This window comes from Pseudorasbora parva, chromosome 20 (assembly GCF_024679245.1).
Source record: "Pseudorasbora parva isolate DD20220531a chromosome 20, ASM2467924v1, whole genome shotgun sequence".
NCBI classification, from domain to species: Eukaryota; Metazoa; Chordata; class Actinopteri; order Cypriniformes; family Gobionidae; genus Pseudorasbora; species Pseudorasbora parva.
In genome coordinates, this window is record NC_090191.1 from 36,196,723 (window position 1) to 36,340,901 (window position 144,179).

General features: G+C 38.0%; 2 protein-coding genes across 4 annotated transcripts; one reads left to right on the plus strand and one right to left on the minus strand.

The window, feature by feature from the left end:
- Positions 1-1,510: 1,510 nt before the first annotated feature.
- Positions 1,511-96,440, minus strand: dock4b (dedicator of cytokinesis 4b). 3 transcript variants are annotated; one of them, XM_067428558.1, is made up of 53 exons: positions 96,262-96,440; positions 64,302-64,385; positions 59,516-59,556; positions 59,256-59,311; positions 58,512-58,608; positions 58,120-58,268; positions 56,208-56,292; positions 53,297-53,448; positions 49,727-49,808; positions 49,579-49,639; positions 49,367-49,499; positions 48,409-48,497; positions 45,978-46,103; positions 40,819-40,943; positions 40,419-40,581; positions 39,029-39,135; positions 37,883-38,036; positions 37,623-37,720; positions 37,432-37,515; positions 37,245-37,345; positions 35,510-35,591; positions 35,044-35,214; positions 31,499-31,691; positions 31,278-31,405; positions 29,470-29,604; positions 28,177-28,275; positions 28,008-28,102; positions 27,844-27,916; positions 27,639-27,739; positions 27,279-27,337; positions 27,059-27,207; positions 26,888-26,973; positions 25,740-25,766; positions 25,518-25,613; positions 25,031-25,091; positions 24,565-24,658; positions 21,923-22,071; positions 21,232-21,318; positions 20,884-20,988; positions 20,619-20,760; positions 19,524-19,690; positions 18,021-18,107; positions 17,219-17,395; positions 14,912-14,995; positions 14,152-14,271; positions 13,947-14,071; positions 12,665-12,785; positions 12,157-12,238; positions 10,466-10,572; positions 8,951-9,023; positions 8,321-8,416; positions 7,428-7,489; positions 1,511-4,296 (listed from the first exon to the last, which is right to left on the minus strand). In XM_067428558.1, the coding sequence occupies exons 1-53, from the start codon at positions 96,302-96,304 to the stop codon at positions 3,874-3,876; spliced, it is 5,886 nt and encodes a 1,961-aa protein (XP_067284659.1). In that variant the 5' UTR covers positions 96,305-96,440; the 3' UTR covers positions 1,511-3,873. The 3 variants fall into 3 exon arrangements, with proteins under 3 accessions (XP_067284659.1, XP_067284661.1, XP_067284662.1); XM_067428560.1 differs by lacking the exon at positions 25,740-25,766; XM_067428561.1 differs by lacking the exon at positions 8,321-8,416.
- Positions 96,441-115,260: 18,820 nt separating this feature from the next.
- Positions 115,261-121,523, plus strand: ifrd1 (interferon-related developmental regulator 1). Its single transcript, XM_067427379.1, has 12 exons — positions 115,261-115,482; positions 117,956-118,060; positions 118,177-118,255; positions 118,366-118,490; positions 118,598-118,755; positions 118,862-118,912; positions 119,683-119,861; positions 119,967-120,075; positions 120,483-120,617; positions 120,699-120,827; positions 120,907-121,002; positions 121,091-121,523. The coding sequence occupies exons 1-12, from the start codon at positions 115,452-115,454 to the stop codon at positions 121,175-121,177; spliced, it is 1,284 nt and encodes a 427-aa protein (XP_067283480.1). The 5' UTR covers positions 115,261-115,451; the 3' UTR covers positions 121,178-121,523.
- Positions 121,524-144,179: the final 22,656 nt, after the last annotated feature.

The window sequence follows — 144,179 nt, forward strand, 5'->3', positions numbered from 1 at the left end:
TAAAAATGGAGGTTGAAATAAAATGCTGCGTGGAGTAAACTTATTTGAACTACAGAACAGAAGTACATTTAGACCCTGGTCTCTGCAGTCGAAACACAACAAATACCACCCTAAAGTCCCTAGTTCCTGTGGAGGAAACACAGCTTTAGATTTTGCTGCTTACCATTTGGAACAGACCTTTTGTCAGGTGCGTACCTTTGATGCCTTTAAATGTTACCTACAGCTCAAGGCTTTGGAACCAAGTACCTACAATATAACATCATGTTAGGTGGTCAAGAAAGAATGCAAATCTTTTATTTGGATTAGTGGTCTTCTAGGGTGGTTTAAGCATTGTGCGCTGTATACCACACCATTTACCAAATGTAAAAAAAATCTGATATGTCTATCACCATGAGTGGGAGTACCATCATCTCTGTTATGGACAGCAGTCAAAGCATCCAAGTTCAAACACACGGTTCAAATCAAACGTTCTCACACGGAGGAAGGTATGCGAGATACGGTTGCCTACATCAATCCTTCGTTTGATGTTCTGTGGAAATCCCCATTCGACATCTGCAAGAGTCCTCTACGAGGTCATAACACAAAAAACAACAAACCAACAGAGAGAAAGAGAAGGTGGGTAAAGCCAATGGGCAAATCCCAATCAGCCGAAAGCAAGAGAGCAGTGATACAGGAAATCAGAAGGATGAAACAGGAAATCTATTATCCATAAGCTGTTTGAAATCAGTCTCTGCCGATGAACCGCGGTCCCAGATGGAAACTCTGTGTTCTTTAGAGTTTCCTGAAGCAGAAAAACACCTTGAGCTTGTGCTATGAAGAGCTCAACCAAGGTAATGCAACATTAAGACCTGCATTCCTCCTTCTCAAGCCTTTGACCTTGCCAATAAATGTACAATTCTCTGGGTGTTTAGCATCTAAATGAGGCACACTTTGGTAGCACAGTTTGCAAAAGTCTTGAAGGAAACATAAAAGGAGGGAACAGCAAAGACTCGGAAAATTCACTCTTGCCTAAGCCCTTCATACACGTTAAGATATTCCTGGTCCGGAAGACTTCACAATAACAATTATGGTTTTACCTTTCAAATAAACTGTGAATTTCCTTGGAAAAAATCCACGTCTCAGACTGGGAACAAACTTACCATGACAGAGAGGAGTCTTCAAACGTCCCACCACAGCAAGATTGCATTACGTGTGCAAATACAGGTCTTACTGAACAGAGAAAAAACACATGAATAATGCAACCGGCTCGCTGCACCTGGAGGAATAACAATGAGCTTCCTACTTTCCCGGCGTTATGTTCCTTATTAGAGGTCCAATGGGCTGTCATAGAGTTAATCTGTAAAATACACATACATTATTATATACATATATAAGCTCTATTTACATTTCAAGACTGCTGAAGAATATACACAACTGAGTTTGTTGGCATATGTTAACCTGCACTAAATAAAGAGAAATTGATTCTATAGAGACATGAGTTAACCTTTCAAGAAAGAAACGCAATGAGCTGTTGAATCAAAATGTTGCTGGAAACGTTTATTAGACAGGAAGCCATTAGAATGTAAATGTGTTAGGCGCTTTCTCAACCTCATTTTCCCTATGCTCACAAAATACATAAATATTTGACATTTATCATCTTAATTTGCTGTTCAAACATTCAAAGCTGTAAATTTGTTATAGCTACACTTCTTCTGTTAAAAACATGTTATGTACAATAGACAAGATATTGCATTTGGCATAATTACAACAATTTCGTTATTTCATTTACATTTTTCACAAGTACTGATTTTTGTGAATGTCGCCGTCATCATCTAGCATTCGCAAACAAATCCGAGTCTCCTAAAATGTGACTGTAAAAAGGAGAAAATAAAAAACATACTCAGTTAATTTAAGAATTAATAACAAAGAGAAAATGAATAGGGACGTTGTACTGCGTTAGACGATCACATTTACAAAAGCTGGTCTCTCCTCTTCTATATTCGCCAGGATTGAATTTGCAGGGCCATACAGAATCGTAAACTTGGCAACATTTGGACAACAAATGAAATTAGCATGCAAAATGCACAGACATCCCTAAACACTTCTGCAGATGTTACACTACTATGCACCATGCAACGGTGTTGAAATCTACAAAAGCGCTTATGCATGTGTAATAATTCTTCAAATAGGTTGTATAGGTTGCATTCGACCTGCATTTTGTACAGGTAAATGAAACAAGAGGTCAGGGAAGGTGCAGTCCAGTGGTGCCAATACCGATTCAACTGGAATGCATCAATTCAGATTACAAGTATGAACAGGAATGGCAGCCCTTATTGCCCAAATGGCAGCTTGAGTCTGTAATGCCCTAGGTAGGTCAAGTACCTTTTATATGAAGCTTTTTTTTCACCAGGTATATCAGGTCTCACTGTCTTTCAGACGACCAGCAGCTGTACGGTAACGCAGTGCCGTAAAGTGGTCCGGTGCACCGTTGAGTCCTTACAGTGAAGTCTATTACAGTGGATGTTTAATGCTCCATTTGCATCGTAATAAAGCATCTTTGAGTTCAAGACATCCATTTTCCTTACAGCCCACCTGTTCCTTTGGCACAACACTTGGCAAAACTCCACAAAAGTATATCTCCATTTACACTGCGTGGGCATGTGTGCGCTTTATGGAAACCCTTGTTAGGAATTATTTGGACCGCCTACACAGCTTCTAATTATTCAGACCCCGAACTCCAAAAAAAAAAAAAAAAACGATTAAAGAAAGCCCATATCGCCCACAATTGCGCTCCAATTACACAAATGGGCTGGAGGTACTACTCTTGATTACACTCACATCACATTTCACATAAGTCAATGCAAAGGTGGCAGTTCAAATGGTGAACGTTTTCTGATTTGCTTAACACATTAGAGCTCTGATTTTTAGTAATAAGAATAGAGACTATGGTAACTTGTCTCACAAAAGCAGCGAACTCTCTGAAGGCCTATTCACACCGAGTGCAAACCCCCTCCCCCCTTTGGACCGCAAAGAAAACTGTCTGATCATTGACACCATCTTTCTTGTTTCCTGAGCCACCGCTGCAACAGGTTAGCACATTTATTTAACCGGTGTAATGCCATTGGACATAAGACTAATGTCATCTTTGTACACCCCTTTTTGGACACGAAAATGACATACCAACTCACGAACCCTTTACAGACATAAAGCTGGTTTCCTTTGAAAGTCCACTAATAAAACATGTGCATATATAATAAATGTGCATAAATATAAAGCCACGGGACGGATGGGGATTTGTGCAAAAGTGCCATTTTAGTTTCCTCACACACTATACGCAAATCTGCAAAAATTATATTATTTTCCCCACACTTAATGGACTTAAATTTTGTTCTAATGTTTTATTTTACCACACATTTCTCTCATTCGGTGTGAATAGGCCGTAGACTCAAAGGAAAATGCAATCTTGAACATTTTGAACGTTTTGTGCTAACATTAATATAGAGGACTTCTAGCACCTTTTGTCTATTTAAAAGTACAAAATCCTTTTAATTATGCACTTCTCATTGATAAAAAGACTCTTAAGGCAAAACTTGTATTAACTACTATAAATAGACATTAAACCTCGATAATTCTATGAAAAATCTGAGAAAATACCAAGTTCTGTTTAGAGTTAATTTACGGCCTTGGGTAATTTGACAAGCGAACCTATAATTTCGAACCTAAAAAGTGCATAAAATGCAGTCATCCCCTGTATCTTCTCTCTTGCTCTAAATATATATTTATATATTAAAAAATATTCCACAGTCTATTTTAGAACCGGGAGTTTATAATCGTAAACCCAGGGAGGTTAAGTGTAAAAGTGCAAATGGTGGGGCTGGTGTGAGGTGCGCAGCGTTAGAGCTGTGAGACTTTCCTAGGAAGGGGTCGGGGTCTGGGAAACTGGTCGGATCGGCGTGGTTCAGTGTCTTGTCTTCGGATCTGGTGCGGTTTGGGCGGAATGGGTGGCGCGTCAGTGCTCGGAGGAATTGACAAGCTTGGTGGAAGTGGGACCTGCCTGCGGAGGTTGTTCCGCTCATGCATGCTGTAAGGAGGCGGGGTCTTGTTCTCCCGTCGAATGAGCTCGTCTGAGCCGCTGGAGGCAGAGTTTGGGAGGGCGTGGTCAGTGGGTGTGTTCTCATTTCCAGAGGCCTCAGAGACACTACAGCGACTAAGAGATGAAATGCCGCTGCTGTAGCTTCCAGAAAGCACTGGAGAATTGGACACCAACCCTGTAGTTTGGCACTCTGTGGGCGATGGAGTGAACGGAGGCGCAGGGGTCTACAAATACAAGACACATACAGATCGAAAGAAAAATTAGTCTCTGGGCCACAATGCAGTTGGCAAAAGATAAGTGACCTCTATCTACTAGAAGGAATAACGAATTTCTTAAAGAAACCCCCAGCTATACAACAGTCCTGCCTCAAAAGCAAATCTGTAGGCTATACTGGAAGGCCAAAGCACAATATTCTACAATTTTGGCTGTATAATTCTGAGGCAATTCTGTCTCTTTTCATTATAAAAACAATTTATAAGCAATTAAATCCACAACTAAGAGAGCCACTGTTTCTGGAGGTAATTAAGTTAAGTTATATTATATATATATATATATATATATATATATATATATATATATATATATATATATATATATATATATATATATATATATATATATATATATATACACACACACACACACACACACACACACACACACACACATACAGTCAAACCAAAAAATATTCAAACACCACAAATAATTTTTTACAAGTGGGTGCAGGACATTTTAAGTCATTTAAGTGAGGAGAGCAAAAATAAAGTGACATCTTATGCTCATTAAGATCATTAGTTGACCTAAATTGGTATTATTGAATTGTGTAGATAAATTCTACATCTGACAGCTGATTGGTTGATTGTAATCCATTACATACCTTTCTATCAAAGTTATCTGACAATATCAAGATGAACTTGTTCTGATCTAGTTCGTGTCATATTTTATTACCATTTTCTAAACTATAGCGAATAAACTTTGATAATGTGAGAAAATGTTGAAGGTGTCTGATAATCTATAAATTTAGCTTGTTTTTACACTTTTTTATGAAAAAGCTACATTCCTTTGTACGTACAATATATTGGTAGCAGATTAGTTATTAACCAATATTCAAAATTAGTTTGTATAATTTGATGTTGGATATATATTGGAGAATGTTGGATATTTAATTGTGCATGCAAATTTTTTCTGATTTTTTTTTTTTTTTTTGTATGTGCCTGTTCATGTGAGTGTGTGTAATGTGTCACATGGTACAGCTTCAGGCATAAGACTATTCCTGGAGCAAAAAAACATACACAGGTGGTAAATCAGGTTAGACTTTCAATTTCTGACCAGCTGACCGCACTTCCTTCAGGATATTCACTAGTGCTGAGATCTCCTCCCACACAAAACTCTGAGTAGCTTGACAGATTTCAACATTTCTGATTTCCGGAAGGAGGAATTATTTGATTTCGATGCCGTCTTTAAATGAAACCACAAAGAGTTTGGATTCTAGAGTTTTATAACTGTGCTTTGCTGAATCCTAGGTGACGAATCAATATTTGGCACGAGATGAGAATTGAAGGAAGTGGCAAGGAATGCAATTGTCAACACGAGATGCAATGAATGAGACGGCATCGAGTAGGAGTTTCTGAGAAGCCATTAGAGAGGTGCTCGGCTTTTAAGGCCATTACTCTGAATGAATGTGCTTTTATTTAAAACCTGAATATACTCACACAAATGTAAAAGAGAAATGGTATAAAGGTATATTGATAACTGCAGACACAACCTTTTTCAAGGTCTGTGACCCTTCTTTGACTATTATTCCCTTTGAAGAAAAATACTGTGGTTTCTGGTACTCTGCAATATGGATACCTGCATTTTCAGTAAAGATCAGTAATACATACAAATTATAGTACAGTTGAACTCAGGGGCGTGGGACTGGGGGGATAAAGGGTACTGAGTAACCAGGGCCCAAGGCAGGGAAGTCTGTTTTCTATACATACACATGCATGGTACGGGGGCCCAGCAAGATGGTTTGTACCCAGGGCCCAAAATTTGGTGCTACGCCCCTGGTTGAACTGACAGCATGAGCGTAAAATGTTGAATTTTTCACATTTCACAAATTATGAAATTCACTACTAATAACATACAAACTACTATAACGTTTCAATAAGGTATCATTAAGCATACATTATACATTCTTAAAATAATAACAATAATAATGTAAAACATAGATTGGAAGAGATACAGTAATGCATAAAAGTGATGTCTGGAGGAGACATTTGTTTTAAAAATAAGCCTACAATAATTGAAAATAAAACCAACATATGAGGAAAATATTTTATATTTTTTAAACAGGCCTTGGTGAAGGTATTTATTTTAATACGATTTAGCAAATAAAGGCAAGCTAAAGCTAAATACTTTATTTTACCATGGAAAAAATGCATAGAATAACAAAACAAAGAAAAAGCTTACATTGACTACAGCACAATCAGTTATCAAATGTGGCATGTTTCATTGTGTTATCACAAATAAAACAATAGACTCAAAGCAAAATGCTTATCTTTAAAATCTTTTTACATGTTTAATAATATTTGAATAAAGGGTGAAGATGTCAATTTACCTAGGCTACTACTGTACATAAGTTAGGGGAGTAAAGATTTGTACATTCTAAATATTTCATATTTTATTTTCACAGTTAAAATGACTGTTTAATTTAATGGTTTATTCTGCATCATAAAAGTCTACATGAGAAGTTTATAGTGCATTTTGCACATTGTATACACAATGCATGGTATCATTTCTTTTGGTAACGTACATAGATAAAAATAAAATATTGTAAAATTTAACATTTGGTTTTAGTGTCATATGATCCTTCAAAAAATATTCTAATATTGTTTTGGAGCTTGGAAAATAATAAAACAATTCTTTCAGCATTATTTGATAAATAGAAAGTTCAAAAGAACAGTGTGTATTTGAATTTGTCTGCAAAAAAAATATTTAGTAAAATTATAAATGTCTTTACTTTCACTTATCAATGATTAATTGCTTAGTAAAATAATTCATTACTGACCTCAAGGTTATTTGATATACACAATCTTGAAGTAAAATGATTGTGCTGTCATTGTGGTGAAAGTTTCAGATTGATTAGTGGATTCTGCACAGGATTACTGCCATGTATGAGAGCCAAACGAACAGCTCAGGACTGGAGTGAACACACACACAGTGTCCCCTCTGTCTAATCATGGGCCCAGTTGGATCGACTAGAGCCTGACCCAGTTTAGACATCCTGGATTGAGTCCCGAGACATTACAGTAAACACTATACATCAAAGGTCACTTCACAAAACACCCTAGACAACAAGAAAAGGTCATACCTTCTGAGGCGAGCGTGATGTCATCACAGGGGACTGTGATCGTGTAGTCTTGGCGGGAGATCCTATTAAAGGACACAAAAAGTCAATCTACTTCACTTGATACAGGAGCTTGGGACAGTAAACATGGTCACGGCTGTCTATTAATCAGGGAAACGCTTTGCCAAGGTCGGTCGGCAAATGCAAAACGGTTTAACCAGTTCTTTTCCAGGACAACATCCTCGAATGCAGAGTCCACTGATGTAGACACTTATAAAGGGCACTTCATACATTTTTATAATGCAATTTGGTCTCTGAAGAGTGCCAAAAAAGTGTCAATTTTATTTAATTGACACTAGTCATAGTTCCGAAAGTTGCTTCATACTAACAGCAATAATAATCACTTATTAGTTTACATTAAAACAATTAGTTATAGTTCTGAAAGTATACACACACACTCATACATACATATATATGCATAGAGAGAGAGAGAGAGAGAGAGAGAGAGAGAGAGAGAGAGAGAGAGAGAGAGAGAGAGAGAGAGAGAGAGAGAGAGAGAGAGAGAGAGAGAGAGAGAGAGATAATGAAGCAGCAATGGTGCAGATTGAGGTTTAAAGACACGTCATGCGGTTTAAAGACTGAAATGCAGTGAGAAAGCTCATCAAGAATGATTATCAACCAAAGAGTGTGAGAGAAGGATCCCGCTGTTACTTTTCTCACTATAAATATATATGCCATGATTATCATCCAATGATGCGTCCGACCGGCAGCCCTCATGATGAGGGTGATGTAGAAATTAAGCCGAGCAGGAAACCAGGAGACTTTAGAGCAGAAGAGTGGAAGATCTGAGAGTTAAAAGGCTCTGGAAACATCTATGTCAGTCTATAGGATCAGCCGAAGCAGATTTCTTTCTTTACCTGTGTATGGTGGTCTAGGAGGGACAGGGGGGCCCTTTCCATTAAAATCAGAGAGCGGCGTGTCTAGACTCCAGCTACTAGGTGCAGGTTTCACCACTTTCACACACAAAACATGCATTTCAGGTACATTCAGTCAACACAACTCAAAATAAAACACCCAGTAGCGTTGTATGGCAATATAAAACAGCAAATCATGGTCTGGCTGGACTATAGTGTAAAAGGATGGACCTACTACAACGTCCTGTCTCAGCAACAAGAAATATGCCAAGTGAGGAAAGAAAATTATGTTTCTCCTATCTTTAACACATGTTTTTGTCTTATAATGAAAAAAAATATTGAAATATTCAATATCCTTTAAATTAAAACCAGATTTAAATAACTTGGATGAATAGATGAAATAAAAAATAATGAATACATCCTTAACATCTTCCTGTCATTCAGCATAAGCATAAGTGTGTTCGTGAACCTCTTTGGTGGTCCAGTCACAGCTGTCAGAACACACAGGAGCTGCGAGCTGTCGGTTAGCATCAGATTTAGCGCGCTGACCGCGAGACCCCCGTCATTTCAGACCACCCTCTTCACAGCAGGACGACAGACTGAAGATTCATACGCTCACATGCACATGCTCACCTTTGTCGGGGGTAGAGATGTTGGGGTCACTGCGAGGCAAGGAGGCATCGCCCGCTGGGTGTGGGACCAGCCTCTGTGAAAGAGATTGACGTCACATGAATGCACATGTGTGTGTGTTACACACGTGTGTGTGTTAATATTATACATTCACGTTTATAATGTATACAATTATGAAAGCATCTTAAACAGTTCTTACTTCATTTACCACCCTTCATTTATGATGATTTTACTTTAGGGAGTTGAAAAGAAGGTCATTTATCCCCTATTCAAATGTACTACTCATTTTGAAATGTTTTAATTCTCAATTTAAATTAATAGCCTGGTCTTACCAGACTCTCGTACATTTCATTTGTACATAGAGTCTGGCCACTTTCCATTGACAAGCGTTTATTTCTGCGAAGGCGGGCACTCTGTTGAAGTTTAAAACTATTGGATCTGCCCTGAGCCAGTGATCTGCCATAACCAATCGCTAACGTTTGGTCGTGAGACTCGTGACCTATTCCATGCGTCCTTCACCACATGGAAATCCGTCATAATAAATGTGCACTTGTGCGGGCCACCTCAGTGATAAAATCTAATAAAACCAGTATAAAACCTAAAACTCGTGCATTCGGATATTGATTTATTCACACCACGGTGGAGGGGAGAGTTTTGTGATCGGGAACGCGCTGCTCACGTGATCCGTAACATAATTGTATGGTGTAAATAAAATGTCATATGTCATATTATAATAAATGCTGCTATAAATAATCAAATGTTTAAGTGCTTTTATTTTAATGTGTTTGAGCGGTGATGAAATATATTGCTCTTGTAAATACTTGCCAGCGTTTTAAAGAAATACAAATACATCCAAATAACAGCAAAGCAACCATATGGTGCTCTGCAGTGATCAAAATTGATTATAAACAGTGCATTTTGAAGTGATATATTCTTGAAAATCCAGAGATGTGGATTAGGACAGCTATTACATCACCACACGACCTTGGTGTTGGTCAAAACCAGTAGGTAACTCGGCCGGGGATTTTTACATGGGTGGTGAGAGACGGACGGCAATAAAATAACTGACCAGCCCCTGTAACTTAAATGATGGCAAAGCCTTCCGACCCCACGAGAAACAGTTACCGTCCGAATAGCTTCAATAACATATCAATGAGAAATAACATGTAAACTGTGATAAATAGCTTTCATTTGATAAATAAAGTCTCAAATGCGATAAATAGCTTACACAACGAATTTTAAAGTCTTAATTCTGTTGACTCGTTGGAAGAAAAGCGTGAGCTGATTGCGCAATCCTCTGCAAAGACACTTTATCTCACTGCTCATTTCTTGACTAGTAATATTCCTGACGACACATTAACAAAACCAGTTATATCTAGTTGTTTTTACAGGTGCTATAAACGCAAATATTACAAAGTCTAAGAGGAGTAAACCCACCAATACACAACAACTGAAGACTGTTCGAATGTTTGGCATCTGAGGAATATTAAAACGCTGATATTATAATCATCTTCATACCTGTGTGGGATCCAGGGGGTTTGGATATATGGCGCTGCAGGGTCTCTCTCTCGGTGAGAGGCAGTTCTCTCTGGAATGCTTGTGTTTATCTGACAACTGTGGAGAACCTGTGAAGGGTGAGGAGGTGTAAGCAAGGGTGTGATTTCAGAAGCAAACCAACATGAATGCTCAAATATGTGCCCACACAGACACACACACGGATAAAAAAAGACATAGATCTTGCTCATTTCTTTGCTAACCAGCCAGCACATGATATAAAGTCTGCTCCTCGTCTCTCCCTCCTGCTAGGGTGAGAATTGTGCTGTTGGGGTGACAGAAGGCTATTTTGCGGGAAGAGATAGACTACCAGGCGTGGGGGGCGGCCTGAACCTGCTCAGAACACTAACGTCCTCCTCCAGCACAGGACAGCAGGCCACGGCTCCCTTATGATAGCCATCATCAGTCTAGAGTTCTTCAAGCAGCATTTTATGCAGTCTGTAATTCTCCAGAAGCGCTCCCTGTCTGCCGCTGCTTTATGGGGGTCTCTATGGGAGGCAGGAAGGGCTGCCAAGGGGAGACTATAAGATTACATAAATGTCTCCATACATATTCCCATTTTTATGACCTGTGTCTGCAAGTAAACATGCTGGATGGAGGGAGATAAGAGGCCAAGGAAGAGGGGAGAAGAAGAGAGAGAAACAGAAGGGAGAGTTTTGCTATATATCAGGACTCCGGCTTTATGGAACCCACAGTAAAACAACATTAAATGGGCCATAAACTTCACTTCTGTAGCGTATTATTTTTAACTTAGAAGTCTGTTTATTATGCAGGACTGTTTCTGAATCATATGGGGGGAAATATATATATATAATAATAATAGTAAGAAAAAGTAAGGAAAAAGTCAAAGTTGCAATTACAGCAAATAAGAACAATCATAATTTACCAGGATTAAAGAAACCTGGAAATAAACATACCATAAATAACGTACCAGGAAAAAGTCATACATCCTAAGAAATAAGTTGCATGTGATGTTGCACTGTAAAAAATGGAGACTCCAGAAACATAATTGCAATAAATAATAGCTAGGAATAAAGACTCAAATACAAGAAAGGAAGTTACAATTACCAGGAAAAACGCAATGAAAAGAAATATTCTGAATTCTTTTAAAGTTGCAAATACAATTGTAGTAATAACTATAGTAATAGCTACCTATAATGCATAATTACATGCAACTAACCCTAAACCACACCATAATCCTAACTCTATAGTAAGTAGATACAATTAATTATTACTCAGTATATAGATGTGTAATTACACTGTAACACCCACACCTTAAAATAAAGTATACGCAATAATAAGGAATGCAAATTGTGCAATAGTCGAAAATGAGAAATAAAGTTTAAATGGAAAACAGCTTCCATAATTTATTAATGTTATTTAAGATATCTTGCATCAAAAATAATGTTTTCAATGTCCCCTTTCTAAGCCTGTCAAAAAATGCTTCATGCAAGCATAAAAATCTGTGCTTGCAATCCACTGACTAATTTCTGCAGTCCGTTGTACATATTTAACATGAGTTTTTGTGTTACTGTGCCGCATCAAACCTCAGCAGCTTTGCTGTGTGAACAATGCAGTATGTCTACATTAAGCTCTTATTTCAAAAGAGCAAAGGTTTGGAATGGCTGCTTTGAGTGCAGGCAGAGTCTTCTCACCTCTGGCACTGGACGGAGCCGAGCTGGTCACGTTGGGAGAGGCCGAGTGATTGGAACTGAGACTTGAGGTAGACGGACTTGGCTAAAAGAGAAGAGAAGAGAAAACATGAGAAACATAAGAAAAAGCACACAGTGTTTTGTACTTATAATATTAAAGGGTTAAACAATAATAATTCGGTGTGGGATGAAAGAAAAAAAAGTTAAATGATCTGTCCACTACCTGCAAATCCGATTCTCACAGTGAGAGAAAAGACAGAGTAAGACAGGAAGGATTAAGTGGGGAAGTGAGAAAGACAGACAAAACAGAAAGAGGGCAATTAGGGGAAGAAGAAGCAGAGAACAAGAAAAAGAGAGAGATTGGAAGGAAATATGAAAGACAGCAAGAGAGAGTAGAGGTTATCCCGGTGTGCGTCTCTGTGTGTGTGTGTGTGTGTGTGTGTGTGTGTGTGTGTGTGTGTGTGTGTGTGTGTGTGTGTGTGTGTGTGTGTGTGTGGCCCTGTGCACTCACCTGCATGTTGAAGACTTCATCGGAGCTCTCTGATTGGCCCGTGATGTTGCTCACTTCATTGGACGCCTGTGATGACAGCGAGGATGAAGAGTAGCGGTTGACTGCTGGGTAGCTGAGGGGACTGAATAACATACAATTAAAAACACAATAAGAATGACTTTATAACAAGCAGATAAATAAAATAATACAATTCTGGTGAAATTTAGTGTAGAATTAATTAGAAAATGTGTGAAGTTCTTATTATGACAGCATAGAAAGATATTAGTCATTAATCACCAATGCCATATTCTGACATTATCAACATTAGCTAATAATCATGATCAATTAGTCGAATAACGGTTTTAAAATGTTCTGCTTTCAAATATTTCAAATTAATTTTATGTAAACAATGGTTTAATTGTCTTTGTGTCATCATTATAATAAAATGTTAAATGTAAATATTAGGAATGTTTGATATATCAGCCACTATATCGGTCTCAGTTGACATGTTCATAGTTAATGTTATCGTTATCAGCCCGATAAGAACATTTGAACAAAAATAAGCCAAAAAATAATAGCTCATTTACTTCAGCTGAGACACTTCAGATGCATGCTGTTCGCCATTTAAATACAAAATGTTGAATTTAAATATTAGGGATCCTCCATATATCGGCAATATATTGGTTATCGGCTGATTTTAATTAGGCCATCTCATTAGGTTGCTTATTACTGTTTTTAAATTGACTTTAAACTGACATAAATCATTATACTACAAAATATAATAAAATAAAAACATAATACTCATCAGTATTTCATTCATTCATTATCACTGCAAGAAGTATTAATTAATGCAAATTAAATAAATAAAATAAATAAATAGGAGTCAGTGGAACAAATGCGAGTATAACCACAGTAAGTAAGAAAAAAATATCACAGCCATACACAATATCTTCACAATATAGCACATTATTTTTCTCATATCTAACTATGTTCCATACATATGAACATTATGGTCCCTTTTAAACATTCTGTTGATGTTTTTTCCCTGTTGCACCCATGTGTCAACTAACTCTCATTAGGGTATTAGTAAGATATTAGTAGACTATTAGGGCTCGGTTTGTTGAAAAGTACTCGGAAAATGACTTGTAGTCAGTAGAATGTCACAATAAAGAGATAGCAGATATTAAGCAGACAGTCTACTAATACCTCAACATAGACCTGTGGGTGCAATGTTCATTTTAGTCAACAGAATGTGCAAAGATGGCAATCAAAATAAAGTGTTACCCTTAAAATTGTTTCTCACCTGCGGCGGGAAACGACACGTGCTCCTCCCTCTGGACTCATTATATTGGGTGCTGAGTTTCTTCCAGCTCGAGGGCTTCCGTTGGTGAAGTGGATCGGGCTGGCTCGCACATAGGCTGGGAATTCCTTCAGAGCGTGGTGAAGAGAGAAGGATGAGCACACAAGGAATAGCTTGGGAATCCGACTGTAGTAACTCTGAAATGTACCTGTATGCCGAGGCTGGATTTCATCAGATGAAACTGATCCACCAGTTTCTTGTGCAGGGGCCGCATGTCCTGAGGTACGAACTTCTCATGCACAGTCAAACCAAACTCCAGTATGTGAGCCTGATGGAGAAACCATGGGCCTTTAAAAGTGGTACTCACAATAGATTTAACTGTATTACTCCGTAATGTGACGCATAAGTAAACACAATATTTAGTGCTGAATAATGTAGGGAAGAGATTTGATTTCATCAATTTTTGGCTAATATGTTTCCCCGCTCATGCACTTGGGCTTGATTACATTAGCAAGACAGAAAAGTTGCTACATTTTGATTGAAAACTATAAAAATATTCTACGCATTTTAAAATGACATACTGGCAAATCAAGAGCAAAATTATGAAAGACGTTTATTAAAGAAGCAAACAGCATCCATTTTCTTACATGTTGTCTTTAAAACCATATGCTTCATAATTAAATGATCAGCAAAATATTTTTCCCCCCTTCAGTCTTTTTAGAAGTTCACTTTCATGCTTGTAACTTGCTTATATCCATGGTGACTGTCTAGACATCAGCATCATGTGCTTGGCTCTGGAGAGTTCCTGGTTACTAAGCAGCACGAGCATAAAGGGAAGAAATGAGACCTACAGAAACCGAGCTTGTGTAGATCATAATGGCTAAACCCCAAACATAAATGATGACCATGAAACGTCATAAATGTTTGTGAAATCTGGTGCAGATTAGATTTGGATTCATGAGACAAACCTGCTCAAACATGAGCTCGCGGAGACGACCAATTTTGTCTCCATCTTCGGGGTGATTCATGATGTAGTCCTTCACAAAGAACGCCTGCGAGAAACACAAAATTGCGCTGTTTAACCCCAATGCATTGTGCCTGCCAAACAATATCATGCACAGTTTCACCAATTAGTCAAATTATAACTTACTAACTTTCTGTTTTTCAGTTATATTGGGGATAAAGTACTGTAACCAAATCGAGTGCAAAAATATGAGCTTAAAAACATGCATGTTTACAGATCATCTAAAGAAAAGGGGGAAGGAGAGAGAACAGACGGTGTATCGGTGTCCGATCTGTTCCAAGGAGGACGATGGTCTGCTATCTCCAAAGAGACAGTGGGAGAGCAGAAGCTACAGGAGGGAAACTCTCAGACTTCAAAGATTCCACCATGCAGATTTTTCCATTGCCCCGAACATGACATTTGCCCTTAATGCCAGACAAATGCTACCGGCAGATGCACAATTTAATTGCAGATGCACACTATGCCTGCCGATCACTGAAGGCACTCACACTGACAAAGCGAATAGCATATTTGAGCTATGGAATCTTTCAAGGAACATCTGTTTAGTGTTTAGGAAGGGAAAGAACTACAATCACAGGTTTACTTAAGCTGGCAGTACACAGTATGATTTTTGATGTCGTATGAGCTTGCATGCTGTTTCTTCTCTCTGGAGAAATCACTTGGAAATTGTTGATGCTCGTATGGTCACAGCTCCCATTGTGTGAAAGAAATTACAATATTTGTATTGAAAAATTTCGTCCTGGTTCGGTTTTCTTCCTTTTGTCTATCTGAAGGTAAAGCAGCAAGGACTTGAACCGGCTTCTCCGGCATGGGAGGCAGGCACACTAACAAGGAGCCTCCAGCGCCAGTCGCTAGCACGTCTCTTGAGGCCAGGGGAGTGAGGTTTACATGCACAGCTCTTACTGTCCTACATTACACTCACCCTTTAAACCTCACTCCTATCCGGGTCACGGCACCAAAATTATCTGAAATCTGGACGCCCGCCTTAATACAATTTTCTCTCATAACTTAAAACTAACCAAGGGCTATGAAAATATTTAATTGTGGCTACCTACTATTGTAACCGGTCCTACCTGACCTATATCGAGTATGATTCAACCCACTGTCTCCAGCATGGGACTAAAGACCGCAACCTCCAGTTTCAGTAGCTAGCGCCTTACTCCCATTCGGGTCACATCATCAAATGCAAACGGTCCTACCCAATCCACTCCAATTCGAACCAGCATGGGAGGCAGAGTGAGGTTTCCAAGCTTAAACCTTTATTTAAGAAGTTACCAAGTAAGGTTACAATAAACCAGTAAGGTTTATGCTTACTGGCCTATGTCCGTTACACTATGCCTGCAGATTCTTCAGTAGATGAACATTTAATTATGATGAGCTCAGGAGCAATTACAGGTGTACTTTTTTTAGCGAGAATTTAAGGAAGGAAAAATCACCTCTGCCTTACTAAAACAAATCTCTCTCTGAGCTGCTGAAGAAGACGCAGACGTCAAGAAAGTTTGAAAACCGTTGGACCGAGTCAATTAAGAGGCAGATCTTGTAAATGAAAGGAATTTCAGAGTGGGATTTCCATGAGGGTTGACCTTAAAGTGCAGAAAGGCTAGCAAATATTAATGCCAACAGCTGGAACGCTCAATAAACAGCTAATTGGAAATGCTGTCATGTTTGCGATCCAAATACATTAACTGCTGCTCATCCCAGACCCTTCGCCTCTGGATGCTCGATGGAGGGCTGTATCTGCGCAGCCTACATGAAAAGAATTTGATGCAAATGTAATTTCTGGAACATGTACAAACACAAACAACGCATGTATACAGTTGACAATCTTCTTTATAGCTGCTCTCCAAGTCTATCAAGGTAAATACTGCAGTGACAGTTAAGTGAGGTTGCTATGCAACAGGCATTCACACAATCTGGAAAGATCTGTTGTATTTGCACAGCATATGACTTCTTTGAGATACTATAGATTTTTCCAGGGTTTCACAAGAGGAATGAATCTTTTTTTCAATGCTGCCGTTTCTGTAGTTATGGCCAAGATATTCCCTTTCGGACAAGCTAAACTCTGAATGTATTTCGCAATTCCCTTCGGCCATCCGAAGGCTCTGTGTTCTCTGACAGAGGACACGGAGAGACAACCTTGAAAGAGTGTGCATTTTTAAAACGTAAGGTGATCTTGCATCAATAGGGACTTGGAATGCATATAATATACAGTGAATTAGAGCCATATAACCAAAGCAACAAGAAAACAAACCTCCTGATAGCGAGCGAGTCCTCCGTTGACAGCGGCGTCGATGACTCCGTTGAGACACATGGTCAAGGGGTTTATGTTCTGCATCTGCCGGGTTTGACACTGTGTAATCAACGTCCGCAACTGCAGGTTCTTGTTCTCGATTACCTCAATTGCATTCTCCAGTGGACTCACCTCCACCTGGGGCCAAAAAAAAACAAGAATGTTCACAAACAAGCCAAGACCAATAGTTGGAAAAAAGCTTTCATTCAATGTTAGGAGAACTTTGGAAGACCAAAAAAATAATTGTGTATGTCTGAAACCTACTCTGCATAAGAAACTTCTAGTTTCAGTAGTTTTTATTGATTTGCTTTTTTTTTTAATTCAATAAACAATATGCAGAATACATTTTTCACTGGATTTTACATACACTACAGTTCAAAAGCATGAGTTTTTATTTTTTTATTTTTATGAAACTAATAATTTCATCAAGGATGCGTTAAATTTACTCCGCCAGGATCACAAAACTTTCAAAGCCCTCGGAATATTTTGCTTTATGAATATCTAATATAAATATATCAAAAGAACATTGCCTCTGCATAAAAAATATTAAAAAAATATTTTATTCTAGCTTCATGCATTTTTTTTCCCCAAGAACACACAATAAGCACATACTATGAGAAAACAGACAAAAACACACACACACACAATACATTAGCTAAGCATTCCGTCTGCATTTGTGTACTTGCTAGAATTTGTCTCTGACCTTATGTGGTAATCGTGAAAAATTATACAAAAAGAAAAGTTTAAAAGGAGGTCTCCTTACCAGTTCCCTCCTCTCCACTTCAAACCAGCGGGAGATGCCTGGAAGACTCTGAACAAGCGTTAATGTTGTTCTCTCTACCCACAGGCTCTGAAATTCAAAGGCAAATGCTCAGAGTTCAAATCGTCCACGAGATCCCATACGGCAAAGCAGCTACAACATATTCCAATGAATCAGTGACTTTCCTCCTTCAGCATGTATAATACATATCATTTAATCTACACTTTAAACAGCTCATTCTCAGGAACATAGTCTGCTTATCAACCCACACTGCACCACATATTAAATTTCACATTCATAAATTCATTTCCCATCCAGCACAGCCTGAGAATTAACCGAGCTGGCTCATGTATAACGGAGGAAGCTCTGTAAGAATTTCAGATGCTTGATTGTGATATTCAAAACCACCTCAGTCCAATATAATCGTATCATCTGGATAGCGTCTCAGCCGAAGTTTACCTCTAAATGAGATTTTCAGACATTATTACTGGGTGGTAAGTGGACCGGGGTGGCGAGTACCCCCAGTGTCTCTGAAAATATAATATCTGGCAGGCTAAACAGTTTATTTCAAACACGGTAACCACCGGAGGTCGGGGGAAATCTAACCCCCGCGGTGGATCGAAGCCACACTGAGGCTGTGATTGTCTGGGCTGGATATATTGAGTGAGAGGGGAAGGGAAATGATATTTGGAAGGAGCGGGTCTCTCAGCCCCTAAAACTTTAATTAGCCTCTCTGGACCGAGGCTGTGAATAATGCAGCATGTGAGAGAACACCTGAGCTCTACACACACACTGGCCGCCGGTCACTAGAAGTGAAGGAATGAATACACAAGAGAGGAAGAGGAAGAGTGAAAGGCAAGAGATGAGAAAAGATGGAATAGTTTATTCCAGAATGAAAAACTCACACGTTATTCACCCTTATGACTTTTTTTCTACCATCCACACATTTTAAAAGTAATGGTCATTTTTGCTCATGCATTTACACATGAACATAGACAGGAGCATTCAAGCTTCAAATGATGTAAAGGCACCGTAAAAGGGGTTCATATGATTTATGTGCTAGATTAAAAAAACAGATTGTGTAAGAATCTGACGGAAATTGATATTCACTGAATCTATTTCAAGTGGCCCAGATTCATGCAGAGAGTTCATGCAGCGCTGTCAAAAAAAGGTGCATTCAACTCTCTGATTCAATGATAAGTTTGCGGCAGTTAACAGTTCAATACAAAGCTCTTATTTGACTTAAGAACAACTGGAATATAGTCATATGAACAAATTTCATAGTACCTTTATGGTGGTTTTGCATATTATTATTTTGAAGCTTGAAAGCTCCTATCTCCATTAATAGAAACTGCATAGAAAACAGCAACCAGCACATTCTTCAAAAAGTCTCCTTTTGTGTTCCACAGTAGTCATACAGATTTATAAAGATATAAAAGGCCAATAAATGATGACCGAATTTTTGGCCAAACCATTCATTTTAAGATACCACGGCCTCTAACTCACCTTAAACTCGTTCTCTTTGTCTTTGGTGCCCTTGTGAAATGGCCGGTCGTAGCGAAACCTCCAGATGTGGTTGACCTTATAGAAACTCTTGATGTTGTCGGGGACGCCGTCACGCTGCAGGACGTCCTGGCTGTCTGGGATTGGTGTGACAGCATAGATCTGCAGATCTGCATGAAGGTTGGTGAAGGAGCATGCAACGTGTCGTTTGAACACAAACACATTTGAATAACAATGCTATAATTAAATTACATTACGTGTAACTTAACAAATTACACTGTTCAATAACACACTTTGAAGCAGGAAATCATCCTCCAAAAATATTTAAATATCCAACATCTTGTGCCTTACAGACATGAGGTCTCATCAGCAGATAAATTTGAATCAAACAGGGCAGACGTCCAGGAAGGCCAATGATTAATCGCCGGCTTGGATAACAAAACGCTGTGCTCATGTAGTTTGACCGGCCCTGTCTGCTCTAATTGTGCTGAAGAGGACGTCACATATTCACTGAGCGCCTGGCCTACAGGTACATGTCTCATCAATTGAACAAACGCTCTCCAGTGACCCGCCATCTCCAAGCCTGATGTGTGTTCTGAGAGGGAGGGGATCGATTTTCAGCCACGTGGTTGTACCTTCCATTGTGCTTTCACCCTGACACTGTTAAGGTACCCTTATTATAGAAAACAGCATATTGAAAATCACTTTTGTGTATAGAAAAGTGGTTTCTGGGTTACTACACTGCGTTATTACTTTTGAAATATTCCTAATGTCCTCATCATGAAATCTATATGTTAGGGTGTCACATTTACATCTAAATGTTAATTTAGTACACACCCAATGGAATTAAAACCCCAAAATGTAATACTTTTTGTTAGGGGATTGTATGAGCAATAATAATGGTGACAAATGCACATACCACTAATAGTACAATTAGTAAAGGGATCTGACTTCCGACAAATTAGGACAATAACTGGACAATCCAAGAGAACAACTCCTCAAAAAACAAAAAAAAAAACCCAAAACCTGCAAGTATAAGACTCTTTTGCATGCAAGTGTGTGAGAGATTGGGAAAGACAAGAGATGTCTGGAGGATACACTGGGCTTCAGCCTGGTAGATGGTCTGGTCAGGCTGGTTGGCGTGTTGCATTGCGATGGCATGAGGGAACTCATTGAGCATGCGTTGCTGGAACGCCTCCAGACGCTCGTAGTCATGACCACGGCACACAAACTCTTTATTCTGTACAACACACACACACACACACACACGTGCGCACATTGTGGTTAATACTGACACCAAGTGGACTTCAGAGTTACTGACAGTGTCGTCTAATATACTGCAGGATGTCAGGATGATACATACCCGTAGAAAGAAGGGGAACTTCTTGCCGTAGAACCCCACTCTGAAGAACTCTGGCTCCAGACGCTGTTGGTCCATTATCTTGTCGTAAAATGAGGCTTCCATCATCTGTAATTTGCAATCATTTTATTAGCAAAAATGACACTGTAAATATCTGAGATATCTGAGATCTGTTAAAAGAGCCATATTCTACACAATTGAAGCATTTAATCATTAACAAATCACCTAAAGTTGCTAAATGATGTGTAATGTGTGTGGTCTTATGGTAATGATACTGCTTTCCAATGACATGAACCCTTTGAGAACTAGCAAAATGCAAAGAACCGTCATATGACATGAGTCGTAACTCACCCTCATTTTGCTGAGGTTTCTGTAATCGTAGTAGGATTCGTACTGGTCTGCTAACTCTCTGCACAGGATGATGCCATTCTCCCAACACTGAGGAGGTAGAGAGGTGTACTTTAATTCACATGCAGTTTGATCATTGACCAGTAGGAGACACTAGAGCATCGTCAACACTCGAGGACCAAGGATATACTAGTAGTCATAAATTCAAGATTTGGAGGGATTACATGTAAAAGATGCTAGGAATGCAGGAATTCGCTGACTGCTCTTACTTCAATGTCTGGCTCATCAGTTAAATCAAATTAAACAGTATATAATTACATATTAATCATAAAATACAAAGTAGTATTTTTGTAAATAAATAAATAAAATATTATAAAATATTGATGTTGCAAATGTACAAATTGTGTCATTTGCATTGTACTTATAAATGTGATGATGCAACGTCTATTGTATTAATCACACACTATCTAAAAATTGTCCGTCATCAGTCAAGAGTAGACAACAAACACACTGATTTTTATTCTAATCAACTGATTGAGGTACAATTTAGTTGTTAAGGATAATTACTCAGAATACAAATCACCCATAAATAATTTGATAGCAGGCTAAGGTGAGCCATGTGAGGAGAAATCAAAGGGGTCTGCAAATGTTGCACAAAAACAGGAGGAGATGGCTGGCGGCAGAGAATTCAGACCTTTCCACGGTCAAAGTTCTGGATGATGGTGAGATGCAGGTACTCCTTCCTCTGCCACTCGCTCTGCATGGGGTAACTCAAAAACTCCCGCAGGGGTCTCTCGGACCATTCCAGCAGCTCGTCGTACAGCAGAAGCGTATATGAGGCCTCTGCACACACACACAAACGTATCATGAAAATACAATATATGCGATAAACGTAGCTTCAAACTACAGGGCTCCAGACTAATATTTGAGATCAGTGGCACGAAATTGATTTACTAGTGCTGGGGGGTTGGGGGCTTTATCATAAAGACAATCCATTGATATGAGTACTACATATTACATTTATTTCTAGGAAATGCACATGTAGATAAAATTAACATTTTACAACATTCAAATTTGTATAGGTCCTGTAGAGTTTAGCTCCAACTTGCCTCATTGAACTTGTCTGGAAGTTTCTAGTATGTCTAATGATTATCTGGTACAGGTGTGATTAATATATATGTATATATATATATATATATATATATATATATATATATATATATATATATATATATATATATATATATATATATATATATATATATATATATATATATATATATATATATATATATATATATATATATATATATATATATATATATATATATATATATATAAAGCAAAACGTGTGGGGAAAAAACTATTAGGGAGTAGAAATAGCTAACAAGTCAATATGTGCTCCTCTGCCACCATCTACTGGTTATAGTGGTAATTTCACATCTTTTTTATTTTTAAATAAATAAAAACATTTATTTAAATAAATAAAATGTTAGTTTTCCTACATCTTGATACTTTTAGTATTAGAAATGGAGACAATCTTTGATAGATAAACAAATAATGTTTTTCGTCATCACATTAAAAATAACAGCTAAAGTGTATAATATTTAGAGCTTTATAGAGCTGGAAAAAAGTGTGAAGCACTTGAAAGTCCTTGAAAAGTGCTTTAATTTCACTCTCAAAAGGTTGTACGACCCTGAAATTAATAATGTAAAAACATTTGAATATTTCTGCCACAATAATAGTTACATTTAACGTTGGTAAACATTGGATAACTACATTAAATCCACGGTAAACGTTGGTGATTTGTAGAATGAAAAGCTTTCTTTAAAGGGGTGATGAATTTAAAATCAACTTTTCCTTGCTTTTGATATATAAAAGGTCATGGTAATATAAGAATAACCCAAGTTTCAGAGCTGAAAACTTCCTTATTAGTCAAAGAAAAGCTTTTATAGACACCAGGCTCAGCAAACGGTCCTGTGCTTCAAACTGACATCAGTGCACGACGAAACACCGCCTCTACAGCGCGTCTAATCCAGTAGCCCCGCCCACCGACTGTTTGGTTGATCACAAGCCAGCAGTAATAACAATGTGGAAGAAGACAGCAAGCGAGATATTGTGGAAAAACAGTCGCTGCATAAGCTTCCTTCGGATCCTAATATTAGGAATGAGTGGTTGAACTTTATTTTTAACGGAGTTCCAGCTCACATAGGGAAGACATATTCACTTCATTTCACTGCAGAATCATCTGTAAACAAATCTCCGGTCGATGCTGGATTTGGATCCGACAGGAATGGTGCAACACACTTAAGTGAGTAAAACATGTTTTTATATGTGATAGTATTGCATTATTATAGATAGTTTTGCTAATGTGTACGTGTCTAACAGAAACATACCTTTAGCACACTGGACTCAGACATGTATGGGCCAGGGCTCGCAACGCCCGGCAGGCTGATGAATCTCATAATATTCCGTTCTTGTTCTGCTCTTCTCTCTCTCTACCTCGAGTTGACATCTGAACGTGTATGTGTGTACGTGTGGTTCGCGCTTAAATCGTCTGATCTTGTGGGCTACGTGTAATATAAAAATAATAGTCCAATCAATCGCGGGTCGATGAGAAATAAAACATGTTTGATAAAGACGTTTACGAGCCCTGTGATCGAGAGAATCATTCCGGTTGCCGCTTCTCCCTCAATCTCTCCCTCAGGTAAACTGACAGGGGAGCTTAAGCTCATTAAATATGCAAATCTTCTCCAATCCTAGCAATGGGCGTTTACATCCAAGTCTCCAGTACAGCACGCCCATCAAATCCAGCATTTTGGAGAGAGCCACAAAACCAGTGTAGAAAATAGCCTATTACTTATTAGTTATGATGTTTTTGAATGTAAAAACCACATGAACATCATTAGTTGACCTCAGACAACAGAATAAAAAAGCCAGTTCATGACACCTTTAACTTGTTCATTCATTGCACAGAATTTGAATGCTTCACACTAGATCTTGCAGCGATGTGTGGTGAATTCAAAAGCTTTCTTAATGTATCTCCCAGCACTGTGTAATAACGATGTTGTGTGATCGAGATTGGCCCGCGAGTAAAACTGTTTTGAGCTCACGCTGTCTATTATTGGAGCTAATAAACGATCCGCACAGCGCAGCTCCAAAGAGTGACGCGGTTTCACTCCACTTTCCCTTAGTTTACCGCTTGATGTTTCTTAAACGTAACAGAAATGGCAGCTCTTGTGATTTAGTCATGCCTAAAGGAAAAATCTGGTTGCAAACTATTTGGTCACAGTCTGGAGCCCTGAACTACTTTTGGTTCATGTCATGCTTGAGTACCTGTGTAATTCTGCGCTTTCAGATGCAGGTCATACAGCTTGTGAATGTAGCGGATGTACATTTCCTCTTTATTCAGCTCCGTTTTGTAGAAGTTCTGCAGAAAAGAGACAAAGAGTGGTGGAGTGTGGCTATGAAGTGCTTTGTAGTGCTTTTTAGCACTTTTTTCAGTGTTGTTCTGCTTGCTATGAATGGATTTATATGGCTAAACCAAGGAGACTTGGAAAAGAAGAACAGAATGCAGGAAATGACTCCAGCACTAGGTCTTCTTCAATACAGTCCTCAGCCGTGAAAAGACTTTGCGGTTTCTACCATGAATTAAAGTGCTTAATCACTTCCCTTGCTAACACGCCAGTCTTGAACAAAGCACCAAACTGACACCATTCACAAAACATCTCAACAAAGAGAAGAAAACAGAACAGACCACCAGCTTGTGTAATCCAACAGGTACAAGTTGAATAATACATACCAGCAGACTGACTGTACAGCCAATCTTTTTTCCATCCACTTCTCCCAACTTCATACAGTCTCTGTAAAACAGAAAGAGTGTAATTATTTATCCATATGCCAAAAGTAGTGACCTGGGTAAAAATGCATCATGATCTGACAATGAATCCGACAGTCTTAGCACAATTACTCTTTACACTAGCTTTTAAACCTTTGGGGTTAGTAAGATTTTTAAAAGGAAATAAATACTGTCATTCAGCAAGGATGGATTAAAGATTAAGTGATTTACATGAAACGCTGTTAAAAGTGGATCGGATCGAGCACCACAACTTTATGTCTTTATGGTCACTTACAAAAAATCTTACTGACCTCAAACTTTTGAAAAGTAGTGTAGCTAAACATTGTTTTTCAAAAGGCAGCTTTTACTTCTTTAAATCACTAGGATCTTGTGTTTTGTCTGGCCATGGTCTCAAACTGCTGTGTTCCTGTGTGCATCTGCTCCGTGTTACCTGTAGTCCAGCAGTCGCTCCATCAGCCGTGTGACCGTGGCTATGAGGGATATCCCGCTCTCTCTCCACGTCTCCCTTTCGATCTTCTTCAACAGACTGACAGAGAAAACAAACACAGCAGACAACGAGTCATACTGCTGCCCACCATATGACCCATCATGCCCTTCACACTCTCACAGACACACAGCTGTCCAGTAGAGCAGTGATCAGTGATTACCTTACCTAGGATATGGACCGAACAGAGGAATTCTAGTCCAGAGCAGCAGAAATAAAACAAATGCATGTTAATAGATTAATGTCAACAACAGCCACTCAGACTCAGTTAGTACGGTTAGTAGAAAGCAGAAAAATTAAGAGAGATTTAATCTATAAATATCACAGTAGAATGTACTGTTAATTTGACCTCAAAAGAGACTAAAAACATTACTATATTACTTAACATTATAAAAAAGACTAATGTAAAATAGACTACATGTATTACATATTATAAATAGTATAATATTTCTTAATGTATTATATATTTATTTTCTCCCAATATTTAGAATAGCATTGTGTCATTAAAATGTACTTATATTATATTCTATTAATTTATTGTATTATATTATAAAATATTATTATTAACACTATTAATAAATGCATTTAGTGTACATATGTATCTAAATACACTGTAAAAGCTATAAGTCACCTGAGGCCTTCTGATGTATTTTTATAATAATATATGATAAAAATAATATCTAGCTAATGAGAGTACGACCATAACCTAAACATAAATAAATAAATAAATAAATAAACAAACAAACTGAAAAAGCTTGTTTCTGCTTTTACATGCGCTACCATAAAAGGAAATGTCACATACAGATAAGAGCTGTGAAAAAGTGCTTGATCTTTACATCATAAACTACCATGATATGCATAAGTGACCCTTCGTGAATAAAAAAACATAGATGAGATACATCTTTCATATATTTAGTGAAGGATACTTTTTATAATTGCGACTTTAAACACCAATAAAAAACACACCAAATGTGCCAAATGTCCATTTTACCACCACTACCACAATCCACAATGAAATCTGACCTCATACAAAGTTAAAAATGTGGATACATTTAAATTCAGATAAGGGTGGGCAAACACTTTTTCACTGATGCACACAAACACACAGCCCCAAAACCCACACATGAACACACACATACAGGTTGGTCCACTCACTATCACACAGATGAGTGAGATCTTAGCTGCATAATACTTACCGTCTTATTGCTTTGTTCTAATATAACATTTTCTCTGTAAACTGAAGTTCAGGCTACAAAGGACTAACGTGTTCCAGTACCTGCTTATCTGTTCAATTGTGTATGTGTCCTCTCACTCACATGCTGTTGAAGAGCTCTCTGTATGTTTCATCCCCTTTTCCCTCTGACATGAGGCTGTCCAGCTTGTCGATAAGTTTTGCCTCCACCTATTATGAAAAATGAAAATCATATCAAATATTTTTCAGATGCCCTGCATGTCCTGTAAGTGACCAGAAGGGGGCGCTGGGTGACCTGTTTGAAGTTGCCGCTTCTGCGTTGCTCCCAGTCCATCATATCGTGAAAGATTGGGATCATGACGTTCCTCAGATCCGGCTGAGGCACCAGCGTCACCTCCAGGAACGGGCCGATCATTGCAGGGATGAAGTTCAGCTTGTGCTCTCCTGCAAGACAAGAAACTTTTGTCTCCTATACGAGGAGGAGTTAAGCTTTCGAATAACTGGGAATGTCCTACCTAAATTCTGCCACATGCTGAAAATCTCACATCCCATCATGACACGCATGTCTCCGTACCTGAACACAAACAAAGCACAAAATGCTGTTTAAATAAGTCGTTGAAAAGACATTTGTAGGGCGACTTCCTGAAGAATGAAAACACTGTAGGCACATCTGAAATAATATACTACTATGTACTGCATTTGATGAAAAACTGATGAAAACCGGTAATCAAGTATGCAATTAAACATTTAAAAAAACAAAAAAACAAAACACATAATGCCCTTATAAATTCAGATATACTATTCATTTGATGTCCTGCTCATGGCATACTATATTGTAGAGAAGTAGGAAAATTCAGAGGTGTTGGAACACTTACTTTTCCAGTATTTTCTTCCTCTTTGAGGCAGAGAAGGTCTCGAGCTGAAGGCAGGGCTGGTTGATGAATATAACAGACAGGCAGAAGTATGAATCCCACACCTACAAGGAAACAGAGAGTTTAGAGTCTGCGCCACAGAGAAAATAAACAGATCGACTGTGATGTTTTACTGAAGAATTCAAACACAAGATAACTGAGAACATACCTTGTAGTCAAACTTGTCACTGAAGTTTTTCCTTAAAGCATCTGACAGGTAGAGCACAGTGGTGATGATGATGCTGTAAATCAAACATGATCACATGTCAGATCACAATTTCAACTGTCTTAAGAACCGCCATGTAAAACTTGTAGAGGAAAGAAGCATCTAACTTGTTGGTCACGAGCCGCATGACCGCCCAGTCTTTGGGGAACATCTCTGGTCTTATCAGGATCCGAAACACAGTGAAGATGTGCAGGAGAAAGTCCTGAGAGAAAGAAATAATGTTTATTTATTGTTTATAATGAACTGATGCCAATAAGACGAAGTTGATAATCTCACCCGCAGGTCGTCTTTACTGTTGAACCTCTGCAGGAGTTGCTGGTAGTGTCTGTCCTTCATATGCCTCAACAGAGCCAGAAGACATGACACAAACTCCCCCTGAAACAAAGACACATTCAACATATGTTATATATAAGAGTAAAAAAAAAAAATGCTGTTTAAAATTTAAGAGCAAAGAAAACCATGAACATTAGATTTATCAGCCAGTAACATGCTCCTTTTTATCATGTGTCATCAGAAAGCCTGTGATTGAAGGAGAGAGGATAATATGACAGGAACAGTCCAACATACAGGGAAGATCATCAGAATAATGATTATAATCGATATTTCATTGGAAACTCAAAATGCTCATGTAAACAACGGAGGATTGTTTTGTTTCTTATTTTTTCATTGTGTTGGATTAAATAGTGGGATGCATTTTAAAGAGTGGACTCTTACACAGACACGTATCCCAATGTTTCATGGATTCGTCCGATCTGATCTGCACAATAGGAAATGAAAGAAGAGTACCGCGTTTATTATGCTAATGTTTAAATAGCTAGTGCTTTAGCATTTCATTTCCCCTTTCCTCTCATGTGTATTTATTGCAAAAACGAGTTCAGAAAATGAATCTTGAGTGTTTTAGCTTTGAAGTGATGCATAGTTTGTTGATTGAATAGTTTGTATGAAACATAAGTAATTATAAGTAAGGGAGACACGCCCAATGAATCAACCTCCCTTCCCACGAACGGGTGCGGATTAAGTGGTAAATGTTGATAATTGCTTTATTTTACATATGATTACATTTGTTATTGCTTGTTTCTGCTTTATCTTCGCATGTGTTTTAATCAGGAGATTCAGTGCTCCTCCAGAAGATGTGTAGAAGCGCCCCCGACCGTATAACACTGAAAAAATGGAAAGCTGAAAATTTCCGTCAATGACGGGGAAATGTTTTCTCATAAATACTGAAATTTCTGTCAATGATGGGGAAATAGTTAATAAATCTCAGTCTGTGATAAAATGGATGAATAATATATTTTGGTGAGTTGAAATGAGGTACGGCAAGGTTTGCATTCACAAAAACCTTTAGGCGCTGGGGAATATGTCACATCTAGCAGGAATGCTGCCAGAATTCACCTGCTGCTTGTGTGGAGAGACTTTGATGTGTAAAAGGCTTTGACTGCTGCGCTGTAATTACCTCGCCCTCAGGGCCTGTTTCTTGATTTTTCTGACGCTTTTCTGCATGTTTCACTTTTTAAAATTCACTATCGCTTCAAGTCTTTGTAAACCCTTCTTTTTATTTGTTTTTCTTACCGTAACATCTTGAACTTGGGGTCGTAGTGTAGGTCCTGCTGGTTGGGGCCGGTTAGCAACTTCCAGTATGGTCCGCAGTAACACACCCAAAATGCTCTCCACAATCAGATCAACCTCTTCGGATGTGGTCGGCTCCTACACACACACACACACACACACACACACACACACACACACACACACACACAGTAAAGGTATGCCCTTGCGAGAGGTCAACAGTGATTTTATACACTGTTTGACAGGGTGCTAATGGCAGAGAGGGTGAGACAGCCATGAAAGGTTCAGCTGTCATTTCAGTTTATAGAAGTGCAGGAAGAAACCAGTGTGGCTGATGCACATTGGTCTTTCTCTGCATGTGAGAACTGCCATTTGACTTCTTCAAGGTCAGGCAGGATGTCTACATTTAGATTAGCATCAGCATTTTCACAAGACAAGCTTCCCGTGTTCTTCTTCAAAGCAGAAGTCGAAAAAATTGGGGATGTGCAAAGCTTCTAGGCTGCTTGAAAGTCGGTTTTTAGGAAGCCTTGCATAATAAGAACATTTAGGGCCATGTTGTGAAAAAATGGTATATATTCAACAAATAAATAAGCTAAATAATATTGTTAACACTTTAGGGTCCAATTCTAACTATTAACTAGATGCTTATTAATATGCATATTACATAATATTGTTTATTAATACTTATAAAACATATTTTAATGCCTTATTCTTTATGATCATATTCATCCCTTAATCCTACCCAATACCAAAACTTAACAACTACTTTACTAACTATTAATAAGCAGTAATTAGAAGTTTGAGGCAAAATCTGTAGTTAATAGTTATTTAATAGTAAGAATTGGATCCTAATCTAAAGTGTGACCATAAACACAACATTATTGCACAACACTATTATAACAAATGGAGACCTATGGACTAGGCATAACTCAATGACATTGCTAAAACAATACAATTTTAAGACTGACTTGTTAAAGTCTTAAAAACACCACTTTCGTCCAAAACTTCCTTCAACACAATACATTTAAATTCCAAACTTGTGGGAATGAGTTTGTGTCATTTATTAGGCTTAGTGTGCTAAAACTAAAACCGTCTTTTCTGCTGAAACTGCCTCCAAAAATATGAGTTAATTAAAAAAATATATATATATAATTTCGGCATATTAAAACATGTATTACCGATTCTTCTTGAGTGAATTAATCAGATTGATATTATTTTTTTTATAATTATAGGTCTAATTTTATAAATGACAGGTCAACAGTTTTACTAGCTATTGTCATCTTCAAATTTAGGCGATATTATCTACAGTCAGCGATATGCACTGTCAGCATTGCAAGCAATCTCGTAAAATATGTGCGGCACTACCACTTATCCTGGACTATGTAGATAATACAGATTTGTCAGGACAGATGGCTGAAATGTGTTTAAAACTCATTGGGCCAGTAAATAATATAAATAAAATATTGATAGACAACAAGTTGATTGTATTTGATTTTACTGTTCATTGTCCCTGTGTCTGCGCAGGTTTCCTCCAGGTGCTCCGGTTTCCCCCACAATCCAAAAACATGCAGCATTGGTGAATTGGAGATGCTAAATTGTCTGCATGTCTGAGTCCCAAGCCATGTAATGGGGATGACTTGGGAAAGACCTAAGACCTACCTCGGAAAAATCATTGGCAAGAAAATCCATGGACAGAATCTCGCGTATGGCAAGAGATTGCACAAAGAATCACCAATAGTCGGATACAACTGAATTGGTTAATGAATGAATGATTGAGCATTTGTCCAACAGTTAAGTGAGTGTTATCTTACCGTGTCATCTTTCTTGAGGAGAGACAGCATGCAGGTGAGTATGTGAGCGCACATGACGAGATCTCGCTGCTCCTGCATGTGAGCCTGGAGCAAACGCAATACCACCGGGAGAAGAATACATCTAGACTCTGATGAAAAAAACAAAAACAATCATTGAACAAACAGCCTCTAAAATTAGGTATTCAGTCTTCATTATCATCCTCAAGTGAGCGTTTGTTTACCGGGATTTGTGTAGATTTGGCTCTCTACGGTTTTATTGATGCAGTGCAGCTTGACGGCCTCCAGGGGGCAGTCGGCCTGGGAGGCGTTGGGGAGGCTGCCCAATGTCTCCCGTACAAACGTGGCCACTTCCCTGACTGAAAAGAGCTTCAGCAACTCCCCATACACTGCCGGGAATTGCTGCAGAAACACTGCCTGTGAAGTCAAGTGTGCAAACAATCACCTATTGACCACGTGGAAAAAATGAATGGAATATGTGGAAGAAGAAAAAAAACTACAAGAAACAACCAAATCTGTGGAAAATGTAACAAACTACTATAATGTGCAATACAATGATGAAAAACAGTGAAAAGATCTAATTATTGTAATAAAATGCAAAACATTCTGAGTTCAAGAACTAGACTGCAACTATAATGCAACTACAATACAAATGTTTATCTATAATAATAATAATAATAAAAAAAATGCATGTAAAACTGAACAAAACTGTAAATAAATATCAGCCTTTGTTTCATCTGCCTTGCATTCACTGACTGTGACACGTCTATCTTCTCACCAGTAACCGTTTTTACCACTAGTCCACTATGTCCACTGACTATATGAATAATCTCAAAAACAAGAAAAACATGGTCTGAGGAGAGAACAGGGCCAAATCTCAACACAATCCTGCTGTGAGGGGCCAGTAGGGTGTTTTAAAGAGAGATGCGAGGGAAGGCGGAGGATTATGGGGGATTAGGACGGCTCTGGACTGCATTCTATCACTGCCTTTGTTCTGCTCTCTATAAAGATTAAAACATGCAAACGGCAGTCAGTCCAACACAGGGGTAATGAATCATGTGAGATATATATCTATAGATATATTCTGCAGAACAATACTCCATTTGACTGTATACTAACTAATGCGTGTTCAAATGAAACTAGTCTCGGTGTCAGATTTAGCCAATTAATCTCTCACCATCTCCCCACCTCATGCATACTGCACATTAAGACAAAGGACTAGAACTTGTTAAAGTGCCCTCATTATGTTACTTTAAAGGTTTCATTTTGGAGGTTCAACATGCATTCAAAAAAACTAATATTTTCTCATAAAATAAAAATTTAATTTAAAGCTGCACTATGTCATTTTTCCATCCGCTAGAGGTCCCCTATTCAAAACAAAGGTGTAGTTTGATGACGGAGCAGAATCTTGGGACGTGGTCTTCACCTCACAGCCGGTGGAAAAAGAATCGGGATAGGACTTGGACTGAAATCATGTTCTTGGATGTGATTATTAATGTTACTGTAGTGTGAAGCAGAGCAGTACCGAGTTGTGGAGCTAAACAAGGGCGCTAGATTGTTCATGAGATGAACAACACGCCTCGCGAGCGGCGGGACTTTTATTATGACGGGACACTGTCGCCGGCGCCATTTCCGGTTTTCCAGTCATGAGTATGAGGTAACATAGCTCTGTTTATCATATTAGATACACTTGAGTGTGTTGAAAATGATGTTATGACGTTACTCTGTGCGTTCGCTCACTGGCTGCTGTGTCACGTGTTCACACTGCTAAGAGTAAAGCGCTTCTGCCAAATAAAACCGGAAACCGAGGGTAATGCAGATATGACGCAGTTGACAGGCGACTCCCTCAGGCTTCCTTGGTTAAAATAGCAATTTTCTCACTCACAAAATGTACAAATAGTTGGAAACATTTGGGATATTGTAAGAACTCAACTGAACAAAATATATAACACTGATCTAGTGGTTTTTGGAAATTTTACTGCAAAAATACTACATAGTGCACCGTTGATCTTTTCTCTTTTCTCAGAGTGTCTGAACAGTTCAATAAAGGATTCAGTTTCTCTAACCCCTCCTTTTCCCGAGCCTACTCTGGAAGTTGAGGTTATTGGTCAACTCGACTCTGATTGGTCAGATGGCACAATCTGATGTGATGGGTCTCCTCTGCTCTGGTTGATCAGATGGCCCAGTCTGTTGTGATTGGTCTACATGAATCTGATTGGTCAGATGACACAATCTGATGTAATTGGACTGCTCTGCTCTAATTGATCAAATGGTAGTCTGTTGTGGTTGGTCAACCGCTTAAAGTGTAAGTCTTAAACAAAACCCCCTTTACAATATCTGAATTTCAGCTCCGCAGCTTCCTCAGCACTTGATGCAAAATGATACGAACAATAACGATGGCGTCTGTTTTTCCACATCAATTCCAGTCCTCATCCTTTAGAAGGGCGTGCAAAGTGGAATTGCGGTGCTGAAAACATTGTCTTCTCAATATGTCGACAACATGAACCAAACTCTTCCACTCACAGCTACAACTAAAGTGTTTGAGGCCAGGTCAAAGTAGATATTGTTTACGGGAAGCCGCTGAAGACCATTGGCTAAAATTATGCAAATTTGATATATTGTTACATAGGTACTCATTTCAGGTAAGTCCAGAATCAGTTCTTTCTTTTGGGAGAAAATAACTTCATTACCGTGCACTTTTTTATCACTGTAACTTTACAGTCGTCTTATATTCACAAACAGATAAAATAATACATGAAAGGTAATGTTTGCTTCCTATGTGAAATGCTAAATAAAGCACTTTGAAGGCTGGATTTGCAACCAAACAAGCACTGAACGTCCCATACCGATGCTGTGGGGGAAAAAAGTATGGTTCTTTCTGTTTTTCCCACTTTCCTATTATCTAGATTCTTCCCTAGAGTTTCTTGTAATCTTGTTGCGCCTTCATTATCTCACTTTTTCCCCATCTTACTTCATTCTTTTTATCCTTATGCTCCGTATTCATTTAAAATGTTTCTTTCTCTCATTAAATCCCAAAGCAATTCTTTCCTTGGATGTATTGGTCTTTCTCTTTCAAAGAGTGTGCATGGGCTGCCGTCCACCCTCTGAGGCTCTTTGTAGAACACGGCAGAACATCAAAACAAACTCAACACCAAGGCTTGAACAAAAGCCAGTGTGACGGGCACCTGAACGATGGAGAATAGAAGACGCTTTCGCATTCAGCTCAGGGAAGTCGAAAACATTTGCGGGAGACTTCAAATGCTTTGTCTGAATTTAAGGGAGAGCATTCAAACCACCTTTGTACGACATTCTCCATGAAATATGAATGATCCTATCTTTCAAGGGTAAAATGTCTGTTGAAATTAAATTAAGGGCATTTCTCTAGCAAATAATAATGATCGGTTCCCAAACCTTTCCATTCCAGGACCCATCTAGACAAGACCCACCAAAATATTTATAATGAAGTATGGGGGGATGGAGGACTTTAGTAAAGAGAATACAAATAATTCAATTAAAGTAATAAATAAAAATAACACAAAAAAATAGCAGCAAAAAAAGAAAAGATAATTTAATAAAAATACCATTTTTTAAATTATTTTATTTCATTATTTTTATTTATCAGTGAAAGAAAAGAATGAGGAATGTCGCTCAAATCTCTGTCACCCACATGAGCACCACAGCATGTGTTACGAACCACGGCTCAACTATAATTGACTATACTAAGTACTAAAAACTATAATAAACATAAACAGATCTCATTCTCTCTCACCTGTGTCTGTGTGATGGGCCGCGAGCCCTTGTTCTCCTGCGAGAGGAAGAAGCGGATGGACATGAAAAGCTCGTGCATACAGCAGCGGAACTCCTCCTCGCTTTGTCCACCTGTGGCGAGGGCAAACAGCCGTCGTGACTGGATAATATACTTAAAAATATACTCCGTCGCCTAGGAAACCAAGAGAACAGCAGATCTGAGCACAGAATGCAACATAAAAGCAGTCTAATTAAGAATGCATGGGCCGTGTGAACGAATGCGACGTGGAAGTCGTAACGGCTCGGAGCTAACCATTCCCGAGAAATTGAATATTCAGTACATTATGAATACAAATTGTATTCGTGGCTGCACAAAATCAGGAGAGGAGGACAGTAATGACAGACTCTAAATATCATTATGAAAAGCAGTGAGTGAAAAAAGACGTGTAGTCTGAAGTGTGAAGTGGGATTTTGCACAGGGCTCTCACCTTTAGCACCTGTTGGATGTGTTCCTGGCGGTCCGCTTCAATAATGCGGTCCACGTACCACTTCAACACCTTGATCAGATCCCTGCCAGAGACACAAAAACACACAAACTAACCATCTACCGGATTTATCCAAGCATCAATCAGGTATTTTGTCTTTTCACCAAAACATTAGCATTCTAGAAAAGCACATGGCTTCAATATGAAGTATAGGAACACATAAAACAGTTTTTAATGTATGCCAAGATACTGCAGGAAAATAAAAGAGACTTTTTAAAACCGGCGTATCGCAAAAGCTCATGTACTGCAACACATAAAGAGAAGAACTGTAATAGCATCATATGGTGGGATCCCTGGTGATTTCCATTGTGATTTCCTAGCATTGCAGTGAGAAGTAGAAAGAAAGTGACGTCCACTGCAGCGGAGCAAATTAAGTATGAGTTCTTGTGTTGAGCTTTGAATGTTTTGCAAGCATGCGGTTAAATGCTTTTTCGAGCATAACTAAAATTACTAAAAATCAAAAAAAAGGAGAACTGAAAATCAGAACGGAGGAGTTCAAATTAAAGAGCATGACGAAACATATTTGCACTAATGAGCAAGAATAATTAGAAATAATAGGATCTAAATGAAACTGCAGTTTTGTGGTCCATGTCTATCTATAAAACAAAATTAACTTTTTATCCTGTTCAGTTTTGAAGTTGCGTAATATTCACATTGGACAACTGTGTAGGCTGTAACGTGGGCTGATCTCTAACCCAGATGAATGAATATGCAGTAAAATGAAGCGTTTTTCAAGTATAGAATCAGCACTGTACTCGCTGAGAGTCAGGCTTCAAGAGAGCTGTGAACAAAAGCCCTGTTTTCTGCATCTGGACAAAAACAAAGTATACAGTGGCCCTCAAAAGTATTTGGCCACTTAAGCCACATTTAAACAATCAAATATTACATAACAAAATATCAAACCAAATGGTATTTATTTAAATAAAAAACAGCACAAGCACACTTCAAGAGCATTTCACATTTTAGGTGTTATTATACATTTTACATTTAAATTTCACCTCAATCGATCTTATTCAGGTATTCTGACCAATGCGCATTACAAGTAACATGCATCGAGTAATCCGATTACTTTTTTGATGTAACGAATAAAGCATTACTTTACGAATCATTAATATCAGAGTTAAAAATGTATGTTCCATTTCTGTTTAATTAACTCTTTCCCTGCAATTGACTGAATTTTTCCACTTTCCATGTTTTCACCGTTATATGCTAGGAGTCTGAAGTGGACTGAAAGAGTACAGAACATCCAGATCAAAACCCAGATACAAGGAACAGAAACAAGCAAAACAGCTATGGTTATGCATTGAAAAAAAGTCTTATTTTCTCAGCTTTTTGTTATATAGGTGTGAAGTGTGTAGTATTTATGAGGAACTATTGAGAGAAACAATGTACATAACTATGTTTTCAGTGGTGTATAAAGAACTTACATAATAAACAGTTATGCTTTTATTACCTTAAAATGGGCCGTTTCTATTATCTAGCCAGGTGAGAAAAAGTAACACAGCAGATAACTTTCCATAAAAGTAACTAAGTAATGTTATTAGTTACTTTTTGAGGGAGTAACACAATATTGCACTGCATCACTTTTAGAAGTAACTTTCCCCAACACTGATTCTGACAGTTTAATGCTTCAAATTTCTGGACAGAGTAAAAAAAAAGAAAAAAAAGATGAACGTACCTGTATGACAGAGCTCCTGCAAAGTGGCCTTCAATATAGGTGTCCATGACTGGTTTAAAATGCTGGAACTTGCTATCCTGGAGCAAGTTTATAATGTGAACCTAAATGATGAAAAATGCACACGGACAATAAGCAAATTGTAATTTCATTTTTCTGTATTGTGCCAAAAATTAGTGTCTTTACCTACCAGACAATCAAACACCTTAAGTGCATATCTCTGTGAGCTCTCGTCCAAAATGCCAAAAAGCGTGTCCAGTGTATCCTGTAAAAACTGATGAAAGATATTTGAATGTATTAGGAAAGTGCTCCAATTAGAGAAAAGGTTACCATGACTGACAAGTTCATTAACCAACAGCATGGCTCTGAAGTGTAGCTGACCTTAACTATTTCTGAGCCATCGATCTCTTTGAGTTTCGAGAGGCTGTCATTGATTCTCTCCGGATGGGCTCTCCACTTCAGTAAGTCCAGCATGTCACCTGCAGGAAACATTATCCGTGTTATGACATGCCTTTTTATCGGGAAACGGCCAGTAAGCAACCAGTGTACATTTTCTATGCTCAATTTGCCAAACCCAGTTTACAACTTCAGGCCAACCACCCAACAAATCCCATACAGAGACACACACACAAGCACATTACCATTCTGAGTGAGTTTGGTAGAACAAAGGAATGAAGTGATCCACAGGGATTCCTTAGTGCCTTTCACAGTTTGGTTGTTGCCGGGCAGATTTGATTTTGAGAAGGGCAGTTTGAGGTAGCGAGCACAGTCTTGCAGGTTAGCATTTTCCTCACACTGAGGAGGAAAAAAAAGATACTACTTAGTTGGCCCAAAAGGGCAGCTTGAACATTTTGCAAAGCATCTTCTTCAGTGTTCCTTAGAATGCATTAAAGTCATATGGGACTGTAAATAAAATGATGACAGTTTTATTTTTGGGTTGACTATTTCTTAAATTAGCATCATGCAATCGCTCCACATTCAGCAGTTATTTTGCCTCCAGCAGAAAAGCAAACAGCTGACTAACAGTGTTATTTCTTTTTATCATTTATCTTATTCAAAGTTCTACACACAAGTGGTCAGCAGAACTGTTATCAAATGCACAAGGGCCGTATGCTGTACATGACCAGTGATCTCTAGTGTGTTGCATTGAGACTTCAGTGTAAACACTGAAGCAAACCGCCCCATTTTAGCATGTGTAAATAGGCCATGAGTAGCTCTTAGACAAAAAAATATTATTTCACATTTACTAACAGAAGTTATTGCATGTGTAAGATTTAAATGGGGTATAGAAAATGTGTTTTTAATTGCTATTTTAAAATAAAAGACATTACTAAGCTGCAAATATGAGCTTTTCGGAAAAATTATCATTAGCATATTATCGTTATAATACACTTTAATTCATTCAGAGGCTTCTTCAGTAAAGTCATGTTTATAACAGCTACTAATGGAGTGTGAGGGGTGACAGTTTAAAATGACACAAATAACATCTGCTGTTTGCGTGTGCATGTGTGTTTGTGACCTCTTTTAAGCCTGTTAAATCTAGAAACCCTTGCACAGTCTACAATTACCAGAGCTGTGCCCGAAGCATGCTCTTAAATTGGGTGTGCCTCGGGGATGTGTTCTCCGACACGGTTATTTAACTCTTACACTTTTAATAAGGAAGCACTTTTTAAATTCAGGGCTTTTATAGGGCTCAAAGGAACATGCAGAATGAAATGCATGTCAGCCAGGACAATTTGACATACATATGTTGCAGAAAAGACAATGAGATATTTTGACAGCTGTACCTTATGAACGATGAGCTCGTGGGTGCCGTCGGGCAGAGTCCGCCCGTCTTCCTGCATTAGAGGAACGAATGAGAATCCGAAGAGCTTCTTCTCTCCCTTGTCTTTTGCTGGAAAACACAAAAACTTTTTTTTAGTACATATCCACTTATTTTTAAAGGTCCACCAAACCACAACAATAAAATACGGTTGAACTGTTTTTACTCTGAAAGATGCACTATGAAATATTGGCAGTTAGCGGATGAATGGGCACTGCAGTCCAAATTCAAAATATTGGAGAAAGTGGTTTCCCCTTCCCCCTCCTCTTCAGAATCAACGCTCACATGGGTTGCCAGATTGAAGACGGGCAACAGAAACGAGTGCAATTCACAATTCAAAGTGACAAGCCTTACACTAAGTTGGTTAGCTAATGTATGGTTTCAATATTTTGAATAAACATAATGGTATTTTAGATCAGGTAGAATCTGCAAGCTATCATTAATATCATATCAGTGTATGGATACATATTCATGCTAGTTGAGATGGTTTATGTTGGTTTTGTTGATGGTGTAGAGTTGAGAATGAAGAACTGGTTCTTATTCAGAATAATGATACTGGAGCCGGGTGTGTGTGTGTGTGTGTGTGTGTGTGTGTGTGTGTGTGTGTGTGTGTATGTGTGTGTGTGACATGAGGAAACAAATGTGTATAATGACATGGGTATGACATAGGTATTACAGAAGATGGTGACTTATGAGGACATTTCCTATGTCCCCACTTTTCATTAGGCTTATGGCTTATAAATCATTCAAAATGTGGTTTTTTTGTGTGTGTGTGAGAAAAAAAAAGCAGATTGTTTCCTGTGATGAGTGGGTTTAGGGGTAGGTGCAGTGTAGGGGGATCGAAAAAGCTGTTTGTTCAGTATAAAAACTATTATGCCTATGGAAGGTCCCCACAGTTCACAAAAACAAACGTGTGTAAGTGTGTGTGTGTGTGTGTGTGTGTGTGTGTGTGTGTGTGTGTGTGTGTGTGTGTGTGTGTGTGTGTGTGTGTGTGTGTGTGTGTGTGTGTATGTGTGTGGGAAGGAAGCCTATACATCTGACAAACACATCACTGATTCAAGCACAAATCCAAGCTTAACTCAAATGTATTTGGATCAAAAAAATGTCCCGTATTTACCGAAAATACCCCTTGGATATAACACTTGTTCACTTGACTCACACGGTTCACTGATATTCTCCTGCACTTTCATCATTCATTTGAAATTCTGTTAATTTAACTTTCTCCTTCATGCTTTGCATCTAAGTGTGTGAAATACTGTCTTGCCTCAGTCGTATGTATTATGTGAATATTAAAAGCATCATAAACAGAGAAACAAAATGAACAAAACTCCTTTTCTCAGCAGTGGCGGACTTACTAGAACAGTGGCGGAACTCGAAACGGACGTGAGAGCCGCGAAACATGTCGACAGGGATGGGAAGCTTGATTAGCTCTGACCACCGCGGGCTGTTGTTGTGGTAAAGCACGAAGGTGTGATACTCGTCTCCGCCCGGCTCACCCGAGCCAACGGCCACAAACCCCTGCAGAGAGTGAGTCGACAATCAGCTTGAGAGGATACAGAAAACAACAAAACCTCTCACTGCTCCACCTCGATGGCTGTTTGTCAGCCATGATTGTAAAAACAATATATGTCAAATTTTGATAAGCTTAACAGTATGGAAGTGATCTTTAATGTCATTTTATATTACCTGGTATCCAACAGCATGCCTATTTATGTGTAATCAAGTAGAACAAGATGCATTTATGAGTCTAAAAACCTTGAGAATCTGTCCATCCGTGTCCAGCGCGTAGACAGTGACCTCCACGTTTCTCGCCACACTCTTCCCTCCCTTCTCGAACTCACCCTTCTCCAGTGTAATGTATAGATCATTTCGCATCTCACCTTTAAGAAAAATGAATAAAAAGACATGTTATGTCACCATATATATTGTCAGATGAAAAACCTATCTCCATATTTCGCCCCATAAATTTCCCCTATAAATCTTTACTTTTGATCAGTCTTTACATTTGTCCTTGGGATTTGCACGTTTTTAACAAATGAAAAGTATTAAAAAGAACCTTGTTTCTCCATTGGATCCTCAAACTGTCAGTTAAACCACATAACTAGACCCGGCCTCAATTGTGAATGAAGTGCCACACACGGTTTGGATCGACTATGCTTGTTTGCAATGCAAGGGTTAATAATAAACTGGTTCTTTGAACAAATACAACATTTTCGTTACTCAAAAAATCACTATAAAAGGATAATGTTTTAAGTATTTGAGGAGCAGTGTCTCAGTCTAGCATTTGTCGTCGAGTCGTAGGCAATACTGTCTTAACTCTCTGGTCTTAACTGTCTTAAGTCACTCTTGCACTCCTTAATAAATGGAAGACAAATTTAATCTAGTGGAAACTTTTGGTACTGCGCCCAAACAAAATCTTACTGAAAGCTCCTTTTTTGAGATATCAAGCTCAAATTTGTTTAGATTGAACACGAAACACAACTTGTTTAGTTCTATGGCTTTGATTTCCTTGCAGTGTGTTTTTGAAAATATATAGTCCATATAAAAAATTTAAATAGTGTTTTTGTGCTTTGTTCATAACAATAAACATAACTTTTTTCACTTCAGCAATAATCTGCCATGTGTCTTCTTCTAAAAGCATTTACAACAGTTTAATTTGGAAATTTCATTTTCAGGTCTATGCTCAAAAAGTGAATAAATGGGTTCTAACTCGACATAAATATAATTTATACCATAAAATCCCCTACAAAATATTAACATTATCATTAACAGAATAATACAATAATAATACTATATGTAATACAAGACATACAATAACATTATCAAACTAAGATATAGTACATTTGATTAATTTAAAAAAAACATTCTGTAATTTTTGAATGCCAAGCAAAGAGCACACGCCTGTGTGTAACACTTCATCTTATAACATGAGATTTTGACCAAATTACAGGGAAAAAGAGTTCCCGAATAGCATCAGTAAACTATATGACCTTTAAGTTGTTAAAAACATAATGCACTGCCACAAATGTGCTGTTCTATTGACGAACAAAACGCATATATCCAAAATTTCTATTCAAAAACGCCATTGAAAGAAAAATAGCAAAGATAAAAAAAGATGTAATATAATGACACAAGAAGCAAGTGTCTGACCATATATAAACCCACAATGTCAACTTAAAAACAAATCTTAAAAAAACTTTTTTTTAATGAAAAGTAGCTTTTTGGACATTCGACGATTCCGCCCAACAGCGATGTATATTTTTTATAAAAAGATGAGACTTCTTTTAGAGTAACCTTGGATTGAAAGCTTTGTTCAGTAACTCTCAGGTTCCCTTTAACTGGGATTTAACTTGTGCAATTCCCACATTAAGATTTGCACCAAGAGTGCATTTTCAGCATGGATTTTCAATGTTAAAATGAAACAATGTTTCCCCATGGATGCCTTCACACAGATCGAATGACTTTTTACCATGTACATTGATTTTTTATGTTGCTTGCTCAGCAGAAAAACCCACAGACTTCTCATGTTTCTGGAACTCGAATTGATTCTGGAATGAAAAGGCTCTTTTACATCAAATGAATAGAAATGCAAAAGCACATCTCTCCTCAAGCAACATGATTTGAGGCATCATTCGTGTCGTAGCACAATTGGTCAAGGTTTAATTCAATACACCACAGACCAATGATAAAACATGGAAAGTGTTGTCATTATTATTACACAGGAGCACAACTTCACTCATATGAAGTTCATCCCTCCCAAATGTCCTCAGCAGGTGCATCCTGCGACTCGTGGATAAGACCACCAACAAAAGATTGCCAAACACACACATTTTCTATCACACAGGAAATGCAACTACATATTTGCACCGTGTCATTTTACATCGGCCGTCTATGCCTCGACGACCACGATCACACGCACATTTTCAAGGCTGCATGCACATTTCTACATTTGTAGAAATGGAAATGTAACAGCCAACAGTAGGTCACGGCCACATTTCATTTGCCAACGTTAAAGAAACAAAAACATTTTCTGACACGCTTCTGGATTATTTTGTGGACATCAACTATAGAAAAAGTGCATGATTTGATTTGAAAATGCACTGTGGGAAACATTTAAAGCATTGCAGTGTCTTCAAAAAAGGGGACAAAGAACTTCCGCCGCCTAAGCCACCAAACGGAGGAAGTGTGGGTTCCTGTGTGTGTGTGTGTAATGCAATTATGTGTGTGCAGTCCTATTTCAAGACGCAACTTCAAACCAGTAGTCATGCCAACTAATGTCCATATGACAGTTGCTGTGGCAACAATCAGATATATAAAAATCTACGTGAGTTTCCTGGAAGATCAGAAACAGAAGTGGTGAATGAGAATGACCTGGAATACACACACACACGCGCTGAAAAAAAGAGGAAAGATCAGCCTACAGCAAAGGACTAATAATAAATCCGGCAGCCATAAGGCACAGTTACTGCCAGTGATGGCACATTCATCCAGGAGGCAGCCGACAGGCTGCTTGTGCAACCAAAACATCTGGGTCAGTAATGGAAAGACGGAGAGTGAAAACAGTCTCAGGCACACACAGTCTGCCTGATGCATGCTGCACAAAAACGGCAAGAGCTTCTCAAACTTGCATGTTACTAGTTTAAGTGGTGCAGACTACTCATATATATATATATATATATATATATATATATACGACATATAGCAGAGACTGTCATTTAATCTTTTATGGCATGAGTTACACTGCCATTTCAAGTCAAAGTTTTTTTTTTTAAAGAAATTAAAATTTTTAATCAGCATTGACGCATTAAAGACTAGCGAGATTAAAGACTATTTCTATTTTCTTTTTAAATGCTTTTCAACAAGAATGCGTTAAATGGATAAAAAGTGACATTAATAATGTTACATACATATCTATTTCAAATAAAGCAAATCAGAATGATTTCTGAAGGATGGTGCGATATTGAAGATTGGTAGCCTGACGTCGTCATACTCAGATTCTAGTCAGAGCAGGCCCGGCTCCAGAATCAAATCACTCAGGGTGCTTCAGTAAAGTGCACGCTAAGAAACAGCTCCACCACAGCAGTGTAAAATGAGAAATGTATAATTATTTATTAAAAGTCATCACTTTTAGCAATAACTGGAATTTTACAAAATATTTAGCTACAAATGTTTGTCTATTAAACTGCCTTTACATTGATTTAATGTGTTAATTAATGTGATTTTTTTTTTTTTTTTAGTTCTTTGGAGCATAAAAAAACAAATGGATATTTAAAATTAAAAATCCTCTTATCTGTAGAGGGCACCAGAACTATGTATTGAGAAAATTAAAATACATGAATAGACAAAAACAATGGGATTTATTTTTCATTCACCAATTAATTTTTCTGCTTCAAGCATTTTTTTTAATCAAAACTAAGTATAAAGATTATTCTCAACGTTATGAAAGCTAACAGAAATAATTTTACTTTATGCAATGTGTGTGTAAACATGGCCATAAATGCCATTTCCACTCTATGCAATGCATGGGACAATATGTCATGTAAAAAGACATGTAACAATATTTTCATAAAAATGCATCTCCGAGACTATCCGGTAACACTTGAGTATGGGGAACACATTTTCACTATTAACTACTATTTTCACTATTTTGCCTCAATAAACTCCTAATTTACTTGGGTAATGTAGTTTTTGTAGCATTTAAGTTAGGTATTGGGTAGGATTAAGGGATGTAGAATAAGGTCATGCTGAATAATGCATTAATATGTGCTTTATAACTTCTAATAAACAGCCTAATAATATCCTAGTAATATGCATGCTAATAAGCAACTAGTTAATAGTTAATAACTGAACCTTAAAATAAAGTGTTACCGAATATCCAGATTTAAAACTGTGTATGTTGTCAGAGAAATTCACTAAATAATGTCCTCTACAGAGGCAAAACCTCTATTCTGTGTCAGGAGGATATTTCAGTCTCATGCCGAGTGGCAAACATGTCACTTCTGAAACTTTGCAGCATGCAATTGGCCATCAGTCCTCTTAACAACAATGGTTTTATTTAATTCATTTTATAGACTGTAGCCTCGAAAGTGAGCCAAGATCTCTACAAGATCACTAAAATGTTGTTGCTTTGTCAGTTCAGCGTGATCTCACAAAGTTCCATTATAAAAATGACACCAAGAAATCTCATGTCGTGACTTTGAGCCAGCAATATTTCAGCACTGAATAAAAATTCTGAACATCTCTAATCACGTTCAAGAGATCAACTGTGATTGGCTACATTACTCACCACTGCAAAAACACGGTAAATAGATGCTTTTGGCGCTCTCCAGAGCTCGGACACAAATGTGCAAATCTGCCAAATCTGTTTTGCCAATATTCTTACAGTATCAACTCAGGGTGCTTTTGCTTGTGTTTGAGGGTGCTTAGCACCCCCGTAGAACTGGGCCTGAGTCAGAATACGAGTCTGCTACTGCTCCATTGGGCTGTGGCTATAGGGCAAAAAAGCCTCTGCACTTAACTGGATAGACCTACAACCAATCAGAGCAACGGAGTAAGGGACGCAGGTTGAGCGATGCATAGTTGTCAACAGAACTGCGCGCACATTGAATGAAGATGAGTGTTAAAGCTCTTTGCTGGTGTTGTAAAAACGTATAAAATATCTTCATGGAACATGTTCTTTACTTCCTATCCTAATGATTTTGATAAATGAAAAATCGATAATTTTGACAAATAGAATGCATTGTTGGCTATTCCCACAAATATACCTGTGCGACTTATGAATGGTTTTGTGGTCGGATATTTATAATAAATGTAGATATTTAAGCAAGAACAATCAGATGCAGTCTCTCAAAGCCAACAGAGCTTTTCTAGAATATAATGGTCTGTAAATAAATGAGTTATTGTTTTATTTTCACCTGGCATGATGACATCCGAGAAGCCCAGTTTTTTGGTTATGGACACTCCTCTAGTGAAAAGGACCATATATTCTCTCCGCAGCTGTTCAATGTCGCCGTGCAGCAACTGGAGCGCCACCGCAAGACCTGGATTGAACACACGCATCAAATTGATATTAATCCTTTAACAAAGACAGCATAATATTAGATAATTACAGATGATTATTCACAGCTTTCTCAAATCACTTAATGAATGGACCTTTGCCCAACAGACTGACACTGAGAAAACTTTAGTCCTGCACATAATGAATATTCACAAGAATTCAATGAAGAGGACATGATGAATATTTATTAGAAAGCTGTGAATATAATAATCCTCCCCCATTCTGTTCTCTTAGTTTGAAAGGATGTGATAGTAAATGTCAATTTTGTGTCATTTTATTCTGTTAAGCAGAGGGGATATGGCAATTGTTTACAATTGGGTAAACAGAAGCTTTTGTGACTATTGTATTGTGAAAGTTATGAGATGTACTGTAAAAACACACACTATCAGTCCGGAATCTGCTTTCTGTGACACCTCTAACCAAATGAAACCTCAATTTAACTATCTGACCACCATCATCTCCCACATCATTTCCAGCCACCTTTAACCTATTGACCCAATCGTCCAAACGATTATGTGCCTTCTCCGCCCAGTTTAGAGTTTTGCTGAGCTTTGGAGAACTGGCCAGTTCAGGATTGAAAACTGAAAATCGAATAGGCCATCGGTACATGACAGTGCAAGGGTTAGCTCTGCTATTGCAGCTCTTAATGATGTTCTGAAGCTGTGCCGAGGTTGATCATAAACAGTCTGGCACATACTCAATGGCAAAAGCTTTATGTTGTATAATCGCTGTTTGATGGCACAGGGTCAGAGAAGTACTGTTGGAGAATTATTCAATTACTGAGCTCCAACAAATTCTCCATTAATCACACAGACAGTTTCAGACCGTGAATGTGGGAACTGAGCCAAACTAAACCTACCCAAATTGAAATGTTACAGCCAGCATACACTTTGCAGCAATTAGAAGACAATGCAAATGATTTACATCTTTACATAATTCATAGTCACAGAATAAGCAAGACGAATTCATGGGTGTCAAGACACAATACAAAAAAAAAAAAAACATAAATAAATAAATAAATAAATACAAATATAAAACAAATAAAACTTAACTAAACTTTTTTGTATTTATTGTATTGTATTTTAAATAAAATTAAAAATAAAAACATTTAAATAAAATTAAATCTATAAACAATAATTAAAACAAAACAAATTAAACACAAGGATAGGCTCCAAATGTCCACAGAAGTTTGACGAGTACACTAGAATATATTCACTGGTATTCAATAAAAGTCCAATTATAGCTTCAGTCAATCATCATAATCACTCTGTTTAATAGTTCTGATGAAGACATTTCTTTGTTCTGTTCAGCATAACTGATGAGATTATCAATACATAAATTAAAAAAACGCATGGCTGATGAATTTGTATGATAGTAAGGATGTGATCTTGTATCTCAGTGTATGAGCAAGCGTTTAACAAACCTCCATTGAATAGTTTTATATTAGCAGAAATCTTCATTTATTCAGATAAAATTTTGCAAGACTCTACTTTTGTGTGACAACTATTGTTAACAATGAACTAACTATTGTCCATTGTCTGATGTGCTGAGGAACATGTTGACTCAATAAAATCATTTATTCCCTGGATTTGCAGCGTGATGACTCAAACCGGTGTGAAGGTGCTGCATGCAATTATGAGCTCCTCACAGAAAATGCAGAAATCGCAAAAAAAAAAAAAAAAACTACCATCTGGCTACTTGTGCGTCTATGTGCATATCTTTTTTTCCCTGCCGAAACGAAATTTATAACCATGTTTGGATAAGCCACCCTGGGGGTCTTTTCATGCGTCTTTAGATCTAAAATTATTAACTTCGAAGTCATCATGCAAATTAGGTGTCTGGGAGAGCCGAGCATCTTTAAACCACCGCCAGATATGCTGGCAAATTGCGTACACAAGCATTATGCTGAAAATGGGGGTATTTAATTTAAAGGGAAATACACTTCTGAAGGTTTTATTTTCCCTGAAGTCCATTTATAATGTTTATCAAAGTTTCATGCACCAAAAACAGTCTTAACTGGGGTTTTCATGACCATTTTCCTTCCTCTCTCTGACCTTTAAAGGCTACTTTTTTACGGTATTTTTAAGACTATATGTAAATGACCTCTTTTATAATTGGCTAACTTGTATAATGAGTCCCCACCAAGTTCCTGGACATTAATAAAATAGGTGTTGATATGTAGCTATAGTTGTGATGTCATAACCACAGTGATTTCTGATCCGTTTATGCAGATTGTTTTCAATAAATGACTTAACTCAATCCCAAGGTTGCGAAAGCTTCATCATTACCTGTGTTGGAGCTGGAAAGGTTGTATCTGGAGTTGACTTTTTTAATGATGTTGTCATGAGTTTGACTCCAGTCGCTCTCTGTGTTGCAACTGCAAAAAACGAAAAAGAAAACAAAGGGCAATCAGCACACTGGATTCAATCACACAGCCAGCCAAACAGATATAAAGAACAGCAATCACATTAACAGCCCAAAGGACTGGCCACGAGCCAGCTGATAATGTGTCAACCGTCAAAGATCTGGAGCCAAACACATCTGTCTGCTCTCCAGTACAAAGTGGGCCACACTACTGCAGATTTCCATTTGTATTCCAGGCACTAAATCTTTGGATTAAAATCCTTATAATTTATAACATACAAATGTCTGCAAAAACACAGAAAACATCCTCAAATCTAAATGGGGAAAGGAGATATCAGCTATTAGGACAAAGACAACTTTGATTCTCTTAAGTTAGTCATTGTCATTTGCAAAGCAATGAGCAGAATAAAAAAAAAGTCAAATAAAAAAATAAGATTAATATATATTATTTATTTTTGATGTTTCATGCCATGTCATCATCTATGACTATTTTCATATCAAATTTGTTTAGGCTGAAAATTACAGTTTTAAAGGAAGTGCATGTAAGATTGTGGCCAAAAATGGTACTGCAATCACTTTTAAATGACTGTAGAGCGGTGTGTGTGTGTGTGTGTGTGTGTGTGTGTGTGTGTGTGTGTGTGTGTGTGTGTGTGTGTGTGTGTGTACATGTTTTTCTATCCTGGTGGGGACTGTCACCATAAGGACCTAAACACGTTTATAAATCATAAAGAATGAGGTTTTTTTGAAAATTTCCAAAAGTTTTGGTTAGTGTAAAGAGACAGAATATACAGTTTGTACAGTCTAAAAACCATTACGACTATAGAGAGTCCCCACAAAGACAGTAAAACAGACGCGGTTGTGTGTGTGTTGAGGGTCACTTACGCATAGACCTTCAGCAGGTGGTCATCTTTGGAGTCAGCCGTGAGGAGATCAGCGATGCTGACCACAGCACAGCCGAACGGACGTCTGTATTGCACATTACACGTGTTCTTCTTCTCTCCTGCACCCATCCTCCCTATAAACAAAAAACAATCACATGCCTGCAGGGTCTTTGGCATCACTAATTATTCCGTGGAGACAATATGGGCTTTTACCAATCCTAATGATGTGTACGACAATATACACGTCTTTTCTCAGGTCGCCGCTCCCCAGATCCTGAGTAAAACAAACAAAATGTAATAATCAACATCGATTACTCTGCGTGATTGATTAGTCTGGGAGGGATTTTATGTCAACGCTCACCACAAAAAGTGTGCATTGTCTCTCGGTCTTCTCTGGAAACTTGGGCAGACCGTTTTTATTGAGTTTAACAAAGAACCTTTCACTGAGAGAGAAAACAAAAAGAGAGTGAGAGAAAGACTTTCAGTTTAAACACTCAGTTCATTCTGTACAAATGCAGTTTAAACACACAAAGATCACAAAGAATTTGTTTTTTAAGGACAATAACCAGCGTGTAACAATTTTGGCACAGCAGGCACAGTGCTGTTCAATTCACTTTCCCTAATAAAATATTTACCAAGCAAAATCTCTGAAATGGTTCATCATAAAAGATGTTGAACTGTCAATAAAATGAGAAGTAGAACATGCTAATAAAACATAACTGATCACAAAAAAAAACAAAAAAAACAACTGAGACATTACCATGCAATACCATGTTTTTTTACCATAGTAATTTTTAGATATGCACTACAGTAATACATGTTTTTATACATGGTAATAATGTGTCTTGGTATGTGCAATGGCCAAAAACATTATTACTTTTATGGACAATTATTCATTTATTTGACATAAATTAGGGTCATAAATCAAATGAATACCATGTTTTTTTTGTATGCATGACCTATAGTAATACTATGGTTTTTATACATTTACTAGTAATAGTAGGAGTTGTATACATGTTCAAACACGCAATAGTATGTTTTATTGGACATAAGTATTGCCATTGTATTTAAACATATACAAAAACAAACATGTATAAAACATGTTTAAATGAAAGAAAGAAAAAACAATGATGGTAATATGACATTTAATGGACAAATGACACTTGTAGCGTGGAATTTACATCTGATATAATCAAAGTACTTTTTTGTAAAAAATAAAAAAAATGGATTCCTGAGGTCCCACAGTTAACTCCAGTTCTGCTGTATTTTTCAAATATGCATCCAGGAAATTAAGAAAATATAATGTAAACCATGAGAGACACTGCTAGCTGTCAATACAAGGCAAAAATAGGACAGACACCATGTGTCCATCACCAACCGACCAACCTCGTAATCCAGTTGCATGACTTTCACAGCTTCATTAAAAAAAAAAGAAGAGCAGCTCTATAATTGTATCCCAACAGGAACAATAACTGGCAATAGAGATCTAACAAAACTTAGGCATACAATCCGCTCAGGAAAATACACGCATTCATGCATGGACTTGTATTAAACCGGCCCTTCACACAAACACCGTGTTAATTAACTCAGCATTGTTGCAATCCCAGCGTCCCATCACCAGAGGCAGGAGCACAAAAGCTGTTTTGGCCTTTGACACACAGCTGCAGGGCTGCGATCGCTTTCTGAAGAGGTGTCTGCGGACCCTGGGATATTCCTATCGGCAGACATCACGCCAGCATTTCAATGACACACAGTCGGGCGGCTTTTTTTCACTCTCGCTCGGCACATCACAGAGAATTTGTTATTTCCTCCCTTGATGCCAGGGATTGTAACACAACAAGTTCAAATGGGACACCGATACGACATCCACGCCTCCCTCCGGACAAGGCTGGATAAATTGACACGGATGGAAACGTGATCCCTGTATGTCTGGCTGGATAAATTAACCATGCCACAAAACGGTCCCGTGGGAACAGAGGGGGAGCCGTTACCCAGAAGGCTGTCAATCAGCACTTTGTACACATCCTTTGGCAGAAATGAGGAGAAACACAGATAGATTCTCTCTCGCATGCTTCACACAGACATAAGGGCCTTTTTGTAGCAGCGATCAAACTGTCTAAAGAAAATCAACACAAACAGCATCCTCATCTTTTTGTAACAGCGCTGGATGTCCGTGCGCCACTAGACGAAATGGGTATAACTGGTAACAGGAGCTGCCTAAAATCAGGACTGATGCCGAATCACTTGATTCAAAGAAATAATGTGGGATCAGTACTAGTTAAGCTGCAAGGAAAATTGATAAATAAATAAATAAATAAATAAATAAATAAATAAATAAATAAATAAATAAATAAATAAATAAATAAATAAATAAATAAATAAATAAATAAAACAGAATATAATAAAATATTTCTACTTTGACCACATAAATATACAAACAGGCATAATAAAAAAAATAACTAATTTTATATACTGTAATACTATTATTATTGTTGTTGTTGTTGTTGTTGTTGTTGTTATTTAATGCTGTTAAATCAATTAATCGTGATTAATTGCATCCAAAATAAAAGTTATGCATATGTATGTATGTACGTACGTACGTACGCAAATATATACATACATATATACACATGCATATATACATATACACATATTTTATATATATATATATATATATATATATATATATATATATATATATATATATATATATATATATATATATATATATATATATATATATATATATATATATATATATATATATATATATATATATATATATACAGCACTATTATTATTGTTATTATTACTATTATTATAACTATTAATATAATTATTATTATTATTTACATAAATGCATTCATTTGGATGTGTAATGAAACCATCGAGTTTTGATAAGGAATTAGAGCAAGATAAGGATTATGCGTCACAAATCATAGTACATCAAAAATATTATGTCCAGAATTTTACAGTTTCAGATTTTTGACAATGATATTTTTAATTTAAGAAAAACGCCAAAGAATGTTAAAATTATTAGGTTAACTATATTAACCTAAAATATTATTTTAAGATAATTTAGCATTGCATAGTAAATTACAGACACAAGTAAAAGAAATAAGCATGGCATATCTCCAAATATCATCATAGTTTCATTACATTCTTAGAAGTATGTAATTTCTCCATTAACAGCACATTAAGTTACAGTGACAAATATTCAAATTGGGATGCAGTCCTAGTGATTCCCTATTCCCGGCAGTTGTGGGAATCTGGTTAGCAGTGTGATTAAATCCACAGGACCTGTCAAGGCTAGATATTGAACAGATTTGAAGTCACAGGCATGCCTAAAAAAAGTCAGTGCCACTATTCCATACAGAAACAAAAAAAGACAGATAATTAACTGGAAAACAGCCATCTAACCAGGTAGGGAAATCGATGCTGGATCAGAGCCACATTAATATTCTCCTTCAAGACTACCAAGACTGATGGAAAAACTCCAATCAATGAACAGAGGGAAAACACTGAGACAATGTGAGCAAACGCCACCGAGCAGCTGCAGAGACAGTTAGAGTCGGTAATTAACCATTAGATGAGATAAACAGGTACACACACACGACCATCTGAAGGCTCTCACAGCCTCAACTGCAGGTGTGTTTCCCTGATGAAAACTCTTTGTTTGAGTTTCATCTGTCTGGCAGTGGCCAGGGACAAACACAGGAGGAAGCACACGTAATGAGGTTATGATTGAAGAGCGCATCCTGCTTCAGGACACAAATACAAGACATTTTTTCACAAATGGAAGACGTTTCATTACAACAGCAAATCAGAATATTAAGAAACACTAAGCAATCTCACAAACACCAAACTTTTACACGGTAGTGTATGAGCTGACAAAACACACAACCATATAAATGATGAGCGAGATTCTCACCTGAGCGGTTTGTTCTCTCGACTATCATAGATAAAGAAGAAGACCTCCAGTTCTTCACCCAAGTTTGAGCTCATCAGACTCTTCAAATGGACAAACAGGTGATGTGTGCTGATAGGAGTCGGAGTTTCTTTCTTCCGGTGCCGATGCTCCATCTACCCATTCAAACACAGAGATCATTACATGTGATGCAACCATTTTTCAATAGGGCATTTTCAATATAAATGCACATAAACATCAAATAGATCTCGAACATATGTATTTTTAATCTCCAAAAAGCAGGAGAAGCTGTGCATAACATAAGCAGAAATGCATTGAAAATTCCACTGAATTCCAGCGGCTCCATGTTCACAGCACGGCTCCTTTACAGCCGGCCAAATCTAATTTGATTCAGTTATTATGCTCATGTCTTTGCAATGACACCATAGAGTGCAATGTCAAATGCACACACACGCATGCACGCACATCGCTGCACACATGCTCATTTTAAGTGCACATTCACACCATTGCTGTTGTGTAACAAACACACTTTTCACTTGGGAGTATCATCTATTGGATTGTGTAGTCGTTGAACCGCACTCTGTGTGAGGACACCGAGGTGTGAAGAGGCATGATGGGAAATATAAAATGGCCAACAGCGTAGTGCATATGCTCCCTCTGTGATGCTCTGTGCATGCATGAGGAGGACAGAGGTAGACACACTTTAATTTAAAGACTTTAAATAGTAATGGTGGGATGTAGCCTTTAAGTATTCCTCACTTAAATAGCATTGGAAGATTTTAAAGCAAGTAAATAAGCAGCCATTACAATTCATTTGCCCCATGTTGAAAAAAGAATGCAATACGTTTATATTTTTATTTTTATATAAACATAATAGCTTCAAAAATGTAATTTTCTATATAGGTGTGTGTGTAATTAATGTTGTAGAACAAAACGTCCAAGTATCGTCAACATATGTTTACCACAGACATTATTTTAGTCATACTCCCATTTTAAAAAGTATAATATAATGGAAATTTGGAAAATATCAAGCAAACCACTGACAAATTTGTTTTCCCGGTTTTTGCGTCACCCCTGCATAACTCTATGGTGTCAGGAATCGGGATGCAAATGAGATGAGGAGGAGCTTGCAATTACATTATTTTTAAATGTATTTACATAAAAGTAATATTTAAGGCAATGTATTTAGCAAGAAATACATGAAATACTATAGTATGTAAAATGGTTGAATTGGATTTTCAGTTGATTGTAATGTGATGTGTCAGCATTTAGGTGCATTAAAGTCACTATGGAAACATAACTGACCTTTTTTATGTTGAATACTGCAGTATTTATTATAAATGACTTATCTGTGAACATTATTTTTAATTCATGTGGCCTCGTAAACTTTAAACTTTCTCTTATCCTTGCAGCGACATCTCCCCTCTTCCCTGATGACGTTTAATGGTGCGAGGGCGGGACAATCTGTCGTTCACATGAGATCGACCAATAGAAACCACAACCATCAGATCAATTCCCGATAAACAAAATTAAGTCCCACCCTACAATTTTAACCGCCATTCCACTCGGATATACATCACAATAGGGAAGAAAAGACTATTGCAACTTCCTCCATGCCAACTTTAATAAATAAATAAAGAGAACGAAAGAAAGCAGCAGCTTCTCCTTTACGAGAAGTTAACCAAAGCTCAAATTACAGAGTGTTAATGGGAATGAATAGGCTAAAAAGATAACGCACTGGAATTTCAATAAAGACTTTATTCCTTGTTTGGCAGGCCGGGTCAGATAACAGAAGGTTCTGGTTTTAGACATTTAAACCGCTTACTTTCACATCAAGAATTCCAAACAAATACCACCTGTGCCCTGATCAAGTGTGTATGGGGTAATAATTATCATGAACAAATCAACCTTTTGGCATTAAAAAGTGAAAGCAACTATCATTATCCAATCTATTGTGTATTCATAGTTTAGTTTAAGTTTTCTCACTCCCAATCTCCCAGTTTCTTTTACACACACACACACACACACACACACACACACACACACACACACACACACACACACACACACACACACACACACTTGTGGTGATGTCTGAATCCTCAGCACTAATTAATGTGTGTGTGGTGAGACTGGGTGACCTGATTCACTCCCACACTATTCATCAAAGCACACTGGGTATGTGTCACAGGTAATGAGCTCTGTCTAAACACACACAAAACGCCATCCTGTCGAGCCTGCTATTCAATCACAGCTAAACTAGATCATCATAGCACAAAATAACCCAAATAAATCAATAACAGTTCCTAATCAATAACTGTAACCAAGAACTTCCTTTTTCAGCTTCAATAGTCATAAACAACAGATCTAATTTTGAATACAGCCTCAGAGATCTTTTAATTTGAGTTCCGTTTAAAATAAATAAAAAAAACGAGGCCATCACCAATTTGCAGGTTGTAAACATCTTGTGTTCCATTTCACACGCAGCTGATGGCAAAAGTGTGCGCGGCCGCCACATAAACCACAGATATGGTGCAGTAATGGAGTCCGTCTGGCAGCGGAGGGTTATTAAATTACATTACACAGTATGGGTACACTTCAGGTCACGTTTAAGCGAAGTAATGCTGCAGTGTGCTTCGCATAACTCAATTATATCACAGCAGAGACTCCCCGCTGTCAACAACCCCTCTGGCCGGCAATCCATGACGACTGCAATTTTCTGCAGCGTATCTTGTCAGTGCGGCTTGGAATTACTGTCATTTTCCTCATGGGGCCTGTTACTCAAGCTGATGATGGTCATCACGCGTCTCTTTTTAACGGAACGGGATTAAGTGGCTAAATCGGGAATCTTTCTCAGACGATCAACTCTGAGTCAGGAACACGGTTGTCATGGTAGCGCTACAAACATACGCACCAGTCGGTAGAGCTCGGTGATGCTGATTTCATCCGGGTCCACCATGCTGAACTCACTCCTGGGTACCAGGTCCAAACCCAGCTGCCTGTGAAAGCACAGAGACCGTACAGCATTACCAGACTCTGCACAACATATTTCCATGTTAAAGCCTGTTCACACCAAGGATCATAACTATAACAATAATGATAAAGGCCCTGTTTACAACTGGTATTAAGATGCTTTTATCACAAGTAGAAGGAAGAAGCATTCTTATTTAAACATGGTGCTTTAATCCATCTCTTTTGTCCACTTTCAGCCACTTTTGTCCATGATTTCTTCAAAGGGAGGGTCTATGGGCAGGTAAATGAATGGGCTTTTTCAGATCTTTTAATCTAATGAATGAAACAAACTTTACATATGAGAGTGACTGGAGACAACAGAAGACATATAAAGAGCGGCGACTTTCATTTCTGCTTTGATAGCAGCAAGACCATGGTAAACACTGTGAGTGTGTTAGAAATCAGGAATGGTGAGAGAACATAGTGTTTGGTATATTTTCATCTTCAAACCATCCTATCTGGCTAGCGCGTGTTACATGAGGTTAACACATTAAGTCCGTAGGCAGACAATAGCCGGTCTTTTGTGGCAGTTTGAACGCATTTGACCACATGTGCATCTATAGCAGGGGTGGCAAACTCCGGTCCTAGAAAGCCTCAGTCCTGCAGAGTTCAGCTCCAACCCTGATAAAACTCACCTGCCTGTAGCTTCCTACTGTGCATCCTAATTTGCATACTATTCATACTAAATAGTACTCGAAAATAGAATTAGTATGTCCCAAATCGTAGTATCTTGAAAAGAGTATTCCAAAGATACCTGGATGGTTTACTATTTTTCTGCTATACACTCAAAAGTATGTACTTTTTCTTCACAAAAAGAATACATACTTTTATGACGTAGTATAAGTAGGCGAATTGGGCCGCAGCACTAGTAACCCTTCAGACCTTGATTCGCTTGTCCAGATGTGTTTGATTAGGGTTGAAATAAAACTCTGCAGGACTGTGGCTCTTCAGGACTGGAGTTCGCCACCCTTGGTCTATACCAGGGCTATTCAAATCTTACCCTGGAGGGCCAATGCACTGCAGAGTTTAGCTCCAACCCTGATCAAACACACCCACCTGTGATTTTCTAATTATCCTGGAGACATTGATTAGCATGTTCAGGTGTGTTTAATTAAGGTTGGAGCTAAACTCTGCACTGCATTGGCCCTCCAGGGTAGGATTTGAATAGCCCTGGTCTATACTATGAAAGCAATCTAGCCAAATCTGTATGAGACAACCTCTGGAAGTGATAGAAAGCGGACAAGCTCAAAATGTTTTAGACCCTGTAAAGTGTCACCCACTTGTGATCAAATCAACCAAAATGCATCTTAATTCCAGTGCAAACAGGGCCAAAGATATAGTATTAAAAAATCATTCTATAGTTCAATCATTCAAGAGTCCACACCACAACTATAACAATAATGGCACGGAGAAACAATATAGTTGGAATCACTTTCAGAAGATTTTGTTAAATGCTTGAGCATTTAAAGCAGCAGACAACAAAACTGCAGCTCATGCTTATTATAAGCAGCACAATATTGTACATTGGTGTGGACGGACATATATATATATATATATATATATATATATATATATATATATATATATATATATATATATATATATATATATATATATATATATATATATATATATATATATATATATATATATATATATATATATATATATATATATATATATATATATATATATAAGAAAGAAAATTAACCATAAATGCATTAAAATGATATATACTTGTGTGAAATATGACCTGAACATGTTCATGATGGGCGTTTTGATTTATTACATCACACAGATGATGCTGTACTCACTCGTTGCCCCAGTCCAGGCGTGCCGTGATGTGCTGTTTGACATCCCTCATGCGATCATGGGTCAGATGACCCACCAAAACCTGCCTCCTGAGGTCCAAAATCTCATTCATCACGTGCCACAGTCTGTGAAACAGATCTCCTTCGTTTTTCTATAAGGGTAAACAAAGGGAAAGGAAAGAGCAACTGAAATGTTGAAGTCACAGCTTTAATAACGGGCTATATAGCTGTACCACTAATGATCTGGTGTAAAAATAATTCAAAAACAGTTTCTCCTGCATCAACAGCTGAAATACAAATAATATATTCCTCCCATCAGCATCTGCGCACCCAGAGTTCACGTAGCCAGTGTCTGGCTGTGGGCGGACTGCTGTGTTTGCCCAAACAGTATTTACCACAAAGAGCTGCTTCCACATGGCGCCCCAGTCCCTCAGGGTGGACGTCATCTCAGTAATGACAGAGTCTTCAGAAGGCACCACCGTCTCAAACTGCCTGCGAGTCAAATGTGGGCGGCACACAGCACAACAGATATGAGATGCACCTAATCTGGTTCTGCGCTTGTTATACAGTACGCTAATCAATGGAAATAGCAGATGTATAGCGGAGCACTGGCGTTTTCCTTCTGTTCACCCTCTCTACATTCATTCAGCACAGTCTCAGATATCCGTATACCAATAAAAATAAAAAAAAGTCACAAAACCCAGAAAACCAAACTTGGTTTATATTGCATGGATACAGAATACAGAAGTAGATAAAACAATAGCATTGCCAGATATGTATGAATTACATGAGCTCTCAAAGGTTTGATTGGCATTCACTTTGAATTGAACATGCTCACACAAATATATACAGCAATCAAGCTAACTTACAGTCAATCTAATTCGCCAGCTGAACGCTTTTTCATTGAAAGATACAAATCAAATCATTTGAAAACAGACGATTTGGTGGTGCAACACAAACATCATTGGAATGGGGTTTTTTGCAGACTCTAAGCTGTAGGTTAGGTTGGCTTTATTGCAGTAACAATAGTGAAAAGATGTGTAAAATGTGCATGTTTGCACTTTATACAGAGATGTTGGATATCAGTGAGTATGCAAATGTTACCAATAACTTTAGTACTTTTCTTTTCTTCAACTCACCCCTTATTCTTGATATGCGCATTCTTCAGATGGATGTAGCTGCATGGGAAAATGCCCTAAAAAGAATGAGAGATAACAGGTAAACATACCAAAAGTGAATAACTCTACTAATAAACAGGGGAACAAAAAGACAGAAATAAAGAGAGAAACTGGCTTTGATCCGTGCGTTTCGTCTGACAGTGCTGCTGTGATATTTCAGCAACTGGAAATAGCATCCGACACTGACAGACCTGATAAAAGACAAAGACACAGTTGCTTACCTTGGCATTCGGGTTCTTGAGGACGAATCCTCTGTACCAGCCTGAAACACAAAGCATTTCTGTGACTTTCATCTCTAATATTGGCCTAATGTTTCTCGACTAAAGCCTTTTCATTGTTAATGTTGGAAATGTTCTCTTTAAATGAGTAAAGAAAGGATTCGTATGTGTGCAAATGCATGGATTTACATAAGTAGTGCATTTGAAAGCATTTGAATGTGTGAGTGCACAGTGCAGTGAAACTTTTTTTTTTACAATTCTTATTTCCATTGAAAGTCAGCTATATATATTTAATACCTCAAACGTCCAACCATATTCTATAGCACTGAATAGGACATCTAAAAAAAACAAATGGAAATTGTTGCATTTGTTTTGCCAAAGATTTAGCAAGTACAATACATGACTCCGACATACTGTAGGAACTTGGTGGCACATTTTATTTTATTTACTCAACTGAACTCGTTTTAAGAGTTTTTGAGTCTTGTTTTAAGACCTGTAGATTGTTAGATTTTTTCCGAAACACCCATTTACAAAATGTTGCAATGTTGCAGTTTATTCTTCCTCGGGTTCGCTTACACTCTGCAACATTTTTAAATATCAGAGGGCCACGAAATAATGTCCTACCTGCCCATCAACATACACTTTATTTCCAAAAGTTTTGGGATGCCTGCCTTTACATGCACAAAACTTAATGACAGGCACTAATGTTGGGCGACAAGGCCTGGCTTGCCGCTCTAATTCATCCCAAAGGTTTTCTGTCGGGTTGAGGTCAGGACTCTGTGTAGGACATTAAAGTTCCTCCACAGCAAACTCGCTCATCCATGTCTTAATGGGCCTTCCTTTGTGCACTGGTGAGCAGTCATGTTGGAACAAGAAGAGGCCATCACCAAACTGTTCCCAAAAAGTTGGGAGCATGAAATTGTCCAAAACGTCTTCAAACCCTTAATATTTAGTCGTAAGGAAATTTCCCAAATAGACTTATTGCACAGGTAGCAACCTATCAGGGAACCACGATTGAATTCACTGAGCTCCTGAGAGCGAACAATTCTTTCACAACTGGTTGTAGAAGTGTCTGCATGCCTAGTGCTTTATTTTATACACCTATGGCCACAGAAGTGATGGAAACACCTGAATTCAATAATTTGGAGGGATTTTCCAATACTTTTGTCAAAATAGTGTATGCATTTCCATACCTCCACACACCTGCTTGAGCAGACCTCACACATCATCAGCGAAATTTCATTAGGCCATGCAGAGCTGTGGACAAACTGTCACCTAGCACCACAAACAAAAAGCAGCAGCCTTTTACAGTTCCTCCTGAACCAAAGCAGCAAATTTATTCTGTGTTCAAGCCATGTCGTAACTATAATTACGAGATGGCAACCTGTGAGAGCTCAGTAAGAAGTTGTTAACGTTATTACTGTAATGTTGTGTGCTTTGAGACATGAGGTAATTTAACACCATCTCATGATGCTTTGCAAATATACTGTATGCATTCATGTGGGAGGTGTGACTCCGTAGAGCAACTTTTCAAGGAGGGTGGGATCTTAAGATTTCAAAGCTAGCTTTCTATTGCAAGCATTTGAAATTGCCTAACTTCAAGGTTCCATATAGAACCTTCTCTTTTAAGAGTGTACCGAGACTAAGAAAAGATTTGGCCAACAAGTTACTTTCAACCTCAGGTAAACTTCGACTGACTGACGGCATGCACTACCAATGTCATCTGATCATCTCCAGCACTGATGAACCTTCTGCCCACTGCAAAGCAACCCCCAAACTACCATGCTTCCTGGCAACAACACAAAAAAAAAGCCTAGAAGCACAGTTTGAAGGTGTGAAAAACAGGGGGCCTGTATCACCTCTGCACTCACAGCCAAGAGTGCAAAAGTAGCTGTGTAAAGAAACATGACCCCTCATCTCACAAGTAGCACCTCCAATCAGTCAGGTACTAATGATTATGTAGTTTCATATCTACCATTTAAAGGGTACCCCCCACCGACTCATGGAGCTGTTCAGATCACTAGCCAGCAGCAATAAAAATGTGAAAAAAGATAGCAAGATATTGTGGAAGAACACAGTCGCTGCATAAGCTTCCTTTGGATCATAATATCAGGAATGTGTGATACTTCATTTATCTTTATTGAAGTTCCAGCTCACGTGGGAAAGACCATACGTGTGTTCGCAATTGATTAATTTCGCTGCAGAATTGTTTGCAAACAAGCCTCAAGAGCTGGAGTTGCAGACACAATGTTGTGTTTTCTATATTGGGTCTGACAGGGATGGTGCAACAAACTTATGTGAGTAAAACGTCTTTTTTTATATGTAGTAATAGTAGTCCAGGGGCTGTGTGTTTAGGCTGTTTACCAAAAAGGTTGCAACTGGTTGCACGCACGAGCAGTTTGCGCTTATACTGACCGATCGCGCAGGCCATGTAATATAGAAATAATATTCCAATCAATCGTGGGTGGATGAGAAAAAAATAATCATTGTGTTTGCTTGACAAAGACGTTTACGAGCCCTATGGTCGAGAGAAACTTTGCAGTTGCCACTTTTAAAATAATCCCTCCCTCATTTGAACTGACAGGGGCATAGATATGACAGTGGAGGTGAAGCTCATTAAATATGCAAATCATATCCAATTCTAGCCGTGGGCGTTTACTTCCAAGTCTCCAGTGCAGCACGCCCCTTAAAAACAGAAGACAGCCTCAAAACCAGTGTAGAATAAAGCCTATTACATATTAGTTAGGATGTTTTTGAATGTAAAAACCACACAAACGTCACTAGTTGACCTCAGACAACAGTATACATTTTTTTTTAAAAGCCAGTTCATGACAGCTTTAAGATTCTCCATCTTAATGTTACGGCATTTTCTCCAACCGAAACCGGCTCTCTTACTCAAAAAAACAGGAAACGCATGCAGCCAGAGAACAAAGGAGTGTGCCTTCAAAGGGTGGAAACAGGAAACGAAGGAGTTGAGTGTGGGTCACAAAAAAATACTGGTTTCAAATCCTCCCGTTTGAGAGGTGGTGCAGGTGTCTGTGTCAGCAGTTTATCAAATCAAGCCAACCCTCAGGAAAAGACCATTTTAGGCTAGAATGACTTACCACATTAGTTTATTTAGACTGGTTATAACTGGTTTCCAGCTAATTAAATTATATTTTTAACTTTGCATACACAAAGCCTCTCACATAACTAGATTTTTACCTGTAGTTCATTGGAGCTCAGTGAACAGTATTTTTATAAATGGTTTCATTGCGGTGTAATTTTAGTATACAACAGCATACATAGACATTAAGAGAAATGGACACGGCGGCCCCATAGACTTCAACGGCGAAAAATGAAGTCAATTAGTGTACAGAGTGTACAGCGCAGCCTCGGACTGAGCTTGACAACGTAGATGTGATGTAAGCAACCTGTCTGACAGCTTTAAGTCTTCAAGTAGATGTGGAAAGTGAAATCTGAATCACGTTGTTTAAATGTTTTGTCCCGTTACTTTTGGCTCACTATGGGCTTCTCCCCATTCTTCTCCTTTGACTTTATGTCTCCACGTCCCCCCCGACTGTCTCATAGACAGTAAAAGATAGCCTGCGAGCGTCTCCTTCTGTCTATATGGTAATTTCTCTACTGTGCGACAGGGTCGCGTTGGTTATGACCATAGACTGTAAAAAAATATGGACGTATTGTCCGTGACGTCACCCATAGGATTTTGAAAAGCCGTTCTGAAGCTTAAAGTAGGGTCGAGCTGGGCGTTGCCATCTTGTGAGCGAGTCATCGCGTGTCACTCCCGGATAACAGAAAATGGGCAAAAAGGCGGGATGTGCGCGGAGCTGAGGTGACGCAATAACTATAGATGGCAGATAAATGGCTATCCACCTGTAACCACGCCCTTAATTATGCAGAACTTTAAGGCTGCATGTAACGTAAACGAATGAGTTATATAAAAATTCACCCCCTCACAGTTGTCATGAAGATTAAAATTAGCATTATAGGCCAAAACCACAATTTGTACCAGGCTGTAAACATGTTTTTTTCTGCTGTAAAGTTGAGAATTTTAACATGTGGCTCAATGAGATTCTGCTCCCTTCTGGAGCCTGCCTCTAGTGGCCAGTTAAGGAATTACAGTTTACATTCCTTCCGTATTGGCTTCAAGAGAGATCGCGGGAGGTTGCCGCTTGGTTATGATACAATCATTAGCCTATTTTTACAAAAACAGCTTCTACGGGGCGATAGTGTAAGATACAAGGTAATGGAGCCTTTTATACATTGTCATGTTTCTTTATAAATAAAAAATGGACAAATGGAGTCTTTAAACGCCTCAGACGTAAAGTTATTCACTGTCAAAGTGAAGCAAAAATGAATGGGAGTCAATAGGATGCTAACAGGTGATGGCTTGGTTAGCAATGGCCGCCCCTATGGGTGGAATGCTTTCCGAGTGCTAGATTACCCCCTTTATAGCATACAATTAATATTTCATTTTACTTCAGTTTTAGTTTTTATTTTAAATTCGTCAAAATAATTGTTAGTTGCAGCCCTACTTAGCTTATGAAACTGTTCAACCTGCATGGACTTCCTGGTAAAGCTAGTTTGACAAGGAAGTCCTGCTGGTTATGTTGGGCAAGTTAGTATACCCGTGAAAATAACCAGCTTGTGCAACTAACAGAACAGCATTGTCAATCTTAATCATTTTGCAGTTTAAGCTGGTCCAAACTTGTGTAAGCACTATGATGGGGTTTAATGAAATAAATGTAAAAGGTGTAAAGGAAATTGTCTGGCATCAGCACTCGTGTACCTTCACATTTCTCCAGGATCTGCACTGTGTCACCGATCTCCAAAGGCAAGCCATGCTGCACCGTTCCTCGGAAACTGGCCAGCACTGTAACACACACAAAAAAAAAAAAAACGACAATCAATTAACGATAACATATCAGCGTTTTTCAGTGTCAGTATTGGCGGTAAAGCATTACAAGAGTCATGGCAAGGGAACAGACAAAAATAAAGAAAATAAACAAAACAATACTTTCAACCAACTTTTCAAGTAATGTAATTAACTTTAGGCTTTTAAGTAACTTTTTTAGGTAATATAAGCCACTTTTATCAACAGTATATCGTAATGCATTACTTTTACATTATTTTTAAATTTAGTTTATGGTGCAGTAAGCCTAAGCAATTTCTGAGAAACTATGTTGAAAGTGGATTGGACACCCTTGTAACCAATCAACAATAGGGGCGTGTCCACTTATGATGGAGGAGAGAGGGAGATTTGAAGAAAGACTGTAGAGAGAGAGAGGGTTGAGAGACATTACAAAAGAGAAAAGATCAGAAGAATATCACTGGAAAAAGAAGGGTTACGATCAGGCAAGTTGAGACCCGTTTTAATATTAGAAAAGAGAGAGAGACCAAAGTGGGAAGGCCTGAAAACTGACACTGAGGTTGTGTTGTTCCTGCTTTATTTGTGTGAAACATTGGTTTTTCTGTTTCACAGAACCAAAATATGCTGTTGTAATGTTAGCAGGACAGTTTGAGCAGGACAGTTAGCAGGACCAGTTTGGGGCGGCAGTGGCTCAGTGGTTCATGTAGGTTGTCTACAAACCAGAAGGTTGGTGGTTCAATCCCCGGTTCCACCTGACCAAGTGTCGAAGTGTCCATGAGCAAGACACCTAACCCCAGCTGCTCCCGACGAGCTGGATGGCGCCTTACATGGCTGACATCGCCGTCGGTGTATGAATGGGTGAATGTGAGGCAAAAATGTAAAGCGCTTTGGATAAAAGCGCTATATAAATGCAGTCCAGTCCAGTCCAGTGAGCTAGTGTGCCGCTGGCTAGCAACAACAAACTGTTGCATGTTGCATTTTTTTGTTCTTCCTTGTCATTTGTTCATCTTCACTTTTTTTATCCACAGTGTAGTGAGTTTTGGTGCATTTGGGGCAGAGCAATGACGGGAGGGTTATGTTTGTTTGGGTTGAAAATCAAAAACTATAAGACAAAAAGTCTCCATTACACTTAAATAAAACTGGTGACATGACATTTCAAGCCATGTCGTGACATTTATAGGATGAATTAAATCACGAGAACACTGAAGAAAACAAACAAACAAAAATCGTCCATTCATACACATTTGATCAGGTATGAACCAAAGCTGAAGTCCGGTGAGAAAGAGTGCACAGTGCAAAAACGTTTGATTTCTAGATGTAAACATCACAGATTGGCCTTTTGGCTGCATTTAGAGAGCGCACAAACCCAAAAGCTGTATTTTTTGCAGTGTTGTGGGGTTTGAAGTAATTTCAGATGCTTAAAGCCTAGCATGACCTCAGCTTAAGCTCATATGGGCAGGGTTACCATATTTGCTCTAAAGTTCAGTGCCATAGGAAGGTTTAATGAAAGTGACGTGTCTCTCTTCCTTATGAGCTCAACAGAGAGACTCACCTGAGGAGGTTCCCTTTGATGAGCATGTACGCTAAGAGCCTTTGAAGTTGAGGCTCCCTGAGCCAAGTCAAGTAAAGAAATAGAGCAGAAATGAAGAATATGGAGGCAAAACGATGGTGAGAAACGTGCAAGAAGAAAAGAAGAAGTGACAGACTTAAAAATGACTGCAGAGAGAGAAAAGGAGGATGTGTCTTGTAATCAATGTTCCTCACATAAACAGCTCTCAAATCTATTATAATGATGCCATCATTGTCCACTCAGAGGGGATTATGGGATGTGTGTGTTAAATCAGTTTATCTCACCTGCCTGAGATGATTTGTGGAGTGGATTTCATAGTTTTATAGGACATAGGCCAATCTGGGATACTTACAAAGAGGCTCTGACCTAATTGAGAACCTCTGTGTGTATTATAGATGATAAAAAGCACACAGAAACACTCACAAAATCCTGATCAAATCATAAAACCAACGTCAGTCCAAAAGGAATGACTCCTATGAGTTGATTATTTTTGGTGAAACAAAAACATACAGTACGACCACTGTATTCAAGTGATTCCCGAAAGAATGACTCCAATGTGTCGATTCTAGTGAATCAAAAACACAGCAATCGGTGAATAAATCTAAGCCGGTTCTTGTCAGGGTAACTAAAACATTCACCATGATCCTGTAAACTAATCTGCAAATCAATGAGTCTTATAAGTTGGTTGACTTAGTTCTTTTAGTGAAACAAAAACAGAGTGTGACCAGTGAATATATCAGTGTCACTGATTTGATTTCCAAATAAATTACTCAAGTTGATTCTTTTGAGTGAATCAAAAGCATACAACACAAACAAAGTAATCCAATCTTATGATTGGTAGGAATGAGATATAGGAGCTTATTTGTAATCAAAAAAGGAATTAAGGGACCATAATTCATTACAATTCCAATCTTTACACATAACCACCCAGAATACCCTAGCAACCACATTGCAACACCTTGGCAACCACTGAAGGAGTTTTGCATAGACAAGCAGCACTCTGTATTTTCCTCAGATAATGTAGTTGTAGTTCACATTAATGGTTCATAATGCAATTGTAAATATGGTGAACTGAACCACTAAAATTTAAAAACCTGGATATAACAGAAAGACAAACTAAAACCATCCTTGAGTTCAGTGCATCTCCTTGAAACACTTATCTAATCACAAACTCAATGTCCAAAATTTCTGTAAATTCAAAAAGCCTCACAACCCAAGTTGCATGCCCCTGAGTTTTAAAAAGCAGCTGCATCCTATCTGTGAGATTTGACTTTAAAATTGGGAAAGCAAAATAACAAAGTAGGTCCGTTGAATTAATTATACAGGTTTTCAGCAGAAGCACATTAAATTATTCAGCTTGGATGTGGAGTCCTTGACAGAGCTCAAATCCTTCCCTGGTAACCGTACGGCAGCTGTTAACCGAGCTGGAGTGTCGCCAAAGAGGCTCAAACGTGTTCGGTGACCGAAAAATACTTTCGGTGGTTTTTAATTACCTGAAGAAGGAGAAAGAGTAAGAATATGAGGAAGAGATACACCTTCCCTCTCAGAAAAAAGGTGCAGTGCTTTCACTGGGGCAGTACTCTAAGGTACAAAAGTGAAAAGGTTCATCTTTGTATCTTACTCACCCCTAAATGGTACATATTAGTACCTTAAAAGTTACATATCAGTACTTTAAGAGTGCGTATTAGTACCCTCAAGGTACATAATAGTACATTAAAGGTACATATTTGTACCTTTTTCGGTTTTGTACCTTAGGGTACCGCCCCAGTGATAGCAATGTACCTTTTTTTCAGACAGTGTTTACCGCTCCAAAAAAAAGGTGAATTACCACTGTAAAATAATAATAATAATAAATAAATACAAATATTAAAGGCAATGATTTCAAAAGCTCAACCACAGTGATCCCAAAATGTATTTGGACACACTTAACATCTGCATGTCACTGCACAAAATAATAAAACAGGAATCAAAAAGGTCCCAGTAAGTAAATTGCACTTTTATCAGAAGGAACTTTTCTTAATCATTTTTGCAATGAATTCTATCCAACTGGACACAAAATGATTTTTATTGGATGTATGAATACTCAGACTTAGTCCAAAACTGATAATTGCCACACCTATAAATCAGAAAGCAAGGTAATAGCAAAGGTCATGGACATCTAAGAGTCTCAAATAAAATAAAAGATTTTATGCAAAAATCTGGCAAATTTCTCTTCACTTTAACACAGTTTGTTGTTGACACATGCATTAATTAAAAACATGAACAACTGTAATATTTCACAACATTTGTAACTAAATCCTAATAACAAAATGTTTATAGCAGAGTGGCAGATTCCCAGACACAGATTAACCTTGGAATTAAAATCTCATCAGTAATTCTGCACTGAAAATCCTCAAACCCTAATCTGTGTTTGGGGCACTAGCCCATAGAGTCTCGAAAAAAATCTGTAATCATCTCTGAATACATTTGCACACTACTAATCACGAGGAACTGTATCTGACAGCAGTTATACTAAAGTGCAGATCAAACAGACCTTGATGTTCAACCTCTCTTTGATGGTTCTTTAGCAAAGCTTTAGATACGCTAAAAGCTGTTCCTAAATCAAAAAAAAAATTACTTAAAAACTCATGTAACTACATGAACTTAATTGTTTTTTTTTTGTTTTTGTAGAGAAAATAGTTCATTTAATAAGGTAAATTGTCAATAAATGTCTTCACTTTACGTAATAAACTTTTACAAATGTATCATAACATTATTAAAGGTGTTATGAACTGGCTTTTTTCTTTTTTATACTGTTGTCTGAGGTCAACTAATGACATTCATGTGGTTTTTACATTCAAAAACATCATAACTAATAAGTAATAGGCTATTTTCTACACTGGTTTTGAGGCTCTCTCTAAAACGCTGGGTTTTGATGGGCGTGCCGCAATGGAGACTTGGAAACGCCCACGGCTAGGATTGGATAAGATTTGCATATTTAATGAGCTTAAGCTCCCCTGTCATATCTATGCCCCCGTCAGTTCACATGAGGGAGAGAACACATCAAAATGTATTCATATATCCAAATTAATACATTTTGAATTTATCTGAATCGAAATTAGAATTGAATCGTGAAATACGTATCAGTGCCAGCCTAGCCCAGCTAAATATTTTTTTATAAATTGACAGCTAAATCAATCAAAGCAACTTTGATTTTAACTGATGCCATGTGCATTGTGAGAGAAACAAACCCATGCTCTCGCATCCTATAATCCAGCTGGGCTGACACAGAACTAAGACTGCGAGCCTCATCCCTCTGGCTGGGCTCAGACATCGAAATAGAGAACTCAACACAAGACTCTGTTTATGCGGATTAACTGCAGATCTGGTTTAGGTCTGCTGCTTGGTTTCAGGTTGGCGGAGGGTGTGATGCTACAGTTGGGTAGTCTAAGCTCCTTACAGCACGACACAGAGCTCAGGATGATGGGTTTACCCTCGCCGCTCAAGTTCTGGCCAAGTGACATGTGTATCTGCCTCAGTGCTTCCAGGCTTGTGCCTGAGCCACCCAGGAAACAGAGCTCAGAAGATTTACTGTGTGGAGTGTGGAAGAATCAGATGGTTTGGTGCCTGAACCAAAATTAAATGTTACAGCGAGATGGCCGCTAACGATTCGATTATGAAAGACAACATGACTGAAACCGTTCTTAAAAACAACTAGCCTAAATATTACATGCTAATAAAAGCAGGTAGTACTATAGTTACAACAACAGTTTCAAAAATGACAGTAATCTTGCACTTGATGCCTGACTCCACTTAAAAAACAAACAAACAAACATGCAAATGATAAACTTTCACTCTATGATGGTTAAACTTTGCACTAAATCTGGGAATAATATGCATTCTGACCTGGGGAGCAGCAGGCTCATACGGATCATGGATCAACTACGAACCCTATAATTGACATTGCACATCCTGCGATGTTGAATGAGCACATCGCGATATCGATGCTAAAATGATATATTGTGCAGCCCTATTTGATATAATAATAGATTATTATTATTATTATATATAAAAAATTTTATATATCTGCAATATATTGGCCACCATACCGTCTAGGTATTGATATCGTCTCTGATAATGACTACTTTGAGCATGTAAAATTCTTACAAGTCATTTTCAATTCCTCTTTTGTTGTTTGATCACCATTAATGACACAAACAGCTGTGGGTATATTAGACTGCTGTTACTTTAAGACAAATACACAGACCTAATATTAATTACACATTGACACTCATCCGTTTTCTTAATTGCTGACAACAAATAACCACGGTGTTTATGAGGATACTCACAGATAAGGGCAGTTTAACTTCATTTGCATGAATGTGTCCATTTAAAGGGATACTTCAACGCTTTTTCATATTAAAATTATTATGTTATTCCCTTAACTAAAACGAGTTGACGGACTTTTTACTGCGCCGAGTCAAAGTACCCTCAGAAGTGCTATTCCGCCATATTATTAATAATAACAAATCACAATTATTATATAAACCAAACTATACAAATATATCTTTAATGCACACTATATATTAGGGGTGTAACAATATAATGTGTCAAAATACACTCACCTAAAAGATTATTAGGAAATAGGCCTGTCCCGATAATTTTGCTGGATGATAAATTGGCCAAGAAATTATCGGATAAACGATAATATTGTCAACCGGAGACCATTTTCATCTAAAAAAAATATATATAATGGCATAATGCAGGTACACCTTTTCAAAGATCAATACACTTCAAATTTCTAAAAACTATTTAACACTGAAAACGGAAAACATTTTAAATATCCACAATAAATGAACAAAACAGCCAAAAACAATAAAACACTGTTTACAAAATGCACTTAAATAAATACCAAAAACAATAAATAAAATGGATGAAAACTGCAACAGATGATTGTGTTTTAGGTGCATATTAGGGATGGCACGGTTCACAAAACCCATGGTTTGGTTCATATTATGGTTTTAAGGGTCAGTTTTCGGTTCTGTATGGTTCTTGTTGTTAACTGTTAACACTCCAGAAATTTACTTCAGCATATGATATGTAAGGGATAATGTACACCCAGCCGGTTGTTATCGCAGAATAATAGAATCGCAGAGTGATCAGAAGGGGTTCAGAAGTGATCAGAGTGATAAAAACCGGCTGGGTGTACATTATCCCGCTTATTACACGGCTACTAGTCTCAAATAAATAATTATTAGACACAAAATATTGTCTCGAGATTAAATATTTTATTAGCTCTTACACAAAGCTTCCGCAAAGGAAAACAGTTCCAACCTGCTTTAACTGGCCCTTCTGGCACCAACAACCATGCCACGCTTAAAATTGCTTAAATCCCCTTTCATTCCCATTCTGACATTCAGTTTGGAGTTCAGGAGATTGTCTTGACCAGGACCACACCGCTAAATGTATTGAAGCAACTGCCATGTGATTGGTTGATTAGATAATTGCATTAATGAGAAATGAAACAGGTGTTCCACATAATCCTTTAGGTGAGTGTATATTGCAATACAAAATTGCAACAATATGTATGGTGGATAGTGACAATCTGTACTGTGTATAGTTCACCCAGAATTATATTTACTGTGTGAAGAAAATCAAGTTTACAGAGTTTTAGTGTCAGTACTATTGATTAACTATTATAAGGCTGGATACAATGTATAATAATACAATGGGGGGATATTTGTGGGTCTTGATAATTCTAAACGTCTTTTTTTACCGGTAAAAAGTGACCTACATTATTTTCAATAAATCTAGTAAGTGACAGTGCACAAGCACATTTGTTTCACATAATTATGTATTTTCAGAATTAGCCATTATACATACTGCACCCACCAAAAAAACGATCTTATTCCAAGTATCAGCATGCAGTTAACTGGAAAATGGTTCAAAAGGATCCCCTAATGTGCATTTAACCTCACTTAAACTAACCTTACCCCATACTGATTTGTGATCCAGCCACGAACCTGACAGCTAATCAACATCTAGATTCATTCATTATTCATCACACATTAATATGCAAATGTACTCCGGGTTCTGTGTTGTCCATGACTGTGTTGCCAAATGAGACTGAATTATTAACACAATATTTAGGTCTAAGCATTGAGCATCATGCAGTGTAGAGCAAATAAATTATGCAGAAACTGGGAATATTTTGTTTGTTGGGGTGGCTCAAGAAGTGTAGGCAATTAGGCAAGAGACAATTAGGCAGGAGATTGTACTAAAGCATTTAGTACAAGTGAAAGTTTTTTTTTACCCTCCTGTACAAAACAGTATTTAGGGGATGCATCACCTGTGATACAAGCAGGCAATTAAATCTGATACACTCCAATACACTCCAAGCCAGTTCAACGCTGTTAACCTCAACCACACAGTTATACACATGGTATGATGTAAGAATCTGAATCTATCGCCAGTCTGTCAGACCAGCAATTCATCTGTGCTTCATAACAGGAGCTCTGGGTTCTTTGGCACGGCTCTTGGTACGCTTGTGCCAAAGGAGCGGCCACTGTGGAAATCATTCATTACCGCAGCTGCTGAAGAGGAAGACGCTGTTGTTGACGGTAATGTGAATGCATGTGATGGGTTCATGAGCTGACAGAGACCAGGTCTGTTAATTAATGAGCTCATTTAGACATTCCTCAGCCTAGACGTTGACACCAGAACATCCTTAACCCTTCGGTCTGCTACGGATCTGAAGGCATAAAGCTAAATGAAAACTACAAGAGTGGGAAATTAAAATGTTGATATCTAAAACAGAGCTACGAGAAGGGATGGATGGATGGATGGATGGATGGATGGATGGATGGATGGATGGATGGATGGATGGATGGATGGATGGATGGATGGATGGATGGATGGATGGATGGATGGATGGATGGATGGATGGATGGATGGATGGATGGATGGATGGATGGATGGATGGATGGATGGATGGATGGATGGATGGATGGATGGATTTTTACAACAAGACTGAATCACAGTCCTCCTGAGATCTCCAGACATTAGGTCTATTTGGGCACCTTTGTATGCTGAGCCTTCACTCAAAAAACATCACACGCTCCCCTCACATTGTGCTTGTGTCATTTACGGGCCTGGAAGAATAGATTTACTCTGGCGGATTATCAGAAAAAAATGAAGCCATTTGGTGCGGGCTGTCGGCTGAGAATTGCCTGTTATCCGTGTTTCAGATATCTAAAGGTCGCCAAAATATCATTTGGTGTCTCACAAAGAGAATTATCATAAGGTCTCTCCTTTCTTCAAAAACAGACGGATGAAGAGAAAAAGTAAAGCATCATCATGAGATGAGCAGTGTTTTGAGTGTATGCCTTGTACCTCTTAAAGCAGAGATATCTGAAGACCACACAGTGCCTCTGTGGTGTGGCAAGCAGCGGGGCGAGGGACCGCGAGAGCGGGCCGGTGATTAACGTTCACGAGTGCCAGCTGCGTGGCACACCGGTCTCGTCTCGCGGCTCTCTCTCCCGCTGCAGACCTCGCTGAACCACGCCCCCCTTGCCACAGCCTCATATTATTTTCTGCCCAGAATGAAAGTGAAATACTTCTTGAAGAGAATAAAAAAGACAGTCAATCAAGATTGTACCATATAAATCAAGTGAATTAAAAACAATGTGAAGCTTCTAATTCCCTTTCAGCTTTTCACATCTTTCATTCTTGATTCATGAGACGCCCGCCTTGCCGAAGCTGTAAAATGTGTGTTTGCGAAATGAGCGGTGTCTCCACAGGCCAGAGTAAATCATAGATGACTCTGATTAAATGCGAATATAGGTCAGACATGTTAGCTGCCCACTTCACCTCATTCAGTGCCGTAATCGGCTCTCTGATTCTTTTGCCCCTTGTGTGTGTGTGTGTGTGTGTGTGTGTGTGTGTGTGTGTGTGTGAGTGTGTGTAGACTGCGATCCGATCTGCTGCCGTAATATCAGAGTAAAGCTTTTAAATACTTAGAGCTGGAAAAGCACTGCTAGATAATTCATCCTGATTTCACACGGGTCTACTTGATTCACATCTAAACTCACTTTAGACCTTATTCAGACCAGCGCCATGACAGTATAAAAAGCGAGGCTGTGAGACTTACCATGTTTTCAATGGCACCCACCGTAAAAAGTGGTATAAAGCTCCTAGACCACTTATCATTTTCAGCTTATGTTATTTGGAGGTTTTATAGTCTTCTGAAAAGATATTGCAGTGTTTTATCAGTTCAAATTCAACTCAAACTCATGAAATAACTGAAGTGATGTATATCCATCCCTCACAGCCTCACTTTTATTCCTGTTCAAATGATGGCACTGCTGCTGTGAATAAAGTCTATTGTCTAATCCTCTATCATTGTTATGTGTGCTTTTCTCATGATGTTTAGTCACTGTGCTCTGACAAAGAGCTCAAATAACCAGGCCCTCATGCCATTTTTCTTTGTATAGTTCCTTCAATTGAGGAGCAAATGGTTTCACTTCTCTATTCTTCTATTTTCCTCAACACCCTCCTGATACTTGTCCTCTTTCTTCTAAGAGAGATCTAGCCATACGAAACCCTGATGTTCTTAGACCTGAAAAACCAGATTCAACCGATTCTAGAGCAATATCACCATCTCCAGCACAGAACTAGAGGACCAGACACTAATCAATAGCTCTGTGTACAACAGCTGGGGAAATGTGCAAACCGTATCTTCATCTCGATCTTCACAGATATGGGACTGTGAGAGCCATTAAGTACTGTCAAAAAGATAAGAGTAACACTTTACAATAAAGTTCATTAGTTAACATGAACTAATAATGAACTGCACCTATAAATCTATAATTTTGACCCACAAATGTATTGATGGCTATTGCCACAAATACACCCGTGGGACTTATGACTGGTTTTGTGGTCCATGTCAGAACCTCAACTTAATGGACACGCGGGAAACCGAAATCTCCCTCAGGGCTTCAGCGTCACACACTTGAATCCAGTTGAGTCCCTCCCCTCAGGACCAGGACACTCCAGAAGCCACAAACTCCATTCCATATGGTCAGTGGTGATGGTCACGTGACTTTTATAGTGTTTACAGGCTTTCTGCACCAGGCAAAAGCATGTGAGGCTTGTTTACCAAGGGAAGGCTAAAAATCAAAGGTTTAAGGCTTTCATGTGGCCTTCGGTACTGGTCAAGCCAGTCTTACTGGTATAAAAAATGTTATACCATGACCAGAAACATTTCCACCACAGTGTGGTGACCTTGTCTGACACGGATTCATCTATAAACCAGTGCGACAGCCACACCCAAACAGAGATGTAAAAGAGTACAGACCGCATCAGTCGCCCTCATCTCTCTCGTCTCTCATTAAATCCCCCACACTGCCTTGAGCTGTTAACACAGACACATACACCAGAGGAAGGAATCCATATATCATCATTGTCATACACAGTCATTATCAACACCATCTTTATCATCACATCTGCTTAAAACATCAGCGACATGCTCTGGACCCAGAAGGCTGAACAACAAATGAATGTCCTTTAGGGGAAATTACACTTTTTGTGGTTAAAATAGTATTAAGCAAGATTAACAAAACAGAACAAAAAGTTATTACAAGAAAAAATTATTACATATACCATTCATTCATTTTAGTATACACCATGCATCCCAATGCATCTCCAGTCTGATGGAATAGTGTGTGTGTGTGTGTGTGTGTGTGTGTGTGTGTGTGTGTGTGTGTGTGTGTGTGTGTGTGTGTGTGTGTGTGTGTGTGTGTGTGTGTGTGTGTGTGTGTGTGTGTGTGTGTGTGTGTGTGTGTGTGGGTGTGTGTTTGTGTGTATGTGAGACCTGGTAATCCCTACGTTATGGGGACAAAATGTCTCCACAAAGATGGCAATATCCGAAATCCTTGTCCTTGTGGGGACATTTTTAGGTCCCCATGAGGAAAACATCTTGTAAATCACACAGAAGGAGTTTTTTTGAGAAAGTAAAAATGCAGAATGTTTCCTGTGATGGGTAGGTTTAGGGGCAGGGGCAGTGTAAGGGGATAGGATGTCCAGTTTGTACAGTATGAAATCCATTACGCCTATGGAAAGTCCCCATTAAACATGAAAACACAACATGTGCGTGTGCGTGCGTGTGTGTGTGTGTGTGTGTATAAAATGCATTTTTGCCAACCACATACACTGAATGTGGTCATAATCTGTCCCTAAAACAGCTTTTAAGGTGGTCATCTGAAAAAGTTATATACACACACAATGAATGAAATCCCCAAAATCAGAATTGATTCAGCCAATCAAACTTCTCACACAGATGAATGACACCAAATCAGCTGTGGAGTCACTGAAAGGAGAACAAAAAGAGAAAAGAATCTGACGAGAGATAGAGATACACATCACAAACACACACCTGAATCCTGAAAAACACACGACAATCGGTTCACAAAGCAGCGTGACACCAAAGGCAAGAGACAGAGTTGAGTGAAAAAGCACTGAACGCTTTCTCTCTCTCTCTGTCTCTCTCTCTCTATGCCCCAGATGGTGGACCACAGCACAAAGTCCTCACAGCGGAAGCTTTGGGACCTGCTGGAGCGTGTATCATCAGCGCAATAAGCCTACAAAATGAACAAATCTGTGATTATTAACAAGCGTCTGACCCGTGCTGTTGGACAACAAAACAACTTTAACAAGGCAAAATGTCAAAACACACTAGTTATCACAATGCATAGCTCAGACTCGAGGCTGCTGGTGTGGAACACGGCTGTAACAGGTGAACTCATCAGTCACGTGAAGCGCTCGACCGTCCATATGTCCAGCAACAGACCGCAGAGCCAGTGTGGTGTTGTGAGGCTGGCGGGCAGCATGTGTTTGGACTGCAACACTGCCAATTACTCGAAGGACAGCTGCCCCAGTTATGGGTCAGAGCAAACTATACACTTTCAACGTCAACATGAACCACACTGAAAATCAAACAGAGGGACACACTCGCAGATAGAGAACAAGTTAAGTAACACACTTAATACACTTCCTAAAGAAGCCAATCACGGCAGTCGGTGACACACAAACTCCCGTGGAGGAGGAAGGGAGGCAGAATGAGTGTTTTGTGGTTTGCTGGCAGCTGTAATCTGTATATTTCAACTTCAGGTCTTTCCAGAGTGATGATCAGACAGCGGCGTGCTGCTGTTTACCCATCCGTGAGCAACAGAGAGGAGAAGCGAGAGAGAGGGAAAACATGAAGCATCAGTCACACATCAGCGAGTCCTATTATCACGATGCGATCCGCCCGCTACTGAACGCCAGATCAGCATTTGTTTGTTTTGGCATTATACGCTCGTTCTGTCAGGAAGAAGTGCAAGTGTCCGAAGCACAGGCAAAACAGCCGGCTCAAAACGTTTCTGTAGATCAATACGGATCAGAGTACTCGGCTCTGTCCAAACAAGGACCAACAATACAAACAGTGTGACAGGCCTGGACGCGAATAAAAACATTAGATTTGCTGAACGAAACAGATGGTAAAGTAGTAGCAAACCAAGCTGCATGATTTGAGGGATCATTAATGTCATATCATTAGCACAAATGGTGTAGAAATGAACCGATAATGCGTTTCACACCGGGATGTGCCCAAAGCAAATTCAGAATTTGGAAAGGCTCAGAAAAATGACAAACGCAGTCCCTAAAGGGAAATGGTTAAGCTTACTGAGGTAGTCGGTTAAAGTATGGTAGGCCACACTTTAGATTCCACTGATCATGTGAAGAGAGTAAAGAGAGATGACTGGCAGGACAATGGCGGAGGATTTCGGTCAGATATCTTAAAATATGCAGTCAGGCCTGCTGCTTCAGTTTGTATCACTGTTTTATCGTGATACAGTCAGGACAAAAAGTACTGCTCTCAAATAAAACTAAAGAAAATAAGAGAAAATGATCAAACTACAAGCAATAGCACAAATTAGGTTAAGAGATTAATCAAATGTAAAATAACACGGCATATAGGGTAAACGTACCTATTAAGCTCAAGTAGCTATTAACCATACTACTATCTCTGAGCTTAGATTATAAAAAGAACAAAAATAATGCATCATGCTATGCATTTTTTTCTTTCTTTTAAATATAGTGATTATCTTAAGCAATTGAGTTGTTTCTTACTATATGCCTCCTGAAATTTCAAGCTAATCAGACTTAATATTATTTTTTCTTCCCAACTTTTCACCATTAACAACCATGTCCTTTTAGGGGCTCCATAGAATCCATCATCTCCTTTCTGAAATTGGAATTTGTCTCTGTGCATATCCCTAGGTCTAAAAAGCTTCACAGGTTAAAAAAAATACTATATAATTTCTTTTTAAAAGTGTTGCATAACAATTAGACACACCCACATTTATATTTTTGTTGTTGTTATACAAAAATAAAACATGAATAAGGCATAATTTTTGACAAGGGGAAAAAGGAGGGGGAAAAAAGAGTGTGAAATAAACATGGAAAACCACTGCTATCACGCTTGATAGCTTCCAACTCGCTCAGGCTCTCTTTTTGGTGAATCTGGGCTAAATATGTCCTTGGTTTAAGTTTCCAACAAATTCCGAGAGGAACACCACAGTCATCCACCATGGCATTCCGAAGTGGATTTATGTCCAAAACATCTTATTCTTTTCCAAGTTAAGCTTCCAAGTGGAGCGGTGCTAAAAGCACGCCTAATGGACTTCACTCTCGCTCATTTTTTCCCTTTTGTGGAGACATTTTCATCCCACAATGAGTCCTTAAGCCACTGGCACGCCAGGAACGGCCGGGACATCTGCTTTAGCTTAAGAAAATCAATAAGTGCCCCTTTTCCAGATTCCTATCCATCCTAATATTCCTAAACTCTCTGGGGTGCAGGAATAATATAACCAGCAAATACAGTCAGTGCCTGACTGGTCACTCCAAACAAATCTATCTGATTTTGGGATTATGCACGAAACCCACACTGTTTGTTTTTCAAACCTTTCCCGAAAATGGCAGGAAAAATGAGTCTAAGGTGCAAGATTAAAACAAGCTACGGAAATCTGCGAATGTTAAAGCTGACCTCTGAATGATGCACGTGGTTTCAAATTCCACTCAAGCTGAGAGGTTCGAATGCCTGGTTGTTTTGCCAAGCGGTGCATGCCATTCACGGATCATGTAGGATTAATGCACAAGATTGAAAATCAACGCACAGCCTAAGTAAGTACGCCGAAAAACTGATAATGCTTGTTTTTCCCCCCGAGTTACCAAATACTCCACCAGGGAATGAGAGACCTTAGCACAACTGTCAGTGTCCATCTGCACACTTTCAAATAAATAAATCAATGTTTATTTGTGTTCAAATGTTTCAAACATTTTCAGACAGCTTAGAGAGTAACAGTAACAGTAGAGAGTGTGACAACTAGCCCCGGTGTTTTTCAGTATGTACAATTACAAATCCCAATGAAAAAGAAACAAAGGCTGACTGCTCTGCAAAATTTTGTATGTGAAATCCAGTCATTCAAAGTGAATTTGTGATCACACATTAAACTGCGTTTCTACAGGCCTAATTTTGACAGTGCCTTGAAATGTAACTAGCTTGACTAATTTATTCATCCTAGCCTCTGTATGAGCTGAATTGATCGAGTGAAGCAAATGAAGGCTGAAAAAAAAAATGTCCCAGTTTCTGGCCCGAAGTGGGTCAACAGCAGCCATTTACACCCTCTAAACACATCTGTAATTAAATAGAGCTGATAGAAAACACTGTGGAGCCTGACAGGCAAGGTGTGAACGGTAAAAAGCTGGCCAATTAACAGAAAAGAGGAAAGAATATTGGAGGGGGGGGGGGGGTTCTATTTAGTCTCTTTTACTCATCACAAATGCAACAGCAAAGCCTCATCTGTGCAAACATTTTCACCCTTGCCAGATCTGGTGCATTATGGGAATTATTGCTATAATGAGCTACTCTACTGTCAGTGCACCCAAAACAATGGAGTAAACACACTTGCATAACTAACAGCTGTGGCTGGCTAGTCTTGCATAGCCAGGCCTTTGCCCAGCAAGACAGAAAGCCCAACTGTCCCAGAATTCCTCAAGGGCAATGAACTAGAATGTCAACTGAACCTCTAGTCCAATCAGGATGGCGACTGAAACCAAACACTCACGTCCAGATGGGAAGCTGTGGTTAGTCTCTCCTCTGTAATCCCGCAAGATTCTCCCAGGTAATGCCTGGTAAGGGGCCATCCCAAACATTGCTTTCCCTTTGAGGATATGGGGCAGTCATGAAGCTTAATGGCAATCTTCAAAGACGATTATGAACCCGAGAACTTTGAAACAAACCTTGAAACAAATCTTAACCTCAAAGTTGTTTGGAATATGGCCTGGAGCCGAATTCACATCAGGTGTGAAGCATTCAAAGGTTGGAAAATGCTCAGTTAGGGCTGTACGATAAAACATACAACTCATTGGACATTTCTCCTGAAAATGTTTTGACAATTTGACATTTCCATTATCGTACAGTGGTAACAAGCCTCCACTAACTTTCCTGGTTGGGCTTAAATCCCCCAAATGCAGCATTTCTCTTTAAAAGGATACATTTTCTAGTCTAGTGATTTACTTAATCTTCCCAATCTGGCAACCATGCTCTTACTTGGCTGCAAAAAAAGCTGAGGATCTGACAACACCAACAAACATGTTGAAGTTAGGGAAATTTAATTCTGCTGGAATTAAAGTGTCCTACAGCCAGTATGAGTTCCTTCTTGAGGCCACATCTGTGGTTTGCTGCTATTAACTCTGTGAGCGAACCTCAGTGACAACTATATAAATAAAATTCAAACATGAATCTCGACCATATTGTTTGCAATCAAGGTTGGTGTATAAATGCACTTATTAGAATTATTAGAAAAAATATTAGGAGCCACTGTTTTTGTATTGATTTTACATTTGATGGAAATAAATAAATAAATGTTATTTTTATCAAGAGGTGCATCAATTTATGGTCAAGATATTATATTGACAATGCAAGAGTCCAGGACTCTGTGAATTCTCCTCCAGCACATCCCAAATACTTTCAAATTTAAGGGATGCAAATGCAATGCATGTGTGAAAATGATTATTCATGCTCCCTCCCAACCATTTGTTTACAAGTTTAAGCCTAATGGATCTTGATATTGTTATCCTGGAATACGGCCATGATGTGTCTTCCAACATGGTTGTTTAAAATGAAAAGCTACACACTCCATCAATTAGGGTCAGAAGAATTGTTGCCAAACATATAACAAGCTAGAAATATAATCACTGCAATAATGATCCACTCATAGACTCTTAAGCATATAATGTTAACTTTTCTTTCTCTTATAGAACATCTGGATATTAATCGTGATTAATAATCAAGATTATAATTCAAGCAAAATAATCATGATCATCTGTTATTTTACCATCATCATGCAGTCCTAACAATGGTATACAAATATTAGGGTCACTTTAAATGTTTGTTTATTTTTAAGTACAAATAATCATAAAAAGCATTATACTATTAAATTTGTCATAAAAAAATTCTTTATAAAAAAACTGAAATAAAGTTATTTATTTATTGCAAAAAGGCATACATAACATTTATTATAATAATAGTTTTATATTAATTTGATTCATCTATACCTTCTAATGAATTTGACATGTATGTTTAATACAAAACTGTGAATATGATGCAGCAATTTTGCAGTAGGCATAATTGAAGCAGAATAAAGGTATTGCTTCCACTTGTGGTGGTCTACTTTTAACAGTTGTTTTACAAAAACAAAATGCAGTGTGGTTTAGCACCAATAGTTTTTTAGAGATGTCAAGCATGTGTGACATGCAGCGCGTCCCATTTATATTTAAGTATTTATAGCATCTTCACTCATTATGCTAACCTACCTTAGCGCTAGCAACCACAGAACTCTACCCGAGAGCCCAGACCGGCAGAGCACGAGGGAAAAACAAGTTAGTGAGCATTCGATCTTTCTTTCTATAGAAAGTGTCTATAGAAAGTGCGTCGCTGTGAACCATCACCTAAAATTACCTCTTCGTCATCTTTATAAAAGAACTAAACTTGTCTTTTGAAGCAAGATCATGTACTGTGTAGTTTAACGATGCATACGTGTATTGTGAAAGGTTATGCTATAACATAATGATTTATCATTTTACTCACACTTTATTTCACACTTGTAAATTAGAAGCGGGATTAGCACTGGTTTTTACCCTGCATGTGTTATAAAACACAGAGCAGGTGTTTTGCAGCACAGTGCCAAACTTAGTCTGAAACAATGGGTGCGTTTGCACACCAGTAAGCTGATAACTCCACACAAAAAAAAATCAGCTTATTGAAATAACCAGTTTTCCCCGTTTACATGCAAACCAGTAAACGGACAACGCAAGTAAACCGCGTTTACATGACTATTTATAAACCGGGTTATTTCCTTGTAGTGCCGTCAAAAATAATAATGTCCGTATATCTGACTATGAGTTTTTCAAATGTTACAGTTGTGATGTTAAATAAAGCGTGCAGCGCTTTAGCGGGAGATTTACGGCTCATATTATCCCTTTGCAGTTATGCAGCGTTTTGACTGAACATCTACTTCTGCTGCATGAGAAAAGAGAACACGTACCTCTTTACAATTCTCTGGGTCTTAAATGAGTCTGCGTTTGTGATACATGTCCTTATTTCATGCAAAACGCTAGCTCGCTCTGTCTGGATGCGTTTAAATCTGCTCTAAATTTGTGTTTTTGTCACCTAGCACACATGCGCACTCCAATAAGCTGACAGAAAGCAGGTTAGTGCGTTTACATGCAGCGCGAAATCGAGGTAAGAGAAAGAAAACTACCTGTCCCGACCGGTTTATGCTTACGCTGTTTATGACTCCGATAAAAGAAAACGGTACTGCATTTACATGACCATGTTTATTGTCGGTTTATTGGGCATAATCGGCTTAAGAACGTGCATGTAAACGCACCCAATGACTTCCCCTTCTTCCAGTCTCCTATCCATCCTAATATTTCTAAACTGTCTGGGGTATGGGAATAATATAACCAGAAAATACAGTCAGTGCCTGTCTGGTCACTCCAAACAAATCTATCTGATGTGGGATTATGCATACACGAAACCCACACTGTTTGTTTTTCAAATTCTTCCCGAAAATGGCAGGAAAAATGGTGCAAGCTGATAAAAAACAAGCTACGGCAATCTGCGCATGTTAAAGCATACCTCTGAATGATGCCCCGTGGAAACAATGCTGTGTCAGAATATTACAGCTAGACGCTTAGCAACGGACAACCAATTGCATACTCATATTTGCGTGCTTTGGACAGTCACAGAAACACTGCACAATGAATATAAACAATACATTTAATGTTCGAGAGGGAAAAAAAATAAATTCTGACAAAACACGATTATTTGAGTGAAGAAATTTTAATATATAAAGTTTTAAATATGGATATTTTTCTTACACAAACGTGCCACTTCGCTTCATTAGGCCTTTATTAACCCCCCGGAGCAGTTATATGATGGATAGATGCACTTTTATGGACTTCATAAACGAGGTAACAGTTCACTGCCATTATAATGCTTATATAACTCTGATTGTATATATTCATCTAAAAAAAAGAATGTCATATACACCTATGAGGACTTGAGGGTGAGTACATTTTATTTTTATTTTTGGGTGACCTAACCCTTGAACCCCAGGTAAATTATGAGCAGTGTGGAATGTGAAGCATTACCCAGGATTCTGTTTACCCTGGGTAGAATGACCCATAACTATTCCAAGCGTAAAAAGCACATTGACTTTATTTGGATTCATTCTGGCTCATCTCTTCTGTATGTGCGACATAAAACTGTGACACAGCAGAAGACGCACCATTAGGCCTGAGGCTCCCGTCATCATTATAAGAGAGCCGTCTGCATTTATTCACTGTACGCTCGTCCCCCAACGGATCGGACTAACCCAATTCAGCCACTTGGCCACACAAAGGAGATACATTACAGTCACCGTCGCCGAGTGGCACTTCATTTAAGACTTAATTCACACACTGAGGGAAGTCAAATAAGGACACCAGGTGGAGAACTATCAGGGGGCGAAGAGCTGCCCCATATATCTGGGTCTCCAGCTGATCCGGGCTGCTTTCCGTAACAGCCAAAAAGATGGGACCAACAGATTCTTATGCATGCCGCTGCGGCAATTTAGCACTGAAATGGGACAAATCCCATCATCCAAACATTTTTGACAATATTTCTCTTTATAATTACAAAGAAAGGCTTCATTTGAGACATTAGAGTCTTTAAAGGGCAAAAGAAAGTGTGTGAACATAAAGGGCTTGAAGCAAAGGAGGAAATCCCTGAATGCTCGTAAACTGTGTCGGATGCTGCCATCTGAATGCTAAGCAGACCCCATTCAATCAATGATGAGAAGGAGAACTTGCCTCTCTGGACTTTCTAACTTCAAATAATGAGAAGGGAATGGAAGTGATTTATTGGATTACTTGAAATCCAACACAATCTCTTTGCATACAAGCAAAGGGCTTCAACTGAGCAAATTATTTAAAAAGCAATGAATCCCATACGGAAACACGAGTTAGAGAATCGACACACTTTGCTGTCAGTGAAGGAGTACGTTTGATCAATAAATCAATTATAAAAGATAATACAATAAGCCACAAAAACACCTGCTCACCAATTTTACCATGGCATGGTAAATGCTGTGCGCATACAGGGAAATTTTTCTTTGATAATCATTTTTTATGTGATACATGTGTTTATTAGCTTTGCAAAATAGATGAACCACATTTGAGAAATCTCAACAACCAGAAGTGCATTTATTAGTAAATGGGCACTAAGTTACAACTTATGCACTAATAAATATTTGTATCCATTAAACGCATAATGCTAAACTAAATATTTACGGAAGCCTCCGATCAGGAGTAACGGTTGGAATAAAATAGCAGACAGACTGAACTGCATGAATCAGCTCTTGTTTTATATGACAGACTTCAATTCTTTACACATAATGATAATGCTGACATTTACACTCGCATACATTTTAAGAGAGAAAACAAGAATAGATTACTTTGTTAGCGGCTCTTCAACACGAAGCAGTCTTAAACAGTGCACCGCTGTGTGCATCTGCCCCTGTCAATCAATAAATGTCTCTTTCTTTTCTTTTCTTTTTTTGGGGGGGGGGGGGGGGCATAAAAAGTATTTATGCATTGATCCTTTTTAATTGTTCATGATTAAGTCACGTATTTGAAGGCTGCTATTGGATCATTGAGGTTAAACGTCATATGTGTATTACTTTACGGAGAGCTTACAACCTAATAGCTAGATTCTGCCTTAACAACAAATTGTGCAACTGAAAAAATGACAGAGACTACGGCCCCGTCCACACAAAGTCAGCGTTTTCCCAATCCGATCTTTTTTTTCCCCTCGTTTCAAGAAATATCTGCGTCCACACGAGATTGCGAAAACTGACTAAAAACGATGTAGTTTGCATGCCAGGCCAGTGTGTGGCGCTGTAATTCTGCCACAGAAATACACTAAAAACAGAGAAGAAGTGTTGTGGCTAGCAGGGGTATAGCAGTGGTCGGAGGTATGGCAAAATATCACAATAAAATAACAATAAATACATTTGCTACTTAACAGATGTGTTTTATTAATGCCTACACCTACCCCAACCCAAAACATACCCTTACAGGTATGCAGATACGGTAATTAAATGACGCGATATTGATGTGCGCATGCCCAGTGCCCGTAGTTGTATCCCTTAACTCTTTCACCGTGCCGGATGTAGTGTGATGACATCACCGTTTCAGAAAATATACGGATTCGCTGTACACACGAAGACGGAAGATGATCGTTTTCAGATTTACCCACTTTGGGACCCGGTTTCGAAAAATATCGGATTCCTGCTTCTAAAACGCCGGATCTGTGTGGACGAAGCTGATACGGTACAAAATGTATAAGTATACAGCTAAACGCGTCTCCGTGTGGACGGGGCCTTAGCCTCTATTGTGGACTTTACATTCCAATTTAAGAAAGAACTTAAAAACAGCTGGTGTAACCCTACCTAGGTGACTAATTCTGGAATCAATAAGGTTAATATGGGTCCACACGGCAAGGAAGAGATGCATTAGCATTCAGCGAGGTGTTAATTAACCCTGCTGTCTACTTGTAAGAAGATGTGCATTAAGTATAGGTTGGGAAAAAAGGTTTTGCATTCACGGCATCTCTGGGAGGAGGTATTGCCCCTTCTTGGCCTCACTGGGGGGGTAAAGTGATCTAGATATAGCACATCAAGTCCATGATAAAGTGTGGCAGCTAGTCTTAGCGAGATATGTAAAAGCAGTGAATTTGGTACGGTTGCCTTGACAGCAGCAGTCAGGCGAGGATTCGAATGCTGTATCGCACCCCCTGACAGCTTAGATAACAGCTAATAGCCTCTCAGGTCCACTTTCAGTTCGTTTCCCCCACGGACAGAGTGGAGAAAATCTGTCGAAACATGTACATGTGTGAAAGTGTCTGGAATGAAAGATATATAAAAAAAAAAAAATGTAAAAAAAAACTTGTCCAATCTGTTCCAACTGATATAGAAGGAAAGACTGACCGCCTGTTAAAAGTGCCGTGTGTAATATTAATGAGGATATATTGACAGAAATGCAATATAATGCAGATAACTCTTTTCAGAGAAGTATAAAGACCTTACATAATGAAGTATGTTTTTCTTACCTTAGATTGAGCATTTCTATCTCCATACACCTTAGGTCCCCTTACAGGGAAATCACCATTTTACACTGCCATGTTTCATACAATAGCCCTAAACGGACAAACTTCTCTACAGAGCACTAGCTACTCGCTGCCGTCTCAGACGACGACATTTTTTAACGACCCCATTTGAGATGTTTAAAACGCATCATAAAAGCAGCCCACGTGCCAAGGCTTTTGAATTCATACAATATCTTGACAGACCAAAAATGAAATCAAAAATGTGCATCAGCATCACTGACATAAAATTTTGGATATGGGCTAGTCTAGATTGATGATTCTCAGCAAAATACATCGTAAATTCATGTCTGTTCCTCACAAAAAGTAATCACATGACGAAAATGTTCTACTTTTGCCTTTTCTCAAATTGTGTGTTTGGAATAATATCAAAATGAGTAAGTAATTATTGCAAATGTTCATTTTTGGGTGTACTATCTCATTAACATAAGAAGGCACAGTAACACTTTAGCATGGGGAACATAACTACGACTTTTGTCTCAACAAACTCCTAATTTACCACTTATTAATAGTTAGTATGGTAGTTTAGGAATTGGGTAGGATTAAGGGATGTAGAACATGGTCATGAATGCAAGTAATAAACAGATAATATCCTTGTAATGTGAATGCTAATAAATAACTAAGTATAGCGAGCATTGAACCCTAAAATAAGGTGTTACCATAAGCTCATGCTGTATATTATTATACATCACCTACATACACACCCATGGTAAAAACACAGCATGCAAACATATCATTTGACATAAACCAAAATTACAACGTAATGACACCCCAACAGGCCGTGTTTTCAGCACGTCGTCTCTCATAATCAGTTTAACACCAAGGTCAGGGTGAGCAGAGATCACATAACCATCTGAACGGAGGAAGAACAACCAGTGGGAAACAGGAATCTCCAGGCGTCAGCCGTGAGGAAAGCAGCTTAATGAGGAGCAACTCAGTGGGTATGAAGAACACGGAAGAGCTGGCGAAAGCTCGACGTCCCGCATCAAAACATATGTTTGGCTTGTTAGGATGCCGCCACTGCAGGTTTAAAGACAGCTCTGGGTATACAACTGGATTTATTATCCTCAAACACACTCTCAAACTGAGTGCAGACAACAGAAGAACACAGCATGTCGACTTCTGGATGATCCGATGTGTCAGGACTACCTGTTTGGCCAAACAATGGCAAATGGGGGATCAAAAGAACTGGAAATGAACTGTTGAAATTCTATCAATATAATGAAGTATAAAGTACTGTCATGCTTCAAAAGGAAAATAAAAGAATCATAAAAGTGATTTAAGCCATAAGATTGCTTTGTGTAAGGAACAGACCAAAATATAAACCATTAATCACTATATTGTTTACTCAAATCTGGAACTAAATATTTTTCCGAATAATCTAATTATCTATATGATTCCATTACTACATGAGGGTGAGTAAATGATGGCACTGCTTTAATTTTTGGGGAACCAGTCCTTTAACAGATGTCTGTGAAAGCTATATCTATAGCGCCGTCATAGCCAGACACCAGCAGCACTTCTTCCTGCCAAGAGCACAGATAATGAACGTCCCCCTCTTTATATCCATCTCATCCTCATGCATGATCCCTATTCACACAAAAGCCTTTTCCCTGCATTAATGAGGCATTCAGCAGAACACTTAATTACATCCACAGCCCAGCTACCAACTGCGTATTAATAATCTCCCTGTTTGCGTGAACCCTGAACAGGAGGTCAAAGGTCAGGAGTATTATGAGGTCGGGGGGATTGTGCCTAGTTTAGGATCAATAACAGGATGTGTGCAAAGAGCCAGGCTTCGGTTTCAAAGCATGGGGGATTTTGGTTTTTCAGAAAGGGTCTTTGCAAGAGAGTCGGTTCCTGTCTGATTATTGCAAATGCATAACCACAGTCATGAAAGGTGTGAAAATATGTCCAATTGTTTTAATTACTTTGCATTAGCTATCATATTATAAAGCCTAACAAGTTCTGTTAGGCTTTATAATATGATAGCTAAAATAGTCAGCATATTTTAATTTGCCGGAAATAAAAACAAGGCTGTGAGGGATGTTACTTACAAGCTAAAGTAAAAAAAGACAACAGTTTATGATAATCTGCTCTCAAGCTTCTTAAAGGGGTCCTATAGGGATTTTTGAGAATGAAAAAGGTCTGCAATGATACAGAGAAAAAAGTCACTCCAAAGGGAGTTACTCTGTATCAGTGCGTACTGTTCTTAAACTCGCTGATATGCCTTGATTATAGTCTTGAGTTCTTCCAGGACATACATGTGGCAACATTCCTCATTTAAATAATTCCCGTCTGAGGTATAAGTTTAAAAGGGTCAGGGTCTGGCTAAATTGAGTCAGTACTAGTGTTGAAACTCGCGGTTGTGGTAAGGACCAGACATTTTCTAAACACACTCAAAGTGATTGACCAATCACAACACAAGGATCCAGCTAAAAAATGCGAGAGCACTTTTCAGAAGGAGAGTCTTCATTAAAAACAGCGGCAGTGGCTCAGTGGTTCATGTAGGTTGTCTAAAAAACCAGAAGGTTGGTGGTTCAATCCCCGGTTCCACCTGACCAAGTGTCAAAGTGTCCATGAGCAAGACACCTAACTCCAGCTGCTCCCGACGAGCTGGATGGTGCCTTACATGGCTGACATCGCCGTCAGTGTATGAATGGGTGAATGTGAGGCAAAATGTAAAGCGCTTTGGATAAAAGCGCTATATAGATGCAGTCCATTTACCATTTTATAAAAACATCATCTCAACAGAGTGTTACTAACAGACTGCGCGGGAAGAGATAAGAGAGGTGCTGCAACAATATTTTATATATATATATATATATATATATATATATATATATATGATAAAAAAAGTGTTCTTTGAAAAACCAAGCTAAATTGTATTATTCCACTGTGGAAACAAGTGAATTGTGGATCGTAGGTCCTCTTTAAGCATCACAGGAAAAGCTATATGAAAAATGTCAGAACACTGGAATGACACGAATTAGAATAAAATGTGTGTTATCCAGTCTGTAATCCCACAGAAGCTTGTGTGTGTTATCCATCTGCTAATATTAGGGCTGCACGATTAATCAAAATCGGACCGCAATCACGATTTGGGTAATGTGCGATTATGAAAGCTCAAAGGCTGCGATTTTAATGTAATAATAAATGCCCAGTGTGTTAGCGAAGAGCGGCTCTGTTATCAGGAGTAAACGCTGCTCCGTCTGAAAGACTGAGTTTGAGTCGCTTACAACGTGCGTTTGAAAAAGCAACAGGAGTCGAACATCTTCACAAACTAGTGAAGCGTTCATAAACCGGTTCAACAAAAGACAACGTTTAATAACATGTTTTACCTCACTTCGTATCATCATATCGTGGAGTGTTTGAGCTGATGTGGCTTCTCATCACAGAATGAGGCAGACGATGCATTATTTTATAGTATCATATACAGTGATGAAGTCTATGTCAATCAGCACTGCATTATAATATACTTTACTATTATGAAAATACCCTAGGCGGCTTGAAGAACTCAAATACACCCTATTTTGCTGCAGTCGTGTTTATTGTCGTCATGTTTAATAAAAGAGTTTCTATCTTCAGTTTATTTGTCCTACAGCGTTGGATTCACTTAAGGGATTTCCTGAAAACGAATTACTTCTCTGAGGCAAATGTGGCTTTTCCACTCAAGCCCGGCCTTCAGTATGAATTAAACTTTTGGTTAATAAATAAGAAGAAAAATAATACTTAATAAATGTAAAACTTTAATTAACTTAATAATACATTTATATGACAATCCATGTTTTTGTTCAATGTACAGGAGTTTTTTTCCCCCACAGTGGATGCACAATCATATTTCATATTAAAGACATAGACTTTAAGAAACTGCATATAAATATATACAGGTCCTTCTCAAAAAATTAGCATATGTGATAAAAGTTCATTATTTTCCATAATATAATGATAAAAATTTAACTTTCATATATTTTAGATTCATTGCACACGAACTGAAATATTTCAGGTCTTTTATTGTTTTAATACTGATGATTTTGGCATACAGCTCAAGAAAACCCAAAATTCATCTAAAAAAATTAGCATATTTCATCCGACCAATAAAAGAAAAGTGTTTTTAATACAAAAAAGTCAACCTTCAAATAATTATGTTCAATACTTGGTGGGGAATCCTTTTGCAGAAATGACTGCTTCAATGCGGCGTGGCATGGAGGCGATCAGCCTGTGGCACTGCTGAGGTGTTATGGAGGCCCAGGATGCTTTGATAGCGGCCTTAAGCTCATCCAGAGTGTTGGGTCGTGCGTCTCTCAACTTTCTCTTCCCAATATCCCACAGATTCTCTATGGGGTTCAGGTCAGCAGAGTTGGCAGGCCAATTGAGCACAGTAATACCATGGTCAGTAAACCATTTACCAGTGGTTTTGGCACTGTGAGCAGGTGCCAGGTCGTGCTGAAAAACCAAATCTTCATCTCCATAAAGCTTTTCAGCAGATGGAAGCATGAAGTGCTCCAAAATCTCCTGATAGCTAGCTGCACTGACCCTGCCCTTGATAAAACACAGTGGACCAACACCAGCAGCTGACATGGCACCCCAGACCATCACTGACTGTGGGTACTTGACACTGGACTTCAGGAATTTTGGCATTTCCTTCTCCCCAGTCTTCCTCCAGACTCTGACACCTTGATTTCCGAATGACATGCAAAATTTGCTTCCATCTGAAAAAAGTACTTTGGACTACTGAGCAACAGTCCAGTGCTGCTTCTCTGTAGCCCAAAGTGGCTTGACCTGGGGAATGCGGCACCTGTAGCCCATTTCCTGCACACGCTTGTGCATGGTGGCTCTGGATGTTTCTCCTCCAGACTCAGTCCACTGCTTCCGCAGGTCCCCCAAGGTCTGGAATCGGTCCTTCTCCACAATCTTCCTCAGGGTCCAGTCACCTCTTCTCGTTGTGCAGCGTTTTTTGCCACACTTTTTCCTTCCCACAGACTTCCCACTGAGGTGCCTTGATACAGCACTCTGGGAACAGCCTATTCGTTCAGAAATTTCTTTCTGTGTCTTTCCCTCTCGCTTGAGGGTGTCAATGATGGCCTTCTGGACAGCAGTCCGGTCGGCAGTCTTACCCAAGATTGCGGTTTTGAGTAATGAACCAGGCTGGGAGTTTTTAAAAGCCTCAGGAATCTTTTGCAGGTGTTTAGAGTTAATTAGTTTATTCAGATGATTAGGTTAATGGCTTGTTTAAAGAATTTGGGAATTTGGGGTTTTCATGAGCTGTATGCCAAAAATATCAGTATTAAAACAATAAAAGACCTGAAATATTTCAGTTGGTGTGCAATGAATCCAAAATATATAAAAAAAATTATCATTACAATACGGAAAATAATGAAATTTTATCGCATGCTATTTTAAAAAAAAAGGTCCTGTTGTCTGTATATGCTGTCTGCATATTAATAGGTAACCCAGCAGTTTTTTTGTAAAATAAGTTCTCTGCAAAATATTGATAATCAGTGTTATATTTATTCTGACATACTCTATTTTTAATTTGTAATTACGAACTCTTATTTAAAAATATTTTTAACAATAATTAATCGTAATAATTATTATTAGTCATAATATATAAACACAAAATGTTTTATACACACACTTTTCATTTGTAACAAAAAATAAATAAAAATAATAATAATCGCATTTTAAATTGCAATCGCAAATTTAACCAGAATAAATCACAATTATATATTTTCCCAAAATCGTGCAGCCCTAGCTAATATGTAACATGTATGTGTGTTATTCCAGACCCAGAATGCTCCCCCATCTGGAGCCTGAGTCATGATAAAAATGGGATATTGTGCCCTGGCATCCCTGCGGGTCCTTCTGAATCACTGTGTCAGCTCTACTGGGGGCGTGGCTCCAAGGCAATTACATGTGCTGAGGTGTTGAGAAGCCCCGCCCACTCAGATCCCTTGGTTCGGGTCATTACAGAATATTTTCTATAATGAAGGAATGGCCCATTGCTCTTCCACAACAACCAGCAAATCCCACAGGGAATCACGCAGGGTGGCCACTTACACAGGGCGTCCCACTTACACACAGCGCTAACCCCCCTCACCCGCTCCACTCTCCCAGGGGGATTGAATACTATAGAAAGCAATAGCTAGCCCCAGGCCGAACACATACACATCCATGAAAACACACCAGAACATCCCAGTCTAAGCTCTTCTATAGGCTCACTGAGCATTCAAGGGCACTTTAGACAGCACCCCTCTGGTGGCTCTGTTTCAAATCATTCACTTTTCACTAGGTTCATTGCAAAGAAGAAATGTATCACTTAAATTTAAGTGATATTAAACATTGCATAAAGATGATTTGACTTATTTTGGGGAACGTAAATGTATTTCATTTCCACCCCCAAGATTCTTGTAATTACTGTAATGGGAAAAAAACAGTACAGCAACAAAATTACATATAGATATATGTATTTGTTTAACAGAAACTGAGAATACGGAAAGGGGGAATAGTTATTTGTTATTAATAAATATTATATATTTATATAATATAACTTATATTGCAAAATGCACTTATTGTATATAATATTTACTAAAACTTACAGTGTTACAGTTAATGGGCGATGCAATAAAATACCATAAATCAGGCCCTTTATTATTGGTCTTAAAAAAAATCATCTGCATGAAAATTTCTTATATTTTTATTAGGGCTGTCAAATGATTAAATCACATCCAAAATAAAAGTTTGTGTTTATACAATATGTGTACTGCATAATATAATTATTATTTATATTTGAATACACACACATACATACATGTATGTACGTGTGTGTGTGTGTGTGTGTGTGTGTGTGTGTGTGTGTGTGTGTGTGTGTGTGTGTGTGTGTACACATATAAACAAACAAACTTATTTTGGATGTGATTAATTGTTTGATACTCATTTTTACTCTTATATTTTATATAAATGTTTTTATATTATTTGATGAATTAAGATCCAGAGATGATCCAAGATGTTCTTGAACTTCATAGAAATATGACTAGAGTCACAGGAGAATTCACACATAAATCCAAGTTTGAAGTAAAATTGTCACGCCTGACAGAAAACAGTGTATTTTTTTTTTTTTTAATGAGGGGGAACAGGGTTTTTTTTTTTTTTGCATTTTCTAAAAATTGCTAAAACTGGGCAAGCTGATTCATAGATAATATCCACAGAAACTTACTTAAATAGTTTCAAAAATTAGTCATATTCCACCCTCAATCTATTTCAGGTTTGCAGTTAATCATATTTGTCTTGCGAAATGAAGACGGCACCAAAAAAATGCATTAAAAAAGTGTGGGTATTTCCACCCATTCAGCGTCTGTGTCTGTTTCCTCAAATGCCACGGCTGTCAAAAACAACATTAGAGCAAAAAATATCATCTCTTAGTTCCTGTTAGCAGGTTAAAAAAAAATTAAGTCTTTAAGGAGGGCCATTGAGACTCTTACATGTCTTTGCCTTGATTTAATTAGCTGTAATTAATCCAATTGAGGGCTAATTGGCGTCTCATTGCAGTCACTGTGGGGGTTCATTCATATTTCATCAGTGGCTAAGAGTCATTCTTCATTACTCTACATAAAAGCACCACTGGCCAGACTCCAATTAAACACTAAAACATGGATTTTGTTACTGGAAAAAGATCAAAAGCAACAAAAATACGAAGACACTGAATATAAAATCCAAAATCCCTGTTGGGGTGTGAGTCCCACTTTAAAGTAACGGACATTGTGACAAAATCCACCGAGAAATCTCCACAACCCAAGACAAGATCCCTGAAGAGAAAACACTCTAACAAGCTTCTTTTTTTCCTTTTTCTTTTTTGGGCTCTCATTGCTTACAATCTCTGAGCTTTGAATATATTTATCACTCTGATGAATTCCTTCAACCAGCTGACAAACAATCAACAGGAAACACTGAGCTCACCTTGACAGCCTGGTGACTATAAACCTGATAACCAACTTCCCTTCAGACACAATCCGACGTGTCAGATTAAAATCAAATGAGCATTGTCATCACTCAAGAGAATCAAATAGCATTAAATGACAGAGATACTCAAATCAGTGTACAGCTTCTCTGCTGTTGTGTCCTTCACAAGTCAAATAGACTGATAACTGGTATGAGCATTCATTTTTACCAATATTTTACTCAATCAGGTAAAGAATCTTCAGCATTCGGTCAATCGATGAAAGCAGACGCTTGATTTTTAAAGGTTAAGCTTAGCTTAAGAGAAAGAAAATATTGATATTACATCCTTCTTCATTATCAACAATATTAAGTGCATTAAATATAATATTAAATCAGTTTTCCTTCATGAGTAAAAATAAAATAAAAACATCTAAAACACTTATAAAAAATTTTTCCTGCATGTCATGTGACCATTAAACGAACATCAGATAACCATGAACTTAATTTTATTATTTACTGTATTATTTTATTATTATTGACCTAACTCAACTTAAAAGTAGCTAAATATAGTAGGCTATGTAAAAAAGTTTCAGCTGATCAAAAAAATATATTGGGGAATGTAAATATGAAACGATGTGAATTTGTAGCTACATAATGTGTTTAAAAGAAAAAAAAGCCTTCCAAAGACAGTAATACATGGTTAAATGACTCACGGAGTGATAATTCATCTGTAAATTAATGTGTTAGTCGGGAGCAGATTATATGCAATGTTGAGAAAACACTAAAAGTGATTCAAAACTGCGTGGGTCTCGGGTCTTCAGTACATTAATTTCCCCAAACCTGGAAAACCTTCTGATTTCATGTAAGAAGAGGTTTTTTTCTTTTCTTTTTTTTTCTTTTTTTAAAGAAGTAGTAGGGAGAGTCATAAAATGAACTGCCGTTTTGAGAATAGAATCTGCAGAATCTATACTTTCCAAATATATAACTAACGTTAGGCCTAATAATATTTCAATAGCCTATCAATAACGATCAATTTTGGCAATGGTGCAAAACCTCAGTTGACCCAGTCTGACCGAATGTCAACAATACAGTGAGCGTGCATTACTTTCAGCTGAAATATAGGCTAGATGAAACGCAGAAATCTCAGCAGAACAATACTTCATGAAACTCAAATCATACTGGCATGAATAGTAGGCTACATAATTCATTTCACATATGCTGAATGACAACACAGACCACACATTCAGTCCCGATGCTCGGTTGTATTGCACTCACAGCATGAATGGAGGAGTAGAGGGTGAGCGCGTCAAATCTAGCAGAGGAAATGAACTATACAGGACACGAATATGATCAAATGTGCTCATTTCCACTCAACAACATAACATCGACTCAGTTACTCAAAGAAAGTAGAGAAACACTTGTTTCTTTCCCACGCGTCTAAATAAAAGCAGTCACCAAAGCAAGCAGAATCCGCATTGGAAATAAAACCAAACAAACAGTGTGTGAAGGCGATAGCGGTGTGTGTTACACTGATTCAATAGTAACAGACGCTCAGAGTCGCGTGAAGATTTAAACGGCAAACTTACCGACTCCGTATTTCTCGTGTTCTGTAGGAATCCACATATTCATGATGTTTGTTTTGAAAAAAGCCTATAAAACAGCGCAATGTACAGTACTAGTGTTAAATCACGCATTTCTCCGGATTCGCATCATCCTCTCGCGCAGTCATTGTTCAGACCGCTCGAGCGAACTGCGCTGCACGAGATGAGACCGCGGCGGCGCGCTTTTAGATAGACCAGTGCGCGGCCACGGTGACACTGGGTAGCATGATGGGAAACGTAGTTTCGTGACGTTCGCGGACCAGAACAACAGTGATTAGATGATGATAAAGTCAGAGGCTTTAGCCTGAATTAGAGATTTATAGGGTAGGTTTAGGTTTTAGGAGATTTATATATTTATTGGGTAGGTTTATGGGCAGGGGCAGTGTAGAGGGATAAAATATAAACATTACGCCTATGGAAAGTCCCCATTAAACATGGAAACACAACATGATGTTTTTTTAATCTTAATTAAACACTTGTACAGCATTCATTTATTTAAAGTTGAAAGGTGTATTTTCTGCAATACATAGGAAAAAAATCTGAATTTTCAAATAGGTTTAGCCAGATATTCAAACCACCCCTACACACATTCAAAGACATCAAGCACCTGCATAAATATGTCATAATCCATAAATCCCTTCAAAGGCTCAGCGAAAATAACTGCAAGAAAAAATGCTAAATAAAATGCATAATGTCTTATAATAATATAATAATATCTCCATGAATAAAAGAGCTGTAATCTCCCTTATAATAGGTGCACATTCAGCTATAGTCATAACCTTTCACTTGCAGTGTGTCTGTGTTATGAGACAGAAAGAGCGGGGGTTGAAGGGTTCTGGTAAGTGAGCACTGAGTCTGATGTAGATTTTATCTGAAATTTCCAATCTAATAATCTGCACTAATCCAATATTTCAACCTAATTCCTGAAGAAAAAAAAACCTCTGCATACAGTGCATCTAGAAATGAGTCGACCGATCTTTTCAGAAAGGGCGGACACATACATTTCGAGTGTGAAATTCAGCCTTGCTTGTAAAAAGAATTTTATCCTACTTTGATAACAGCTCAAACACTACAACATCCACAACATAACAGCTGTTATGGAAAGATGGAAGGATGAAAAGGTCATGGGTGGTCAGTCAGTGACAGTGTTTTTACTGCTGCGTGTTCTTTATCGCTGTCGAAGTGATCCAGCGCTCTGTGAACAAACACAATCCCGGTCACATGTTAACATAATTCCATATAAACTGGGCAAGCATGGGCAAGTGCTGGTTAAACCATTGATATGAGACAAAAAACGGGAAAAAATGACAGAAAATAGGATGAGAGTAAGAAAAACGTGTTTGTGAGCTGTTAGACAAAATGTGTCAATATATTTTCATGTAAAAAGACTCAAATATGTCAAATATTATTTGGATTGCTACTTTACATTATTATGTTTTTTATTTATACTCACTGCTGTACTGTACTGTTAGATGTATTATTTATTAGAATTATTGACTGTTATAGTTAAACATCTGCCGGAAACTAGTTGTTTTAATTGATAAAGTTTTAAATGTGGATATTTTTCTTACACAATCCCATCGATTCTCTTCAGAAGGTCTTTATTAACCCCCGGAGTTGGTGGAGCAATTTTATAATGGATAAAAAAGAGAGCCATAACTGCCAATAATGCTTAGAATAGCCAGGACATTTTTTTTATATATATAATTTGTATAATTTTAATATAATTTGTCTGACTTGAGGGTGAGTAAATCAATCATGGGCTTTTGGGTGAACTAACCTTAATAACCTAACAATGTAACCTAGACCAGACCGGCACAAACACAGAAAAGCAGCTTAGCCAATTAAATTCAAGGACAGAAACTACACATTGTATAAATTATAAATGTGCCCCGAAGAACAACTATGACATGATAGTTGTGTTTATAGTTTCTGAATCCTCAAAAACACAGTCGGTGTGCATGTATTGGCCGTGTGGACAATGATAAAGTATGTTTCTGAAAGCAGAGGCTGTGTCTTTGTCACAGCCAGGAGAGACCACCATGCAAGAGGCTGAATCCAAAAAACAAGGTCCAACCAGCCGTGCATACTAAACACAAGCAGGAGCTTTAAAGTCTGCTCCTGTCTCAGCAGGACTCGCTCTCTTGCGCTGCAATATTTCAAGCGGCCTTGCACACGAGACGGTTAAGACACAACTTAAGACACAATTTTCATGGATTGCTCAATTGTGCTTGACTGGATGATTACCTTGCTTAAGAGAAGCTGTAAAATAGTCAATAAACACGCCACAGCTGTGTATTTTAGCCGTCATTGATTTAATTATAATGTAATGGGGAATGAAAGGTTGGTCACTAATGTTTGCTTTAGTGGGAGAGACCAGAAATCTCCTCAATGTCAGAGCTAAACATAATTGCCATAATTACATAATTGCCATTATTTCAGTGACAAACTAAATAACTAACTAAACAATATAAAACAAAACAAACAAACAAATAATACAAATGTTTAAATATATTATTTATGATACTAAATAAAATAAAAAATAATAAAATAATATGAGACTAAACAAACTAAAAATAATTAAAAATGTAAATCAATTATTTACGATACTAACTAACTAACTAACTAACTAACTAACTAACTAACTAACTAACTAACTAACTAACTAACTAACTGAGATGTAACTAACAAAAATTAAAAAGTAAATATGAGAGTAAACAAACAAACAAAGTTTTTTTAATAAAAAAAAATCAATCATGATGCAGAATAACTAAACTAACTAAATACATAAATATGAGACTTTATGACACAGAATAACTAAATAAATAACTAAATATATGAGACTAAACAAATAATAAAAAGTAATGACTTAATTGCTGTCATTTGTGGCACAGTAAACATACAAGCAAATAAACAAATAAGAGATAAAACAAGCAAACAAATAAATAACGAGACAAAAAACATTAAATAATTAAAAAAATAATCCTTTTAATATTTATCAAAGTCGGCAGTATTACTTAACTGCCATTATTTCATTGTAAATAAATAAATAAATGTTTAAAACTCCCAAAATCACCATTAATTAAGACTGTATATTGTCTATATATCAGTTTTAAAAAATAAACAAATATAGTCACAACATAACATCTCAATGCACATTTAAATACATATTTATTTAGCGCCACTGAAATAATAGCACTCTGAGCTCTGAAAATGATACTGCGTTTTCTACACACTTTAATTGGACTGTAAATGGAATGTGATGTGCGCAGCCCTTTGTTTAGCTGGAAGATCTCCAGATCTTCAGATCTCCAATATCTCCAGATTCTCAGAGACACAGCACATGCGGGCATCAGGACGTGTAGGGAGGATGAGAGGAATAGCTCTGAGCAGTCTTTGTTCTTTCCTCCTTTCATGAATCCTGCAAACATGTGGAGAACATGCCAAAGACCCTTAAGTGCCCGATGTAATGTCTTATCTTAGAGTAAAAAACTTTGATTTTATGGCTAAAGTTGTATTAATTTCAACTTGTAGCACCTTGTTTTTGGACATATATTACAGTAATACCATGTTCTTTTGGTACCGTCACAACGGTTTTAGACATTTCTTTTGACATTTACCAAGCACTACCATGTTTTTTTTTATTTATTTGTTTATTACATGTATCATAGTATTAACATGTTTTTGTGATTATGAAACACACCAATGAGTATTACAGGCAACTGCAACTTCTGTAAACGAAAAACATCCCACCCACAGCACTCATCTCTAATCATACCTGTATAACCAACCAGCCCTTCAGTGAAAACAAGTCACTGAGTGCCATTATAACTCAGAAACAGAAAACACAGACACTCATCATGCACACTCACTGGACTAGAGCCACAAACAGGCCTCTGTGGTTGGTTACTGATGTCTGCTTTAGTGAGACAATAGAGACAAACACATAATAAATACACAACAAAATAAATAACTAGCAAATAACTAGTATTGACCTAATTGCCATTATTTCAGTAAATAAATCAAAAAAAAAAATTCCGATAAATGCACCATTAATGACTTTATTGGTCACTATAGTATGTTCATAAATAAATAAGCAAAAAAATTACAAATATGTTTTAGACAAATGCACCATTAAATGACTTAAATTAGTGTTAAATAAATAAATAAATAAATAAATAAATAGATAAAAATGTAATGTATTGTATTGTCAATATGTCAATAGTCAAATTAATGAATTAACAAGTTTAATGACTTTAATGTCAATATAGCATTGTGTTAAATTAATAAAATATAAATAAACAATAAACAAACAAATAATTAATTGCATTCTGATTACATATACATTTAATTATACATTAATATAATATAATTAATTATATATATATATATATATATATATATATATATATATATATATATATATATATATATATATATATATATATATATACATATATATAATTAATTATATAGTATGTGTGTATATATATATATATATATATATATATATATATATATATATATATATAATATTTTAGATAGATGCACCATTAATAACTTTATTTTCAACACATCCATTACATATTTCAAATGATCAATTAATAAGTGAATTAATGAATACATCTACCTGTGAAATGGGATGCAAATAATGGGTGAAAAAGCACATACTCAACAAATTGACGGCATATGTTGACATGGCAAACTCAGTGTCAAAGGTTATTTGCAGTGGAATCTAAAGTGTGTCAATCTGCCTTTCCCAGTGAGTTGAGACGCTGTGCTGATTTGAGTAATAGGTGAGAATAAGCCAGGCTGAGTAGGAGGAAGAGGTTTTCTCTAAAAATATTGACTGTCAGGCATGTCCAAAAAGGCACTTAATATTTTGAATGTTGAAGTGTGTGGTGACGGTTTCTCTGGTCATAAACAACAATGATAGAAATGGCATCGGTGAGTGAGAGGTTTACGGCGACATGGCTCATGACCTCACAAACTCGCTCTAACAAAGGTGCAGACAGCTTCTGGCACCGCGCTCACACATAACCCGCCAAAGAGACCGTAAATAATTTTGACTGGCTTAATTTGTTTTCCTCATATAGTGTATGAAAAAGTTGCTCTATCTGCTCTTCAGAGTGGAAAATTGCTTCCCTCCACGATATAAATAGAAATGACACTCTTTTCTTCATTTCTGTGGCACCTTGATGGGGGTCTGTCCAGACAGGCAGCAGACCGTACAGCCTGACACCGCATAACGCACTTATCCGACATCACAGCTCCAGTGACATAACCTTCAGGATCCTCGTGGCTCCCGGCAGCTGACGGGTTTATTTTTGCCATCGTCAGGCTTGACTGCTGGATGTGCACCTTTCATCAGCTTTAATGTGAAATGTGTTTTGACGGATGATGCAACACCGGATTTTGGATCTGAAATTTTCTTGAAGGTGATGTCATTTTTATTTTATTTTTATCTTAAAGAGATGGTTCCGCCAAAATATAGCAGTGTCACTATAAATATATTACCACGAAGTCTGTCAATCTGTCAAGAAACGCTTGAGGGGAAAGGCTAATATGTTCTTTACATACAATCTGCTAGCAATCAATTCATTATCATATGGAACAAGCTGATTGGCCTCTGCTGATCCTATACAGCCAATGAGATTACTTGTTCAACCTGCAGCGCAAAGTTCCTCTGAAACCCTCCACCTCCCCCAGCTCCACCTGCTGCTATGGAAGTATGTCTATTTGGACAGACGGACGGACGGACTGACGGACGGAGATAGATAGATAGATAGATAGATAGATAGATAGATAGATAGATAGATAGATAGATAGATAGATAGATAGATAGATAGATAGATAGATAGATAGATAGATAGATAGATAGATAGATGGATGGATGGATGGATGGATGGATGGATGGATGGATGGATGGATGGATGGATGGATGGATGGACTGGAACACATTGACATCTGATGGTTTATTTTCCACATACTGCTGGTTATGAATGGCTGAAGGTCACTGTATTGTTCCTTTACACACACACACACACACACACACACACACACACACACACACACACACACACACACACACACACACACACACACACACACACACACACACACACACACACACACACACACACAGCTGCAAGGAGGAAAGGGGCTTCATGAGCATTGTGCCTGTGTGAAGAGTAAATAGGCCGTTTAAGCTTTGAGGAGGAAGCTTCGCAGACGCAGGACGCCTACAGCAGCTCCACATCTATAAGTCCTGAAGCCGGGAGATTGGCACAGGTGCTCTGGCGGATCACACACTCAATGGGGTTCTTGTTTTATTTTCAGCTTGCTGTCAATACACATAAATAAAAAACAGCTGTATTTCTAGAGGAAGTCCGGAATCCTGTGCATGTGGTGCACAGGATTTGGGTGTGCATGGATGGAAGAAAGTGTTTGATTATGGTATAGAAAGGAAATACATATAAAAGCCTATAGGACGTAAAAGTAGCACATGAGCATACGGATACACAGTGAGCCGTGTGTTTCACTGCCACTTAACACATGCTCCTTCTCAAGAATTATTCTTCATAACAATATCTCTGCATCTTTTTTTTAAACGTCTGTAATGTATGCATTGATATGAACATCATATAATTCACATGAGCAAGAATGTCGTTGTTCAAATTTAATTGGTAAATTGTTCCAAATTGAGAAAATGATTCAATGAATCCAAATTTTTTTAAATTAAAAACACAGGGCCAGATTCAATTCCAGATCAAATTGAAGGACCAGAACTACTGTACAACATAAGTAAGGAATAATTGAAGACGGCCCGTTGAATTATTCGAAAAATAATGCACATCAGAGTTGGTAATGCGGTCACGACGCAAAGCGGAGTGTGCATACAACTCGGGTGTGCTTTATTTTCAACAGTCTGTCGTCAGTTATTCCTTCCTTATGTTGTACAGCTAGCCTGACAAGCCATACCCACATCAAGATGTTTTAATTTAAATTTAATTAAAATTAAAAAATTGTTAATTAAAATTAACAAAAAATAAATTTGCTGCCGATAGGGTGCGTCTAGATTTATAGGCTATTGTACAGCAGTTCTGGTCCTTGAATTTGATTGGCTGAGAGCTGCTATTCAGTCTTTTTTGACATTCAAACTTTCAAAGATTTGAAACTGTGACAAAAAAACACAACAAAACATAAATCTAAACCTAAAACATGTTTCAAAATTGAGCTTGATATCTAAAAAAAAGAGAGCTTTCTGTAAGATTTAGTTTGGGAGCAGTACCAAAGGTTTCCTCTATATGACATTTTTTCCCCATTTATTTCCAATGCTGTCATTTGTGACAGTGAGGAGAACAAGAGTGACCGTTTAACATTTTTGAATCATGTCAATGATTTCCTTTTAGATTTTTTGGTGCTCACATAGCAAGTGCTGAAACATTTACCAACATTTACCAATATTACTAACATTTACAAGTTTCGTACCATTACAATGAAGTAAAAAATAAAAAAAAAAAGGTAACAATTTTTTGTACAACAATTACCAAAGAGCAACTTTGGCAACACATGAATTCAGAGAACATAGAGCAGAAGACCATTAACTGGGTCAAACATCTAAGTATAATCCCCCGTGGTTTACCATGTAAAAAACACTCACAACTAATAAAGTTTGTATTGTCTTACTTCATATATATATATATATTACATTTGGCTGCCAAGATGATTCTACATTACTCAACTCATTTCTTCTTTCTGTGTGAGGTCACATCCCCTTTGTGCTAATAAAGGCGGTTGAGAGATTCTCTAACATTTCTTGCTAATTCATATTTGAATGAGGGATGTCATCCTTGGTTGGTTTTTTAGTTTATTAAATATAAAATCAGGTTGCCAGGCAACACAGAGAAAATCCAATAATCCCCCTTCTCATACAACAAATAATTGAAATGAAGCACATAAATGAACATGCTGTTCTCTATTATTACTGCTGTATAGTAAATGAATCAATTAACAGTTATTGCTTCCCTGCTGCTGTTTGCTCCAGACGTCACGGCCTGAGAGAAGCAGAACAGAAACTATAACAAGCGACATCACATTCGTCTAACTCACAGCTTCTTTTTTTTTTGGTTTCCAAAATGGATATCCCCGAATCCAAAATGAAAATGCTGTAAACATCAGTTCCTGCCTACTCGCATTGATTTCTTTAACTCTGACTCAGAGGTTACAATCTTTTTATAGATGTGTTCTGGATGTGTAACAGCCACAACTAAGCATTTCTTTAGGGTTTATGAAGTAAGACACAAGCTCTGTTTCAGAACTGAGCTGCCCACATAGGTAACATTAACAGGCTGTTCAAAAGAACTAGGCAGCATAATACTCTCTTGGGTTATTTTTTCTACCCAAATCCCAAATCCAAGTTCAGCCTTTTGGGTTATTTTTTCAGTATTTGGGTCATTTTTGTGTTACCCAGCTACTGGGTCAGACATAACAATTTAGTGTTTGGGTCGTTTTTGTGTAACCCCAATCCTGGGTCAGACATAATAACCCAGTGTTTGTGTAGTTTTTGTGTAACCCAGATCTTGATCCTGGGTCAGACGATCCTGGGTAAGGCGTAACAATCCTGTGTTTGTAGCCCTAATCCTGGGTCAAATGTAACAACCCAGTGTTTGGGTAGTTTTTGTGTAACCCAGATCTTGATCCTGGGTCAGACGATCCTGGGTAAGGCGTAACAATCCTGTGTTTGGAGCCAGCTAATCCTGGGTCAAATGTAACAACCCAGTGTTTGGGTAGTTTTTGTGTAAACCAGATCCTTGGTCAGACGTTAAAACCCAGTGTTTGGGTAGTTTTTGTGTAAACCAGATCCTTGGTCAGACGTTAAAACCCAGTGTTTGGGTAGTTTTTGTGTAAACCAGATCCTTGGTCAGACGTTAAAACCCAGTGTTTGGGTAGTTTTTGTGTAACCCCGATCCTGATCCAGGGTCAGACAATCCTGGGTCAGGCGTAACAACCCAGTGTTTGTAACCGCGATCCTGGGTCAGATGTAACAACCCAGTGTTTGGGTAGTTTTTGTGTAACCCAGATCCTGGGTAAGGCATAACAACCCAGCATTTGTAACCCTGATCCTGGGTCAGACGTAACAAACCAGTGTTCGGGTAGTTTTTGTGTAACCCAGATACTGGGTCAGATGTTACAAACCAGTGTTTGGGTTTGTGTAACCTCCTGGGTCAGACAATCCTGGGAAGGTGTAACAACCCAGTGTGGGGGTAGTTTTTGCGTAACCCAGATCCTGGATGTGAGACACATAAATAATTTCCGCGTCGTATTACACTTCAATTATTTCTAAGCGTAATTTTTACTTGTTATTTGTTAAGCGAGCTTAAATGTTGGCAACATGCAATTAAAAACGATATAAAATATGTAGTGCTGGGCAATCGATTAATAGCGATTAATCACATCCAAAATAAAAGTTAATGTTTACCTAATATATGTGTGTGTAAAGTGTTGCTGTGCATAAAGAGTCTGAATGAAAGAATGCAGCCCCCTTCTCTATCAGAATATATTATTTAAGACCACCTTGGCGAGCGCCTTAAAAATGGATGTACATTGTGATGGGCAGCTCTGCGCTGTCAGTACAGGGGCATCAAGTCAGTGGAGAAGACACAGAGCTGCTAGAAATGAATGGAGAAGTCTTGTGTCTACTTGCTGGTACTGTTCAATACAGACAGGCGGCCTTGTCAGATGTAATAAAATGATGTGCTATTCAAAGAAATGGAAAGAAACATATGGATCTGACAGGGCCAGACCACTCCATGTTCCTGAAAACGCACATACATGTGCGTGAAATGCTGTTTTTTTACAAGAACACGTGTTTTTGTGATTTTTATTTTCATCATGTTGTTTCAGGGGAACATGATCGCATAGTGGCTGAGATTTGTGGTTATTCTGCAAGATCAATTAGTCTGCCTTTTCCTTCTCTCGCTCCAAAGATACACCTCCCTTCCAGCATTCACCGCGGTTCTGTGGGTCAGCAGAAAGACATGACAAGGGCAGCGACAAGAAAAAAGAGAGAAGTGCATGAAATGATGAACTGTGCCAGATGACGGCAGTCCAGAGCAGTCACGCAATTTAGAGCAGTCAAAGCAAGGTAACCTTGGCCCTCAGCAAACAGACAGGCTGTATGAGCAAATTCATAATATCATGGTGAAGACACGCTACATGCTAAGGCAAGGCATCTGTTTCTTAGATGATCTATTTCTGTATATCAGTTTATCTACTCCAGACGTAAGTGTTTCAGCTATAAAGAATCCCTTCAGTAGGGTTTGCTATTGCTATCAATGTTAAACATCATTGGGATGTTTTTTTTATACATACAACATTGTAAAAAATATATACTCGCACCAAAAGCAGTGAAATAAATAAAGGACTAATGAAATACAAGCTAAATTATTAACGAATTAATAAAAAGTCATAATGCAAATACTGGTATTAAAGGGATAGTTCACTAAAAATGTTAATTCTGTCATCATTTACTCACCTTCGTGTTGTTCCAAACCTGTATGAGTTTCTTTCTTCTGTTGAACACAAGAGAAGATATTTGGAAGAATGTTTGTAACAAAGCAGATGGAGCAAACATTCACTAACATAGTATTTTTCCCCTAGCCTAGAAATCTAGACGCACCCTAGCGGCAGCAAATCTAATGTGCCCGCGAGTGTCGTCTAGCAACTCTCAATACCCTTCTGAGCTGTAATCGCCTAACTCTGGACGGGCCAATCACATCGTGTATAGAGTCGGTGGGCGGGGCCATAATGACGACGGCCGAGGTTGCGTTTGCGTGCTTCTAGTAAACACAGAAACTGGCGAACGGCGGTCTTTCGAATCAGCTTTGGCCGCGACTCTGGAAGACTTGGAGTTAAGCTTTTCTCTGAGAAAAGAACAAAGAACGGCACTGAAGTCATTCATAAAAAGGGAAGATGTGTTCAGGGTTTTGCCGACCGGATACGGCGAATGTTTAATCTATCAACAAGCTCTGTTTCACCTTCGTTGCTCTGGTTGGTTGTAGCGCTATCCTATCGCGTGCAGAGGGAGTTTGAAAGACAACCGTTTATCCCGCCGCTCGGATTGAGCTGTCTATGGTGAGTTTCCAGACCAAACATCTTGATGTGGGTCCGGCTTGTCAGGCTATTTTTCCCCTACTATAATAGCGAATGTTTGCTCCATCTGCTTGGTTACAAACATTCTTCCAAATATCTTCTCTTGTGTTCAACAGAAGAAAGAAACTACAGGTTTGGAACAACACGAGGGTGAGTAAATGATGACAGAATTAACATTTTTGGGTGAACTATCCCTTTAATAATATAAATAGGATTTTGTTTGATTTTATTAATAACAACAACAACACAAATAATACTAATAATATTGTTATTGTTATTTTAATTATTATACCTTTTCAGGGATCAGAATTAAATTATAACTACATAATATAACTATTATAACTAAAACCATAAAAATATATTATTTTAAATAAAAACAAAAATAAAACAAACTGAAATAAAATCATATATAAAAACTATTTATTTATTTCAGTTACATAAACCTAAAAAATAAAAAATGAATTCACAATAAATTAATACTATACTGCTGCTGTGCAGTTGCTTAGGTGTTCTGGTGGTTTACTTAACAGTGCACTCTAAAAAATGCTGGGTTAAAAACAACCCAAGTTAGGTTGAAAATGGACAAACCCAGAAATTGGGTTGTTTGAACCCAGTGAATGGACCCATTCAAACAACCCAATTTCTGGGTTTGCCCATGTTCAACCCAACTTGGGTTGTTTTTAACCCAGCATTTTTTAGAGTGCACTGTTAAGTAAACCACCAGAACACCTAAGCAACTGCACAGCAGCATACTAAATCACACTTAACGCTTTAGTAACTCCATATCAACCTGTCAACCACCATTTACTCCTTCTTTCAGCAGTGTGAGGAGAACCGATCACATGAGCTCGGTTAATCTGGTTGAGTGTTGGCTCTGAGATCAGCCTATTTGATTAGTAATACTCAAAGAGCTTTATCAAGAAAATGAGAATGTATAATTTCATCCAAACCAATACAGTAAACCAGCCTCCTGATTTGCTGATATGGCGTTTGACATTAATGACCCTCGTGGCTGAATAAACTCTTCGGGAGGAGTGTAAACGCATTAAGAGACCAAACTTGGCAACATGCTCCGACCTACTTCAAGGCATCCACAGTGAAAAGGGAAAATGTGAAGGGAGGAGGAAGTGGTTGCGGAAATGAAATTCATTCAGTTGTCCGTCCCAAAGTTTTAAGTGTCTAAATCAATGCCAGGAAAAACAGCATGAGGGGTGGAAACCTGGAAAATGATCGGAAAAATGCTGCCAGGACTCACCTTCTGCCAAGACAACATTTTGTACTCTCATCAACAAAACAAAACACTGACAATGAAAATGTTAATGCTACCGCCTCACATGCAAACAACATCAAGAAGCGGTTCATCACGGCCTCCTAGTGATGAACTGAAGCAAGAGAATAAAGATTTCACTGGCCTTGAATGACAAGCAGATTTGAAATCGAAATACCACGCAAATATTGTATCAGTGTATTACTCCAATGTCTTCAACATGACCTGTGTGATGTATTTTTAATAGGTGTCGTCAGGTTATCAGCACATTGTGTTGGGTTTGTTTTTGGTGGTAGTGTGGGGAGAATTTAAGGACATTAGGAAAAGGTTAAAGGGTTAGTTCACCCAAAAATGAACATTCTGTCATTAATTACTCACCCTCATGTCGTTCGACACCCAAAGACCTCTGTTCATCTTCGGAACACAAGTGAAGATATTTTTGTTGAAATCTGATGGCTCAGAAAGGCCTCCATTGGCAGCAATGACATTTCCCATGGGACCCATAAAAGGATAAAGACGTCGTTACAAAGTCCATCTCACTACAGTTATTCTACAATCATTTTATAAAGCGACGAGAATCGTTTTTGAGTGCAAAAATCAGCGTATCAATTCATGATTCGGGTCACGTGTCAAACCGCCAAACTGCTGAAATCACGTGACTTTGGCGATCCGAACCGCTGATTCGATACATTGATTCATAACCGGTCGAAGCTTTATCAGCCATTACTATATAAATCATTATTTAGTTGTTGTTTCTTGTGCAAAAAAACTATGACATTGGTATCAACGGAGGCCTTTCTGAGCTATTGAGATTTCAACTAAAATATTGGTGTTCTGTAGATGAACAGGTCTTACAGGTGTCGGACAACATTAGGGCAAGTAATTATTGAAAGAATTTAATTTTTTGGGTGAACTAACCCTTTAAGGAAAAATATTTTACAATCCCGCGAAACGTTGTGTTTGAGTACAAAATTGTGCGTTCACTCCTTCACTATATGTTCATTTGAGTTAAATATGATGAGTAAAAACTGAGTTTGATGGAAATAGTGAGTTTGACACGCAACTCGGCCGTCGTCATTATGGCCCCGCCCACCGACTCTATACACGATGTGATTGGCCCGTCCAAAGTTAGGGGAATACAGCTCAGAAGGGTATTGAGAGTTGCTAGACGACACTCACGGGCAGATTAAATTTGCTGCCGCTATAGGGTGCGTCTAGATTTCTAGGCTAATTCTTTGTTCTTTTCTCAGAGAAAAGCTTAACTCCAAGTCGCGGTCAAAGCTGATTGGAAAGACCGCCGTTCGCCAGTTTATGTGTTTCCTACAAGCCTGCAGTCTCCCTCTCATTTACTGAAGCTTTCGGGCCTCGATCGCTCCCCGGTGACCGGTCCCAGTATAGCCGCCCCTCTGTGATTTCTAATGGACGCGAGGCAAACTAAATAATAAAATTACAGTTCAAAAATGTCCCCCCAAAGTTAGTTTATGTCACTGAAGGCAGTTATCATCACGATGATTTCATTTCAGGTGTTCGTTTTAAAAATAAGTTTACTTTGAGTTAGTTATTTGATGCTATAAAAACGGGGGGTGTGACGTCATGATTGACAGCTGAGACTGACGGCTTCTCTGAGTGAAGTTGTCACTGAGGCACTAACGGACTTTTTTCGAAATTTTTGGGAGCAGATTAGAGCTTTAGCTTTAATTTATACATTTCCATAACTGTTTATTTCACACCAACATAATTAATTTTTCTGCATCTGCGAGAGTGTGGGCGGGCTTTTGATATCGCGACTGTACTTCCTGCTCTACTTCCTGCGCTCTACTGCGCAACTCCAATCCCGAAATCGCTACTGCGCAGACTCGGTCCCAAGATGTCAGCGCCGTGCAAGGCCGCCTGAAAGCTTCAAATATGGCAAGCGGAAACGGATGATGTCGAGTCGTCCATATTTTTTTACGGTCTATGGTTTCCTAGAAGCACGTGCACGTACAACTCGGCCGTCATTTTATTAAGCCCCGCCCACCGACTCTATACACGATGTGATTGGCCCGTCCAGAGTTAGGCGATTACAGCTCAGAAGGGTATTGAGAGTTGCAAGACGACACTCGCAGACAGATTAGATTTGCTGCCGCTAGGGTGTGTCTAGATTTCTAGGCTGGGGAAGGGTATGGTGAGTGAAAATGGGTTTAACAAGAAGGTTCCTGAGTAAAAATCAGGGAATAGTGATTCAAATGGATGTTATGAAGGAGAGCTGATCTAATTAAGATGGTTCATGTATGTAGGCTGTAAACTGAAGGATGTTTTCATTTTTATTTCAGACCATTATTGTTTTATCTGACCAATTTATTTTATTTTATGTATTTTTTAAATGATCTTTACAGCTGTTTTAATTATCCTTGTTTTTAATTTTTAATTGGTGCACATGGTATAGTTTTTTCTCATATTATCACTATTTTAATTAATTTCTATGTAAAGCACTTTGAATTGCCATTGGTTATGAAATGTTCAATACAAATAAACTTGCCTTGCCTTGTTTCCCTAAGAAACATTGTGTTCACTTGATAAATCTTTGCATCGTCAGAGAAACTTTGTGTTCTTTCACAAAATGTTTTGCGTTCCCCAAAGAAACTTAGCGTTCATTTGCAAAACAAAACAAAAAACAAAACAAAAATCTTTCCCCCGAGAAACTTTGTGGCTGCTCACAAAATGTTTTCTGTTCCCAGAGAAACTAAGCGTTCTCTTGCTAAAATGTTTTGCCTTCGGCTGTGTTTTAGACTTGATTTTTTTCCTTCAGAATTAATCTGATGGTTGTGGTTTGCTATTGGTCGATCTCATGTGAGTGACAGGTTGCCCCGCCCTCGCTCTAGTGAACACATCATCAGAGAAGAAAAGAGATGTTGCTGCTAGGATGAGGGGAAGATTTTAGATTAAAGATTATGAACACATCATGAAATCATGATGTGCCCAGAATAAATCATTTATAATAAACACTGCAATGTTGCATAAAAAACTAAGAACTGGTGACTTTAATAAACCCATTGTTTACACCATGACCTTTCTGAAACAATCTGAGCATCAGTGATGCAGCAAGTATTAAAATGTCTAAAAGCACTTAGATATACACTAATGTCGAAATATTCATTTGATAAGGGAAAGGTTGATATATCAGCTCATTTTAAACACCTGACCTGTGCAGATGCAAGACTTTCACACACCGCTAAACACCTCATGCAATCTGTTCTTTCCTTCCACCTCATGCTCATTGTGCATTTTGGTACCATACTAATGTCATCTGTGAAATAATAAATACAGTTAGGAAATCAAAGGGAAAGAATTTCTACGTCACACCGCTTTTGTCTGACATCAAATATATATTTTTAAAGAATAGCTAATTGGTGCTCAAATATCAAACTGTTGTTTTAAAAGCAGAGGAAAATGACTTTTAATGAACTGACAGTAATTTGCATTGTAAATATTGCATTACCAACATTCTGAAATACCTTCAAGTACACCTGACTTAAAATGATTTGAATGACCATAAAAAAGCAGCAGAAAACATCACGGCAGCTGCTTGTTGAGTTACTGAGCCATCTTCTGATTTCTAACAGCAGTGTGTTATTCACTGACCCCCTGCGCAGCCCCTCAGGGTGTGTTATCAATTATTCAACAGAGTTTACATATGGGATGAATATATATTTAGACCCAACACCCTTTCATAACTCATTTCTTTTTTGAGTGCTTCTCTGTAGTTCTAGTGAGCTAACGAAAAAAAATGTTCACGTTAGCTTTTTGTGGTTAATGCGAACGTTGATTTTTATCATTACGGGGATGTTGAGTGAACATTTTGAAACAAGTAGTAACATTAAAAAATGTCAGATGAACATCCAACAAAACCAGTTCAGACAAAAAACATTTTTTTTTTTTTTTTTTTGCAGTAATGTTTTGAGGACATTATTTGAACAGCCACCTGTAAAAATGTACAGTTAAATATGGCTACAGCTTTTGGAAGTCATCATCACCAGTTTGGCACAGCCTGTTGGGTTGAGAATGGCATTAAAATATAAACCTTATACACAGTGTTAATCTAATTCCCAGATTCTAAAGGTCGGCCAAAGCAATAGCAATATTCTCTTTGGGCTGGCTTTTGTCAAATAATCCACAGATCAGATGGAAAACTGTCTGATTATAAAACAAAAATGATTCAGACACCAGATATACATGTCTACTAGTGGGCGCAGGACACTAGTTCATTTATGTAAGTGAGGATAGCTAAATAAAGTGAACTGTGGAAAAAAATTAGAACCAAAATTATTCAACACTTTGACCTGACCATGTTTTGCTTCAGTGTTTTTTCTTTAATTGCTAATGCGACCTTTTACACTGAACAAAATCAAGCACTACTTGATCGTTGGTTGACCTGAATTAGTATTATCCACTTGTGTTCTTTAATGTAACATCTGACCGCTGATTGTACTCCATTACCTTTCTATCAAAGTTATCTGACAATATCAAGATTCATTTGTTCTGTTCTCGTCATATTTTATTACCATTTTCTAAACTATAGCGAATAAACTTTTATACTGTGTTGAAGGTGTCTGAATACATTTTGGTTTGACTGTATTATGTTGTTACAAAAACTGCACTAAATTAATTTAGGAAATTCTAGAGGGGGAAACGCAATTGTGTACCATGAAACGTCACCTTATTTGTTTTGACTGATCTTGAATCATCAGAAGAATCCCTTTATACATTATGAAATGATATCAGATCACTCTGAAGCATTATTATTTTAAAAAGAGCTCCATCTAGTGGAGTCCTCATTACAGATCCTGTTAGGATTTTATGCATTCAGTTGAAGTGATTGCATCAAAAAGCATCAAGGTGGGGGTTTTGCTTGGGGGAGTAACTGTAAAACTAAGAGCATGAAACAGAAGTCAGTAGTCTTTTCTTCCTAATAGAGTGGTGCAGGACATCCTTTTATAGGCCAAGATATGTGTTTAATTCTGTTTAAATGGCTGGAATATATGGTGAACACAAGCTCAAGGCACTTTCAGGATTTTTTCTACAACATAAAATACATCAATATAGCCCCATAAAGCCATGTGTCTTGAAAAAGGCGGTATCTGGCGAAATGGGACTACAGAGGCTGTCGGGACATTAAAAGCCATCATGACGAACAGATAAACTTTTACAGTGTCACATAAGTATGCTCTTATAAACTAGTCTAACTCAAACATTCTGTGAAAAAATGTTAAGATAAAAACTGAAAGAGTTGTTGGGGGCTAGTGGTGGTGACAGTGAAGTTGAGTGACTGTGGTGTTTGTGTAGTTTACCTTTAGCTGTTTACTAAGGCCTCAAAATTAATAAAAGTTGTGTTCGTGATAAATATCTTGATGGAGACAATGTGTAAATAGCCTATCATAAATTTTTGTTGATCACAAAGTTTATTATGTTTTGGATTATATAATTCAAAACACTGTAAACCCTAACGCTCTAAATAATCAATTGGTTTGAGTAGAGGCAAGTCAAATTAAACAACTTAGTTCAAACAAATGAACTTTTATGAGTATTAAGAACTTTTTGTTTGAACTTTGAATTTTTATTTTTTTATTTTTGTGGCGTTAAGCGCATCATCAGAGAAAAAATAGATGTCTTCTGGAAGTTATTTTGATTAGAGATTATGAAAAAATAATAATGTGTATAGATAAATAAACTGCAAAATTCCATAAAAAGTAGGAATTGTCCATTTCGTTTTGAATTATGTAATAAATGACAAGGCTTTATAGACATGTGCTTGGCAGCTATCAGTGCCAGCGTAGCCTTGAGTCCACCTGTTGCACTGATAGCCTATGTGCACTTAAAACATTCATTGCACGTGGTTAGAGGAGTCTTTACTAATGAAAACTATCCTCCTCCATACAGGTTTCATTTTCTTCATGACTTTTACCCTAAGACTTTGATCACATACACTACAGAAACGTTATACTTCGGTGTTTCTTCAACTAGCCTACTTGTACTTTTGGTCCTGTGAACTTAATAAAATGAACTCTTAAACACATATTTTACAATCGCACTAAGTTAATCACTAAGTTAAAACCAATAGGCTATTTGATTTGTCTGTTCGGTTAAAAATGGCAAATAGTCGCTATACATGCATCAACAGAGGATGTATCATTATATTTGGGTTCCGGTAAAAGGTAAAAAAATAATAATAATAATCTGTTGGTTTTAATATATATATATATATATATATATATATATATATATATATATATATATATATATATATATATATATATATATATATATATATATATATATATATATATATATATATATATATTAATAATCAATCACCCATTACATGTGTTGTATTATGTGTAACGTGCACCCATGGAACCCGCATGAGGACGTGACAGCACAAACCAACCAATACAAACCAGGCGGAAGTCTGTCAAATATGAGGACGTCGGAGTATACTGTAACGTGATTGGTCCTACTGTATCAAGGTCCACGTGAGGTAACGCCTTTTTAAGCACGTCACCATTGGTGGTATAAAAGCGCTTCGCGGCAGCGCGCTGACGCAGCCCTAGTTTGTCAGGGAAAATGTATCGCTCGCGCTCCAAGTGTAACACCGGAATCGCTTTTAATACTTTCCTTTTCACTGTGCCATTGGAATATACTCAACTGAAAAGACATTATAGTAAAAACTGGTCGTGTATTGGTTGATTTTAGGCGCGGAACTACTCATTTAAGCAAGATGCCACGGGCCAAGAAAAGGAGCGGCAGAGGTAAGTGGGGTGGAATGTCTGGAAATGACCGGTTGTTTTTTTGTGGCCTGCTGCGCGAAAAGGATTTTCGGATTTGTAGTTCTTTACGCGTCGGTTCGGCAATGAAATTGGAGGAAGAGAACTACAACTTCCATGACTACAAAGCCCGCTTTGGTTGACAGCCAGGGATGTCTTTCTTTTGACACAAACAAAAGAATATTACAGTGTGAGCTATGGACGGTTGGAAATGTACGTTTGTCTTTTTAAATATGGTGTTTGTTTTTAAGGTAATGTTTAGTTTTGAATATTTGGGTTTCTGTAAAGCGCCTGTCATATTAATGACATTTATCAAATGGCCAAAGCTTAACAGATGGAATAAACTTGGATGATGATTATACAGTAACGTTACAATGTTTAACGCTAATGTATAACAAAACAATCAAATCAGATGATGCAACTCATATTTTGCAACTTAAAATACGGTTGATTATATTAGAATTAAAGTCAATAAATGTATAATAATTGCTGTTATGTGAAATGTCAAATAGGAGGAAGCTGCTGTGTTTCAGCTGTCAGTGTGTGTTTGAGGTTATTTCAGGCCATGCGCTGTCGCTTATATAACACAGGCCTGCTGTGGGACCAAATAGAGGACAGGAAGAAGCAACCAAGAACACCAAGTGCACATTTTTCAGCTGGAAACGTGTATAAATCAGTCTGCAGTCTGTTATTAGATGTTCTCAGCCCATCTGCTCGCTGGATTTGCACAGGCCGTTGAGAAGAAAGAGACTGTGTGTTCTGGCACCCATGTACTCTTTCCCGTCATTCTTTCTGTTCATCTGCTGTACTCTATAACTAGACATATCGACTTTTGTCTGAGAAACCTCACACAAGAGTTTTTATTTGCATAAGTAAAAAAAAAAGTATCTGACCTTGCACAACAGTATGGGACCTTTTGTACCTCCTGCAGATATCTGCATTTTGCTGGGCTGATAACACATGGCTGAATTCACTGTATACACATTAATAGCCTTGAATCTTTAAGGTCAAAGAGAACTCCCTTATATGACCGCCTGAAATTATTTGGAAAACACTCTTATCTGTAAGTGTCAATACAGGGTTGGTCATCTTAGGACTTGGGACATAATTTTTGTTCTAAAAAAGTTAAATGAAAGGCTGTTATCATTTCAAAAGTTTGTGGCCAGAGAGATGTAGAATTTAATATAAAATAGAAATGAATACTTGAATTCAGCAAGGTTGTATTAAATTTATCAAAAGTGAAACATTTATACATTTATTTTTCAATATATTATTCTTATGAACTTAAAAGGCTAATTATTCAAATATGGTAAAAATATTAAGTAAATGTTTTCATTAAAGATTTCTGAATTCAACTATTCCATTACAGGAGTAAATTACATTTTAAATGTATTCAAATTTTAATGTATTTAAAATGGTAATTTCTCATTACAATTTTTTTTCTGTTCGTTGTTAAAATATTTGTCCCTTACCTTTCAGAACGTAAAACTTCTCTAGTTAAAAATACTTTAAAGTTAAAACATTGTCTTTTTTATACTTGTGTATAAGTAATGTATGATCAGTGTTGAGTGTAATTAATTACTAAGTAATTAAATTAGAGTAATTTAATTACTTTCCTCTTGAAAAAGTAAGGGATTACTCTTAATGTTTCTGTAATTTAATTACTTCTGATGTAATTGCACTAAATATTTTATAGAACAATTCTATTTAAAAAAGTGGATTTAACTAATTTAATGTTAAACTGGATGTTTTAATGTAACATAACCTTCCTTTAAATACTTTAGTCAGTTCAAGAATAATTTATGCAATTGTATACTGTTTATTTGAAATAATTTAGGTAGCAGTTTATTTTACAGTGTCCTTGTTACATACCATAGTAATAACAGTAAATTATGCTAAATTACATGCAGCTTAAGCTTAACCAAACCCTAATCTTACCCTAACCCTATAAGTACATGTTAATTATTTTAATTTGTTACTCATTTCTTAAATGTATAATTATTTACACCGTAACAATGACACCTTTAAAATAGTGTAACCAAATTAAGAGCAATTTCATGTCTATCCTTGTATTGTTCATCTGGTAAAGGTTAAAAACAGGATTTAGAAAGTAATGAGTAATCCAATACTTAATGCGCATTATTCTGTGATTAATACTTACAAAATATTTAGGTAGCTAGTAATTCACTTCTTTTTTTACATAACGGTCTAACACTATGATTTATACATGTCAGCAGCACCAACTATTTGGTTAGATTATGCTGTTCTGCATAAACTCCCACGACCATATCCCTGCATTAGAATAGTGCATGAATAAAAGATCCTTGATCATTTTAGTCTGACTGTAACAGTTTGATTGGCACGTGTCCAGCAATACAATGCAGCTTTGCAAAGGGGTTGTTATTAAAGAACGACGCAGCATCAACAAAGGTTAAAGTTTGCTGTCTGTATTTTGCAGGAGGACAACAAGGAAATGTCCAGCCATTCAGTGATGAAGACTCCTCTAGTGAGACCCTCAGTCACTGCAGCAGTCTCAGTGAAAGAACCAGTGCAGCAGAGGACGGTGGGTATTTAGATGTCGGGAAATGGCATTCATAAGTGCTTGTGGGCTACTTTGTAGCATGTTATCAGAGATGAATGCATATAAAGATGATCTTTTTTTTTTTTAAAAACATCCAGCTGGTGAAAGTGAAGAAATGGCTCAAGAGGACTTCCAGTACAAACTGAAGGTGTACATCGACAGCACAGTGGATAAGAGGTTTGTGTTCACTCGGATTTCTCTATTAAAATCCGATTGTTCTGAATAATCTAGATGTCATTTCTGCTTCCTGCTGCAGTCTGAACTGAGGAATTATGCTCCTCTTCTAGTGCCAAGACCAGACAAAGTGCCCTTGATGGACTAAAGACTGCCATGGCAACCAAAATCCTCTACGAGTTCATTTCCGAGAGACGAATGACCGTCACGGACGCCATTGAGCGTTGCTTGAAAAAAGGTTGGTTTAATTTGTGACTGAATAATTGGAAATAAAACATTTTTCTTCAGATGTTGCCATGACATCAGTGCAGAAAGTTGAGCTGGCTGTTTGCATCTGCAAATCAGGTAAAGGAGTGGAGCAGTGTGCCGCAGCCTCGCTGGCATGTCTCCTGTGCATCCAGCTGGGTTCTGGGATTGAAAGCGAAGAGGTTTTTAAAACCCTTAAACCTGTATTTAAAACCATCCTCAACGATGGAGCAGCTAACATGCAAGCCAGACAAGCGGTAAACGGTTATGTTCCTCTAATGCGCCTTTATAGGAAATTATGATTTTTGCAATTTGGCAAATTTGAGATTGCAACAATCTGTTGATCTTGACTTTGTGTTTCAGTGCGCTACGAGTCTAGGCCTCTGCACTCTTGTAGCAGAAGATGATATCATGGTAAGCAGTCAATTGCAGTTGGATAATTAAAGCCTTAGGGTATGTTTACATGACGACAATGTACTAAAAAAACAAAAGCATTTTTTCTTTTGCGGTTTCTGCGTACAGACAACAACACTGTCAAACGATCCCCGTTCACATGGATCTGACAAAACAACTAAAATGCTAGGTATTAGGCATGTGAGGCCAGTAGTTGGCGCTGTAACTTTACACACCTTTAGACTGAACATGTAACAGGCATCTACATGATGTCACCATTTGCACAAATTAGCTTTTTTTTCTTCTTTTTTTTTACACTAACATTTTGAAAACCATTTTGAAAAGTTCACGTTTTCACATCCCCAAAACACTGGTGACATGTAACTGACCGGCCAACATGCATAAATAAAGTGGTGTAAACAGCCCCCAAGTACTGTCTTTTAAATTCAAGTAGACTTAAAGCTACACTGTGTAACTTTTTTAGTTCTTAGTTCATTCAAAAACAATTGTCGCTTTTATTTACTCATAATTTCAAACCCATATTCTGCTCATTTATTTTCTGTAGACCAGAAAATGACTTGAATGGTTACTGTCTTAATATAAATTATCATGAAAACCGATAATTTAATCGGTGAGCTGAACTGATCTGGTTCAATATTTTAGCTTGTTGATTTAATAATCAGGTCAAAGTGTTTCCTGAGTTGACTGTAAACATGTTTTGAGTACTTCTAAGCACTGGAGCATGTTGAGGCTTTCACCATCGACTCAAACCTGATGATTGTCACCTCCAGGATGTTTATGCCACTATGGAGTGTTTTGAGAGCCTCTTCACCCACTCGTATGTCAGAGAAGATGGAAGCAGACCTTCTGTGAGTCCTCAGACCACACAGCTCCACACAAATGCTCTCTTGTCCTGGGCCCTCCTGCTCACCATCTGCACCGGCAGCCGCATCAGAAGCATTGCACAAAAGTAAGTTCAGGAAAACGCTGTTTTATGCCTTCGCTATTTCACGGTCCTGATCTTCCAGGAGCATTTGGGACCTACAACTAAAAAGTATGTGCAACTGTTTTTCAGACATCTGGCTAAACTTCCATGTCTGCTGGAGAATGACGACGTCAACATGAGGATTGCTGCTGGGGAGACCATCGCCCTGCTGTTTGAGCTCATCAGAGATGTTGACCCTGTAAGTTAATTCATTGGATTTATTACTATTTAAGCAAATTATATAAATTATTTGTATAAATGTATTTATTTTATTAAAGGATTAATATATGTATTGGTGGTGTAACTGTTCAGATTTCTCACACATAAATGATGGTAATGAGAAACTATTTGCATTTAAATTTAGTTTTGATATTTGCTAGTGGTGTAGCTGATTTACAACTAGATTATCTTACCAACAAAATTATTTACATTTTAAAAATCGTTTCACATGCTGTCTCAGGCTTCGGGTGTTCACAAACTTATTTTAATTAACAAAATGTAATGTATTAAATATTTTAATAATTTAGTAAACTTGTATAATTTACTCATTTTAGTTGTTCAGTGAATTTGTCTGAAGGTATTTGTCTAATTTTCTTTCCCTTGCAGGAGTTTGATTATGAAGACTGGGAGTCGTTGTGTGAGAAGCTGAACGCATTAGCCACCGACTGCAACAAACATCGAGCCAAGAACGATAAGAGGAAGCAGAGATCTGTCTTTAGAGATGTCCTCAAGGCAGTAGAGGTGAGACTGAATAGTTGACATAGTTGATATGTTGAAAGTTGCTGTAGTTCAGACTGTGACATTTCCTCTGTGTCGGAACAGGAAGGGGATTTCCAGAGCGAGACGATCCGCTTCGGCACAGAGCGCATGGTCATCGACAGCTGGGTGAGGAAGAGGACTTATGACACCTTCAGAGAGTTTGTAGGCTCTGGGATGAACTACCATCTACAGGTAAAGCTCTCAGATGTGGAGTGCATCCAAAAAAGGAAGCTTCAAAGTGATTTTTAGAAGTTGAATTTTCTGACCGCAGGCGAACGAGTTCATACGAGACGTGTTTGAACTGGGACCACCGATGTTGATCGATTCTGCTGCTCTGAAAGCAATGAAGACCTCCAGACTGGAGCGAGTAAGCAAGCCCTTTTCCACATGTACATATTTTTACTGTACTATGTTTTTTTTTCTTGTGGTGTAATCGTATGCTTTGTTTGTTTTAGCACCTCTACAATGCAGCAGCGTTTAAAGCTCGAACCAAGGCCAGGAACAAGTTTCGGGACAAAAGGGTGGATGTTGGGGAGTTTTAGGAAGTTTTGTAAAGCACAATTTTTTCTTTTATTTAAGTGTTTCTATTCTTCACATTCCTAACATAGCCTTTTTTATATATAGATATGTTAAATGTTAATATTTGCTATCTAAAAATTCATTAATTCCTCCTAGATTCTAATTTATATCTGTATTTAAGTGGTGTTTGGTTCACTAACGCATCATCATGTTTTCTGTTGTTTGTGTTCTTGTAGGTCCTGTAATTTTATGAATTGTTCTGTATTTATGACCCCTTTTTGTGTTGTCACAATGGGCTGTACTGTAGTGGCAGGGCTGTACGTCTAAAAAAAACAACTAAAAAAGATGAATAAAGTTAGATGAAGTTGATGCCCCTTATTCAAAAGTCCTGGTTTTGTTTTCTTCAGTTTGTCATTATCACAAATGGCTAATTTTTAACATGATGAGACCTTTAACTCTCTCAATGAAATGGCTAAATTAGAACATCCTGAACATCCTTTGCGCTTTCTGCAATCTGTTTGTTTCTTTTGCAGTTGCCATGGACACGGAGTCACTCGAGCTGATTTAACCAGTTGATGTTTTGTAACAAAGCACGCACGTCACCACGATGACACGCTGAAATGGACACGAGGACACTGCATTGTCTCGTTCATGCCATGTAATTACCGTAGTCTCAAGATGACAACAGTCATTATATTTGAGGCAGTTCACATCCTCGGACTGGGAATTGTTTCTATGGAAACTAAATTAATCTGTAGCGGTCAGGTGGTACAAGTAGAAGTTCTTTGAAAGTTCCCATTTTATAAGCTGTAATTACAGGCTCTAGTTTTACAAGTTAAAATACTGTAATTTCCAAGGCATGAATGGACCTTATCACCCAAATAATATTTCCCATGATAAATATGACTTATAGATTATATGCTATTGCAAACATAAATGAATAATGTGCGCTTACTGTTGCATTGTATTCTGGGAAATATATAGGCATCGTCTTGAGTATTGTAGTAACATCATGATATTTTTCCTCTAATGCTACATCACAATGTGACTATTAGGGCAACTTAGGAAAGTTTTATCTTTAAAAACAAATAATTTTACAGTCAAATCAGTTATATTTTTTTTAGTGTCACTTATGTTCTTTTAGTATGCATGTATGTACTTTGCGTGTCTTTGATCTCAGAACATGAGGATGAGATTTTATAAAAGCTCTTTCCCACCGATGAAGGTAGAGTGGAAACAACTCAGACTATGTTTATAAAAAAAACTGCTCCCTCCAGTCTACCCAAGTATGACGATTTACTCTTATTAGCTGATAGTTATGATTGTTTAAAATGGACACACTTAGCTCTCCTCCCTGAGGAAACAAGACTAAATTTTTCATTAATCTGATATTTTCTGGCAGTGGAAAAACTAGCGCTAAGGGTTTATAAATACCATCTGAAATGACCGCTGTTGTGTGTAGCACATTAAAAGGCATGTGCATTATGTAATCAGATTACTTTTTGCTGATATAAGCAATGTGCAGTACTTGTAACATCAAAAAGTTACCTGATTATGTAATGCGCATTACTCGTTACATCAAAAAGTAATCTGATTACAAAATGTTACTTTTAATCCATTACTTTACTCGTAACATCAAAAGGTATTTATGTAATGAATGACATATAATGTAATCATATTTATGTAACTGCAAATTACAAACTAACAACACAACTATTTATAATAATAATAATAAATGTATTTACAGTCCAAAAAATTACTTCAGATTAAGTATTTTCAAGACCAAGAGTCACCGTATGAGTATGAATTGTAGCTAAAATACAGTTAGTGACGCATGATGTTAACAGGTGATTTATCAGAATTCGAATGAATCCCAATCTAAAATCAATACTTGGAAAATGTAACTGATATGACTTGATGATACTTGATGCTTTTTACATGCAAGAGTCTCCTTGGACAGAAGAAATTGATGGATATTCCAGAGCAAATTGCCATTTCTTACTGGCTGTCTGCCATCTTGGTTTGGAGAAAAAAAACTTCCACAAACAAAGGGTTAAAAATGCATTAGTGTCCACTGTAGTCAAGTGTAGGTATCATAGACAAAAAAGTCAAATTCAGGTTAGCATTAATTTTAATGCGTGATTTTTCCTTCATAATTAATCGCACTGAATTAGCACGTAATCGACAGCCCTAATTATAATATGCATGACATATCTATGATATATTCACTCAGCATCACACCACTGCGTCCCGATTCAGACGCTGCATTCGAAGGCGGATTGCATCGCACGACGAAGGCTGTCCCAGTTCGAAGGCTACTTCAATTGCATCCTTTGTTTCCCATGAAATGAGGACACAACAGATGTGGTCTTCCCTGCTCCAGAATTCACAGTGACAAGTGAAGACAGGATTTCATTGAGAGAAACTGCTGAATTATTTAGTCCATTAGGATGGATGTTTTTCGAAGGGTGCAGCCTTTGAATTGGGATTGGCAGTTCTCAACAAGAAGCTCTTGTCACCACTGAGAAATCTTTTCTCCGATCTGCAGCTATCCCTGTCTCACTGTACGGGTTGATGTTCAACTATGACATGCATACACAAGCAAATAGTTGTCCACTGTAGTGATCTCTACACGTGTAAGGGTTGACTAAAACAATATCATAAAAAAACATATTTGATTATTTGCCAAGTCAACATTTTCATTAAGTTTCTCAATGTTCTTGTTTGCATCTCATTCAGCATCATCTGTAGCAGCTGGCGATGCAGTGCTCCGCAACCTTTCATAAATCAGACCTGATGTTTCCTGACAGAACTCCTCCTCTCCGGTCTGCTTCCTGTTGCAAATGTCCTCACGTTTCAGAACGAGAGGCATGAAAAATGAATGCGAGATAAGAGTTATTTTGTCACGGAGGTGCACTGTACATGAAAACAGGATCTTCACAGACTTTTGCCTTTGGATTTTCCGTCTCTGATCTCTGTAAATCCAAAACAAAAAAAAGCTATTCAAGTTTCACCCAGCTCTTATTTTTTATAAATAAGGTGCAGGGAGCTTGTGTGACCCAGATATATCATGTCCTGGTGGCACAGCGGTGGCCTCATGTTTGTGTGCGACATTCACTGTGGTATAATTAGCTGCCTTTGGCCTCGAAACTCAGAAAGTAGCAGCAGACCGGAGGCTTGGATTCTGGGTCAGTGTGAGAATGAACTCAGAATGATCTTTTCAATGACGTGCCGATGTTAGATGTCTGACTTTAAGTCAGCAAAATGCACATGAAGATGTCAAAACATAAGATTCATAATGGATGATATAACATCCATATGGATGGCAGGACCTAAAGTTTCCCAGCAGAACATAGTGCATCCTGAACCCCTGTCCACTCTGACCGTCGCCTAGCCATCACATTTTGGCTCTTGTCAAAACTTGCTCAAATCCTTCAGCATTGCCCATTTTTTTCTGCTTCTAACACATTAACATTGTATATGTTTATTTGTGTGTATGTGTGTCTTTTTATATAAATACAGCCTATTGTAAAACATATTTTTCATGTACCATTATAAAAAAAGAACAAATTTACATCTCTGGTTAATTTTGAATCAGACATAAACAGAAAACGATTTGCATTTCTTTGAGGGAATCATTTGTGAATCACAAAGAACTAATTTAAACTCAAACTGACAGGCAAGTTCTTATTAGAGTGTGTGAATCCTTTTGACTGACTTCAGCTGTTTCTTAAGAATCATTCTGGCATACACACTTTTAAAACAGATCAGGCTACCTATCATGTAAAGTAAAATAAATAAATAAATAATTCTAATAGGCACAGCTATACAAATCATTAATTCCAGCAGAATCTTTCAGCCTTTTTTAGATAATTAACTCGGTACACTGTTAAAAAAAAAAAAAATTAAACTTTTGCAGTACAATCGACTTGGATGTTTAAGTTATTTAAACTTAAATTATGTTAAACTGACTTTAAAAAATGAGTTACATCTTGTGTAACTAATAAAAACAAGTTTAACATTTCTTTATTTTGATGAGTTCAAACAATGAAAAAACATATGTTGACATAACTTATTGAACATATAATTTTTTACAGTGTAGAAGCTGGATAATATCTTCCAGCTGGTTCTTTAATCCAGTGTATTCAATTCTGATATTATCAGGTATGTTTGAAACTTCCTGTTCAACTTATTCTAGAACATCTGCAAAAACTTTGATTTTCAGCACCGGACGGACGGACGGACGGACGGACGGACGGACGGACGGACGGACGGACGGACGGACGGACGGACGGACGGACGATAGATAGATAGATAGATAGATAGATAGATAGATAGATAGATAGATAGATAGATAGATAGATAGATAGATAGATAGATAGATAGATAGATAGATAGAGTTTGTGGTGTGCTGTGTTTTAATAAACAGGTACCTGCAGTAGCGGAAGTCTTCCAGCAGATGGCAGTTGTTCACTGTTGGGAATGTAAGTCCATCATCTCAATGAGGTTACATCATTAGTCATCCTACAAACACATTCACACAGCAACTTATTAATATTACAACGAGACATCACCTGATATTTAGTGAAGCTGCATGTGATGCATGTTTTTGTTTTAATTATTATTATTTCACACATTTTACCTCATATCCCTAAAATAGGTGCCCACACCTTTTGACACGACTCTTTAAACTGCAAAGAAAAAAGAAGGGGAAAAAACCGTCTTGGTCTAATTGTGTGGCTTGCAACACCTTTATCAATATTTATAATCTGCCCTCTGTGAAAATTTAAATCAGGAACCATAGAAAATACACCTCAGCTTCCCAGGAAGGGCTTCGAAATTCTTCGAATGTTCTGCCTGCATATCACGGTCATGATACATTTTGTATTAAATGTATTTTTGTAACTGGAAAGCGGTCGTGCCTGTTTTTTTTCCCCAGCCAGGCACAGATGTTAGGTGACTCCTCCAACATGTGAGTCATAAACACAGAACAGTCCTATTTAAACACTCCTATGTTCAGCGGCCAGCCTCCAACAAATACACATACGCGCAAATGTTCAACGTGGCCAAAAACCTACTGTCGCGGTGGAGCCGGTGCTACACGATCTCGTGATGGAGGCCGGTGACACATTCGGACGCCCACAGGGTCTGACAACTGTTTACCGGGCCGTGCCAAGCGGGGTAATGCTGGGGTTCATGGAAAGACACCTGTTCACGAGCAGCACGAGCCAGCACCTTGGCACAATAACGGCGGGAGCAGCGGGTGTGCCACTTCTTTATTCAAGCGAAGATCACTATATTAGTACGCCGCTAGAGCTCCATTCACACAGACCCGCCTACATGAGGTTATACAACAGTGCTGATAACATAAAAGATGGATATTAGTGTTACAATTGGGTTATTACAATGGATATTACAAGATACTAGACCCGCCTTCTGAGATTTATAAGGCCTATCTGGTTGGGGGTAACTTATTAGCCTACAAGTAACTCGAGTTATCTAATCAGATTACTTTTTCAATTAACTAGTAAAGTAGTGCATTACTTTTAAAATTTACAAACAAAATATCTGAGTTACTTTTTTAAACAAGTAACAATAAGTTTACACAATAAGTTACTTTGTTTTCCCATTTATTGACTGACAGCTCTAGTCCCCATGTTGAGATAAACTGTAAGTGTGGAGTCGGTGTGTGTAAACGTGATGGTTATTGTAGTTCTAATGTGAGTGTGCATTTACTAATCTCATTTGCACAAAAATAAAAACAAATCAGTATTCCTCAAAATTAATAAAATCTGTGAAATGCAAAACCAGAATACTATGCAAACCTCCAATAATTAAATATGTTAAATAAATCAAATATTTGTACATGCATTCAGTCTCACTTCATTGACCAATGTCTTGCTGTTTTTGAAGTTAAACCATATGCAAAAAAGACTTTAGATTTTGTGTTTCTATTGGGGAAGTAAGTGTAACCTGAGGATTATTATCTACTTGGTGTGAAAGGGTCTTTACATTTGCTCAAAAATATAACTTTTTTGTTATAAAAAACAAATAAAAACAAGCCCAGCCCAGGTTAAAAAAAGTAACGCACAAGTAATGTGATGCATTACTTTTCTTAAAAAAGTAACTAAGTAACATAATTAGTTACTTTTTAAGGAAGTAACACAATATTTACATTTACATTTAATCATTTAGCAGACGCTTTTATCCAAAGTGACTTACAAAAAGGGGAGAGCAATAGAAGCAACGAAACAAGTGCTGTAAGAATTTTCAGTTAATTAAGCACAGTACACAAACAATTTTTTTTTTTAAGACAAACAAACAGAACATTTAATTGGATAGTAAAGTGCTAGTCTTTGTTGGTCAGGTGCAACTGAAAAAGTCTTAAGATGTTTTTTTAAAAATGGCTGCAGACTCGGCTGCACAAATTGAGATCGGCAGGTCATTCCACCAGGTGGGAACGGTCCAGGAAAATGTCCGGGAGAGAGATTTCATGCCCGTTTGGGATGGAACCACGAGGCGCCGTTCACTCGCAGAACGCAAGCTTCTAGAGGGTGTGTAAGTCTGAACAGTACTTACACACCCTCCAACACAAATGCATTACTTTTCACAGTAACTTTCCCCAACACGGCCTATCTCATAGGCGATGTGTGTGTCTCATTATCATAGCCTACCGTGAAATAAGTCAATAGCAAAATAATAGCCCATCTAACAAAATTATGTTTTACATTTCGTTAACGTTCCCATCATAAAAACGTTTTTCATGAATGTTCTATGTTTTTTAATGTTTTCAAGAAGGGAACATTGCATTTTATAATTTTGAACACTTTTAAATGTTCTACGAAAATTATTTAAAAAAGTAGGCTACCCTAACAGAAAAGAAAAGAAAAATATTAGGAGGAAAAAATTGGCTCATGTTTTTATCCTAATATTTTGAGAACATTATTTTGAATGAACATTCTATGAATGTTACTGGAAAATGTTTGTTCATAACTTTGAAAAAACCTTGCAAAGTTGTAAGATTTTTTCATGTAGCTGGGTACATGCTTAGCTACACATTTTGTATTAAATGTATTAGCTTTTCAGAAATACCATGATACCATAAACTACCATGTGGTATCAAAATAATAGTCTTTTATGAATCATAACTATTATTAGACAAGCGTATGTAATGCAATAGAAAACTATGCACTTAAAAGTGCAGTGTGTAATATTTATTAAGGTGAATTGATAGAAATGCAATATTATAGGCTATGTTTTCAGGGGTGTATAATGATCTTACATAATGAAGCGTTATGTTTTTATTCCCTTAGAATGAGCCATTTCTATATACCACTTGTCCACTTATGGTTAAGTGACCATTTTACGCCACCATGTTTCTACAGTAGCCCTAAATGGACAAACTTCTCTACAGAGGGCTAGCTGCTCTCTGCTGTCTCAAATGATGACATCTTTATCCCATGTCAGCCACCTTCTCTATGTCCTATGATAGGGAGGGTTAGCTGTGGATGGTTGCAATTCACAACCTCATTGCTAGATGGTGCTAAAATGAACCTTTAAAAACCTCTAAAAAAGTATCTTTGTATTACTTTGTAAAAACATGGTTGCCTATTTCACAATTACCCAAGAACATACTACCTGGTATTTTGAAGTACCTTGCAGTACCATATAAATACCATGGTCCATGAATTTTAGTTCCAAGGTAAATATTACAGTAGGCTATTACCTGTTGTAATAGCCACCTCAAGACCAGTCTTGGTCTTGAAACCCGGTCCTAAAGTGATAGTTCACCCAAAAATGTTGAGGGGTGCTGTTCTGGTCTCAGTTTAGGTGGTCTTGATTAACAATGTGCTGTACCGACTGGGTAAACCCAGCCTGATCTGCCCGGCAACTCAGCCTGGAAACCCGCACATTGATTTCTACTGCTTCTGTTACACTTTTGTGGGAGCCAATCACAGACTGGCTTATCCACCTGGCTCGCTATTGGCAGGTTTAACATGATGACGGATAGAGAAACAATGGGTCGTTGCCGTTGGTCACGCCTCTTGTGGTCTGATTGGTTGAAGGACTATTTATTTGCATACAGAGTCATTCAAATTATGCCCGTTAATCACGCCTCTTGTGCAGTAGAAAATACAGAGCAGACTGCCCAGACAAATGTTCAATTATAAATTCAGCTTGGTCTGGTGATAGCCAGACAACCATGGACCTGTCACAGTATTGTTTTTTTGATATGATACACTATTGTTTAAAAACAACATTGTTTTTTCTTTGCAATAAATTAATACTTTTATATGGAGCAAGGGTGCATTGAATTGATTAAAATGATTTTTTTTCTTAGTGTGATTTTTTTTTTTAATACTCTAAAGAACCTATTTTACTATAAAGTACCTTTTGTGCGGTGGGTGTTAAATGTTTTTTTATGGAACCATTAATAAAGAAATAGTATTTCTTTCTACAAGCAACAATATGTCCAGGACTGAAGATAATTCAGATTGTCCTATTACAACAGATAAAAACACGTTTAGCAGAATGAAATGTAGGTTATGAGGCTGTAGGAGCAGATTTAAGTTCATCCGTGGTCAGTTAAAAAGAGTAAATAGCACAGGGAATTATGGGAGAATGGCGAGCGGACAGGAACTTCAGTACAGGCGCCCAGCTGGCTCTCTCTCTCTCTCTCTCTCTCTCTCTCTCTCTCTCTCTCTCTCTCTCTCTCTCTCTCTCTCTCTCTCTCTCTCTCTCTCTCTCTCTCTCTCTCTCTCTGTGTGTGTGTGTGTGTGTGTGTGTGTTGTGTTTTGGATGTATGTGCCCACTATTGGCTGCTCAGTAGGATGATTAAAGCACACTTGTCCGTGCTCTGGGGGTTGTTGCCAGGGCTCTGAAGGAGAACGCGAGCTGATTGGTTCCCTCAAATGACTGAGGATTCCAAACTAGTCACATTAACTCAGCAAGCAGCTCGACCCGAGTGCACATCTTGGTCAACAACTCTTACAAAAATACATAAATATCAATTTCACTGTGCACATTAATTGATTTCTTTAAAGGTTCCCTTTTATTTTCGAAGGGATCATCAAGGCCAAAGTGGTATCATTTAGAGACGGCTCTTCGTCTCTGTGACTAGTCAGAAGCTGCATTGAAATGCGCACAGTGTTTTGCAGAGGTATAAACCCAGAGACGTTTAAAGAGCAGAGGACGATTTTAAGATGAGCCGAGATTGAGAGAAAACTTCGGAGGCTTTAAGGATGATTGAAGGTCAAAGATACCGGCATTTTGGATTAACATTTTCACTGCACAATTTTCTATTCTGTCACTCTCTAAAATATTCTAATATCAATGATAACCTCTTTACAACACCTTCCTGATAAATAAATAATAAAAAAACATGGCTGCTCAAACAAAGGCGGCAATTAATGCCAGTCATGATTTCATGCATCTCCTGTCCGTTTTATTATGCACTAAGGCTTCAAAAGTATCCCGTCGTCAGCCTTTTACAGCTGTAGTAAATATGTGCTGGCATTATTTATTGGGCAGCTGAGTTTTTCCATCAAACACTGGATGTTGCTTTTGGGCTTGTGAAGGAGGGCTAGAAAGTAAAACGAGAAAACTGCCTCTGAATTAATTGTATGTTAATTTTCATTAGACTGAACTATTTATTTTCTCTTCTAAGCAAAACATATTGATGATGCATATACTTCAAATATTTATTTCTTTGAATTTTGATTATTATTTTGGTATACATTATACCAAATTCAGTATCTCAGAAAATTAGAATATTACTTAAGACGAAGACAAAAAAAAAAAAAAGCATTTTTAGAAATCTTGGCCGATTGAAAAGTATGAAGATGAAAAGAATGAGCATGTACAGCACTCAATACTTAGTTGGGGCAACTTTTACCTGAATTACTGCAGCAATGCGGCGTGGCATGGAGTCGATCAGTCCGTGGCACTGCTCAGGGGTTATGAGAGCTAATGTTGCTCTGATAGCGGCCTTCAGCTCTTCTGCATTGTTGGGTCTGACATATCACATCTTCCTCTTCACAATATCCCATAGATTTACTATGGGGTTAAGGTCAGGCAAGGTTGCTGGCCAATTAAGAACCGGGATACCATGGTCCTTAAATCAGGAACTGGTTGCTTTGGCACGGAGTGCATGTGCCAAGTCCTGTTGGAAAATGAAATCTGCATCTCCATAAAGTTGGTCAGCAGCAGGAAGCATGAGGTGCTCTAAAACTTCCTGGTTTACGGCTGTGTTGACCTTGGACCTCAGAAAACACAGTGGACCAACACCAGCAGATGACATGGCACCCCAAACCATCAATGACTGTGGAAACTTTAAACTGGACCTCAAGCAATGTGGATTGTGTGCCTCTCATCTCTTCCGCTAGACTCTAGGACCCTGATTTTTTTAAAGGAAAATTAAAAATACTTTCATCAGAGAACATAACTTTGGACCACTTAGCAGATATTGTCTTTAGCCCAGACGAGATGCTTCTGACGCTGTCTGTTGTTCAAGAGTGGCTTGACACAAGGAATGCGACAGCTGAAACCCATGTCTTGCATACATCTGTGCGTAGTGGTTCTTTAAGCACTGTCTCCAGCTGCAGTCCACTCTTTGTGAATCTCGCCCACATTTTTGAATGGGTTTTGTTTCACAGTCCTCTCCAGGGTATGGTTATCCCTATTGCTTATACACTTTTTTTTTGAACCACATCTTTTTCTTCCCTTTGCCTCTCTATTAATGTGCTTGGAGACAGAGCTCTGTGAACAGCCAGCCTCTTTTGCAATGACCTTTTGTGTCTTAACCTCCTTGTGAAAGGTGTCAATGGTCGTCTTTTGGATAACTGTCAAGTCAGCAGTCTTCCCCATGATTGTGTAGCCTACAGAACTAGACTGAGAGACAATTAAAAGACCTTTACAGTTAATTAGCTGATTAGAGTGTGGCACCAGGGATTGGACCTTTTCACAATATTCTAATTTTCAGAGATACTGAATTTGGGATTTTTTTAGTTGTCAGTTATATTCATCAAAATGAAAAGATGCTCAAAATAATCAATTGGTTTGAGTAAAGTCAACTCAAATTAAACAACTTAGTTCAATCAAATTAACTTTTAGGAGTATTTAGAATTTTCTTTTTCTTTTGAGTTCACAAAACTGACAAGTAATTTAAACTGTTTTATTGTTTAGAGTTTTATACATTTTCTATTTCCCAGCATGCTTTGCCATTACACTTAAAAGGAGGAGTATATGCTAAAATGAAGTATTATATAATGATTTTGTGCAAAAGGAATGAGAAGTTGGGGATTTAGTAGTGTTCAATGTTTTGCAATTTTAATTTAGAAGAGTTTCTGTTACGTTAGGGTTTATGTAGGGTTACCATGGTGACAAGTGGAGCATATTTTGAGAACACATATGCAAAATGTAAAATGTATGAGTACAAAATAAAAATCTGCAAGTTCAGCTTGCTTAAACTTTACATTTCTGACCTTAAAAAAAATGTACATAACCAATTGCCTTGATTTTTTACAGAGTTTACAGTGTGGGATAAAACAAGGCAAAATTTGGTCTGTCAGTGAAAATGTAATAGATGTCTAACCATCATAGATAGACTAGTCATCTCTAGAGCATGAAGATGTCAAATAAATAAAACAGGTCTATAGTTAACTTAGACAGTAAAATGATGGCTATTGCTTGCTGGGAGGTCAAAGGAGAATGACCAGACTGGTGCAAACTGTTACAAAGGCAACAGTAACTGAAATAACCATTTGTTGCAACCGAGGTCTGCAGAAGTGGATCTCTGAACCCTCAGCACGTCAAACTTTGAAGCAGATGGGTTTAAGCAACAGAAGAACACACTGACACCACTCCTGTCAGATAAGAACAGCAAACGAAAGCTACAATTCACAAAGGCTCACCAAAGATTGGAAAAGACGTTGCCTGGTCTGATGAGTCACAACTTCTGCTGCGACATTCAGATTGTAGGATCAGAATTTGGAGTAAACAACATGAAAGCAAGGATCAATCCTGCCTAGTGGTGGAGTAATGATGTGAGGGATATTCACTTTAGGCCCCTTAGTTCCAATTGAGCATTGTTTAAATGCCACAGCCTACCTGAGTATTGTTTCTGACCATGTCCATCCCTTTATGACCACAGTATGCAATCTTCTGATGGCTACCTCCAGCAGGATAACACATCACAAAGCTCAGATCATCTCAAACTGGATTCTTGAACATGACAATGAGTTCACTAAACTCAGATGGCGACCACAGTCTCCAGATCTTAATCAAACAGAGCAGCTTTGGGATGTGGTGGAACGGGAGATTTGCATCATGGATGTGCAGCCGACGAATCTGCAGCAACTACGAGAAGCTAAGTCAATATAAACCAAAATCTCTGAGGAATGTTTCCAGCACTTTTTTGAATCTATGCTATTAAGAATTAAGGAAGGGCTGAAGGAAAAAGGGTCCAACCTGGTACTATACGCTGTACCTAAAGTGGCCGGTGAGTGCATCAAATGTAATTTTATAATTCAATGAAAAAAATTCCATCACAAAGGCATAAATGCATCAAATAAAATACCAAATGAAATGCCTTCATAAACACCCTTGAAAATCAAATCCAAGTGTTGCGTGTTTTATTTTCTCTAGGCAGAAATGGGAGGGTTAGTCTGAAGGGCTGGGGGTGTTTAGCGTGTCCTTAGCAGCCCTCTGAAAGCTTCAGTGCAGATATTGCATGTTTTCCTCTCTCGGCATGTCTGTATCTTGCTCTCTCCCTCTCCCTCTCTTTTCCACTCTCAATCTCACTTCCTTTCCATGTCCCGTTCCACAAACAACCTTTTCAACTTGATTATTCCATCCGTGGAAATGCCACGGAGCTGTGATATTTGTAATAAAAACCAGTGCAACGACCAGCAGTTACACCTGCGCTAGACAACGGCCGTGTCAGGCAAACGTGCGTTTCCTCACAGTTGATGGACAAGCAACAAATGAAAATCTAATAGATAATGCAAAAGGCTGGCACTGAAAACATAAAAATGGTAATCACATTTCAAACAAATCCTGCCAGGCCATGCATATCAAATCAGCCCCACCTATGTAGAACATCCAATCTAATGCTAATCCACCTTTTTTCATACGCAGCACACACATGGACGCATGCTTGTACGCATTTGCATCCATTTGTGAGTCTGATAGCGGTATATCTGGATGATATTAAAAGACCTTCCTTTTGAGTGACGAGAAGCTCATTATCATCTAATAGCTTCTGGGAATAGCATCAGGGAGTCTAATTCTAGCTCTCTCATGATCAGACAGAAAAATCCTCCAATGTCCAACTCTCAGTCTGGACAAATGACTAAAGCAAGGTAAATAATAATGTCGTAAATATAAATGCACAAATATGAAATCCTGCATTACGTAGTGCACCAAAAAAACCATAATATTCCAATATACTTTTCACCTAACACAGACGAACAGGATCCAAACAGCTGAGAATAAATCAGAGACATTGTGCATCTAATTTATCTACCGTCCCTCCTGAGCAAAACATCATACCCCATAGACAATATCTTGTGACTCAAGCATAAATCACAACGCATAATCTCATTATGGAAATAAGGCTGAAGAGAAGCATCTTCCGCATTGCCAAATACCATCACAGCATCCAGATGTTGTATCTACACGACTGATATACGAGCACTCGAATGCTCCTAAATTCAATAGATGTGTTACAAATTCATCTTTAACACCCCTGCTAAACAAATCTGGCTTGAAAATGGCCTTTTGCATATTTCCATTTTAAACCTGTTGAATAATATTTATCATAACACATTATCATAGCACTGTTCCAAAACCTAGTAAGCTGCCTCGTTGTCTATATAGGCAGCATATTAGCCAAACTTATCCTCTTATGATGTTGTAAAGAGACAGGATGTTATTTAATTGTCAATAATATTCAATAATTGACTAGATTTCAGTTGAACTTTGTCTTAGCCAGTATTTAAAGCATCAGGAATAAAGTAACCATATAATCTTTTTATAGATATATAATGTATATATAAATGTTTATATATATATATATATATATATATATATATATATATATATATATATATAGCTTTATTTAAAATAACTTCCCTTACTCATGCAAGGACTTATCTTCTCTGATAAAGTGTTTACTGACGCATGGACAGGGCAAACTTTCACTCACATGGGATTGACCAATAGCAAACCACATCCAGCCAATGAATTCCTGATAGACACAATCAAGCCGAAAACAATTGTCCTGCTTGAAAAGTTGTTTGACTCAGATACACACCACAATAGGTACGTTTTAAAATGAAAACCATCCTTGTTTATACTGGCGTTTCCACTGCATTTCATCTTCTCCGTCCACACTAAATGACCAAAAACACATCACATGAGCGTTCGTGTACACTGGGCATAAGTGTATGTGCGTAAACACTCACCTCGTGCTCATGTAGGCCGCTGCCTGGTTTGGTCCATAAAAAAATAAATACAAAATCGGTTGCACCTTGAACCTTGAACTTAAAAAAAGTTGAAAGTTGAGTTAAAACAATGTAAAAACATTTGTTATGATAACTTATTGATCATATTTTACAGTGAATGCGCTGTATGAATTTTTCACCTTTAGTAAACAGTTATCAGTGCAACTCTTGTATTTGATCCTTCCATTAAACAAACAGAGATGTATTACAGCAGTCAGTCAATGTATAGTGCTATTCACAGCATTACCTGATATTCCAGTTCCTTTCATTGCATAGGGCCCCTTTATCTATTAACCTTTGACCTCTTGGTCTTCAGATGTCCCATTATTGATGTCTTCTGATTGGCCTTTTGGTACAGTCTGACCCCACACACCTTAATTCATTGCCTGAGCTCTCTTGCCCTTTAAAAACTGCAAAATAATTTTTTTCTCACTTGGTGATTTAATGTTATTGCATGGCAGGACTTTTGGGAGGCAATTTAGAGTGCGGACAGCAGGACGGTTCAAGGGTGTAACTCATCCGCCACCCCGCAGGACGACAAAGATCTCAAGCCTGCGTGCTTCAGCTGGAGAAGATGATTTAAATCACACTGGGACATTACTGTATACTAACACCCTGGCAACTGTTATATATCTAAAGGCTGAATAAATACTATGATCTGAAGCACAATACGTTAGGTGAAATGGACAAGTAGGCAAATCGATAGTCCCGAGAAGTCATTTAAAGCCGGATAATGTCATAGCTGTGGATATAACTCACAGAGTAGGGATGAGTGGATGTACCATTACGAGGGCTTTAAGGGGTTAATGTATTACTAAATCCAGGTCATTTCCTGGGAGCCCCATCACCACAAAAGGGTTTAATACTGTAACGCTCCAGATCCTCAATGAAACGGCACTCTTAAAATGGCATTTCCTAAAGCTTGCTGCTCTTTAAACACTTCATGTGGTTGTTAAAACCCGACTCAGAAAGATTAAAGTTGTATCCCAAATGGCACACTATCCACTATGCACTTACACTATACTGTGCACTATGTACTCAAGCATGTAGTGTATGGATTTTAACAATCCAAGTCTGATGCAGAGCCTGATTTCACCAAGTGCAACATGGAGCAATGTCTTTGTTGATCCCATAGTTTTATGTCAAGTTTAGGCTTACAACCAGGGTTAGGTGCTTCTACATCAGTGTTATTCATAATCATTTCCCACTGATTTTAGGGAGAACTTATGGGTGGGGTTAGGTTTAGGGATATGGTTAGGTCTAAATTTATGGATAGGAATTTTGTTCCAGGATTAACTAAATGTGTCGACCCAGAAGCATGTCTAAGGCCTGGGAGACACTAGATGATTTTCAGAGCTTTATTTAAAATGTGGCAGACCACAGACATGAGGGCAGTTTCAACCTATTTTTACCATTATAGTCCTCCAAATGCACACACTGGAAGATTCGTCTTGACCGCGAGTCCACACACCTGTCGAAACACCTGCTAACTTTTTCATAGTGAGACGAGATCTTACTGAGACCTGCAAGATCAAATGTGAGTTGAGAAGAAGAACAAATGGAGGAAGATCGATGATGTCTGCTGGTTTTCCAGGCTTGAGTTTTGTTTTAAAGGAAGAAAAACAAAGGAGAAAAAAAAATATCGGTTGATCTTCTTTCTCAATACTCCACTTTTATGGCATGTTTGTAGCTGCAAAGTTTCAGCTATAGAAGTAAAGAACAGCTATTTGCTCACTCTCCCTGGCTATCGCGGGTATCACACCAGAGGAAGTATGATAAACATGATGACGTTTACGATTTGAGGACATCACATTGGGATGCACCCTCAGACTCAGAATGAATGAACAAGACAATGATCCTCACAAGGGAAAGGAGAAGAAGAGATGCAAATGTTTTCAAGAGGTGGAGTGGGTGGACTGAATCAGCAAACTGAATACAGAGCTGATCATTCATCTTCCTGAGAAGCACAGAAAATCACGCACCCTGCAGAGCGACGCTCCTAATGGAGTTTTACATTGAGGTAGATGTGCTGTTTAAGGCCTCAAAAACATGTTCATGACCCACGTCTAAAGCTCTTTCATGAATCTTCCTGCACTATTTACAGGCAATACTGTGAAGACTTCAGACAAAAAAACAAAAAGTTTTGTTTATCACTGACTAAAATGGTTCTGACAAACAAGTAGACGCACCCCAAACTCACATGAGCATGTAAATATGTGCTGCATGCTTTCCTCTCAATAACGAAAACACAACAAAAATGAAAGCAGTGAGAAAACAGCAGTTAAGAAAGCAACAGATCATGTGGATATGTTTGAACAAGCTCTTCGATTCACTGGAATCATGATGACAGATTTGGTAATTAAAAATAACACTGTTATGATAGTTTGATTATAAAGTTTATTTGAAAGTATAGACTATATAGATATGGCTTTGTGAGACTGGTTGAATGAGTCCCTTTTCTTTGCATGACACATTGACATTACAGTAGAGAATAGCTCTTTCTGCATTATCATGAACATTGTATAAGCATTCATTTTAGGGTTAGCTTTGCCATAAAAGAGAGGATCTCGAGAGCACACGGGACCATTACATCCTTTTGATAGGGACAAGTGGTGTATGTAGATAGACATGTTTCAGTCTAAGGCAGTGGTTTTCAAACCTGTCCTGGAGGACCCCCCAGCCATGCACATTTTGTATGTCTCCTTCATCTAACACGCCTGATTCAACTCATGAGCTCATTAGTAGAGACTGCAAGACCTGAAGTGGGTGTGCCAAATATGGGAGACATATAAAATGTGCAGGGCTGGGGGTCCTCCAGGACAGGTTTGAAAACCACTGGTCTAAGGTATTAAAGCATAACGCTTCATTATGTAAGGTCTTTATACACCATACTGTATATAATATTGCATTTCTGTTGATAGATCATCCTAAATATTACATTGTGGACCTTTAAGTAGCAGCCTATCCACATAAAAAAACATCTGACATTTGCCTTTATTCGAACTGTTCTCAATATATCATCTGTGTATCGATGCAGAAAGCTGTTCATTTAATCATCAATAGCATCTCATCCCATAAACACAGCAGTCAGCGTATTAAAATTGAGTTTCGTTCTCATCCATTGAAGTGAGCGAAACCCATCGATCGCCTTTGCTTGCAGTTCTCCACGAGTCTCCATTTGCGACATGATCGTGTGTTCCCGGATGACCCCGTGTGCATGCGAGGCCCATCGACACTCACACACTTAACCTTGACGCTCACGCTCGATCGGTTAATGAATAATTTCAGTGCGACGGACGATCCCCGGCCATGGAGAACACAAGCTGGAGATAACAATCTTGGTTAAAGGTCACTCAGCAAATTGATGAAGTCATCTTAACTAGTTTTGCAGTATCTCACAGGGGGTTTGGCCCTCAGCCAGAACATCACTGGGCCAGCATCTGCTCCATAGGACCACCGCTCGCAGCAACACTATTATATACAGAGCGGTTATAATGGGATGGCTGAGTGGTTCCAATGAGAGTGGGAACAGACGATTGGCCGTCCCAGGAAATGTTTCAGGCCGCAGAGCCGCACTCACTTAGCTGTATCACAGCACTCTAACTGCGGCTGTGCTCGGTGTAATTGACTCAATGAGTCCATTGAGCTGCGGTATCAGGACGAGAGTGGGCTGAAGTGGGGGTAGAAGGTGGTTATTAGAAATGACACCCAATAGAGCCATTTGGGTGCTGCTGTGAAACCACAGTGAAGGTCAAGAGCGCTGCTGCTCCAGAGACACCCGTGTCATAAGCTTCAGGTTCATAACCGAGTGTTAGATACACCAAAAAAACGCTTCTAACTGCATTGGCCATTTAATTTTAGAGTTTACCTTTAGATGCATAAAATCCTTATATCGAGAACACCTACAGATTGACTCATCATGGGAATAATGATCAGAGCTACTACATCAGAGATCTACATTAATGCACTAATGGCTTTGCTCAAAACTATAATAATAAAGTGTCCGTGCTATGCTTTTTATTCACCTGTTATGAAATGTGTAATACATCTGTTTGTGAATGTAAAAGGTCTACAGCGTTTTAAAGATCAAATTGCACAACAAATAAAGTTATTGGGTCCTATCATACACCCAGTGGAATGCAACGCCAGGCATAACGTAAGTTTTTTTTGCTAGTTTCAGCCTGACGCAATTATCCTTTTCACGTCCAGCACCCCACTGCAAATATGTGCTGGTCTGAAAAAGAGGTGTGTTCAGGCGCATTGTTGGTGTGTTGCTATTTTCAGGCAACTGAAAATGACTATGCCATTGACTTTAGACCAGGTTTTTTTTGGTCAATGGTACGCAGGAATTTTTTTGTATTATTTAAAGGGGTGGTTCTGTGGTTATTTTCTAGGGTTGGTTGTGTTTATTGGGCGCAGTATAAACATGTCTTAATTCTTCTATTTTCCCTTTATTCCACACCGCTGTCTCCACTGTCCTCTGAACGTCTCATTTGCTTCCTGCTTCTATGAAGCCCATCCCTCTGAAAAACGCAATGGTCTTAGATTGGTTAGATGGCCAAATGTAGTTTCATGTATTTTTATTGGCTGAAGTGCCAAGCACAGGTTGCCGGAAACGCCGCGCCCCTCACCATTACGGGCAGAAGTCACATCTGGGGCAGTGTTTAAGTTAATAGCAAGAGTTTATGATGTCACCAACCCGGGAAGAAGCTCGTTGTAGTCCGAACCGGACATTTTTGTAGGAAATAAACTGTCATAACTTTAAAAGACAACGGGTCTCATTCATGAAACACAAGCAGAACGAATTTGTGTGTAAATCGTTCATAAAGCCGCTCTGGCGTAAATTTTCGGATTCAAGAAAATGTTCGTATTTTCAAAATGTTAGTTGGCACGAAAGAAATGTACACCTGCTCCCTACCACGAGTAAATGGTGTGTAAAACATTTGAACGTTATGTGTTCTAATTTAGGCAAACTGATGACATTGCATTTTGATGCAATATAAGGCAGCCCTACCGTAATAATATTTCAGGAGTTGTTTTACCCCGTCTTTTTTGTTTTGTTTGTACTGTTTAACGTTGGGTAATAGGCAGCGCTCGGCACTGTTCTTTTTTACCAGGCCGTCCAATCACAGTGAATGAGAGGCGGGACAAAAACTACACCGACCAATCATCCCACTTGTACATGAACCGAACAAAAATAATAGAGAAGTTAATACTGTTGTTTTTACTGCATTTCTAAATTCAGTAGTATTCTTCAAAATGAGATACTAGTATCACATTACTGCCATGGATATTCTGTAGTATCATAGCTACCAAAGTATCTCAGCTGGAAAAAACGCTGCCCTTGCAAAGCGCTTTCAAGCGCCACCAGCTGTCCATTTTCAGAAGAGCACCAGGTCTTTAGCTGGCTAAAACATGCTTTGGTGGACACATGATCATTAAATATTTATTATAGTCATATGGCCAATTAGTCTCTTCAAAATGTACGAAACATCCTGGATCCAAACCTGAGAAAGAATTCCAGAAGAGTCCACAGCGTTCCTGGTCACGTCATTTGCATTTGTAACTCATGGGCGGGGAATATGCAAATTATAAATAAGCGTGCACTTTTTACACATGTTTGGAATTCACTAACATACACACGTTTAACTAACAAATCCGTGGTATACGAAGCGTTTGTGAATCTGGAGGAGAGTTTTCGTGAAGGTCCATTTTACGCGCAAATTACTCCAAATTTGCTTATTTACGAACGTTTCATGAATGAGGCCCAATATCTTCGTTTGCATTGAACTTTCAGCGCTGTAACTTTGCAGATACTGTTTATGCTCAAGCAGCAACATTACACAATGACTAAAGTTAAAAAAGGGAAATCGCATGCAACCACCCCTTTAAAAGTTAGATATGCACTTATAAGCGGGTACACAATGCACATATACTCTGCTTATTACACACACAGGGATGTGCAGCAGCACAAAAACATGCCAAATGTTAAAAATGAAAGGATTATAATGTAAAAGGTTATTATTATGTACATAAAGATAAAAACTGCCTACATGTCATAATGGATAGTCATTGCATGCATCAGAATGACTTATTTGCAGTAATGGCAAATTCAGTTGGCTACTGATTTAACATACATGCATTTAATTTGGTCTACATTGGCTGGCTTGAACAACATTTGCTTTGCCTGCCCTTAAACACTGCAGTTGTAGCTGAGACTGGAAGAGTTTGGTTTGTGTTGTCGACATGTTTTCAGCTCTGCGAATCCACATCGCATGCATTTCAAAAGGATGAGGACTCTCACTGGAATTGATACAGTAAAACCCACGTCATCGTTCATGTCACTGTGTGTCAAGCGCTGAGGAAGCCTCCGGAGATGAAATTTAAGCTGTAGACCAAATCACGACAGACTGGATCATCTGACCAATCAGAGCAAAGTAGGCTTATTGAAAGGAAGGGTTAAGAGCGACTAAATCTTCGAACTAACCATTTCAGACTGAGCTTATGTGCAGAATATATATTATGATGAGAAAACGAAAGTGTTTTTGACCTTTGATGTATTGCAGGAGACCTCCAAAACGAAACTAGGACTCTTTAAAATCGCAGGGGCACTGTAATAATCGGGGCACTTTAATAAATAGCAAAACAGCAATGTTTTCTCTCTCAACTACATGTTCATTTAAATGCTACTCACATAACTGTCCACTACAAGCTTGAAATGTAGTCCTGTGTGGAAGCAAATCTAATCCTCTGATATCTGCATGTTAAGGGCACAACACCGTCCAATGTCATGTCACAGAAATATTAAGCAGTATGAGCCTCCTATTTTGTTGAACACAATTTATGTATGTGGCATTAAAGTGATGCTGTGAAAATAGCTTCAAGTGTGAGAGCATCTCAGTCAAGTGCCTGGCAGCAGTGGAAAAAGCTCATTAGATTTAGCGGCACATAACGCAAACAGTTGGTACGTGCTAGTAGGGTTTTTTTAATTAAAGTAATTTGGTTTTTCCCACAAAGTCCAAATTTGTGCTTCAGCTCTGTCTGTCTGCTTTATACATGCAGAGTCAGGGCTCCACACATTAGTCCTTGATGGCTGAATCAAGTCCTGGCACTTGAAAAATCATCAAAAAAAGCCTCTCCATAACTTTACGTGATTAGAGCAGATTTATGCCATTTAGCAGGTGAATGAGTTTTTGATGGTTTTGCTGAGAACTTACGAGGGTCAATCAGTCTCTGATATGCTAAGGACTCCTCCAATCACATGAATGGGACTGCAGCGAATCGCTACAGCTGATTGGATCAGACACTTGGAATCATGGATTATGACAGTGAGGATACCAAACCTTAATTCCCAAATGTGACGTTTATCCTCATATGAAAAAAAAAATCTAATATATAAAAAGATGTCGCCTACATCAATATAAATGGAAATGGTGGGTTTTACACAAGTTTGCAGTCTTAATTGAATCGGATGAGATAAAAATGGCATGTGTATATATATATATATATATATATATATATATATATATATATATATATATATATATATATATATATAGCCGATTTCAAAACAATGTTTTGAACAGTTATGAATCAGTGTCTCGATTCATGATTCGGATCACCAATGTCACGTGATTTCAGCGGTCTGGTAGTTTGACACGCGATCTGAATCGTGAATCAATACGGCTGATTCATAACTGTTTCGAAACATAGTTTTGAAATCGGCCCATCACTATATAAATCGTTATTTATTTTTTTGACCAAAAAACTATTCTCGTCGCTTCATAAAATGATTGTAGAGCCACTGTAGTGAGATGGGCTTTGTAACGACGTCTTTAGTGCCTTTATGGGTCTTGAGAGAGGAAATGACATTGGTGTCAATGAAGGCCTTTCTGAGCCATCGGATTTCAACAATTATATCTTCATTTGTGTTCTGAAGTCTGTCTTACAGGTGTCGAATGACATTAGGGTAAGTAATTAATGAGAAAATGTTAATTTTTGGGTGAACTAACCCTTTAAACTACAATTCATTCCACTGGTCGTTCATTAGTTTATAATAAAGCCTTAAAGTTATGCATAATTAAGGGCGTGGCCACTTTGAGTGACAGGTTTGTCTGCTGTCTGTTAATCATCACATCACCTCAGGTCCACCACGTCACGCCTCTTTGCCCAGTTTCAGTTTTCGGGAGTGACGTTCTGCCAAGATGGCAACGGCCCACTTTGCGCTTAAAAGACTCTCTTCAGAAATCTATGGGTGACGTTCTCGGACACTACGTCCATATTTCTTTACAGTCTATGGGCACAGTCAGTGTAGTAAATGACTCTTATAAACAAATACATTTTTAGTGAATCAAAACCATACGGTGCAATCAGTGTAGTATGATTCACAAATGCATTACTCTTATGAGCCAGTTAATGTGATTTCACCAAGTAGGTGTCCCAGGATTGCATTGAAGTATTCCAATCAAGCAATCAGATTTGAAGGATAGATTAACAGTTAATGTCATGTTAATGTGCTTGT

What these genes read in the sequence shown, in the direction of transcription:
- dock4b (XM_067428558.1), bottom strand. Translation starts at nt 96,304, where the DNA reads ATGAATATGTGGATTCCTACAGAACACGAGAAATACGGAGTCG. An exon ending in TCAAGAACCCGAATGCCAAG is followed by an intron (nt 59,312 to 59,515) that starts GTAAGCAACTGT and finishes CATTCTTTTTAG; the next exon opens with GGCATTTTCCCATGCAGCTA. An exon ending in GGCTCCGTCCAGTGCCAGAG is followed by an intron (nt 10,573 to 12,156) that starts GTGAGAAGACTC and finishes CACCCTTCACAG; the next exon opens with GTTCTCCACAGTTGTCAGAT.
- ifrd1 (XM_067427379.1), top strand. Translation starts at nt 115,452, where the DNA reads ATGCCACGGGCCAAGAAAAGGAGCGGCAGAG. An exon ending in ACATGCAAGCCAGACAAGCG is followed by an intron (nt 118,756 to 118,861) that starts GTAAACGGTTAT and finishes TTTGTGTTTCAG; the next exon opens with TGCGCTACGAGTCTAGGCCT. An exon ending in ATGTCCTCAAGGCAGTAGAG is followed by an intron (nt 120,618 to 120,698) that starts GTGAGACTGAAT and finishes GTGTCGGAACAG; the next exon opens with GAAGGGGATTTCCAGAGCGA.